Source organism: Polyodon spathula, chromosome 17, assembly GCF_017654505.1.
Source record: "Polyodon spathula isolate WHYD16114869_AA chromosome 17, ASM1765450v1, whole genome shotgun sequence".
Lineage (NCBI taxonomy): Eukaryota > Metazoa > Chordata > Actinopteri > Acipenseriformes > Polyodontidae > Polyodon > Polyodon spathula.
In genome coordinates this window covers 17,438,990-17,583,168 of record NC_054550.1, presented here as the reverse complement: position 1 = coordinate 17,583,168, position 144,179 = coordinate 17,438,990, and the positions used below count along the sequence as shown (strand labels likewise).

The 144,179-nt window shown below is 40.4% G+C and overlaps 2 protein-coding genes and 1 pseudogene across 2 annotated transcripts; 2 read left to right on the top strand and 1 right to left on the bottom strand.

The window, feature by feature from the left end:
* Positions 1-50,357: 50,357 nt before the first annotated feature.
* LOC121329794 (presenilin-1-like) lies at positions 50,358-104,251 on the bottom strand. The gene is made up of 11 exons (XM_041275608.1): positions 104,061-104,251; positions 101,603-101,715; positions 95,012-95,250; positions 82,949-83,090; positions 70,319-70,386; positions 69,526-69,746; positions 56,167-56,265; positions 55,164-55,253; positions 54,152-54,325; positions 51,556-51,674; positions 50,358-50,785 (listed from the first exon to the last, which is right to left on the bottom strand). Exons 2-11 carry the CDS (start codon positions 101,675-101,677, stop codon positions 50,630-50,632), a joined length of 1,383 nt encoding a protein of 460 aa, XP_041131542.1. The 5' UTR covers positions 101,678-101,715; positions 104,061-104,251; the 3' UTR covers positions 50,358-50,629.
* Positions 92,028-92,831, top strand: LOC121329795 (annotated as a pseudogene).
* Positions 104,252-112,456: 8,205 nt separating the features above from the next.
* On the top strand, positions 112,457-117,896 carry LOC121330353 (enhancer of rudimentary homolog). Its single transcript, XM_041276813.1, has 4 exons — positions 112,457-112,612; positions 114,829-114,916; positions 116,077-116,197; positions 117,020-117,896. The coding sequence occupies exons 1-4, from the start codon at positions 112,610-112,612 to the stop codon at positions 117,120-117,122; spliced, it is 315 nt and encodes a 104-aa protein (XP_041132747.1). The 5' UTR covers positions 112,457-112,609; the 3' UTR covers positions 117,123-117,896.
* Positions 117,897-144,179: the final 26,283 nt, after the last annotated feature.

Below are 144,179 nucleotides of genomic sequence, written 5' to 3'. Positions count from 1 at the left end.
GTCAAGTAGAAACTGTGCCAGGCCCTTGCTCTCATTACTCCAGACTTCATCAAGAGATTCTTCCTCCAGACCGATGCGTCGGATGTGGGTTTGGGTGTAGTCCTGTCCCAAAGGGTAAACGGAGTAGAACATCCCATACTGTACATTAGTAAAAAAAATGCTCCCTTGGTCGTTGAAAAGGAGTGTTTAGTCATCAAATGGGCTACTCACTCTTTAAGATACTACCTGTTGGTGCACTCATTTGATCTTGGTCACTGACCACGCCCCACTCACATGGTTAAGCACAAAGAAGGACAGCAATGCCCGAATAACTTGGTGGTAACTGGCATTGCAGCCCTTCATGTACCACATGGTACACCGTGCGGGGAAAGACCACCAAAAAGCGGATTATTTTTCCCAGGAGGGGGGAGTAATGGGAAAGGTAGATTTAGCCAAGTGTTCCTTCAGCTCCACTCTGAGCGGTGGGATATGTGACAGAGATCGAATGACGCTTGGTGTTAGATTTCCTTCCCGACCTATGAGGGCACTAGAAAGAAGGAACAGAGTAACTTAAGCAAATGGCAAGACAATTTATTCCGTAGGGTAGGTGGAAGTTGGCCATTTAGGAAGGGGGCGGAGCTATAGCACCCAAGCTCACTGATCCGGACGATAGACTGCGTGGCATCCGAGGATTGGAGGAGCGGATGCGCTCGTTAACCTAGGGGTCATGAGCGAGGGTATAAATAGGGGGCATAGCTTCAGAGATTTGTTCCTTTGTAGACGGTTAGCAACAACCTAGAAGGAGCCTGTAATTTGTGAATAAACCGTGAGTGTTCTGAGTGCTCGTCTGTCTTGTAACATTGTTTGTTTGTGTTGTTTGTTTTTCAAAGAGTACTCGCACAATCCGGAGCTGTAGCCACAGGCCAGCATTAACCCGGGCATCAACACTCACTTTTCACTTCGGAACTGTCTTTGTACCACAAGCATTTAATTCACATACTGTAGCAACTGTGTCTGTGTTTGTGTTTTGTGTGGGTGAGGAAAGACGGGACTTTTGGTTGCGGGTCAAACCCATGGGATGTTACAAACAGGAGTGATACACGCTGTATATATATATATATATATATATATATATATATATATATATATATATATATATATATACACACACACACCAAAGAGTATGTATGTACATGTTCATATATATATTTCGACCGAGAGACTTCAGTATCGTGTAATGGTAAACAAATTTATCACCTGTGGAAGGGTGGTGGGTAATTCACTGACACAGGAGACAGACAGTTATACTTGAAAACACCACACAGGTGCCCAGTTTTATTTTCAGGGTGTGTTTTTACTTTTTAGCCCACAGAGGGCTCTGTTCACCATGTTCTGCCTACCAACGATGGTAAAAACAGAGACACGGCAATACCAGAGATGGTACAGTTCAGGTGAGGATGCACTCACGGGTGTTCAAAACAAAAATCCAAAAACCAAAGGTGAAAGGAAAAAAGAAAAGAAAACACAGTAATCAAAACTATAAATAAAAGGTGCTGCGCTTCAGCAGCGTTACCCCAGCCGTCGCTACCCGCACGGCATGGGTATCCATCCCACCCTGACTGTTCCTCAGGCTTCTATATAAATACACTGGGGGTCTGCCCATGGTTTCCCCACTATTACTACACTTCTTTTTCTTATTTATCTTTTGGGTTTCGGTCCCAGCCTCTCTCTGTCTCGGCTCGTGACCCAAGCTTCCGTCCTTCCTGGTATGTCCTAAAAGGGCAGAACTGAGGAAACAGTAGAGCATTATCTTATAGGGCTAACAATTTCCCCAAGACCCGCCTCTCAGCCACTCAGAGAGAGGGAAAGTCCACACACCCCCTTTCCCACCTCCCCGTGTCACTGCCATGACCCACAGGCGGGTATTGGACGACTGCTGCCCTCTTCCTGCAGCAGTCTTCCCAGCGACAGCGAGTGGAAGCGACAGCGAGTGGGAGAAGTACAGGCGTGGAAAAGTACAGAGCAGTTTCGAAGCAGAAAGGAGAAATTGCATCTTGAATTGCTTTAATCAGAAAACAGAGGACATTGGGGAAACACAGCAGCAGCTCAAAGTCAAACAGCCGCGTGTGTTTTTCTGATAACAAACAAGCTGAAACTCGGAGCAGCTGATTCAAATTCAGCGTCGTTTTGAGACACGGGCGAGGGGAGGAGCCGACAGCACAGCAGAACAACGCAGTTAAACGAGGCAGTCTTCCCAGCGACAGCGAGTGGGTGAAGTACAGACGTGGAAAAGTACAGAGCAGTTTCGAAGCAGTTTGAAAGCAGGTTGACAGTTGCAGAAGAAACTAAACTTCAAAAAAAAAAAAAACCTCAACATGGTCTTCAAGCCTGTAATCTGTGACACCTGCTTGATGTGGGAAATCCGAGAAAACCCAGCGGAGCTAAACCAAGTGTGCGTAAAGTGCCGCGCGATCCAGGATTTGCATAAACTAGTAAGTATGCTAGAAATGGAGCTGGAGGAAGTGAGACAGCAACAGGATCTTGAGGAACTGGCACACCCACAATTCATGGAAGTCTGCATCACCCCTAACAGACTGAAAGCCACCAGGGAGATAGAAGGTAAGAACAGCTGGGTTCAGGTAGGCAGAAGCAGGGAAAAAAAGAAACTTCATCAAACACAACCACCAGAAATCAAAACAACCAACAGATTTGAGTCACTTCAGAATTTTGATGAGCAGAACCAACAACAAGAGAATGAAAGGAACAACATCCAGGACCCTATTGACAGTGGTGACCAGACAGCAAAAAGAAGGGAGGTCATGATTGTTGGGGACTCCATATTGAGAAACACAGCAAGTTCAGTTCGCAGTTTGGACCCCCTTACTACAACAGTGTGCTGCCTTCCGGGAGCCTCGGTCAAGCACATCACTGAAAACGTGGACAGGCTCCTAGAACGAACAGGAGACGACCCGGTAGTAGTCGTCCACATCGGTACAAACAACATTGGAAGAGACAGACCAAAATCCCTGCAAAACAAATTCAGAGAGCTAGGAAGGAAATTAAAAGAGAAAACCAAAACTGTGGTATTTTCTGGTATACTACCCGCACCTTGCAAAGGACCATATGGACAGCTGGAAATAATTAATCAAAACGAATGGTTGAAGACGTGGTGCACACGGGAAGGCTTCACCTATCTTGATCATTGGACCACTTTCTACAACGAGGACTATCTGTATAGACGGGATGGACTGCATTTAAATAACAAGGGAACTAGTCTACTTGGAGAAAAGATCCTCGAGCAGGTTCGGAAGCATTTAAACTAGAAAGGAAGGGGGGAGAAATCAACAAAAAAAACAGAAGGGAGACCGCATCAAAACAAGAACAACAACTCAGGTAAGACAACCATTAAATGTATTTATCTAAATGCTAGAAGTATCAGAAACAAAATTCTAGAACTTGAAGCTACTGCACTAACAGGTAACTATGATGTGATAGGTGTTACAGAAACGTGGTTGTCTGAGAGTGATGGGGACGAATATAATATTTGTGGGTATACACTGTATAGGAAAGACAGGCAGGACAGAAGAGGAGGAGGGGTAGCGCTATACATAAGAAACAGTCTTGAAGCCCAGCGGTTAAACCTGGACAAAGAAAATAAAACCGAATCAATATGGGTCAGAATAACAGACAAAAATTCAAAGGGCATAATAATAGGAGCATGCTATAGACCGCCAGATTCAGACGGTGAGCACAATAATCTGTTATACAATGACATTAGAAATGTGTGTAGCAAAGGAGAAGCCATACTAATGGGGGATTTCAACTTCCCCCAAATAAAATGGGAAAACCCGGTGGGTAGCGCGAAGGATGAAATAGAAATGGTGGAAATGACAAATGACTGCTTCCTAACACAATTTGTCAAGGCACCCACTAGAGGGGAGGCATGCCTTGATTTAGTCTTTTCAAATAACGAAGACAGAATAACTAAAACAGAGGTCAGAGAACCACTGGCAAACTCAGACCACAACATGGTCTCATTTGAAGTGTTTTTTAAATCCCCAAAAGTAAAGACTAAAGTTAAGGTTTACAATTTTAGAAAAGCAAACTATGAAGGCATGAAACAGAGACTAACAGAAGTAGATTGGAGTAAAATAGAGAAAACACCCACAGAAGAAGGATGGTTGTTCTTCAAAAATGTAGTACTAGAGGCGCAAAACAATTACATCCCTAAAGTAGACAAATCTAAATGTAAAACTAAATTGCCAAAATGGTTTAATAGATCAATTAAAAAAAATATTCAGCGAAAAAAGGCACTTTACAGAGCATTAAAAAAGGACCGAAAAGAAAGTACGCAGAAAGAGTACACGGAACTGCAAACGCAAGTCAAAAAGGAAGTTAGAAAGGCCAAGAGAGAAATAGAAATGAACATTGCTAAGGGAGCTAAAACCAATTCCAAAATGTTTTTCCAATATTACAACAGCAAGAGAACATTCAAAGAGGAGATTAAATGTTTAAGAGATACAAATGGCAAAATCATAGAGGAAGAAAAAAAAAATAGCAAATATGTTAAATGATTACTTTTCACAAGTTTTTACAAAGGAAGATACTGACAACATGCCCCACATGTCATCCAGTTCCTATCCAGTTTTAAATAACTTTAGCATAACTGAGGCAGAAGTGTTAAAGGGACTAGGAGCTCTTAAAATAAACAAATCCCCTGGGCCGGATGAGATCCTCCCAGTAGTACTCAAAGAAATGAAAGAAGTAATTTACAAACCGCTAACCAAGATCATGCAGCAGTCTCTTGACACAGGGGTGGTACCGACAGACTGGAAAATTGCAAACGTAATACCGATCCACAAAAAGGGAAACAAAACTGAACCAGGTAACTACAGACCAGTAAGCCTGACTTCTATTATATGCAAACTTATGGAAACTATAATAAGATCCAAAATGGAAAATTACCTATATGGTAACAGGGTACTGGGAGACAGTCAACATGGTTTTAGGAAAGGGAGATCGTGTCTAACTAACTTGCTTGATTTTTTTGAGGATGCAACATCGATAATGGATAATTGCAAAGCATATGACATGGTTTATTTAGATTTCCAGAAAGCTTTTGACAAAGTCCCGCACAAAAGATTAATTCTCAAACTGAACGCAGTTGGGATTCAAGGAAACACATGTACATGGATTAGGGAGTGGTTAACATGTAGAAAACAGAAAGTACTGATTAGAGGAAAAACCTCAGAATGGAGTGTGGTAACCAGCGGTGTACCACAGGGATCAGTATTAGGTCCTCTGCTATTCCTAATCTACATTAATGATTTAGATTCTGGTATAGTAAGCAAACTTGTTAAATTTGCAGACGACACAAAAGTAGGAGGAGTGGCAAACACTGTTGCAGCAGCAAAGGTCATTCAAAATGATCTAGACAAGATTCAGAACTGGGCAGACACATGGCAAATGACATTTAATAGAGAAAAGTGTAAGGTACTGCACGCAGGAAATAAAAATGTACATTATAAATATCATATGGGAGATACTGAAATTGGAGAAGGAATCTATGAAAAAGACCTAGGGGTTTTTGTTGACTCAGAAATGTCTTCATCTAGGCAATGTGGGGAAGCTATAAAAAAGGCTAACAAGATGCTCGGATACATTGTGAAAACGGTTGAATTTAAATCAAGGGAAGTAACGTTAAAACTGTACAATGCACTAGTAAGACCTCATCTTGAATATTGTGTTCAGTTCTGGTCACCTCGCTATAAAAAAGATATTGCTGCTCTAGAAAGAGTGCAAAGAAGAGCGACCAGAATTATTCCGGGCTTAAAAGGCATGTCATATGCAGACAGGCTAAAAGAATTGAATCTGTTCAGTCTTGAACAAAGAAGACTACGTGGCGACCTAATTCAAGCATTCAAAATTCTAAAAGGTATTGACAGTGTCGACCCAAGGGACTTTTTCAGCCTGAAAAAAGAAACAAGGACCAGGGGTCACAAATGGAGTTTAGAAAAAGGGGCATTCAGAACAGAAAATAGGAGACACTTTTTTACACAGAGAATTGTGAGGGTCTGGAATCAACTCCCCAGTAATGTTGTTGAAGCTGACACCCTGGGATCCTTCAAGAAGCTGCTTGATGAGATTTTGGGATCAATAAGCTACTAACAACCAAACGAGCAAGATGGGCCGAATGGCCTCCTCTCGTTTGTAAACTTTCTTATGTTCTTATGTTCTTATGTTCACTATGAACACGCCAGCAGAGTCAGTACAGATCTCCCCCTGCTACAGTACCATAAGCATATTAGGACAGGATTGTATTTGAAGTACAGTGACTAAAAAAAGCAGCAGTACCACAAATGTAATCGGTCTGAAGATTTTATCTTTTTGTCAGTTCAGGTTTTCATTCTTACACATGCTCTATTAATCATATTGTCTTGTCATCTTACACGTTTACTCAAAAAAGCATAATAACTGAATTGTAAAGAAAACCTCAACATCATTGTAAAGAAACCACTGTCCTGACTTATCAATACTGAAGCTGGGGGGAAGGAAGGCTTCAGTTCAGTCATTCACTTTCACTATGAGCACATTGCTTCATGTTCCCAGTGCTAAAGTGCTATTATACAATGGTGAGGCTCATGGGCTATGTGATGTCACAGTTCTCTTTACACCCTGTTTTTGTCAGTTGTTTTTAATTTCACACACCACTGTTTGATGTAATGGACTTGGCAATATCCCACAACGATACATCTTGGAGTGCTATATTGCGATGTACAATGGCTGTGACAAAATCATTCCTTAAATCCTACTTGTTGTCAATTCCATGAGAAATAAGTTTGTTGCAAAACAGAACATTTGAGCCCTAGCTATGCAAGACTTCTGGAATTATTTTGTTAACTTCAACCATGAAGCAGTTTAAAGCCCAGTCCATAATAACGTGATTAATATACAGTATTTGTGCAGCAGAGCAGGGTTCCGATTTGCTATTGTGCAAGGTGTAAACTGAGCTGAACATGTTAGTGCTATTGAGAGAGAGAGATCGAGAGCAAGAGCGAGAGCGAGAGCGAACGAGCGAGCAGACATTTAAACCCAGGATTTCTAAGGCACTGAATAAATTTATAACATCCAGGACTGCGGAATTGAATAAATAATTGAGGACAGAGTTGTATGAAAGACTAGCCTGGTCTGTTTTAAGTGTCTGTCTAGCAGCAGTCTGTGTGCTTGTACCAGGCAGAGAGATACTCTCCCAGATGGGGTCTTATTAACATGCTATTACTGACACCAGCCAAGCAGAAGGCTGCATTTCCAGTGCAATACATGTGTTTATGTTGTCATGACACTTTCATAAATAATACACATGACAATGCATAGTGTTATAACTAAGCAGAACTGAGTCCAAGTCCAGAACAGGTGGAGTCACTATTACAGTTTTTCTCGATTGCTAAGTCAATGTGAATGAAACTGTGGTACACATGACCAACACCTAAACGAGCAGAACAGTATACATTTTTGCAAAACAGCAAGTCATTTGCAAGTCAATGCCAAGCACATTTTTTGCAAAACAGTAAACACAACTCTACAGATGACACAAAAATCAATTAGGTAAGTCTTGTCAAACAAGATTTGATCATTTGTTCACAGCAGATAGCACTTACTCCCACAAGTATAAATCCTCACTGCTCAATTGTTCAATCAACAATCAGTCCATAATCACATATAAAAGAGGTCACCAGTGAGTTGGTGTTGGTGAGAAATGGAGCAAGTCAGAAGGCAAAGACAAAGGAGAGAAAGAGGGGAACCACAACCAGGAGCCCATAGAGGAAGAGGGGTTTGCATGTACGGCAGTAGAGCAGTGCCACTATCGTTGACCATGTCATAAATCATGGCCTTTCAATGCGAGAGGCTGGGCAGAGGGTGCAACCCAATCTAAGCAGGTCAACTGTGGCATCAATAATTAGAATATTCAGAAATAGGTAAGTGACCATATATTACTTCACTGTATTACAGTACTATACGATATACATGTAAGGAACTTTTCCGTCATCCTCCTTGACCATCAAAATTTGATTATATCCATTTATAGAATTGAAAGACAACCCTGTTCTGGTGGCCAAGGAAGAATCATCAACGTTGAACAGGAGGCTGCCATTGTAGGTAGTTGCAAACAACTCAATACGTTTGAGAGAGATCCAGACTATAATTACACAAGACTGTAACGGGGGACCTGCGCTGACTCTGGGCGTAATCATAGTGCTGCGGGAAAGGGCAGCAGCCCTGTAATATCCGCCTGTCAGTCACGGCATTGACACAGAGAGGTGGGAAAGAGTGTGGTTGGGTTTTCTCCCCCCTCTCTGAGTGACTGATGGGCGGGCTTGTTGCACTGATAAAATGGGCTCTGGGGTTCCCTCGGGTTTTCCCCCTCAAAGACGAAAAGAGCCAACCAACTTGCGGAAGCTTTGCCACCGGACCGAGTGCAGCCGGATGAAAGAAATAAAACAAAACAAACTAATTAAAAGGAGGAAGAAAAAAACCTTGGCCGTGCGGTTAGCAATGGTCGGGGTAACGCTGCCGAGTGCAGCACCTTTATTTTGTAGTTTTATTACTGTGTTTTATTTTCCCCTTTTCTTTCGCCTTTTGTCCTTTGTAATTTCTTATTTGCAGAGCACCTGCAGTGGACTGTGTACCTGGACTGGTATAACCGTGGTATTGTTTATCATTGCCTGTACACAAGCCACGGACAACCGCGCCCTCTGCGGGCTGAAATAAATCAGTGCGCCTGAGCAGCGTTACAACTAAAAGTTCTGTCTCCTTGTCAATGAATTGCCCACCACCCTTCCACAAAGATCATAACATTTTTCAGAATGTACATAGTGTCAGTCTGGAAACTATTGAGCGGGCCTTGAAACGACACCAACTAAGGATGAAACAGCTATACAGGGTACCTTTTGAAAGGAATAGTGATGACAATTGGATTGCAGTATGTACAGGTAAGGGTTCATCACAGTAATGTATTTCCTTACAATATTTCATTGCAGACAGTTGGAATGGCTGCCCATGTTCATTTTGTGTTTCTCTCAGAATAATGGAGCTTGAGGTAAATGTGTTGCCATATGTCTTTATATACGTGGATGAAGCAGGATTCAATTTGTCCAAAGTGAGGAGACATTGGAGGAACATCATCAGTCACAGAGCCACAGTCAATGTGCCAGACCAAAGAGGTGGGAATATTACCATGTGTACAGCCATCTCAAGATAAGGTGTTCTTTCCCACATCCCCACTGTTGGACCATACAATACAGCACACCTAATTGCATTCCTCGAGGTCTTGTACAATAGAATTGTAACCCCTGAAGAGAGAGAGCTGGTGAGGCCTGATATACAAAACTTTGTGGTTATATGTGCAATGAAGCATTCCAACACTCTCGTCTAGTAAGAGAGTGGTTTGAAGTCCACCCACGCATGTCCGTGCAATTCCTCCCACCATACTTGCCTTTTCTTAACTCCATCAATGAGTTATTTTCGGCATGGTGATGGAAGGTGTATGACAACCATCTGTATGACCAAATGTAGCTTCTCGATTCCATTAATGTGGGTTGTCTGGCAATCTACGCAGAAGGATGGCTTCGACATGCCAAGTGGTTTTTCCCTCGCTGTATTGCGAGGGAAAATATTCAGTGTAATGTGGTTGAGAATATGTGGCCTGACTGACAGCAAAGAATGGATTTGGTTAATGAACAATTACACTTTTTACAGTTTTTTGCTTTTTTTATGCAATATTTTTTTTTTGTCGTAACAACCAGCTTGGTACCAAGTATCTTCAGTGGACTTGATTTATGTTTACTGTAAAGTATTTCCAGCATCATTCAATGTATCAGAACAGTACTGTAACGGAATGAAGTATTTTTTGCTGTTGAGTGAAATTCTTTCTACTTTGATCTTCTTGATATAAGTCAGCTCAGAGAACATGACTATAGTTCATGCTATGGTGAAATGTTTACTTACCATTTATGCTTATTTTACCAGCAAGCAGACCATAAACAAAGAGAGCATGTATTCAGGGTTGGCCATGTCATATTGATGCTCATAGTTAGTATTTATTGTGCCATTGTGAAATGGCTGATAGAAAGAACTTTTCATTAGATGGCAAATTATACTGTTTTGATGGACTTATTTGATTTTGTGACATCTATTTGTTGTTTTAAGAGAGTCTTAGTGCCTTTTGCAATTAAATGTGTAATTTTGCAAAACATGTTACAGTTTGGGGGGGTTGTGTTAAATGTTTTGAAAAAGTGGATAATGTTTCGTGAAATGTGCTCAAGCGATTGAAAAAAACTGTAACCTGTGATTGCTAAGTTCACTTTACTAGCTAATTAATAATATTGACTAAATATTTTGAGCAGCGTGTTCCACATTACCAGTACTTAATAGAGTAGGGTGTGGCTACTTACCTTTTTTAATTGCTCTGTGAATTGGCCCAGACACTGTGCTAATTGCCGTTGGCTCTATAAATTGGTGTCTGTTCTTTATCACCAATTTCTAAGACCTCCACCAGTCCTACCTAGCCTGTGAGAGGTGCTGCTGGTTATCTGTGTTTGTCCTAGCTAGCCTGTGAGAGGTGCTGCTGGTTATCTGTATTTGTCCTAGCTAGATTGCGAGAGGCTATTGCTGGTTGTGTGGAACTGTGTTCACAACCGTGGCTAAGTCACTCATAACCTAGGCTATAATTTTACCTTTTTTTTTAATCAGTTGTTTTTAATCTGCTCTTTTGTTAAATTATTCTAAATCTTATTGTATTTCCACACACTATAGATTCCGAAATGCGTGCTTTGATCTGTATTTCTTGTGAAATGTATATGGTGGTCAACACATCTGAATTTAAGAAAGACTTTATTTGCAAGAAGTGCTCTGTCACACATTCTTTAATGCAGAAGGTTGCCGAACTTGAAAAACTAACTGGAATTCTTAGAAGCATGAACAAAAATGAGCAGTTCATTGAAAATATTTTTAACAAAATTAATAAAACTTGGTTAGTTTTGGATAGTGAAGGACTGAAAATGATTCTGATTTTAACTTTATAAATGTGCCTCCTCCATGTGACACTTCAGTGCCACAGCATGACAGTGGAACTGTATGTGTAGAGGGACCTGAGAAGGTAGATGGATGAATGGCAGGAGGTGAGTGGGGACTGGGTAACTGTTAGAAAACGTACAAAGAGGAGGACGACACTGAACAGTCAACATAGAGTGGAGATTGATCCATCTATAGAGTCAAAGCACTGAGCAATGACGGCCTAGTGCTGGATGAACACAAGGGTGTGGTGTTGTTAGTAAGTGATTCATTTTCTACGCTGTGTCAACAATGATTTTAGTCATAAAGATCCAGTAAATCGGGTTTTTACCTGCATCCCTGGAGCAAAAGTAAATGATATTGAATCAAGAGTGCACAGATTATTAAATCAGAAGAGGGAGTCTGTGGTCATTGTACATGCTGGTACAAATGACATAAGGATAGAAAATCTGAGATCATTAACAAGACATCTAAAAAAAAGTTAGGATGCAGAATTATTATTATAATTATTATTATCTACTACCTGTTTGGTGGTGGTGGGGATGAAGTATTCAGTAGACTTTAATACTTGGCTGGATGGTTGGTGTGCAGAAGGGCTGGGATTTATAAACAACTGGGAATGCTTTTGGAAAAGAAATAGCCATAAGAAAGATGGACTGAACCTAAATAGGTCAGGGTAAGCAGACTAGCTGATAATATCGAACACCACCCAGCAAGGTATTTAAACTTGGGAGGGGAGGGTATCTAAAGAGGCATGTCAAATTCATGTTAAAGTGTCCTGCCGTTCCCGCTACCCGCTGAGTAAACATAAAGGTGTGTGCTACAGCAACCTTCGTCAAATTCCTATTGCACCTGCGAAATCACATGCTCTTGATTGGACCATTTTATGCCTAGGTTATTTAATGTCAGGTCTCTGTCTAATAAGGCTCCATTAATTAGTGATGTTATTCAGGATTACAATATTGATATTCTCTTTTTAACTGAAACTTGGCTTGGACCGAATGACAATGTTTTCCTGATTGAGGCTTCTCCACCTAACTGTTCTTTTTTCCACAAAGCTTGCTCTACTGGGTGGGAGGTGGACTTGCTGTTGTTTTCCATAATGAACCTACAATCAAACAGGAAATTATTGAAGGTTATTCATCTTTTGATTTTTTAAACCTGTTCATATTGTAATTATTTAATGACCACCTAAGTCAAGCCTGCTATATCTGACTGGCTATTGACAGTCAAATATGATAGGATTCTTTTATTGGGTGATTTAACCTTCATGTTGACATTGATTCTGATTCTAACTCCTTGGAATTTTTTAGGCTACTGGATTCCTTAGATTATATCTGCATGTGAAACGTCCTACGCATAATCGTGTCCTTACTTTTAGATCTGGTCGTTTCTCGTGTTTTAGCTGTTAAGAACGTCATAACCCTCGATCTTACTATTTCTGATCATCTTGCTGTTCTTTTTGAGGAGAATCTGCCAGTATCTACAAAGGCTGTGGAGTGTATATTTAAATCCTGGGTAATTAATTCTTCAACTGCTGCTAGCTTTCTGATGTATTGAGCTCATTACCACTCTGAGTCCTCATCAGTAGATGAGCTGGTTAATACCTACAACACCACCTTGACTGGTATCTTAGATACTGTAGCGCCAATCAAAACTCACTGTGGTTCAATGATACAACTCAAGATGAAATATGAGGGTCACAAACTAGAATGGAGGTGGCAGGAATCTAAACTGCACGTTCATCACATTGCATGGAAATACCACCTGTTAAATAAAGGAAGGCTCTGGCGTTGCCTAGATCATCATATTATTCTAATTTAATGAAACAAATAAAAATAATCCTAGATTTATTTTTGCTAGCCTAGATAAATTAATTAATTGGGCATTCCGCCAGTTTTAATTCTTCTAGATCTAAGTGCTGCCATTGATACTGTAAACCAGGGATGGCCAACCTTTCACAGACCAAGAGCCAAGGAAATAGAATGCACAGTGACAAAGAGCCACAAACTTTAAAAAGTGCTTAATTTAGCATTTCACTGATATATGTTTACTGCAATTACACACACACACACACACACACACACACACACACACACAAAATTAAATGAAGCTGACCTTTATTTTTTCTTTACTGATATCCAAACAAATACATTTTCACTTATATAAAAGCATAGTTTTGCTTTTTTTTCTTATTTGAGTGAGTAGCTAACTATTGTTTATTTTCTTATACCACATACAGGCAGGATCTGTACTCAGTGTGACTTTTGGCATTCCTTACTACGTACATTTTTCTGAATGCAGCTGTACTTCAATGTCACTATTTAGATCTGAGATGGATACGTTCTCCCGTGTGATGTGAGAGCTGCAGGTCTGAAATTTGCTTTTGCAGTTGATTGTTGTTTGGACATAGGATAGCAAAAACACCCCTAAGGCAAGTTTTCACAAACTGAAAATGAAATACAAACTTTCAGATACAACACAAACGATGTATTCATGAACATAATATCTAACATTTGCATAGCAGAAACACCATATTTACATGGAAAAAAATAAACATAAAATGTTTATTTTCAAAATTAGCATATACAATGATGACCATCGTGGCGGTTCTAGCGTTAACTTTTCAAGACAGAGGTTCAGAATTTTTGAGAAACTCTTTGTCAATGCGGGCATGGTTTGTAGTGAAATAACGCTGCAGATTTGAAGATTTGAACTGCAACATAAAGGCAAGTGCCCAGTTGCAGAACACCTTAAGTGAAATTCCCCCCTTAGTTTTCCCAAATGTTCTACTTAAGTAATATTTGTATTTAAGTATTTGCCATAAGTTAGTTAACCGTTGCACAAAACGACTTTAGGGGATAACTGAGTGAAAATACTTAAATGTCCTTTGAAGACCCTTAAACCGAACAAACGGTATGGCAGCGTTTTTGGAAATTGAAGAGGACAGAGCCACACTAGCAGAAGGATTTGCAGAGAGAAAATCCTTTGGATATAATGGATGACGAGCAATTAATAACAAACTACTGATTTGACCTAAATACTGACTTAAATATCTGTATAATGCTGGAAGCAGATTAACAACCCCAAACAAGAAGAAATCAAAGAAATTATGCTTTGCTCCCTGTTCTTCAAATACAGCGGCAGCACTTCGTTTTTTCGTAACTGGTGGCTTTTTATTACTATAAAAAATGTATACTTAAAAAAAACACACACAAATTTGGCCGTTTGCATAACATGTTAACTGAAATGAATGGTTAATTCTGCTAAATACAAGAGACTGCTCTCACTTTTGTTGCAAACACAGCCACACAAAGTGTTTAAACAAATATGTACATTTTTTGTAGATTTACCTGTTTTTTGTGATGTTCTTCTGAAATATATATATATATATATATATATATATATATATATATATATATATATATATATATATATATATATATATATAAATATCTTGTATATTTAGATAATGAATTCATTAAAGGGAATTGATATCCCAAAAAGTACTAAATGATCAATCAACGATATATTGTTTTTTCATAACGACGACTAAACCGATTCCAGGCTTATACCTAGTCAACACCACTATTTTTTTTTTTTGAACCTCTGAATATTTTTATTATGTGTATATTTTTTATTAATTTTTTTCTCATTGATAATAAGTAACACATTTCTTTATATGCCGTTAAAGTTCGGTGGTGTGGTCTCGGCACACCAAAACGTTCAAAGCCCAGCCATTTGGTTGGTTGGCCACCCCTGCTGTAGACCATTCCATCCTTCTGAATCGTCTTGAAAGCACAGTAGGACTGTCTGGCCTTGTCCTATCCTGATTCAAATCGTATCTTTCTGATAGGTTTCAGTTCATCTCTCTTGGGGAGGTGAAATCGACATTATCGCAAGTTGTCTGTGGTGCTCCACAGATATGGAGTGAACTTCCATTGTATGCTGACAATACACAGCTATAAATCCAATTTCTTCTGCCTGGGTGTTATTAGCTACGTACCTTACAGACATCAAGCATTGGATGTCACAGAATTTTCTAATGTTGAAATCAGATAAAACAGAGGTTGCTAGTGGGCTCACAGAACCAACTAAAAGGAAATGTTTGACTACATGAGCTCGACCCTTGCAGTCTCTCATCAAACCTTAAACTAGAAATTAAGAGTTTGGGGTCATCTTTGACCCTGATCTATCATTTGAGACTCATATTAGGGAAGTTACTAAAGTATCTTTTTACTGTTTGAGTAATGTAGCCAAACTTAGACCAATTATTTCTACATCTGATGCTGAGACTAATGCATGCTGTCGTTTCATCTACCATTGATTACACTACATAACACAATTTTTGTTCCTGGGTAGTAAGTGTTATTTCCTAATTGCTTATGCCTCAAAAGTATAGAAAATGGCTATTATTTCCCACAAACTTTGCTTTTGTGACCAGGACAGTGATATTTCAAAATATCACTATTTCCAATGGGAAAACGGGCAAATGTTTGTGTTTTTGTTCACATAAAGTCAGAAAAAAACAACTTATGAATCCAAATTAACATGTATTTATACTAAAGTAATACAAAAATGACTACAAAAGATTTAGAAGTGAGTAGTTTTTTTGAGATTTACGATTATACTGTAAATACATATTTTTATATGTGGAAGATGTATAGCACCACCAAGACCCTGGCTAGATCAGGCCGTCCATCCAAATTGGATGACCGAGTAAGAAGGAGACTGATCAGAGAGGCTACCAAGAGGCCAATGGCATCTTTGCAAGAGCTACGGATTTTTATGGCCAAGACTGGTCAAAGTGTGCATGTGACAACAATATCCCAAGCACTCCACAAATCTGCCCAGTATGGTAGGGTGGCAAGAAGGAAGCCATTACTCAAGAAAGCCCACATTGAATCTCGTTTGAAGTATGCAAAAAAAAAACACTCAGGAGATTCTGTAGCCATGTGGCAAAAAGTTTTGTGGTCTGACAAAACTAAAATGAAACTTTTTGGCCTAAATGCAAAGCGCTATGTTTGGTGCAAACCCAACACAGCGCATCACCCAAAAAACACCATCCCTACTGTGAAGCATGGTTGTGGCAGCATCATGTTATGGGGATGTTTCTCATCGGCAGGGACTGGGGAATTTGTCAGGATAGAAGGTAAAATGAATGGAGCAAAGTACAGAGAAGTCCTTGAAAAACCTGCTGCCCTCTGCAAGAAAGCTGAAACTGGGGTGGAAGACAATGACCCAAAGCACACAGCCAAAGTTACACTGGAGTGGCTAAGGAACAAAAAGGTAAATGTCCTTGAGTGGCCCAGTCAGAGCCGACCTAAATCCAATCAAAAATTTGTGGCTTGACATGAAGATTGCTGTCCATCAACTCTCCCCAAGGAACTTGATAGAGCTTGAACAGTTTTGTAAAGAAGAATGGTCAAATATTGCCAAATCTAGGTGTGCAAAGTTGGTAGAGACCTATCCCAACAGACTCACAGCTGTAATTGCTGCCAAAGATGCTTCCACCAAGTATTAACTCAAGGGGGTTGGCGACTTGTCCAATTATGATCATTCACAGTATGGAGTATGGTGTGTAGATAATTGGAAAAAAATGCTCATTTAAGCATGAAACTTTGAGGCACTGACAACAAAATGTGAAAAAAGTTCAAGGGGATATAGACTTTCTATAGGCACTGTATATGTTTCATCCAAAAGCCTATTTTCAGCTGTGTAGAAAGAAAAGTAAACATAGATGAGTACACTTTAAATACATTTGCTACACAGCATTGATTTTTTTTCCTACACAGTTGAAGGGTTTTCCTTATGTATGTGCAGAACTTCAAAGTGCAGCCTATCACTTTTCACAGCTCCAAATCTCTTGTCAGCAGTGAGGTATTTTGGTTTTCCTCAATCAGCTTTAAAGCTTTTTCATCTCCCTTCTTTTCCATTCTTTTAATTTAGTTCTGCTTGCTAGATATATCAATTTATTTCTTATTTTGGCTATGTTCTTTGCTCCTTCCAACAGTGTTTACTGTAGTGATCATCTGCAACTTTTTTTTCATCGTCACTAGAACTTTCAGAAAACTTGTCAAATAGAACAGATTTGTGCCGACCAACCCCAGTTCAATACTGTATCATTTTTTCTTTAAAAAAGTTTGCTTTCTTTTGCAACGCTGCCATTGCGTATTTACCTAATTGGTCACTGTGCCTTAAAATGGATTGCCGAGTTTGTGATTTCACTCAAAACAGTGAGCGCAAGCGACAGCACTTGCGAAGTGCTTTATGAAACATATGCAGCACTGACCTCTGCGGCTTCACAACCTCATCGCAAGCACAACACAATCACAGGACTTTTGTGAAACAAGCCCCCAGCATGTTGTTACCATGGAGACAGCATGCAATGTGTGCAGGGCTACAATTACTCTCTAAGAAAACAGTAATGGCAGATAACAAGCAAACACATCTGCAATCCTGTTTTCCTCCCATTCAGCGCAGCTAAACTCAGCAATTAAAATATGAAAGCGTTCACTTGTGTTCATGCTGATATTACCCACATACACAGATGTTCATTGTCCTGTAACCCTACAGTATTACAGGTGAGCTGGACTCCTTACCTGGGGGAGCTCAGGGGGCGCCTGTCTCTCCTCCACTCCACTGTAACGCTGGGAGAGGGGGGCACCTTGCAGGGCAGTCTCACTGTCTGCTCGGGCCGTCCTTTCACTGTTGAGGGTCCTGACTTATCTATACTCAACCTGGGGGGAAGGAAAGGGAGAAACTGCTTCAGTTCAGTCATCCAACTCCCAAACAAAGCATGCCCAGGAGAAAAGGGCCGTTTGTGTTCACATCATATTAGAACAACAGGACTGCTCATTGGAAGGGTTGTCTAATTTATAACCCTCCTTACAGCCCTACCTAAACACGGTGGTTTGTTATAAGATCAATGTGGTATGAGTCTTCTCATAAATACATGTACTGTACATACAGTGGCTCTCAAAAGTATTCACCCCCTTGGGCTTTTCCACATTTTATTGTTGCCACAAATGCAATCTCTCTGAAGATTTGATCTTTTTCAGTTCAGGTTACATTGGGCTTTTATTCTTACACATATGCTCTACTAATCACGCTGTCTTGGCTGTCGTCTTACACGTTTACTCAAAAAAGCATAATAACTGAATTGTAAAGAAACCCTCAACAGTGTGAGTGGTTTTTCCTCAAGTTACAAGGGCATTTTCTTCAACAAGTCTCTGCAGTCCATTTACCAGTGTGGTATTTCTGTTGCATTCTTGAGTGTTTCCCTATATGATCTTATCAAACCTGCCCTCACCTTTGGGAGCTGTGCTGGCTGGACTGCGCTGCCGGCCTGGATCTCTGCTTGGAGACCAAGCCACCTGGGGACTGGAAGACTGGTTCTGGAGCGTCCCATCCAGGGGGGCTCTGCTGCTTCAGTGGGGAGCTGTCAGCCGGCTAGCCCCTATCCGGAAACTCATGATTCTTGACCCTGTTCTGACCCTGTGAGGTCCACCTTGAGTTGAGGAATTTCCCTGGCCCCTGGTCCCGTTTCCCAGGGTAGGTGGTGTGCAGCATTGGCCCTCCTCTGGGTATGCGCCGGTGTTGCCCTTTCACAAAGTGTGCCCTTGCCTGTGCGTGCCTGTCGTAACCCCCCTGCTCACTCACTTCCACTGACTGGGTCTGGCCACTGTGCAATGGGCTCCTGATGTGGAAGCATGCCCTCCATGAGAACTTATTTCCCCAGAGGGTGAGGATGGCATGTGGGTACTTAGTCCCTTCTCAATTGTCAGATGAGGGCCAGTCCCATGATAGATGGTGAACACTTTTTGCACAGACTGGGAATATGACTGACCGTCTCAGGAGTGGGTCTCTGCCAGGGGCTTCCTCCAGTTGTCCCCCTGCAAGATCTCTTTTCCTAGGCTGTGCGGTCTCCCTCACCTCTGGGGTCTTCCTTCTCCAGCTGGAGGGTCTGTGCCTGGATTCTTGGCCCCTTCTGCTCACAGGTTGCATGCCGGCTTGCCCCTTGCACTCACTCAGGCACTCCTGCTCTGACAGGAAGCTGTTGCGGTTGCTGTGGCAGCCCCCGTACCAGAACTGGGAACATGCTCCGCCGGACGGTACAAAGTACCAGCGGCCAGCCCATTCCGAGCAGGGGCCGGTAGCATACTGGAGCAGACATGCCACAGGGTGAGCTGCAACAGAAACAAAGTTACGCACCTGTCAGCTTCACATTGCATACAACACACCGGCACTTTTCTTAAAGGGTTTAAATGTTTGACTCATGATGAGAATACAGTTAGATGTCATTACAAATGGGAGAAGTACAGGCGTGGAAAAGTACAGAGCAGTTTAGAAGCAGTTTGAAAGCAGGTTGATAGCTGCAGAAGAAACTAAACTTCAAAAAAAAAAAAAAAAAAAAAACCCTCAACATGGTCTTCAAGCCAGTAATCTGTGACACCTGCTTGATGTGGGAAATCCGAGGAAACCAAGTGTGCGTAAAGTGCCGCGCGATTAGGAACTTGCATAAACTAGTAAGTATGCTAGAAATGGAGCTGGAAGAAGTGCGACAGCAACAGGATCTTGAGGAACTGGCACACCCACAATTCATGGAAGTCTGCATCACCCCTAACAGACTGAAAGCCACCAGGGAGAAAGAAGGTCAGAACAGCTGGGTTCAGGTAGGCAGAAGCAGGGAAAAAAAGAAACTTTGTCAAACACAACCACCAGAAATAAAAAAGATATTGCTGCTCTAGAAAGAGTGCAAAGAAGAGCGACCAGAATTATTCCGGGCTTAAAAGGCATGTCATATGCAGACAGGCTAAAAGAATTGAATCTGTTCAGTCTTGAACAAAGAAGACTACGTGGCGACCTAATTCAAGCATTCAAAATTCTAAAAGGTATTGACAGTGTCGACGCAAGGGACTTTTTCAGCCTGAAAAAAGAAACAAGGACCAGGGGTCACAAATGGAGTTTAGAAAAAGGGGCATTCAGAACAGAAAATAGGAGACACTTTTTTACACAGAGAATTGTGAGGGTCTGGAATCAACTCCCCAGTAATGTTGTTGAAGCTGACACCCTGGGATCCTTCAAGAAGCTGCTTGATGAGATTTTGGGATCAATAAGCTACTAACAACCAAACGAGCAAGATGGGCCGAATGGCCTCCTCTCGTTTGTAAACTTTCTTATGTTCTTATGTTCTTATGTTCTTATGTTCTTATGTTCTAAATCAAAACAATAAACAAATTTCAGTCACTTCAGAATTTTGATGAGCAGAACCAACAACAAGAGAATGAAAGGAACAACATCCAGGACCCTATTAACAGTGGTGACCAGACAGCAAAAAGAAGGGAGGTCATGATTGTTGGGGACTCCATATTGAGAAACACAGCAAGTTCAATTCGCAGTTTGGACCCCCTTACTACAACAGTGTGCTGCCTTCCGGGAGCCTCGGTCAAGCACATCACTGAGAATGTGGACAGGCTCCTAGAACAAACAGGAGACGACCCGGTAGTAGTCGTCCACATCGGTACAAACAACATTGGAAGAGACAGACCAAAATCCCTGCAAAACAAATTCAGAGAGCTAGGAAGGAAAATAAAAGAGAAAACCAAAACTGTGGTATTTTCTGGTATACTACCCACACCTTGCAAAGGACCACATTCTACAACGAGGACTATCTGTATAGACGGGACGGACTGCACTTAAATAACAAGGGAACCAGTCTACTTGGAGAAAAGACCCTCGAGCAGGTTCAGAAGCATTTAAACTAGAAAGGAAGGGGGGAGAAATCAACAAAAGAAGGGAGACTGCATCAAAACAAGAACAACAACTCAGGTAAGACAACCATTAAATGTATTTATCTAAATGCTAGAATTTGAAGCTACTGCACTAACAAGTAACTATGATGTGATAGGTGTTACAGAAACTTGGTTGTCTGAGAGTGATGGGGACGAATATAATATTTGTGAGTATACACTGTATAGGAAAGACAGGCAGGACAGAAGAGGAGGAGGGGTAGTGCTATACATAAGAAACAGTCTTGAAGCCCAGGTGTTAAACCTGGACAAAGAAAATAAAACCGAATCAATATGGGTCAGAATAACGGACAAAAATTCAAAGGGCATAATAATAGGAGCATGCTATAGACCGCCAGATTCAGACGGTGAGCAAAATAATCTGTTATACAATGACATTAGCAAAGGAGAAGCTATACTAATGGGGGATTTCAACTTCCCCCATATAAAATGGGAAAACCCGGTGGGTAGCACGAAGGATGAAATTGAAATGGTGGAAATGACAAGTGACTGCTTCCTAACACAATTTGTCAAGGTATCGACTAGAGGGGAGGCATGCCTTAATTTAGTCTTTTCAAATAACGAAGACAGAATAACTAAAACAGAGGTCAGAGAACCACTGGCAAACTCAGACCACAACATGGTCTCATTTGAAGTGTTTTTTAAAACCCCAAAAGTAATGACTAAAGCTAAGGTTTACAATTTTAGAAAAGCAAACTATGAAGGTATGAAACAGAGACTAACAGAAGTAGATTGGAGTAAAATAGAGAAAACACCCACAGAAGAAGGATGGTTGTTCTTCAAAAATGTAGTACTAGAGGCGCAAAACAATTACATCCCTAAAGTAGACAAATCTAAATGTAAAACTAAATTGCCAAAATGGTTTAATAGATCAATAAAAAAAATATTCAGCGAAAAAGGCACTTTACAGAGCATTACAAAAGGACCAAAAAGAAAGTACACAGAAAGAGTACACAGAACTGCAAACGCAAGTCAAAAAGGAAGTTAGAAAGGCCAAGAGAGAAATAGAAATGAACATTGCTAAGGGAGCTAAAACCAATTCCAAAATGTTTTTCCAATATTACAACAGCAAGAGAACATTCAAAGAGGAGATTAAATGTTTAAGAGATACAAATGGCAAAATCGTAGATGAAGAAAAAAAAATAGCAAATATATTAAATGATTACTTTTCACAAGTTTTTACAAGGAAGATACTGACAACATGCCCCACATGTCATCCAGTTCCTGTCCAGTTTTAAATAACTTTAGCATAACTGAGGCAGAAGTGTTAAAGGGACTAGGAGCTCTTAAAATAAACAAATCCCCTGGGCCGGATGAGATCCTCCCAATAGTACTCAAAGAAATGAAAGAAGTAATTTACAAACCGCTAACCAAGATCATGCAGCAGTCTCTTGACACAGGGGTGGTACCGACAGACTGGAAAATTGCAAACGTAATACCGATCCACAAAAAGGGAAACAAAACTGAACCAGGTAACTACAGACCAGTAAGCCTGAATTCTATTATATGCAAACTTATGAAAATTATAATAAGATCCAAAATGGAAAATCACCTATATGGTAACAGGGTCCTGGGAGACAGTCAACATGGTTTTAGAAAAGGGAGTTCGTGTCTAACTAACTTGCTTGATTTTTTTGAGGATGCAACATCGATAATGGATAATTGCAAAGCATATGACATGGTTTATTTAGATTTCCAGAAAGCTTTTGACAAAGTCCCGCACAAAAGATTAATTCTCAAACTGAACGCAGTTGGAATTCAAGGAAACACATGTACATGGATTAGGGAGTGGTCAACATGTAGAAAACAGAAAGTACTGATTAGAGGAAAAACCTCAGAATGGAGTGTGGTAACCAGTGGTGTACCACAGGGATCAGTATTAGGTCCTCTGCTATTCCTAATCTACATTAATGATTTAGATTCTGGTATAGTAAGCCAACTTGTTAAATTTGCAGACGACACAGAAGTAGGAGGAGTGGCAAGCAGTGTTGTAGCAACAAAGGTCATTCAAAATGATCTAAACAAGATTCAGAACTGGACAGACACATGGCAAATGACATTTAATAAAGAAAAGTGTAAGGTACATCACGCAGGAAATAAAAATGTACATTATAAATATCATATGGGAGACACTAAAATTGGAGAAGGAATCTATGAAAAAGACCTAGGAGTTTTTTTGTTGACTCAGAAATGTCTTCATCTAGACAATGTGGGGAAGCTATAAAAAAGGCTAACAAGATGCTCGGATACGTTGTGAAAAGTGTTGAATTAAATCAAGGGAAGTAATGTTAAAACTGTACAATGCACTAGTAAGACCTCATCTTGAATATTGTGTGCAGTTCTGGTCACCTCGCTATAAAAAAGATATTGCTGCTCTAGAAAGAGTGCAAAGAAGAGCGACCAGAATTATTCCGGGCTTAAAAGGCATGTCATCTGCAGACAGGCTAAAAGAATTGAATCTGTTCAGTCCTGAGCAAAGAAGATTACGTGGCGACCTAATTCAAGCATTCAAAATTCTAAAAGGTATTGACAGTGTCGACCCAAGGGACTTTTTCAGCCTGAAAAAAGAAACAAGGACCAGGGGTCACAAATGGAGATTAGACAAAGGGGCATTCAGAACAGAAAATAGGAGGCACTTTTTTACACAGAGAATTGTGAGGGTCTGGAATCAACTCCCCAGTAATGTTGTTGAAGCTGCCACCCTGGGATCCTCCAAGAAGCTGCTTGATGAGATTTTGGGATCAATAAACTACTAACAACCAAACATAAGAACATAAGAACATAAGAAAGTTTACAAACGAGAGGAGGCCATTCGGCCCATCTTGCTCGTTTGGTTGTTAGTAGCTTATTGATCCCAAAATCTCATCAAGCAGCTTCTTGAAGGAAATGACAAGTGACTGCTTCCTAACACAATTTGTCAAGGTATCGACTAGAGGGGAGGCATGCCTTAATTTAGTCTTTTCAAATAAGAAAGAAAGAATCACTAAAACAGATGTCAGAGAACCACTGGCAAACTCAGACCACAACATGGTCTCATTTGAAGTGTTTTTTAAAACCCCAAAAGTAATGACTAAAGCTAAGGTTTACAATTTTAGAAAAGCAAACTATGAAGGTATGAAACAGAGACTAACAGAAGTAGATTGGAGTAAAATAGAGAAAACACCCACAGAAGAAGGATGGTTATTCTTCAAAAACGTAGTACTAGAGGCGCAAAACAATTACATCCCTAAAGCAGACAAATCTAAATGTAAAACTAAATTGCCCAAATGGTTTAATAGATCAATAAAAAAAATATTCAGCGAAAAAGGCACTTTACAGAGCATTACAAAAGGACCAAAAAGAAAGTACACAGAAAGAGTACACAGAACTGCAAACGCAAGTCAAAAAGGAAGTTAGAAAGGCCAAGAGAGAAATAGAAATGAACATTGCTAAGGGAGCTAAAACCAATTCCAAAATGTTTTTCCAATATTACAACAGCAAGAGAACATTCAAAGAGGAGATTAAATGTTTAAGAGATACAAATGGCAAAATCGTAGATGAAGAAAAAAAATAGCAAATATATTAAATGATTACTTTTCACAAGTTTTTACAAGGAAGATACTGACAACATGCCCCACATGTCATCCAGTTCCTATCCAGTTTTAAATAACTTTAGCATAACTGAGGCAGAAGTGTTAAAGGGACTAGGAGCTCTTAAAATAAACAAATCCCCTGGGCCGGATGAGATCCTCCCAGTAGTACTCAAAGAAATGAAAGAAGTAATTTACAAACCGCTAACCAAGATCATGCAGCAGTCTCTTGACACAGGGGTGGTACCGACAGACTGGAAAATTGCAAACGTAATACCGATCCACAAAAAGGGAAACAAAAAACTGAACCAGGTAACTACAGACCAATAAGCCTGACTTCTATTATATGCAAACTTATGGAAACTATAATAAGATCCAAAATGGAAAATTACCTATATGGTAACAGGGTCCTGGGAGACAGTCAACATGGTTTTAGGAAAGGGAGATCGTGTCTAACTAACTTGCTTGATTTTTTTGAGGATGCAACATCGATAATGGATAATTGCAAAGCATATGACATGGTTTATTTAGATTTCCAGAAAGCTTTTGACAAAGTCCCGCACAAAAGATTAATTCTCAAACTGAACGCAGTTGGGATTCAAGGAAACACATGTACATGGATTAGGGAGTGGTTAACATGTAGAAAACAGAAAGTACTGATTAGAGGAAAAACCTCAGAATGGAGTGTGGTAACCAGTGGTGTACCACAGGGATCAGTATTAGGTCCTCTGCTATTCCTAATCTACATTAATGATTTAGATTCTGGTATAGTAAGCAAACTTGTTAAATTTGCAGACGACACAAAAGTAGGAGGAGTGGCAAACACTGTTGCAGCAGCAAAGGTCATTCAAAATGATCTAGACAAGATTCAGAACTGGACAGACACATGGCAAATGACATTTAATAGAGAAAAGTGTAAGGTACTGCACGCAGGAAATAAAAATGTACATTATAAATATCATATGGGAGATATTGAAATTGGAGAAGGAATCTATGAAAAAGACCTAGGAGTTTTTGTTGACTCAGAAATGTCTTCATCTAGACAATGTGGGGAAGCTATAAAAAAAGGCTAACAAGATGCTCGGATACATTGTGAAAAGTGTTGAATTTAAATCAAGGGAAGTAATGTTAAAACTGTACAATGCACTAGTAAGACCTCATCTTGAATATTGTGTTCAGTTCTGGTCACCTCGCTATAAAAAAGATATTGCTGCTCTAGAAAGAGTGCAAAGAAGAGCGACCAGAATTATTCCGGGCTTAAAAGGCATGTCATATGCAGACAGGCTAAAAGAATTGAATCTGTTCAGTCTTGAACAAAGAAGACTACGTGGTGACCTAATTCAAGCATTCAAAATTCTAAAAGGTATTGACAGTGTCGACCCAAGGGACTTTTTCAGCCTGAAAAAAGAAACAAGGACCAGGGGTCACAAATGGAGATTAGACAAAGGGGCATTCAGAACAGAAAATAGGAGGCACTTTTTTACACAGAGAATTGTGAGGGTCTGGAATCAACTCCCCAGTAATGTTGTTGAAGCTGACACCCTGGGATCCTTCAAGAAGCTGCTTGATGAGATTTTGGGATCAATAAACTACTAACAACCAAACATAAGAACATAAGAAACATAAGAACATAAGAAAGTTTACAAACGAGAGGAGGCCATTCGGCCCATCTTGCTCGTTTGGTTGTTAGTAGCTTATTGATCCCAAAATCTCATCAAGCAGCTTCTTGAAGGATCCCAGGGTGTCAGCTTCAACAACATTACTGGGGAGTTGATTCCAGACCCTCACAATTCTCTGTGTAAAAAAGTGCCTCCTATTTTCTGTTCTGAATGCCCCTTTGTCTAAACTCCATTTGTGACCCCTGGTCCTTGTTTCTTTTTTCAGGCTGAAAAAGTCCCTTGGGTCGACACTGTCAATACCTTTTAGAATTTTGAATGCTTGAATTAGGTCGCCACGTAGTCTTCTTTGTTCAAGACTGAACAGATTCAATTCTTTTAGCCTGTCTGCATATGACATGCCTTTTAAGCCCGGAATAATTCTGGTCGCTCTTCTTTGCACTCTTTCTAGAGCAGCAATATCTTTTTTATAGCGAGGTGACCAGAAACTGCACACAATATTCAAGATGAGGTCTTACAAGTGCATTGTACAGTTTTAACATTACTTCCCTTGATTTAAATTCAACCGTTTTCACAATGTATCCGAGCATCTTGTTAGCCTTTTTTATAGCTTCCCCACATTGCCTAGATGAAGACATTTCTGAGTCAACAAAAACTCCTAGGTCTTTTTCATAGATTCCTTCTCCAATTTCAATATCTCCCATATGATATTTATAATGTACATTTTTATTTCCTGCGTGCAGTACCTTACACTTTTCTCTATTAAATGTCATTTGCCATGTGTCTGCCCAGTTCTGAATCTTGTCTAGATCATTTTGAATGACCTTTGCTGCTGCAACAGTGTTTGCCACTCCTCCTACTTTTGTGTCGTCTGCAAATTTAACAAGTTTGCTTACTATACCAGAATCTAAATCATTAATGTAGATTAGGAATAGCAGAGGACCTAATACTGATCCCTGTGGTACACCGCTGGTTACCACACTCCATTCTGAGGTTTTTTCCTCTAATCAGTACTTTCTGTTTTCTACATGTTAACCACTCCCTAATCCATGTACATGTGTTTCCTTGAATCCCAACTGCGTTCAGTTTGAGAATTAATCTTTTGTGCGGGACTTTGTCAAAAGCTTTCTGGAAATCTAAATAAACCATGTCATATACTTTGCAATTATCCATTATCGATGTTGCATCCTCAAAAAAATCAAGCAAGTTAGTTAGACACGATCTCCCTTTCCTAAAACCATGTTGACTGTCTCCCAGGACCCTGTTACCATATAGGTAATTTTCCATTTTGGATCTTATTATAGTTTCCATAAGTTTGCATATAATAGAAGTCAGGCTTACTGGTCTGTAGTTACCTGGTTCAGTTTTGTTTCCCTTTTTGTGGATCGGTATTACGTTTGCAATTTTCCAGTCTGTCGGTACAACCCCTGTGTCAAGAGACTGCTGCATGATCTTGGTTAGCGGTTTGTAAATTACTTCTTTCATTTCTTTGAGTACTACTGGGAGGATCTCATCCGGCCCAGGGGATTTGTTTATTTTAAGAGCTCCTAGTCCCTTTAACACTTCTGCCTCAGTTATGCTAAAGTTATTTAAAACTGGATAGGAACTGGATGACATGTGGGGCATGTTGTCAGTATCTTCCTTTGTAAAAACTTGTGAAAAGTAATCATTTAACATATTTGCTATTTTTTTTCTTCCTCTACGATTTTGCCATTTGTATCTCTTAAACATTTAATCTCCTCTTTGAATGTTCTCTTGCTGTTGTAATATTGGAAAAAACATTTTGGAATTGGTTTTAGCTCCCTTAGCAATGTTCATTTCTATTTCTCTCTTGGCCTTTCTAACTTCCTTTTTGACTTGCGTTTGCAGTTCCGTGTACTCTTTCTGCGTACTTTCTTTTTGGTCCTTTTTTAATGCTCTGTAAAGTGCCTTTTTTCGCTGAATATTTTTTTTAATTGATCTATTAAACCATTTTGGCAATTTAGTTTTACATTTAGATTTGTCTACTTTAGGGATGTAATTGTTTTGCGCCTCTAGTACTACATTTTTGAAGAACAACCATCCTTCTTCTGTGGGTGTTTTCTCTATTTTACTCCAATCTACTTCTGTTAGTCTCTGTTTCATACCTTCATAGTTTGCTTTTCTAAAATTGTAAACCTTAACTTTAGTCTTTACTTTTGGGGATTTAAAAAACACTTCAAATGAGACCATGTTATGGTCTGAGTTTGCCAGTGGTTCTCTGACCTCTGTTTTAGTTATTCTATCTTCGTTATTTGAAAAGACTAAATCAAGGCATGCCTCCCCTCTAGTGGGTGCCTTCACAAATTGTGTTAGGAAGCAGTCATTTGTCATTTCCACCATTTCTATTTCATCCTTCGCGCTACCCACCGGGTTTTCCCATTTTATATGGGGGAAGTTGAAATCCCCCATTAGTATGGCTTCTCCTTTGCTACACACATTTCTAATGTCATTGTATAACAGATTATTGTGCTCACCGTCTGAATCTGGCGGTCTATAGCATGCTCCTATTATTATGCCTTTTGAATTTTTGTCTGTTATTCTGACCCATATTGATTCGGTTTTATTTTCTTTGTCCAGGTTTAACACCTGGGCTTCAAGACTGTTTCTTATGTATAGCGCTACCCCTCCTCCTCTTCTGTCCTGCCTGTCTTTCCTATACAGTGTATAACCACAAATATTATATTCGTCCCCATCACTATCAGATAACCACGTTTCTGTAACACCTATCACATCATAGTTACCTGTTAGTGCAGTAGCTTCAAGTTCTAGAATTTTGTTTCTGATACTTCTAGCATTTAGATAAATACATTTAATGGTTGTCTTACCTGAGTTGTTGTTCTTGTTTTGATGCGGTCTCCCTTCTGTTTTTTTGTTGATTTCTCCCCCCTTCCTTTCTAGTTTAAATGCTTCTGAACCTGCTCGAGGATCTTTTCTCCAAGTAGACTAGTTCCCTTGTTATTTAAGTGCAGTCCATCCCGTCTATACAGATAGTCCTCGTTGTAGAATGTGGTCCAATGATCAAGATAGGTGAAGCCTTCCCATGTGCACCACGTCTTCAGCCATGCGTTTTTGATTAATTATTTTCAGCTATCCATATGGTCCTTTGCAAGGTGCGGGTAGTATACCAGAAAATACCACAGTTTTGGTTTTCTCTTTTAATTTCCTTCCTAGCTCTCTGAATTTGTTTTGCAGGGATTTTGGTCTGTCTCTTCCAATGTTGTTTGTACCGATGTGGACGACTACTACCGGGTCGTCTCCTGTTCGTTCTAGGAGCCTGTCCACGTTTTCAGTGATGTGCTTGACCGAGGCTCCCGGAAGGCAGCACACTGTTGTAGTAAGGGGGTCCAAACTGCGAACTGAACTTGCTGTGTTTCTCAATATGGAGTCCCCAACAATCATGACCTCCCTTCTTTTTGCTGTCTGGTCACCACTGTCAATGGGGTCCTGGATGTTGTTCCTTTCATTCTCTTGTTGTTGGTTCTGCTCATCACAATTCTGAAGTGACTCAAATCTGTTGGTTGTTTTGATTTCTGGTGGTTGTGTTTGACGAAGTTTCTTTTTTTCCCTGCTTCTGCCTACCTGAACCCAGCTGTTCTGACCTTCTATCTCCCTGGTGGCTTTCAGTCTGTTAGGGGTGATGCAGACTTCCATGAATTGTGGGTGTGCCAGTTCCTCAAGATCCTGTTGCTGTCTCACTTCCTCCAGCTCCATTTCTAGCATACTTACTAGTTGATGCAAATCCTGGATCGCGCGGCACTTTACGCACACTTGGTTTAGCTCCGCTGGGTTTTCTCGGATTTCCCACATCAAGCAGGTGTCACAGATTACAGGCTTGAAGACCATGTTGAGGTTTTTTTTTTTTGAAGTTTAGTATGGGCCGAATGGCCTCCTCTCGTTTGTAAACTTTCTTATGTTCTTATGTAATACTAAATTAAATAATACGAGAAGATATTGAGAAATACTTTCTTTTCTAAATTTAACACTATTGAGTGTTTAATAGTTATTGTAGAAATGTTCACCTTAGTAACACTAAAATGAATTGTCTGATAAACCAGTGTTTTAGTGATAAACCATAGATTTTTTGGGCACATTGGCTAACTGAAATTTTTCATGTGACCAATTTTGCTGTTTGGTGAAGGGCAATGGTTCTGTAGAGAGGGGTAACGGAAGCAAAGGGAGTAGGTGCAATAGTGCCGCTGAGTTAACATGTTCTTAGAACTCTAAAAACATTCATGTCTAAATAATTTGACTAGTTCATTTTAGTAGTACTAATATTCCAAAACCAAAGTGTAGTTGCTTTTGTCATATTCCTGCTCCTGTACAGTCACAGACAAAAGTATTGGCACCCTCCACTTAATGTAAGATCATTCAAGAAAACAAGTTAAATACCAGCACTTAGTGAACTTTAGCCACTAACTAAGATGAGACAGACCAAAATACACAATTTTTGGCAGTTTAACAAACAATATTTATTAAAAATAAATAAATAAATAAACACTTGAGCAATTTCAAATATCTGTTCATGACAAAAGTATTGGCACATTTACATTTAAAGACTGGAAAAACTTTATAGAACTAATTTAAAATCTATTAATTGACTGAAACCATTACACAGTAACAAGCTGCACTATAAAGTTAATAGCAAGAAAAAGAGGTAATTATTTCCAACTGTTGAAGAAGAACATTTTGGCAGTACAGCAGAAGATGGTCAAGACAAAAGAGTTGGATTCAAGTTTGAGAAAAGCACTCATAGAAAAACTACAACAAAGGAAATGCCTACAGCACAGTATCAAAGAAATATGGAATACCAAAATCCACAGTCAAAGCAATAATCAAGTAATACCAAAGAACAAATTCAAGTGAAATGCTTGAAAGAAGTGGATGTCCAAATTAAAATTACAAAGGCATCTGATCACAGAAAAGTGTAGACCTTGCTGCAAACCACTTAAAATTAAATTAAAAAAACAAACCATCTAAAATTTTTCAAGAAATATGAACTGGAATCTGAAGCATTCTTTAACAAAATTTGATGGTCCAATGAGACTAAAATAGAGGTTTTCCCCAAATATGAACAACAGTATGTCTGGAGAGAAAAAGGGAAAGCCTTCAATGAAGAAAATATTGTACCTACAGTTAAACAGTTTGTCCATAATCTGTTAGCTTGGATTCTGGTACTGTGGTTGAAGTTTTTCACTCCACTTTTGAAAGAGATTCAGTGAGACAAACAAGGCCGAATCAAACAAAATTTTATTAGTCAAAGTTTGCAAACCTGAGAACACTCTCAACACAAGCGTGTTAGGAAACCTAGCAACATTAAAGTGGCCTATCAAATTATACAATAACAACACATCATATAACTAATATCATAACTACTTATAATTAACTTATTATGGCTTTGCGAGCAGGTCTTGTTCCTCCTGGCACCATGACAATCTCTGTCTTGTCATGTAGACTTTCTTGCAGTTACTTTAAAGCATGGCTATATATGGGCATTTTCAGTCTACTTTAAACCCTCTTCACTTAGCAATAACATGATGCAGGTGAAGGCAAAAAGGGGAAGAGAAACGCCTAGACTATATTGAACAATTCTTAAACTTAATATCAAAGTTTCAAAGTTCTTATTACATTGGTATAATCCCTTTTTTAAGTCACACAGGCTAAACAAAACACATGAACAAACAACTCAGAGGTTAGTACATAAATTGCATGGGATGTAATTTTCCCACCATAGTACAATAAGTGTAGGCTGGCAATACTCTTGTCTGCAACTGTGCCTCCTCTGTGTCTCTAGATTCACTTATGGTAATGTGGCAGGATGTGGCAGCCCTCTCCATAGCAGCAGCCGTAGGTGGAAGTGAGACACGCTCTGTCCGGGATCACTGGGGCAGGAGAACGAACCTCCTGAGGGGGAGAGAGAGACAGGGTTAGGACCAGAGCTACAACAAAACAGCAATGTATCACCAAGGGAAAATCAAACCATAAAACAACAGCAAGGGAAAAATCAAACCACAAAGCAACAGAAATGTACCAGCAAGTGAAAATCAAACCACAAAGCAACTGCAATGGAAAATCAAACCACAAAGCAACAGCAATAGAAAATATGTGTGGTCTAGTGGTTAAATAAACAAGCTTGAACCAGGAGGGAGCATCTTTGAGACAAGGCTGAGGTCTGGTGGGAGAGTGCTTGAATGGTAACAAACGCTAGTCAAAGAGAGTCGGAACTCAGTGTGACCGAGAGGACAGGGTTATTGGGCCAACCAGGGCAGATGCTACTCTGGCCCCTCTCAATGTACTGGACATGTGTAACTCAAGCGCAGACATAGTGTGGGGCCAACACAGTGACCCGTCACTAGTGCACGCTTGGGGGCAGGTCTGGTCTATTGAAGGTAAGGATGTTGATGGTGCTAGTATATCCACATTTTAGTATCAAGGTGCAATTACTGTATAGAGTAAATCTAGCTGTGGGCACAGGACAGCCTGTAACACAATTATTGGTTCAACCATCTTGTCAGACCGAGGTCATGAGGCTGGCACATAATATCCCTTTTGCAAGGCACCTCGGAAATGAGAAGACAAGGAGCGGGTATTGGCTCGATTCTATTGGGTAGGTCTTCATACTGATGTGTCGAGATATGTAGCCACATGCCCAGACTGCCAGCGACTAGTGCCGGGTCGAGTGCGTTCGCCCCTTTGGTTCCACTGCCTATTATTTCCACCCCCTTTGAACGCATGGCAATGGACCTAGTGGGCCTTTTGCTACCTTCTGACTCGGGGTATATGCATATATTAGTAGTGGTAGATTATGCAACGCAATACCCAGAGGCAGTTCCATTGAGATCCACTAGTGCCGCTGCAATAGCCAATGAGTTAGTACAGATTATGGCAAGAGTAGGGATCCCTAAAAAGATCTTGACTGATCACAAAACCAATTTTTTGTAAACCGTTACAGCAGGTATATAAAATATTAAAAATACGTCCCATCAGAACGTCTGTTTATCATCCACAGACTGACGGTTTGGTGGAATGCTTTAATCAGTCCTTGAAGTCGATGCTGAGATGGTTTGTAACACAAAAGCAAAAACATTGGGCATCGCTTCTTTCCTACCTCCTTTTTGCAGTGAGAGAGGTGCCGCAGAGTTCGACAGGGTTCTCCCCCTTAGAGCTCTTGTACGTCCGACAGCCTTGCGGCATCCTTGATCTGCTGAGAGAGGGGTGGGAGGAGCACAAAGGCTAGTCCAAAAATGTAGTGAAGCATGTGCTCCAACTAAGAGATTGCGTGGATTTGGTCGGTCCTTTGGCCCAGGACAACCTCAAATCGGCTCAGCACCAGCAACAGAAGCATTACAATAAAAATGCACTCATTTTAACCTTTCGACCAGGAGACAAGGTAATGCTGCTACCTCATCAGAATTGAAATTGTGTGATAAATGGCAGGGGCCATATAAAGTGATTCAGGCTATAGGGAAGGTGAATTATGAAATTAGTCAGCCCGATCGCCGTAATGAACGTGAAATTTATCATGTAAATTTATTAAAGCCCTGGCAGGCAAGGGAGGTCTTGTTTATAGCCCCAGGTAATATAGAGGATGATTTAGGCCCCTGTCCAAAGACTCCTAGCACAAAAATAATTTCAATGGGGGAACAATTGGTTCCAGATCAGCAACGGGAGCTGCGTAAGCTTATTGAGGAGTTCTGCAGTGTTTTATCTGACTTGCCCGGCAGAACTAATTTAGTTGAATATGACATTATCTCTCCACCAGATGTCACCCTGCAAGAGAGACTGTACTGGATCCAAAAAAGTCGATGAAGTTGCGTTTACAAAGAGGTATGGGACATGCTCAAGCATGGGGTGATTGAGCCTTCCAGGAGTGAGTGGTGCAGTCCTATTGTCATAGTGGCCAAGAAAGATGACATCAACTGCTTCTACGTAGATTTCAGAAAGGTAAACGCTATTGTCAAGTTCAATGCGTACCCCATGCCTCGGGTTGACAGACTGGAAAAAACAAAGTTTATCTCCAAACCTGACAAAGGGATACTGGCAGATCCCCTTAACCCGCAGTTCTAGAGAGAAAACCACACTTTCAACACCAGAAGGGCTGTTTCACTTTAAAACCATACCGTTTGGGCTACATAGTGCGCCCGCTGCCTTTCAGAGACTGATGGACCACGTTTTACACCCACATCATGAATATGCGGCAGCGTATATTGATGACGTGGTTATTTACAGCTCCACCTGGCGAGAGCATTTGGCTAAGATTACAGCCGTCCTTCAGTCTCTAAGGATAGCCCAGCTGACAGCTAACTTGAGAAAATATGCATTTGCCAAAACAGAGACTCAATATTTGGGATTTTTAATGGGGAATGGAAGAGTAAGACCTGTTGTCACCAAAATCCAGGCTTTGGTTGATGCGGCGATCCCCAAAACCAAGACTCAGGTGAGGTCACTACTGGGATTAGTTGGTTATTACTGCCACTTTATCCCTGAGTATGCCACAATAGTGCGCCAAATTTAATTAAGTGGTCAGCTGTGTCAGGGGGCGTTTGATACTATTAGGCGTAGACTTTGCCAGGCCCCCACTCTTATCACACCAGATTTCACCAAGAGATTCATCCTCCGCACCGATGCTTCGGATGTGGGTTTGGGTGCGGTCTTGTCCCAAAAGATAGATGGAGTAGAACACCCAATACTGTACACCTTGCGGGGAAGGACCATCAAAATGCAGATAATTTTTCCCGGGAGGGGGGAGTAATAGGAAAGATAGATTCAGCCGAGTGTTCCTTCAGCTCCACTCTGAGCGGTGGGATATGTGACGGAGATATAATGAGTTCTGGTTGGAAATCTCCCTCCCTACCTGTGAGGGTACAAAATAGTGAAAGGGAAAGTCCTCAAACGGGCTGGCCTGACTATTCATTTCCAGGGTCGGGAAGTCGGTCAGCCTGGGTGAAGGTGAGACTCCGTTGCAGGAATGAATTGACCTGGAGGGTAAACGAGGTAGCAGCTGCAAGCAATAAAAGCAGCTGCAATCGTTTGCCAAGGGGTCATGCGTAATAGCATAAAGGGGCAGGGGAATCAGTAATCTTTTCCTTCGCTTGGGTTTGCGCTTTAACCTGGAAGCACTGAGAAGCTGCTATGGTGACTGCCAGAGAAATAAAAAGAGAACATGAAAGAATTTTCGAGAGTGTTGTGTTTGTTTGTATTGTCTGTTAGTAACTGTCTGTGTTTATTGAACCACCAGACAGCTAACACCAGACAGTATCCGGAGCTGTCGCCTTGAGCCAGCACAAACCGGATCATCACTGCACCAATAGTCATGAAAATAACATTGTTTATCACCCACCACGAGCACGACAGCACTCATCCAGGACTGGTGACCATGTGCCGTATTATTGTGGGGTAGATATGTCTGTGATTATTGTTTGGGACTGTAACCCTGTTTTCATCTCCATGCAATACACATCATTGTGTATTGCCAGGATTTATTATTTGGTTACCAGACCTGGATTATAAATAAAACCACTTTCCAAACCGGATTACAATCGTCTGTGATTACTCCTGCACTGCATCACCTCTACACCTGTTCACAATCACCAGCCACTTTGCCACAGTCCACTATGAAAGGTGCTATATAAAAATAAAAGGTGCTATATATTATTATTATTATTATTATTATTATTATTATTATTATTATTATTATTATTATTATTATTATTAAAGCAACTGCAAGGGAAAATCAAACCACAAAGCAACAGCAAGGGGAAATCAAAAGCATCACTGGGGTATGAGCCAAGGAGTATGTCATATCAGATCGAATGGTTTGTCAACAAAAAGTAAAATGGATATGTGAAAAGATCACTGCAATGGAACTTTATTGAGAGAATCATAGAATACAGCAATGCACCAAATATAATCCATGCCATCTTACATTTGAAATTACCTTTTCAATTCTCTCACTAGATCAGGAGAATTTTCTTTTTTTTTCAGAATTGCTATTGTATTAGCAGATACTGTACGTAACCCCAGCCATGGATACAATAAACATCATATAAATAACACAATGCAGGTGCTGATACAGCAGCCCCTCACTAATACAGACACCATTATGCCGTACATTCGGATGTGCCAGACAAAAATATGTTCCCCAATAATAACCAATTAAGTGTGATGCTGGGGCAATGAATTGCATGATCCAAAGAGACACACTGAAAAAAAAAAAAAAAAAAAAAACATCTGTTCTACTCATAGGTGTAAATTACACGGGTGACACAAGGGACATGTACCCCGCATTTTTCATTATTTCAGACAGAATAACTGACATGACAGACAGGACAAAATTAAACAGGAGAACAGAAGCAAGTAGCTACTAAATCACTAACAATGAAGAACATGATTAAAAGAGGACATTTATATACTCATACTTTACAGAGTGTAAACTAACTGCGATCCATCTATCGACGAGCTTTCACAAATGTGGACTCATACCAGCAGAGAACAAAAGTAGCAGGTGATTTGATCTGCAGCCAAATAGCAGCTCTTAAAATAAACAAATCCCCTGGGCTGGATGAGATCCTCCCAATAGTACTCAAAGAAATGAAATAAGTTATTTACAAACCGCTAACCAAGATCATACAGCAGTCTCTTGACACAGGGGTGGTACCGACAGACTGGAAAATTGCAAACGTAATACCGATCCACAAAAAGGGAAACAAAACCGAACCAGGTAACTACAGACCAATAAGCCTGACTTATTATATGCAAACTTATGGAAACTATAATAAGATCCAAAATGGAAAATTACCTATATGGTAACAGTATCCTGGGAGACAGTCAGCATGGTTTTAGGAAAGTGAAATCGTGTCTAACAAAGCTGCTTGATTTTGTTGAGGATGCAACATTGATAACACTGTGTAACAATTTTTTTTTTTTTTCGTTCCTGGGTAGTAAGTGTTATTTCCTAATTGCTTATGCCTCAAAAGTATAGAAAATGGCTATTATTCCCTACAAACTTTGCTTTTGTGACCAGGACAGTGATATTTTGAAATTTACCTATTTTCCAGAACATTCCAGATAGATTCAGTGCTGTGTAAACTTGAAGTAACTTCTAGAACTTTCTAGAACTTTCCAGTAATATAAATAGTAGTATAAATACAGGGGGCTTAAGCCCACCAGTTCACTTTAGTTCCAGCTGCCTAAATGGATACATATCTGCATTTTTCTGAGATGGCATCAAGAGGCTGCAATGGTGGCGTTCCTGATGGGTCTCCAAGGCGGTTTTACCAAGTTTCCCTGCTATCTTTGCCTTTGGGACAGCAGGGACACCAAGGCGCACTACCACAGGCTGGACTGGCCACAGCGGACCGAGTTCTCTGTGGGGAGGAACAACGTCAAGTGGGAGCAACTGGCGGACCCCCGGAAGGTGCTGATGCCACCACTGGCCTTATGAAACAATTTGTCAGAGCTCTAGGTAAGGAGTCGGCAGCCTTTAAGTACCTTCAAGACTTCTTCCCTAAGTTGTCTGAGGCAAAGGTCAAAGCCGGTGTCTTCGTCGGACTACAGATAAAGAAGATCCTGGAGTGCTATGAATTCCCCAAGAAGCTCACTGTAAGGAGAAAGCAGCTTGGAACAGCTTTGTTGCAGTGGTTCGGGGCTTCCTGGGCAATCACAAGGCCGAAAACTATGTGGAGCTGGTTGAGACTCCGGTGAAGAACTACGGCACAATGGGCTGTAGGATGTCCCTCAAAGTCCATATCCTTGATGCTCATCTTGATAAATTCAAGGAGAACATGGGAGCGTACTCGGAGGAGCAAGGCAATCGCTTCCACCAGGATATACTGGACTTTGAACGCCGCTACCAAGGACAGTATAACAAGAACATGATGGGAGACTACATTTGGGGGCTGATTCGTGAAAGTGATTTACAGTATAATCGTAAATCTCAAAAAAAACTACTCACTTCTAAATCTTTTGTAGTCATTTTTGTATTACTTTAGTATAAATACATGTTAATTTGGATTCATATGTTGTTTTTTACTGAGTTTATGTGAACGAAAAGACAGTTTTCTCATTGGAAATAGGTAAATTTCAAAATATCACTATCCTCGTCACAAAAGCAAAGTTTGTGGGGAATAATAGCCATTTTCTATACTTTTGAGGCATAAGCAATTAGGAAATAACACTTACTACCCAGGAATAAAAATTGTGTTACATAATGTAATGGATAATTGCAAAGCATATGACATGGTTTAGTTAGATTTCCAGAAAGCTTCTGACAAAGTAGAAAACAGAAAGTACTGATTAGAGGAGAAATCTCAAAATGAAGTGCGGTAACCAGTGGAGTACCACAGGGATCAATATTAGGTCCTCTGCTATTCCTAATCTACATTAATGATTTAGATTCTGGTATAGTAAGCAAACTTGTTAAATTTGTAGACGACACAAAAGTAGGAGGAGTGGCAAACACTGTTGTAGCAGCAAAGGTCATTCAAAATGATCTAGACAAGATTCAGAACTGGGCAGACACATGGCAAATGACATTTAATAGAGAAATTTGTAAGGTATCGCACACAGGCAATAAAAATGTGTATTATAAATATCATATTGGAGATAATGAAATTGAAGAAGGAATCTATGAAAAAGACTTAGGAGTTTATGCTGACTCAGAAATGTCTTCATCTAGACAACGTGGGGAAGCTATAAAAAGGCCAACAAGATGCTCGGATACATTGTGAAAAGTGTTGAATTTAAATCAAGGGGTAACGTTAAAACCGTACAATGCATTAGTAAGACCTCATCTTGAATATTGTGTTCACGCGCCGACCTGATTCAAGCATAAACAATTCTAAAAGGTATTGACAATGTCCACCCAAGGGACTTTTTCGACCTGAAAAAAGAAACAAGGACCAGGGGTCACAAATGGCGATTGGACAAAGGGGCATTCAGAACAGAAAATAGGAGGCACTTTTTTACACAGAGAATTGGAACCAACTCCCTAGTAATGTTGTTAAAGCTGACACCCTGGGATCCTTCAAGAAGCTGCTTGATGAGATTCTGGGATCAATAAGCTACTAACAACCAAATGAGCAAGATGGGCCAAATGGCCTCCTCTCATTTGTAAACTTTCTTATGTTTTCTCATAGGCCTACTGTACAGATTTATATTTTTACATAATGTAATGCATACAGAGAACACATTGTTATTTCAGTGCAATGATTTATCTGTCTGTCTCACACAGGCCCAGTTAGAGAGGGACTGCTGTATCCAAACAGGTCACTACTACAGCCAACATCCACCCCATAAAATACACATCTCACAATCCAAAGGCACAGTTGGCCACCATGTAACAGAACACACAGATAAGGAATGCCCATATCACTCTTCATTAAAATAGAATGTGTAAGCCAGTAATGCAAACAGATCTACAGATTACCTTTGTTTTGGATGATGTAATCAGTGCAGCTATTGTATGAAATACAAAAAGGAAAAACGATCCCCCCACCCCCCAACTATTGTAGGAAACACAAAAAGGAAAAACGATCCCCCACCCCCCCTGGATGGCTGTCACTTACTGTGTTGTCCATGCTTGGGTTGGGGTTGGTAGATGGCCTGCTCACCCTGTCACTGTAGTATCTCTGACAGCCAGCATTGTTGGTGCCCAGTGCTGCATTAATCCCATCAGCCAAATCGACAGCAGCCAAACCTGTAGAGAAACCCACACAAGCACACTCACTCACATACACACTCAGAGCAAGCAGTGGACAGTGCTCACTCATCATTCTGCTCACTTACACATGATAGAATATTTAACAGTGAATTACTGATATATATGCAATTTACTGTGAACTAGGGATGCACCGAATCCTAGATTCGGTTTCGGATTCGGCCCGAATACCTACTTTTTGAGCAGGGTTTGGATTCGGCCAAATACTTAAGATTCAGTGAACCGAATCCGAATCCTATATCCGCCCAGACGCACATCCATTTTAATACATCCCTCCAATGTGTGCAGTTCTTATTTAAATAAAAGACATCAATCCAGTATTGAACGTAACTGTTTTATTTAATACAAGAACATGTTTGATGAACTCTGTCGCGGCTCTCGACTCCCTAAATTACTGGTGGAGCAGGCACTAAACACACAAGCTGCTGAATGCAAACATACACCTGTATGCAACAGCACAGTATGGAGTGAAGTTATGCATAAACCTGTAATATATTGTAACGCCAACTGTTGTAGACTTTTCTACTTTTTTGCTTTGTCTGTCAAACATGTTCTAGAGATTATACTGAGATAAAAAAAATAATAAATAATTGGTACACAGATATACAGCTCTAGAAAAAATTGAGACCACTGCAAAATTATCAGTTTCTCTGGTTTTACTATTTATAGGTATGTGTTTGGGTAAAATGAACATTTTTGTTTTATTCTATAAACTACTGACAACATTTCTCCCAAATTCCATATAAAAATTTAGAGCATTTATTTGCAGAAAATGACAACTGGTCAAAATAACAAAAAAGATGCAGAGTTGTCAGACCTCGAATAATGCAAAGAAAATAAGTTCATATTCATTTTTAAACAACACAATACTAATGTTTTAACTTAGGAAGAGTTCAGAAATCAATATTTGGTGGAATAACCCTGATTTTCAATCACAGCTTTCATGCATCTTGGCATGCTCTCCACCAGTCTTTCACATTGATGTTGGGTGACTTTATGCCACTCCTGGAGCAAAAATTCAAGCAGCTCGGCTTTGTTTGATAGCTTGTGACCATCCATCTTCCTCTTGATCACATTCCAGAGGTTTTCAATGGGGTTCAGGTCCGGAGATTGGGCTGGCCATGACAGGGTCTTGATCTGGTGGTCCTCCATCCACACCTTGATTGACCTGGCTGTGTGGCATGGAGCATTGTCCTGCTGGAAAATCCAATCCTCAGAGTTGGGGAACATTGTCAGAGCAGAAGGAAGCAAGTTTTCTTCCAGGACAACCTTGTACTTGGCTTGATTCATGCGTCCTTCACAAAGACAAATCTGCCCGATTCTAGCCTTGCTGAAGCACCCCCAGATCATCACGATCCTCCACCACATTTTACAGTGCCTCTGCCAGTAAATCCAGAATTGAACCCTTCTTTTCCTCACTCAAAACTTTCCTTTTCAGCTCTTTGGGCATGGTCAATAGTTATTTTTTGATTCCAATTACTTTTGAGGTACTACTAGCACTGTTTTGCCATCCAGTCGGTCCTATTGCAAGAGGATAGTGATGTCCACAGAAGTGGTTTTTATACTTTTCCTTGTTAAATAAGATTTGGTTCAGGTGATCCCCTAATCAGTACCTCATTCAGTAGAATGAGGTGTGCCTGTGTTGGAATTCAACAGACACTGGAATGGAATGGCTGCCACACATGTAGAGATGCTGATTTAAGAAAAATTTGCAGTGGTCTCTTAATTTTTTTCCAGAGCTGTACATATAAGTGCTTACTATCTATGAGAAGATTTAGTTTTGGTTTCTCTTACAGAGAAATTGCAAACAAGCAGGTAAATTACAGTGAGAAAAAAAAAAACAAAGCGTAGGATATATTTACTTTTAAAATTGTCTATATTATATATATATATATATTATAGTTGCTGGCCTTCCGGAAGTGTCTACGGAGTTATCTGTTTGTGACAAACATTCGATAAAAATTTGTCAACAACAGCTTCAAATGAATGGCACGTGCATGATAGCTTTTTGTTGTCGGTGACTTTTAATAATATTATAATAATAATTAATAATAATAATAATAATAATAATAATCGTTATAAGTGCCTAAATGCACGTAACTCAAAGCGCTGTACAAACACAAAAAACACAGAGAACCCTATATACATACAGCGTATTAAGAGTATACACAATTTGACGGAATTGTCAGGCTCTGATGATAGTGATGGAATGGCAGAGTACCTCAGATCAGGGCTGAGGTATACGACCCAGAGCTGAGAGGGGAGCTCTCATTGTGGTCAGTTCTTCCTGCCTTTTCCCAGCAGGGGACACTGTGCAGCTGTCAGTCCGCCACCTGTCACAGGCACTTTACCAAGCCATGTGGACAGACAAACGGGCAGGTGGACAGAGGGCTTCAGTCTCTAGTCCCACCCAAAACGGACACCAGCAACACTGGAGCACTAATACCATGATACAATGTGCTTTGGAGACCAATATATTTTGGAGACACTTAGCAGCCCTGTAATGGCTGTTTACACCGGGTACACTATGTTCCCATGGGAAATGGGGAACCACTCTTTAGGACAGAAGAAACATGGGGAATGAAACCTTACAGTCCACCCAAGAAGCAGCCTCCCAGTTCCTCAGCTCTAACCACTAGCCCACACTGCCTCCCAGCCACTCTGCTCTAACCACTAGCCCACACTGCCTCCCAGCCACTCTGCTCTAACCACCAGATCACACTGCCTCCCAGCCACTCTGCTCATCTTACTGTATTTAAAACATTTCTATTTTATTTTACATCCAATCACTTTGTCACTGTTTCGACACCAGTAATTGCGCTACTGATACAAGATAATGCGAATAATCACAGATAAAATGAGTTATTTCAGTTGGTTTTATCATGACATGCACTAGTAAGACCTCATCTTGAATATTGTGTTCAGTTCTGGTCACCTCGCTATAAAAAAGATATTGCTGCTCTAGAAAAAGTGCAAAGAAGAGCGACCAGAATTATTCCAGGCTTAAAAGGCATGTCATATGCAGACAGGCTAAAAGAATTGAATCTGTTCAGTCTTGAACAAAGAAGACTACGTGGCGACCTAATTCAAGCATTCAAAATTCTAAAAGGTATTGACAGTGTCGACCCAAGGGACTTTTTCAGCCTGAAAAAAGAAACAAGGACCAGGGGTCACAAATGGAGTTTAGAAAAAGGGGCATTCAGAACAGAAAATAGGAGACACTTTTTTACACAGAGAATTGTGAGGGTCTGGAATCAACTCCCCAGTAATGTTGTTGAAGCTGACACCCTGGGATCCTTCAAGAAGCTGCTTGATGAGATTTTGGGATCAATAAGCTACTAACAACCAAACGAGCAAGATGGGCCGAATGGCCTCCTCTCGTTTGTAAACTTTCTTATGTTCTTATGTTCTTATATTAAATCACACTGTCAGATTGCTATTGGTTGGTTCTCAATAATTCTGAATATTTGTCTACTTTTTATTTCAAGCTCAGTGGTTAGAATTGGCACCTGTCCTTGTTTTGAGGTTTCCAGGGATTTCAAAATGCAAAACACCCCTGGGTTTTAATGTGATGCAACACGTGGCATGACACTGCACAAAGAACACCCTGGAGCATCCAGCTACAGCACACCAGAGACAGGCAGACAGGCAGAGAACACCCTGGAGCATCCAGTTACAGCACACCAGAGAGACAGGCAGGCAGGCAAGCAGGTACAGAGAACACCCTGGAGCATCCAGCTACAGCACACCAGAGAGACAGGCAGGCAGACACAGAGAACACCCTGGAGCATCCAGCTACAGCACACCAGAGAGACAGGCAGGCAGGCAGACAGGCTCTTAGGAAGGCAGCAATTACACCATTCCAGTATGCTAAAGTATTGCTCTGATTAGATAAACCAAGATAAATTCTTTCAGTAGGGTTAATTCTATTTGGATCTGCCTGGTGTTTGTGAGACAGATGTACCTGTGGTGAACTAGTGAATTGACTTTATGATCAATTGTCCAATTCAATATTGACCTAGCACTTGTGAATTGAAGATATCAAAACAAAGGTAACTGTGTAAAAAATAAATTTGTTTATCAAAGGTTTATTAACTATCCAAACATGCATAATTTTTCTGTATTATTTAGTTACTCAATAAATAATCACACAGCGAATTTGATAACTGGGATTAAGACAGCAGGTCAACAGGTCCGTATTAGTCAAGGTATACAGAACGAAAGGGAGATCAGAGCAGAGTGAGAGAATAAGGAACAGGGAGTAAAAAGAAAAGAGCAGAGTTATGCTAGGTACACGGAAAGCAAAGTGAGGGGAAGTGGAGAGAGGCATGGGAGTTCATGCTAGCTGACAGATAGTAAGAACAGCTGCCAGGCTGTATCATACTTTTCTACTAATAATTTACCGGTAAGTAGTTTCAATTTGAATTCCACTGTCATTTTGAAAGGTTCTTAGTGCAGTTACTTTAGTAATGGTGTGCTTCTTTTTCACTTTTTAATATTTCTGAGTTCAGGATCTGCTCTTCAGTTTTAGAATCCTGTCAACCACACATGTAATGTGTCCATACTTGATTAGCCAAAGTGTCTTAAAGAAGTAAGAGTAATTGAGTCAAGTTACTTTGTATTGCTGGCAGCACATAGCTGTTCACTAGATTTCGCTTGTTCTTACTTCCATTTGGCTAGCCTATGTTACAAATTGTCTATAACTGGAAACTAGAACTGCAGAGAAGCTCCTGAACTCAGGGCAAAAGCATAAAAAAGAGTATTTTAGTGATTGCAATAAGAACCTCTAGAAAGATAGCAAGCATCATAAAAAGGCAATGGGGTGTTTGAGCATGTCATTTGAAGTTTGCTCTATTTACTATGCCCTTACCTCTTATTAGCACACATTCTCAGCGGATCCTTAGCATTTCCCTGTGGTTTGTTTATTTCTGACTTTGTCACTAAACATAAAAAGAAAACATGTTGCTTCTCAGTGGGTGACTCCATAATAATCCATTAGTGAGTAAGACATAAACAACTCCGGACTCTCATGCCTCTGTGCTTACGTCATCGCTCACTCCGTCACTCACTCACTCATTGATGTTACTGTAAAAGAAATATTACAGAAAATAGGATTTGCTCAGCATGGAAAAGTACTGGCATCTTGCACTCCTATAATCTTGCTCGTATCACCTTGTATGCTTTGCTTAAGATAAAGTTTTGCCTACATTGCAGCTGCAGCTGTGAGACAATGGATAATAGGATGAGCCAGATGTGTTTTTTTAACTATACACACAAAACAGCCATTCTGTTATTTGCTTGCTTAGCTATATGCCATGTATGGATAGTTATAAATTGTTTCCCTTATATGCTAATATCTGAATCATCATTGGCTAACCCTCTGCCTTACTGACAGTTTTAAGGTATATAAAAAATGTATGTTGGAACACTACTTGATGATTATCTAGCACCCTGTGTGCTGAGAGTGTTCACAGTTTACAAACTTAATAAATAAAGGCCTGTGTGTTTGGAACTCGCAGTCTCTCTTCTTTTATTAGAATTTACACGACATTACTCAGAACCATCGCACATCTTATCTCGAGTTAATAAATGAATGCTGGAAAATTGATTCTGCTCGACCTCAAGTCACCTTCATTTGCGTTTGATCAATAAAGCCAATTGAATTCGCTGTTTGAATAAAAGCTTTCTGGAATGTGGCAGGGTGGTACTGCTGGTAATCTCTGAAAAATGTATGCATGATACAAATATATTGGACTTTTCAGGCAGAATGGTTTAAAAATATTACATTTTTTACTAGGAATACATCTTTTAACCCTTTCCGGTCCTATGTTGTATGAGGTCTATTATTCCAATTTTCCCTTTCCAGTCCAATTTCGGACCCTGTCCGACATCATCAAAAAGACGTCAAGCACAGGTCTCTAATCATTTTTTCTCTGGAAAAAGCCGAGAAAACTTTTCAATGACCGAGAGAAGCCAGAAAAAAGGGGGGTGTCTAAGCAATACACATAGCCCCTTCACCACAGAGATAACATGGGCACAAACAAAAAGATAGCTGCTTCTGCATCCAGCGCTCAAAGAATATCACAAACATTTGCAGAGCTTTTTGAGATGTTATAGTAATAAAATAATGACTTAGATCACATTATTGAGGAGTTTGGTGATAAAACGAGTGATCAGGAAAGGATTTATCAGTATGCATGACTATGAAGAGGTATGTGAAAATTACCGCAAACAAGGGATGAGACTTGGGTATAGATGCAGTACTGAGTGTCCTTTTGTGATGCAGTGCCTTTTAAACCTGTTTTACTCTGAAAAAAATATTTAACAAAAAATATTAAACAGCGCATGTAAAATAAACTGCACGTGTGAAAATAAATTGGATCTGACGCACTTGACAGGCGCTGAATAAATGGACCGCAATGGTTAACTTCCTGCCACAACACTATTCCCTTCCTGTGAAATCGGACCCCCACAAACAAGTGAAGTGGGATCAAACAGGAAGCTTGGGTGCACAGGAAGTGAACTTTATCTTTAAGTGATTATCTTTAAGCTACAGTTCTGTGGCAAAATTATATTTATTTTTGGTGAAAATTTAACAATTTACAGAAAAGTTCAAAGGGATTTTGTGGCCTGATGAGATAAGAAATGTGAAGTTATTGTGCCTTTAAGTAGCCTCCACTGAACTTGTGGGGGTGGTGCAGAACCAGTTTCCAAAGAGAACCAGGAATCCAGGGTTGAAATCTGAAGACAAATCCTGGATAAAGAGACAAAGAGAGACTTTCCACTGAATGTTCTTTAGCTGGTGAAAACAGTCCAGGGGGACACCTGCTTCTCAGATAGGTGCCTCCTACTCCCCTGGGGATTATCCTATTCAGGATGACCGTTAAGGAACAGTTTGAAAAATCCCTTTGGGACCCCATCATAATCCCAGTGTATTAGCCTGAAGAAATAGTAGCAGAGGTAGGTCATAGCATTACCAGCAATGGCAAAACAATGGATTTGGTACAAAATATTACACAGCGATCTGATTCCTGTGGACCTTCAGTCCCTTTGAACAAGTGAAAAGAAAAAAGATGTCAAGTTAAGGTAGCTTTCTTTTCCCTGAACCTGTATTAGAGAAACCAACAATTATCATAACCCAGCAGTTCCCAAATAAATAGTTTATTTAATCTCTTCTTTTAGGTTCTTATTTGACTTTGGAGTCCCAGTCCATGGAGCTCCTTTCTCTCTGTTCATCTCTCATCTCAGAGCTGCCCGTTGAGCTTCTGGGCTTGCCTCCAGACTTTATTAATCACATTCCAAACACAGTTGTACACATATGCCTAGTAGGAAAAATGAGGGGCTGAAAAATCCATCCATTTGTTACATTATGTAATGTGGTGCTGACATTTTATTGTGTCAAATCATGCTTTAAATACTGTAGGTTCATCATTTCAATTCTGTATTCATACAGTCAGTAGCAGTGATAAAGCCCATTTCCATAATAAAATGCATTTTGGAGGCCACTGTAGATACATGATAAAAAGTGGACAGTCTAAAACCCACAATTGATTTTTTGTGCTGACAGATCAAATTCCCATCAGCTTTTGACCCTTTGATTTAATTTGAATTGATCCATGTGTTTGGGGGGGTCAGATGCTTCCCTCTGTACACCACCTGCACATTGGAGTGATGTGAGGAAATTTAGACCAAATTTAGACCACTCTCCAACCCCAAATTACTTAGGGAAAGCAATGCTGCTAATCTCCTGAGCTAATCACCGGCTCCCACCCATCGCCTGACAGGGCCTGTAATCTGGGCAAGCTGTTGCTATGGACACTAATCTGGTCTTCTTGCAGTGCCAGGCCTTGGCAGTCAGGGCTTACTGATGGACTTATTTAGGATAGGCCCTGGCCGCAAATGACTGCAATTAGAGAACTAATACTGTTTACACTTCAAATTGGTCTGCCTATGCTCAAAAATACAATAGACTTACCAGCTCCGTCTCTTACTGCTCCCTTATAAACGTTTCTCACAGTAAAAGCTAGCTAAGTGAAATTATGGATCTCAAAAGCATGGTAAAGTGACTGCTTGTATAGGAAGACAAATGTCTCAGCAAATTCCTTCATCAATGCAATACAAATATAATTTTGTTTTGGGGTTTACAACAGAATGTATAATTCAGAAACAGATACACTATTGCAATATTTTTTTTTTAATTTTTATTAAAGTATTAGCTGAAACATAGTCTATAGTGATTGCTTTGAAGTACCCTTATACAGACAAAAGCATTGGCCCCCTATGCTTATTATACCTTAATTCAAGGACAAGCATTTAGTAAACTTAAAACACTTTTAATAAAACAAAAAGCAAAATACACAATTTCTTGTAACTTAAGACATATCTTTATCAAAAAGCAACAAAAATATTTCATTTAAAGTACTTGTTCATGTCAAAAGTATTGGCACCCCTGCTTTAGTATCTCGTGTGTCTTACTTTCTCTTTTATTACGGCTTCAGATGTTGATGATGTTAATTCTTAACCAGTATGTCTTGTTGGTGGAATCTGGGCCCATTTTGTCTTGCACATTTCCTTCAGTTTAGACAGACTGGATACACAATTCTTGGCTACAGCGTATTTCAGATCAGTCGAAGAATTTCTGTTGGGTTGAGATCTGGTTATTACGCCGACCATTCCAGAACTTCAAGAATTCCGGAGTTGAGTTAGTCATATGCTTCGTGTCATTGTCATGTTGGAAGTACACTTTCTGTAAAATGTTTTTATACATGGCTGCATTCATTTGACCTTCCATCACATGAATGTCTCCAGTCCTGTCCTTGACCTGCTAAAACACCCTCATCTCATGATCAAACCACCATGTTTAACTGTGGGTACTGAAGGCTGTCCCCTTTTTTCTCCAAACATCCTATCATGCGTTTTTGGGGAACAGTTCTATTTTTGTCTCATAGGACCAGAGAATTTTGTTGAAGAGTGCTTATATTCCTGTTCTTATTTCTTGGCTTGTTTAAAACGGTTTGTTGCAGTGAGGTTTACGTGTATGCAACTCTTGTGTTCAGGTGCCTTTGTACAGTGCTTCATGCACCATTATGCCTGGTGCTTCTAAATTTTTTTTAAATCCTTGACTTTTAATCTTGGATTTTTTTTTAGCTGCTCAGACGATTCCCCTATCTGCTGTACCCATAATTTTCTATGGACGTCCACTTCTTTCAGCATTTCAGTTGAATTTGTTCTGTGGCACTTCCTGATTATTGCTCCGATTGTGGATTTTGGTATTCCTTATTTCTTTGATACTGTTCTGTAGCCATTTCCTTTGTCGTAGTTTTCCGAGTGCTTTTCTCAAATGTAAATCCAACTCCTTTATCTTGACCATCATCTGCTTTTTCTTCAGTAACTTTGGGAAATAATGTCAACTTTTCTGGCTACTGAAAAAGTTAAACTTACAATAAAACTAAGTGAGGAAGGCAAAAGTTTCAGGCTCTTGCATTTATCAATGTAACAAAGGCACTGTCTGAACCATTTGTCGAGTTGGGTTGATCAACCTGTACCTCGTAGAAATAAGCTATGGATGTATTCATTTATTTGTAAACATTTCCCTAGGATTACATTTTAAAATAACCCTGAAAAATTTGTGGTTGATACAATCCAGGGTGATTTAGCAGTGCTGTAAAATGTGCTAAACAAATCCACCTCATTCCTGCTGGGTACAGGTTGATCAAAATAACATTATAGCTTCTAGAAGTTTTATCTTAAGAAATGGAGAGTTCAGAGGAAAATAAATAAATAAAAATAAAACAGTGAAAAAGGAATTCCCAGCATATCTGCACCATGGGATAGACCCTGAACATTCTTACATGCTTAGCTTATGCAGGAAAGCTTGGAAAGAAAAAGAAAGGACACTTGGTTTAATGGTCCTTTGACAAGTATCCAAATAAACACCTGCTAATGTATTGACTTGTCACAAGTGTAATTTCTATCCATTAATTTCCCAAAAGATAAGATAAACCTGTACTCACATCCCCAGGTTTTTATATGCATAACCAGAAAGCACACTACTGTATCTTGAGGTAATGCTTAATTTCACTCCGGAGTTAGGTTTCTTCAGTAATCCTATGCTCCACTGTACATTTCTATTGAGCTAACTGAAATGAAAAATGTAATTGTGAAAAAATTCTTAATGATAAATGCTTCCCAATTTTTTTTTTTTTTAATTTGTATTTTTTTATTATTACATAGGAAGAAAAAAAAAAAACCTGATAGGTACAGGATATTTCAAAAGGTGCAGTCAGGAATTCTATCTAAACCGGCTGTCGATTATTTACAGCAATTGCTTTTCTGCCCAAACCCCTTCTCACTGCAGTAGACAAACCTCGCTCACCCCAGCCTAACCCAGCTTGATAGAGAGCTGGAATAATGCAACAGGACTAATGCTTTCAGGCTCCCAATCACCTCAATATTTTCTTTACACTGGCCAGGTCCCAAGGAACTTGCAAGTGCAATTATGTACAGAGCCGACAATGTCCAATCCTTCCCCATGCAGACTCGACATGAAACAGCACCAGGAAAAAAAAGGCTCAGATTGTGTACAATTACTTTTTTAATGCTTATTAGAGGAGTTAGGAGGAGAGGGATTAGCACACATAGTCTTGAATCCATTCCAAACTGGCTGAACAAACTGTTCCCAGTTAAGGAAGTTCCAGGAATACAGAGATTGGGGAAACAAAGGGGGTACTGGGAGGGGACAGCATCTCCCTTTTCCAGTATCATATCATTTAACTTGATCGCATTAATTTCTTTCTTTTTGTTTTGAGTGTGGTGGGGGCAGGTGCCCAGAGTCCCAGACAGCCAGCGCTAGATGTAGAACTGGTGAAGGGCAAGCTGGTCCATGAAGGGGCGCACCAGGTTGTCTGTGGCAAAGTAGAAGACGAGGCCGAAGGTGATAGAGATGGGCAGGGCGGGCAGAGCCTTCTTGAAGATCGCTAGGAGCAGCAGGGTCAAACACAGACCCTGGGAGGGGAAGAGGAGCAGAGATCCAGCATCAATTAGTAGGGCTTGCAGTGTGTTTTAATTTAACTTTAATTGGTACTTTATGCACTTTCTGGGTTGTCTTTACTGTATGCTTTCCTTGCATTGGCAATTTTAAAAGCAACTGCAGCTTTAAAAAAAAAAAAAATAATTATAAAATGTTCCAAGCTAACAAAACAATTCTATTAATTGTCCACACCTTGCACATCCATTCACTATACAGATCTAAAATGGGACATTTTAGCAATGTATTTTCATTGAAAAAAATGATATCTGGTACTACACCATTCAAAGAAATCTCTGTTTGCAGGCCTTGCTTTCACAAAGTCTTGCACTTTCAGGTGACATGACCAAGAAGTGTAAAACTGTCCCTACCCCTTCAGGGACTTCTTTCCCATCAATAACCAATGAGCTGCTTCCCTGTTTATTGACATGCCTTCACCCAGTAACATGTTTTGACCCAGAAGACATTGCTGAAATAAAATTACCAGGGAAATGCTAGTATATGACATTTCCAGAGAGAAATGTCATATTAAACCCAGTGCAGTATCAGATGTCATGTTTAAAATGGAAATACCTGTGTTTCTTTCAAAACTAAACAATTAAAACATAAGGATCAGGTGTCTTGCTGCATGACCTACCTTTCGGTTAAAATACTTACTTTTATAAAGACAAACAGTGACTCCCTTGCACCTGGTACACACAGCAGGGCCCATTTTACTAAAGTTTCAGGAATGAAGAGAGGGACTCACGATGAGGATGGCGACGAAGCAGGCTAGCGTCGTGTTCCAGTCCCCACTGGCTGTGGCGGAGGCCTTCCCCACTAGCACGCTGTAGAAGATGAAATCCCCCAGACCCAGCTTCACCCCCCCTGGAGACAGAGAGCACAATGTGAGCACAAGCACCTGGCAGAATCACGCCCAGGTTACACTGGGCTTTAAGAGGGCTTCAAGTGTCTTTTGACTTACGAGGGGTTTTATAGGTAGGATACCAAATGGTTTGTAAACATTAAGTAAATACCTGTATATGCAGAGATGAAAATAAGACTTCAATTGCATAGCAGTTTGATCCATTCTTGGTTTTACTATGAGTTTAATGAGACACGCCTGAGTTTCTTACCTATACACTGTGGCTAATCAAGCTTATAGTAAAACCTGGAATCAGTAAAACTGCTATGCAATGGGAGTCCTATTTCCATCCATGGCTGAGTTAAAAAAACAATATGACCGTGAATTGGTTCATTTCTACAGGACACCATCCATCATGGGACTTTATTGAGAGAATCATAGAATACAGCTGTGCACCACTGATGTGGAAGAGATTAAAAACAAGGTGATAAAGGAAGAGTGGCGTTAGATTTAGCTAGAGGACTTTCCAAAACACTGGAATGTTGCAGTTGTTTATGAGATACAGTTGTATCAACGGATCTGCAAATTCATACAAGCTCCGCTCATGCTTAATTAGCAGTTCAATGGAGCTGGAATGACAAAAGTAATGTAATTGTTAATTTAGTATAATTACAGAAGAGTCTGAACAAATTGTTTAGTAAGTGCAGCCCCACTCCCCGACTGTTTGTGATGGGAGCCCATAACAATGTGTCACCTTCCCATCTTAACTGGACCGAGGCATTTCCATATTAAAAACCGTATTTCCATAAGACAGGACTCCACTGCTCCCCCCCCCCCCCCCCCCCCGCACTCCCCCAATTTTATTTATTTATATAGCAACTTTCATAACATAGTATCGCAATGTGCTTTAAATGTTGGTTAAAACACAAAGAAGTCTGCAGTATAAAAAAAAATTACAAAATAGCAATACATAATTATACTAAAACAATATCAGTAAATAATAACAATAAAAAAACATTACAAAATATTAACAGTTGAAGAAAACAGGAAATAAATGAGATGAAAAACACAAAAAGGCAAGTAAAATAAATAGAAAATTATATTTCTAAAGTCAGGTTAAGAAGGCTAGACAATAAAAGTAAGTCTTTAATCTTTAAGCACCATCTCTAATAGAAAAGTGCAATGAGTTCCACAATCTGTGGGCTCTATAACTAAATGCACTTTCTCCTTTCCAATTTTACCTTTGGGAGGCACAAAAGGCCAGCTTTAGCTGACCTTAAAGTGCACAGAGGACTTATGGGGACAGAACCTCTCAGGTACTCTGGTGCAAAGCCATGTAGTGCTTTATATGTCAATAGTAAGATTTTAAAATCAATTCTAAAAACACACTGGAAGCCTGTGCAGCAAGGCCAACAAAGGAGTTACATGATCTTGCTTGTTCTGGGGAGAACCCTAGCAGCTGCATTTTGAACAAGCTGCAAACGTGATAAAGCATAAACGTGGAAGATCAGCAAATAAGGCATTGCAGTAGTCAAGTCTGGACAAAATAAAAGTATAAATTAACTTCTCAGCATCAGACAAGGAAAGAAAATACCTCATTTTAGCCTTGTGAGGAGACAGACAGCATTATTCCAAATGGGATCCTGGCAAGGGGATAGTGGAGGTGCCCATACCCAAGTACATTCACTTTTTAAGATTTGAAAACAGCTTATTCACTTGCAATTAAACAGGCTTTGTTTAGCACTTCCTATGCATATTTGAGAAACTACTTCATGGTGACCTACTTATTCATTATAGACTTTAAATGGTTCAACCAATGTAGGCTACAAGTTTGCATTGACATTTGTGACAAACTTATTCCACACACTGGGAATGTAGTTCATTAGATACTGACACCTCCTCAAACAAGCTGTGGTTCAGTTGTCCTCACTTCTGTTAAAAAAAACTGCTATGCAGAGAAAGCACAGGGCTGCAGCAAAACAAACGATCCCTGCATCACAGCCCTCCTGCCACACGTTGCGCAGTGTCTTAGAAATCCATCTTTCTCCACATTATCCCGTCAGCGTCTTCCAGAAATTAGCATATTTTGTAGTAAACAAATGTAGTAAATATTATTTTATAAACAAATTACCCACATAATTAAAATGCCAAAACTTCACCAGCCTCTCATCTGCTTGAGAGAGACCTCTCAAGACTGAGGGACACTGCCAAACACAGTCAAAGCATGGTGAAGCATATTTAAAAAAAAACACAAAACAAAAAACCAAAAACATGTAAAACCATCAATAGTAAACGGCCCATGGGTCAATGACCTAATTTAGGACTTAACTGAAACAGTCCTGGATCTTGAGGGCCAGAGCTGGGACCATTGGACCAGTTTTGGTGTACATTATTCATATAGTTTGCCAGGAACATGGACACCTGAACTGATCCCATATTCCTGTACACTTTACCAGGTCCCAAGTGTACTGTGTCCCCGGAGCCCTTGCTCAATACTCACTCTCCTCCGAGTCGTCACTCTGAATGACAGGGGGGCGTGCCGAGGGCATTTCTTGCACCTGTCTGCGTGCCTCCTCACTGGACTCCATGTGCCTCAGCGTCTCCTGTTGCTGCACCTCCCAGTCTGTGGTGAAGCCTCCATCATCCGGTCCCGGCACAGACTGGCTGGGTGCAGCTGGGAGGAGAGAGAATGAAAGTTCTACCCCTTTTACTCGAGGTAATCACAACATTAGCAGCTATAAAATTGCTAGGAGCCACAAGACAACAGTATAGTCATATTTATTCAACAAATAGTTATAACTACAATTTTTTTCCTCCAGTTTCTAAACATATATGTGAATGGACCAATCAACTTTATTTATATAATTAAAAAAAAAAAAAAAAAGTAGTGGTTTTACAGCCAAAGGGCTGGATTACGTACATTTTTTGCTGCAGTGCACTGTTTGCTCCACTTTTTCTAAATTAAATAAAATTATGATAATGTCTCATAAAAGCTCAACAGTGGTGTTACAGAGATTCTACCTCCATCCGACTTGTTTCTTACTACCTTAAACAGGTCATTCAGTAGTCATGTTGATCCTTCAATTGTTGGTTGGGTGTAACCTTATATGACTTGGAGTTATGAAGTGGGGAAGTCAAGTAGGTAGGTAGGTAGGTAGGTAGGATATTTATTATACAATATATTTTTTGTCTCAACAACGTACAAGTTAAACAGTTTGCTGGTATGAAAATGGGCAGTGACCACATGGATTCAGAACATTTACAATGACTACATTATAAAGACATTACTCAATGGTTATAACTAACTAATTATAAAAAAGTTTTTACATCTATTTTTAAAAACACAACACCACATTTTTCTATTAGTAATTCAGTTTCCGGTATCACCTCCAGGTTGTCAATCAAGCAAAGTACAAACTGCAAACCTTGCGACGCTGTCTTGTTTACCTGCCCCAGTGGAAACAGACAGCTGCATGGTGGCTCTTCAGACTAGAGGTAAAGCCTGAACTCACCCTGGCTCTCCGGTGCAGTGGAATTCAGGGCAGGCTTTTTCCGTGACTCTGAGTCTGTGTCTGCCATGTTCACCAACCACACCATTGTAGCTGATGGAAGAGAATCAACATGGTAGGGTCAGTGTGGCATTGTATGTCAGTGTTTCCACTAGGTTGTGTTTCTCCCTAACTTCCTGGATAGACTGTGAACGGAACCTCCACCCATCTCTCTGCTTTACTGTGAACGGAACCTCCACCCATCTCTCTGCTTTACTGTGAACGGAACCTCCACCCTTCTATCTGCTTTACTGTGAACTGAACCTCCACCCACCTCTCTGCTTTACTGTGAACGGAACCTCCACCCATCTCTCTGCTTTACTGTGAACTGAACCTCCACCCATCTCTCTGCTTTACTGTGAACTGAACCTCCACCCATCTCTCTGCCTTACTGTGAACAGAACCTCCACCCATCTCTCTGCTTTACTGTGAACGGAACCTCCACCCATCTCTCTGCTTTACTGTGAACGGAACCTCCACCCATCTCTCTGCTTTACTGTGAACTGAACCTCCACCCATCTCTCTGCTTTACTGTGAACGGAACCTCCACCCATCTCTCTGCTTTACTGTGAACGGAACCTCCACCCATCTCTCTGCTTTACTGTGAACGGAACCTCCACCCATCTCTCTGCTTTACTGTGAACGGAACCTCCACCCATCTCTCTGCACTGTGAACGGAACCTCCACCCATCTCTCTGCTTTACTGTGAACGGAACCTCCACCCATCTCTCTGCTTTACTGTGAACAGAACCTCCACCCATCTCTCTGCTTTACTGTGAACGGAACCTCCACCCATCTCTCTGTTTTACTGTGAACGGAACCTCCACCCATCTCTCTGTTTTACTGTGAACGGAACCTCCACCCATCTCTCTGCTTTACTGTGAACAGAACCTCCACCCATCTCTCTGCTTTACTGTGAACGGAACCTCAGTTGAGTGTCTTTCTCCTACCAGCCCGGCTGACTCACAGGAGTAGATGAGCGCTGGGAAGATGGGTTCGTTTCTCTCCTGGGCCGTTTCCACCAGCATCCGCAGGGGACCCTTGGGGCACAGCACTGCAACCAGGTCTGGGGTGGGGGAGAAACAAACAGCATTAGAACACACAAGAAAACCTCTGCTTGGAGGAGAATGCATTATAACTGGGGATTCAGATTTTCAGGATTTATCTATTCCCCTTTTCAGTGTCTGTTTTCAGACATTTTTAGGTTTTTCAATAGTCAATAAATTCTTGAACTGCATCCTGAGAGCTGCTCATATCCAATAATGGCCCAGAAAGGAATCACAGTGCATGTTGTGCCTCTGGTGAAAAACAGTTAGAAATCAGGTAGAAGAAATTCACCAATCACTGCTAAGGATTTGTCAAAATGTACATCATGTACACAGCATTCTAAACAACACTTTTCTATTTTTTATATTTATAATGTTAATATGTCGCGTGTTTGATGCCTCTTATAACAGAAATCATTTTGCACCCTAATTATAGAAAACCTAATCATGACATTATCAAAGGAAAAGCAGTTTCAAGTTTTTACTGCTTTTGTTGCATTTCACCTTCTCACATATTGTTAGTTTCCAGATTAACCCAGTACAGTTCTTTTGGAATAAAACAGTATTTTTTTTTTTAACCCTTTGGGCTGAGCACCTTCTTTATTCACATCACACTCAAGCGCAAAACAACTCCGTTCACTTAGCAGTAAAGTCTGTTTTGTTGGCTTCTCTGCCCAAACAAAATTGGTTCGATTAGAATAAACTGAAGGGGACAGAGTTAGTCTGGAGCTTTTGAATATGCTTTGCAAAATGCAGCACTTTCTAACTATGATATGGTCAAGCTTTATAATCATACTCTTGGCAACATCTCTGAGTTTTTTGCTCCTGAAATACATGCTTTGTATAATTGTCGCTCTTCTCCCTGGTACACTGCTGAGTTACGCTCAATGAAAGCAGCAGGACGCTCATGTGTGCATTTATGGAGGAAGACTGGTCTTGCTGTTCACATGCAGGATTTTAAGTAACATCAACTAGCTTATGGCACTGCTTTGAAGTCAGCTAAAGCCTTACTACTTCTAACTTTATTGAAGGAGGCTGTGGTAATCCTAGGCTCCTACTATTCATCACATGCTAGAGTCAGTGGGTAATGTCTCTTTGGAGGCATCTAATGATCAGTGCAATCGTTTCATCTAATGATCACTGCAATAGTTTCCTGCATTTCTTTCAAAAGAAAATTGACAATATTAGATTTCAAATTGTGTCTTCACCCATTGTTGCTGCTTTACTTATTGATCCTCCTACTTTCACTGGGACTGTTTTAACTGATTTTGTAGTCTTTGGGTCTGTCTGAATTAGACCCCGTTCACACTACTGTGCTGACCCAGGGCCGCTGCATATTTAGGTCTGCAACCCTGTTCACATTTGCAGTTTAAGGCACCTTTACATATGTGACCGAAAAGTAGGGATGCACCAAATCCAAGTTTTGGGGTTTCGGCCGAATACCGAATCCATCTCAAAAGATTCGTCCGAATACTGAATACTGAATCTACAAAAAACTGTCAAGAAAAAAGAAGAAACTTCTGAATGAAAAACAAACAGACTGGCAGCTACTTACAAGGGACATGTACAATCTATTGTTTGGAGCCTTTTAGTTCATAGTATTTTTATTACCGAATGGAAATATATCCCAGAATAAAATTTCAGTTTGAAATGTACACAATATATCTCTAACCACCTCCCCCCTCAACAGAAATGTCAAAACAAAGAACCGTTTACTTCACCTTTACAAAAAGGAGAGCTGCATCTTTGCCGTAACCCACTATTTTCTTTAATGACGTTTCAACCCATGTCACCTGATCTGAGAGTAGGGTTGCCAACAGACTCCAGAATCTCGGGTCACTAAGAAAAGTCAGGTTTTGTAACTCACCTCTCTAAACTGCAATGCATTCAGTAAAGTGAGTGTGAATTGTGCGAACTGTCGCTAAATTAATTTAATTGTTTTACTTAGCTGTTACCAAAAGCACACACATGCCTGCGAGGAACATTTCCATCAGTCAGACCTATACAGCAGCCGATTGCCTTTCTGAGTCTCTGACTAGGCCGGATTGTGTGAAGCAAGAAATATTAAGCAAATATAAACTTTACCTGCTGTTACAAGGTTAAATGAAAGAGTGCAGGTGAGTGCAAAGTTATCTATAAAAATTGTGTTGCACTATTTTGATAGATATTGTTTACTGTATATAAAAAAATAAAAAAATAATTCAAGCAATACTCTTAATTGTTGTTACGAGGCTCTCCAGGTAGAATCGCCACCACAAATAAACAAATAAATACATTCACTACACTGCTGAAGCAATTCACACTCACTTTCCATGTTGAAGATATTGCAGTTTAGAGAGGCGAGTTAAAAAACCTGACCTGCCTTAAAGTGTCCCGAAATTCTGGAGCCTGTTGACAACCCTATCTGAGAGCTATGAGGAAAAAATTACAGTGATGAGTGAGCTGAATCTCCCTGCAAAATAAAACTCACTTTGATTTAAATGCACCGTGTGTGTAACACATATCAAATAGTTTTAAAAATCTTTTAACAAAACACACCAGTTCCCAAATGAATCAACTTGTATTGGCACATTACAATAACACATCTGACATTTGTACAGTCATATATATACAGTCAAATTATATATATATATCTCAGTATCTCTAGAACACGTTTGACGGACAAAGCAACAAATCACAAAAGTCCACAATAGTTTGCTGTTACTATATATCACAGGTTTACTGCATAATTTTACTCCATGAAAAGTGTGATGTGAATGTGCTGTTACATACGGGGGTATGTTTGCACTCAGCATCTGAGTGACGTGTTTAGTGCGTGTGCCACCACTAAGTTGAGTTGAGAGCTGCGACAGAGTTCATCAAACATTCATTCAATACCAGATGTGTCTTTTATTTAAATAAGAACTGCACACATTGCCATACCCCCCCCCCAGGGAGTGCAAGGGGGTGGGAAGGTTCGACTCAGCTGGTGCAGGAGGATACGCTATCCATAGCAGCCTCTGGGGATGGAGCTTCTTTCTCCTCTGAAATGCAAGTAAGTGAGACCCTAGCTGAGGAAGAGCCTGGCTCTGAGAAACCAATACCACTCTGTTGTCCAGCTTGGTCTCAACACTCATGGAATGTGCTGCAGCTTTCCTGCAGGTCCCCTGGATGCCGCCGGTCCATTATCCGAACACAGGTGCTGGCTCCTCCCCCTCAGAGGTTCCTGCCTTTCCCAGACTTTATGGAGGAAGTACGCTCCTCCTGGGATCGCTTGGCTTTGGGTCCTAGTGTATTAAAACAGGCCGCACCGCTCGCCTCCTTAGAAGGTGAGGATAAGCTCGGCCTGACAGGATTTCCCCTGGTAGACTCCACCATCGTGGCCCTGGTTAAGGCCCCGCCAGTGGGTGGTCTTGCTAGACACCCGGCATGCCCAAACCCTCAATGCAGGGTGACAGACGCATTTAAAGCGAGCTTACACAGCAGAAGTGCAGGCAACTCACTTAACTAAAACAGCGAGTGTGCTTACTGCATATTTGGACTGCGTACTGCGCAAGGTTGCGTCTCCTGTCCAGTACGCTGCTCCAAATCTCCGGTCTCCAAGGGCAAGCCCTTGGCCAGAGCCTAGCTAGCTTAAATCGTGGCTCGTAAACCGCTGCGGCTGACACAAGCCAGAGTCCCTGATGCGGATAAGGCCGCACTGCTTAACGCTCCCATATCACCAGGACATACTTTTGGGACAGCTGTGGAGGTGATATTGCAAAAATCCCACTGGGAACGTGAAACTTCCCGTCAGGTGGCCACATTGCTCCCTCCCCATGCCTCTCCATGGGGTAGGTCAAGCCGCTGGCGAGCTCCTCAGACTTGAACTGTCACGAGTACAGTCCCAGATGACTGGTTCACCACCGTGGACTTGCAGGACGCATATTTTCATGTTCCCATTCGTCCAGAGCACAAAGTATCTGCACTTTGCTGTGTTTGCTGTGCGGCCTCTTCTATGCTATCCTGGCTCCCCTGCCGCTGCAGGGGATCAGAGAAATAAACTATCTTGACAACTGGTTGATCTGTTCCCAGTCACGACAGGGAGCACTGGACCACAAGGCAGACAGAGCACCTGGTCAGACTGGGCCTATAAACGCTGCAAATAGTCAGCTTGCACCAGTGCAGTGCACTAAGTACCTGGGGCTCCGGCTGGACTCCGCTATGATGCGCACATACTTGCTGGATGAGAGAGTTGCAGCTATCCAGGGTTGCCTCTCCCTGTTTCAACAGGGATCGAAGGTCACCCTCAGATTGTGCCAAAAACTATTGGGTCTGACAGCCACAGCTATCTCGGCCATTCAGCTGGGTCTGATTCACACGGGCCCACTACAAGCGTGGCTCAGTGAGTTTCACCTCAACGCCAAACACGACAGACACCATCGGCTGACTGTCTTACGCGTGCTCAGCAGTCCTATACTGGTGGAGGATTCCCTCTCATCTGTGCAAAGGTGTGCAAATGGGAGCAATACTAAATCGCCAAGTGGTGACAACAGACTTCCAACCTGGGTTGGGGTACAGTCTGGGAAAGCAGAGGGGTACATGGATCCTGGTCGGACCGCTTGACATCCCTGTACATAAACATGCTGGAGTTGAAAGAGATATCCCTTGCTCTCCACCACTTCCTCCCAGTGCTGAGGGGTACACATGTGCTGATCCGGATGGACAGCACAACAGTGGTGGCGTATGTCAACCACCAGGGAGGCCTACGGTCCCTGGGTTGCATTGCATAGTTTTCATGCTACTGATATGGGCTCAGAGGAACCTGCAGTCCCTACGGGTGACGCACATTCTCGGAGCAGTGAACTGGGCAGCGGACCTCTTCTCCAGGATTGGTCCTTATCAGTCGGAGTGGCGACTCCACCCTATGACGGTACAGTACATTTGGAAACTGTTCGGGAAAGCTCAGGTCGATCTCTTCGCTTCAGCAAAGATGACACATTGCCCCCTGTGGCGGTCCACTCGGCCTAGACACCCTAGCGCATGAATGGCCCAAAGTGTTTCTGTATGCTTTCCCGCCTGTACCGCTGCTCCCGTATTTTCTCGAAAAAGTCTGGTTAGAGAAAGCATCAGTTCTCCTAGTGGCCCCCAAGTGGCCTAGGAGAACTGATATTCCTAATCTACATTAATGATTTAGATTCTGGCATAGTAAGCAAACTTGTTAAATTTGCAGACGACACAAAAATAGGAGGAGTGGCAAACACTGTTGCAGCAGCAAAGGTCATTCAAAATTATCTAGACAAGATTCAGAACTGGGCAGACACATGGCAAATGACATTTAATAGAGAAAAGTGTAAGGTACTGCATGCAGGAAATAAAAATGTGCATTATAAATATCATATGGGAGATACTGAAATTGGAGAAGGAATCTATAAAGACCTAGGAGTTTTTGTTGACTCAGAAATGTCTTCATCTAGACAGCTGTGGGGGAGCTATAAAAAGGCCAACAAGATGCTCGGATACACTGTGAAAAGTGTTGAATTTAAATCAAGGGAAGTAATGTTAAAACTGTACAATGCATTAGTAAGACCTCATCTTGAATACCTGTGTTCAGTTCTGGTCACCTTGCTATAAAAAAGATATTTCTGCTCTAGAAAGAGTGCAAAGAAGAGCGACCAGAATTATTCCGGGTTTAAAAGGCATGTCATATGCAGACAGGTTAAAAGAATTGAATTTGTTCAGTCTTGAACAAAGAAGACTACGTGGCGACCTAATTCAAGCATTCAAAATTCTACAAGGTATTGACAATGTCGACCCAAGGGACTTTTTCGACCTGATAAGAAACAAGGACCAGGGGTCACAAATGGAGATTAGACAAAGGGGCATTCAGAACAAATGGAGATTAGACAAAGGGGCATTCAGAACAAATGGAGATAGACAAAAAGAAAATAGGAGGCACTTTTTTACACAGAGAATCTTGAGGGTCTGGAATCAACTCCCCAGTAATGTTGTTGAAGCTGACACCCTGGGATCCTTCAATAAGCTGCTTGATGAGATTCTGGGATCAATAAGCTACTAACAACCAAACGAGCCGAATGGCCTCCTCTCGTTTGTAAACTTTCTTATGTTCTTATATGGTTTTTTACCCTGTGCCAGCTGTTGCACAGCCAGCCCTAGGAGATTCCACTTTGTTTGGATCTCCTCAGTCAGACGAAAGGCTCTCTTTGGCAAACGGATCCGGGCAGGTTCCAGCTATGGGTCTGGCCCCTGAAAGGTACCGCTGGCTAGCGGGCTATCGACGCGATTGTGGGTACGATGCACAGCGCTAAGGCGGACTCCACTAGGTCTTTATATACCTATAAGTGGAAGTATTTTCAAGCTTGGTTTCTGGCTGGGAACCATGACCCCATCACTTGCCCTGTGCCAGTCATTTTGCAGTTTCTGCACGAACCGCTTGATGCTAGGTCACCTTCAACCATGAAGGTGTATCTAGCGGTTATCTCTGCGTGCCATGCCCCCGTAGATTCTATGTCTCCGGGTGCGCATTTTTTGGCTACCCGTTTCCTTAAAGGCACACGGTGACTACACCCTCCTAGGAGGGCTGTTCTTCCCGAATGGAGCCTTAATATTGTACTAGAGGCTCTCACAAAGGCCCTGTTTGAGCCCTTACACTCCATAGAGCTGAACTATCTGTCTATGTAGACTGCCTTCCTCTTGGCTATCACCTCCACTAAGTGGGTCAGTGAGCTGCAGGTTCTGTCTGTCCACAGCTCCTGCATGCGTATTTGGGAGGATGGCAGCAGGGTGTCGCTGCGCAGCAACCCCGCTTTCCTCCCAAGGGAGGGGTTGCATTAACTGGAGTCTTTTCATCCACCTCAGTCTGCTTTTAGAGAGGATAAGAGATTGAATTGCCTCTGCCCAGATGCTACATGCTAGGACAAGAGCTCTGCGTCAATCTGACCAGCTGTTAGTCTGTCAAGGGACATGGACCCTAGGACAGCCCCTCTCTAAGAAGCATCTGTCACATTGGATTGTGGATACATTCTCGACTGGGTATAATAGAGCTGGCTTGCCCCCACCTGGTAGGGTAGCCACACACTCCACTAGAGGTTTGGCTACATCTTGGGCCCTTTTCAAAGATACCTCAATGTCTGACATTTGTACTGCGGCTAGCTGGGCTACACTGCATACTTTCTCCAGGTTCTACCGTATTAATGTGGTAGACCCTGCCTTGCGAGACGTTAAAACGAGGCAGTCTTCCAGAGCGACAGTAACCCCCCTAACTGGAGTCTTTTCATCCACCTCAGTCTGCTTTTAGAGAGGATAAGAGATTGAATTGCCTCTGCCCAGATGCTACATGCTTAGGACAAGAGCTCTGCGTCAATCTGACCAGCTGTTAGTCTGTCAAGGGACATGGACCCTAGGACAGCCCCTCTCTATGCAACGTCTGTCACACTGGATTGTGGACACACTCAACTGCGTATAATGGTGATGGCTTGCCCTCATCTGGTAGGGTAGCCGCACACTCCACTAGAGGGTTGGCTACATCTTGGGCCCTTTTCAAAGATACCTCAATGTCTGACATTTGTACTGCGGCTAGCTGGGCTACACTGCATACTTTCTCCAGGTTCTACGTGGTTGTCTGAGAGTGATGGGGACGAATATAATATTTGTGGGTATACACTGTATAGGAAAGACAGGCAGGACAGAAGAGGAGGAGGGGTAGCGCTATACATAAGAAACAGTCTTGAAGCCCAGGTGTTAAACCTGGACAAAGAAAATAAAACCGAATCAATATGGGTCAGAATAACAGACAAAAATTCAAAAGGCATAATAATAGGAGCATGCTATAGACCGCCAGATTCAGAAGGTGAGCACAATAATCTGTTATACAATGACATTAGAAATGTGTGTAGCAAAGGAGAAGCCATACTAATGGGGGATTTCAACTTCCCCCAAATAAAATGGGAAAACCCGGTGGGTAGCACAACGGAAGAAATAGAAATGGTGGAAATGACAAATGACTGCTTCCTAACACAATTTGTCAAGGCACCAACTAGAGGAGGGGCATGCCTTGATTTAGTCTTTTCAAATAACAAAGATAGAATAACTAAAACAGAGGTCAGAGAACCACTGGCAAAATCAGACCACAACATGGTCTCATTTGAAGTGTTTTTTAAAACCCCAAAAGTAAAGACTAAAGCTAAGGTTTACAATTTTAGAAAGGCAAACTATGAAGGCATGAAACAGAGACTAACAGACGTAGGATTGGAGTAAAATAGAGGGGGGGGGGGGAAAACCACCCACAGAGAAGGATGCATGTTCTTCAAAAAGTAGTATTAGAGGCGCAAAACAATGATATCCCTAAAGTAGACAAATCTAAATGTAAAACTAAATTGCCAAAATGGTTTAATAGATCAATAAAAAAAAATATTCAGCAAAAAAAGGCACTTTACAGAGCATTAAAAAAGGACCAAAAAAGAAAGTACACAGAAAGAGTACTTCGAACTGCAAATGCAAGTCAAAAAGGAAGTTAGAAAGGACGAGAGAGAAATCGAAATGAACATTGCTAAGGAAGCTAAAACCAATTCCAAAATGTTTTTACAATATTACAACAGCAAAGAGAACATTCAAAGAGGAGATAAATGTTTAAGAGATACAAATGGCAAAAATCGTAGAGGAAGAAAAAAAAAAATAGCAAATATGTTAAATGATTACTTTTCACAAGTTTTTACAAAGGAAGATACTGACAACATGCCCCACATGTCATCCAGTTCCTAATCCAGTTTTAAACCTAACTTTAGCATAACTGAGGCAGAAGTGTTAAAGGGACTAGGAGCTCTTAAAATAAACAAATTCCCTGGGCCGGATGAGATCCTCCCAGTAGTACTCAAAAGAAATGAAAGAAGTAATTTACAAACCGCTAACCAAGATCATGCAGCAGTCTCTTGACACAGGGGTGGTACCGACAGACTGGAAAATTGCAAACGTAATACCGATCCACAAAAAGGGAAACAAAACTGAACCAGGTAACTACAGACCAGTAAGCCTGACTTCTATATATGCAAACTTATGGAAACTATAATAAGATCCAAAATGGAAAATTACCTAGATGGTAACAGGGTCCTAGGAGACAGTCAACATGGTTTTAGGAAAGGGAGATCGTGCCTAACTAACTTGCTTGATTTTTTTGAGGATGCAACATCGATAATGGATAATTGCAAAACATATGACATGGTTTATTTAGATTTCCAGAAAGCTTTTGACAAGGTCCCGCACAAAAGATTAATTCTCAAACTGAACGCAGTTGGGATTCAAGGAAACACATGTACATGGATTAGGGAGTGGTTAACATGTAGAAAACAGAAAGTACTGATTAGAGGAAAAAACCTCAGAATGGAGTGTGGTAACCAGCGGTGTACCACAGGGATCAGTATTAGGTCCTCTGCTATTCCTAATCTACATTAATGATTTAGATTATGGTATAGTAAGCAAACTTGTTAAATTTGCAGACGACACAAAAGTAGGAGGAGTGGCAAACACTGTTGCAGCAGCAAAGGTCATTCAAAATGATCTAGACAAGATTCAGAACTGGGCAGATACATGGCAAATGACATTTAATAGAGAAAATTGTAAGGTACTGCACGCAGGAAATAAAAATGTACATTATAAATATCATATGGGAGATACTGAAATTGGAGAAGGAATCTATGAAAAAGAACTAGGAGTTTTTGTTGACTCAGAAATGTCTTCATCTAGACAATGTGGGGAAGCTATAAAAAAGGCTAACAAGATGATCGGATACATTGTGAAAAGTGTTGAATTAAAATCAAGGGAAGTAATGTTAAAACTGTACAATGCACTAGTAAGACCTCATCGTGAATATTGTGTTCAGTTCTGGTCACCTCGCTATAAAAAAGATATTGCTGCTCGCGAAAGAGTGCAAAGAAGAGCGACCAGAATTATTCCTGGTTTAAAAGGCATGTCATATGAAGACAGGCTAAAAGAATTGAATCTGTTCAGTCTTGAACAAAGAAGACTACATGGCGACCTAATTCAAGCATTCAAAATTCTAAAAGGTATTGACAGTGTCGATCCAAGGGACTTTTTCAGCCTGAAAAAAGAAACAAGGACCAGGGGTCACAAATGGAGTTTAGAAAAAGGGGCATTCAGAACAGAAAATAGGGGACACTTTTTTACACAGAGAATTGTGAGGGTCTGGAATCAACTCCCCAGTAATGTTGTTGGAAGCTGACACCCTGGGATCCTTCAAGAAGCTGCTTGATGAGATTTTGGGATCAATAAGCTACTAACAACCAAACGAGCAAGATGGGCCGAATGGCCTCCTCTCGTTTGTAAACTTTCTTATGTTCTTACGCCCTTATGTAGGCACAAGAAGGCTCAAAGAATATCACAGATATTTGCAGAGCTTTTTGAGATGTTATAGTAATAAAATAATGACTTGGATAGCATTAATAATCAGGAGAGGATTTATCAATATGCAAGTCTATAAAGAGGTAAGTGAAAAATACAGTGAACAAGGGGTGGGGCTTGGCTGTAGATGCAGTACTGAGTTTCCTTTTGCAATTGAATGCCTTTTAAACCTGTTTTATTCTGAAAAAATATATACTTTAAACAGCGCGTGTGAAAATAAATTGGTCCTGACGCTCCTGGCAAGCGTTGAATAAATGGACTGCAAAGGGTTAAATTGCAAGTGTGAATGGGGTCTTAGTTGCCAAATTAAAACCTGCCACCTGTTCTTTAGAACCTATTCCCACTTCCTTACTCAAATCTTGTTTCCTGTTTCTGTCCCTTTATTACTTGCATTATTAATGAATCACTGAGATCTGGAATTGTTCCCTCAACCCTCAAACTTGCTGCTACTATTCCATTATTAAAAAATAAAAAATAAAAAAAATAGAAAAATAATAATTTTGGACAGTGATGTGCTGTACAACTACAGGCCAGTTTCAAATTTACCTGGTTTGGAAAAAACGTTATAACTGGTGGTAGCATCTCAACTTCACTCATGTCTAATGAGCTCTATGAACCTTTTCAGGTTGGTAAAAGTGGTAAATTATTTATTGATGGCTGCAGCTTCAGGCTCTCCATGTGTTCTTGTTCTTTTAGACCTCTGTGCGGCCTTTGACACTATTATAATTATGTTTTTGCACCTTGTTTAGAGAACTATATTGGTGTTTTTGGTACTGCTCTTCAGTGATTCAAGTTCTATCTGTAGGCTGTAGGTCTGATGTTGGCTCGTTTACTGCTAGTGTCCCTCAGGACTCTGGGACCTTTTTTATTCAGTATCTATATGCTCCTTTCTCTGTCAAATAATTCATCATCATGGCATTAGTTTTCATTGCTATGCTGACGACACCCGAATCTACTTGCAGACTAAACCTTATCCTGCTTTGGTTGTTTCTGTACTTTATAAATGCCTGGCTGAAATTAAAACTTGGATGCAGCAGAATTTCATGCTAACTGGGTTCTCTGCACCAGTTGCATAAATAGTTTTAGTTTGGTCATCGATGGGCTTGAGATTAGTCCTATGTCTGAATTTAAAAAGCTGGGTGTTAAATTTAACTCTACGTTGTCTTTTGAGGCCCATATTAGTTTTTTTTTTTCTAATCTATGAAATACTGCTCACCTTAGATCATTTTTGTCAATTTTGTCAAACTGATACATGCCTTCATTTAATTGAGAATTGACTAATGTAATGCCTTGTTTGCTGCTGCTCGTGTTTTAACATGAAAAAGAAAGCATGACCATATAACACCAGTTTTAGCACCTCTCCACTGGTTACCAGTTAAATATAGCTTTACTCTTGTTGCTGACCTTCAAGGCCTTGAATAGCCTGGCTCTGCTTTGCTGCTACATTCAACAACGCATCTTGCAGTCTGCTAAAAATGATCTTGTTTATGTGCCAAGAACAAAGTTACGAACTATCGGAGATTGTGCTTTTTTCTCTTTGGCCCCTCGTCTCTGGAACTCCCTTCCAAGGTCTACAATTTTTCTTCATTTTTATACTTTGGCTTACTGGAGTGCGTCATTTTTATTGTATTGTTTTATGTATTTTTTAATGTGATGCACTTTGGGATTTCTTTTAATGAAAGACGCTATACAAAATAAATATTATTATTATTATTAACTCATTATAGAATAACTCATGGTTTCACAGAACCTGGTTAGCACTATTGTTGATCTACTTTACTATAAATTTCATGTTAATCCAAGAGTAGAACTAATCTGGGTCTGTGAAACCATCCATTAAATGGTTAACTAATGTAGCCTACAACTTGCATGGACATTTGTTACTAGAAGTTATTCCACACACTGTAGATTGTGAGATACAGGAGGCAATTCAGCCGTCCTCACTTCTGTTACATCCGGGTATCTTTAATGCAAACATACCCAGCAGAAGCACAGGGCTGCAACAAAACAAACACGCCCTACATCACAGCACTCCTGCCACACGCTGTGCAGTCTCTTAGAAATTCATATTTCTTTCACAAGATTTGCCTTTAAGTAGGGACCACTGTGTTTCAGTGTTAAGCTCTGCTGGAACTCTGCTGTATGGTTCTACGTGTCCTCTGTTGCTGTGGATTCTGCTTCAGACAAATAGGAAGAGCTTGTATACAAGACATGCTACTTGAAGTGCTTTTGTTTATGTAAAATTTTGATTTAGCTCAAAAGAACCCTCCGAGATGTTACCCTTCCCATCTCCAGAGAGGCTTCAAGGGAACAGGAGCTCAGTCCCTGGCTGTGACTCAATTCCACACCAAGACACTGCATCCAGGGATTTCTAACTCTGCTTTTAACTCATTACAGCAGAAAGAGAGGTTAGATAGTAAAGCATGGACAACACACAAAGACATGGCCATATCAGAGTGTAGAGTGATTGTAGCCAACACAATTATTCCTTAAAAATGTACCATTCATTCATTGTATAGGTCTCACATGTGCAGTTTTGAAAGAAACTATTGTTATAGTATTTTCACTTTAAAACATGATATCTGGTACAAACAAGGTTAAAAAATAAATCTGTTTGCAAGCCATGCTTTCAGATAGTGATGCACTTCTTGGGTCACCTGGTGGGTGAAATGGTCCCCATCCTTTTATATCTTCCATCCTGTCATTAACCAAACAACTGATGCTGCTTCCCCTATTGACTGACATGCTTTCAGTCAGTAACAGACTTTGACCAAGACGGCACTTGGAAATGACCCATGTAAGCGTAACAGACACGTCGCTGTGCTTTGGTACTATGGTACTCCATAAAAGGGGGACTCTTCTCTATAAAGCCACTAGGGCTGCCTCACCGTAGACCGAGATGACGGCGAGGATGAGCCAGGCTGTCCACTCGGGGAGATACTTGATGAAGACCAGGGCCATGAGCGCACTGATCATGATGAGGTAGGCCTGCTGCAGGTGGAGGGGACCCTTCCAGTGAATACAGATCATCCCCACCACCCCGAAGTTCCAGATGATCAGGGCCAGCGTGATGTAGTCCATCCCCACGTTGTAGGTCTTGAAGACTTCCCTGCAGGGGGAGGAGTGTTACACAAGGACCGAGCTTCTAGACTCATACATATCCCTGCACCCAACAACCAAACTAAACAATAGAAACTTCTTGGTTAAGCAGAGAAACGAAAAAAAATCTTCGGCATTTACTATGTTTACATGGACAAGGAATCGATCCTTCTTAATGGGTTCTTTTTGAGTCCCAATACAAATGAGCAGCATTTACATGCCACACTCACTGACACTGACTCTTCTGAACCTGTGGGCACTTGACTCCTATTAAACCCCCCAACCCAATTCCAGCTAGTATGACTATGCTTATATGCATTTAAATGGGTCAATTGATGTTTTTCAATGCAGCATTTTGCGCCTTCCTTCTGTAGCAGAGTAGTGCCTGTGTATAAAGCACTGCTGCTGTGGACTGTGACCCTGCTGTGAATAAAGCACTGCTGCAGTGGATTGTGACCCTGCAGGTAAGGCCTGGTTACCAGCACTAGAACTGCATCCTGTCACTCCCCCAGCAAGAAAGCAGCTACCTATGCAGTCCTAGCCAGCACAGCCGAGGAGTGGACAGGTGACTGGTGTACTCACCCCAGGTAGATAAAGGAGAAGAAGAAAAGCAGGAGCAGGGAAGAGATGATGAGCCAGCCATGGATCACCTGGAGAGCAACAGCAGTCGTCAGACACACACAGATCAATAAGGCAGTTGCCATAAGTTTCAATAACCATAGTTCTATATATTACAGTGTGTTCAATTAAAACATAATTAAATATAAAACATACTTAACCCAGGCTTAAAATGACACACATTTACTGCTGGTTTCACCAACTCTGATTAGCACTAGTCTTGAACTTCTTTATCTAAAGGCACCAATAGGCAGTCAAAGATTAGTGTTAATCAGGGTCTGTGAAACCAGCTGTTAAGAGTCAATTGAATAATATTGCACATTACACCGCATTGTTAAGCATATAGAGTTTGATCCAACGAAAGTTCTTGTGATATCAGCTGTCAAATACAGCTTTAAATGCACTTTCTTCTACAAACACTGTTCTTGTTATATAAGAAAGTTTACAAAACGAAAGGAGGCCATTCAGCCCATCTTGCTCGTTTGGTTGTTAGTAGCTTATTAATCCCAGAATCTCATCAAGCAGCTTCTTGAAGGATCCCAGGGTGTCAGATTCAACAACATTACTGGGGCGTTGATTCCAGACCCTCAAGATTCTCTGTGTAAAAAAGTGCCTCCAATTTTCTGTTCTGAATGCCCCTTTGTCTAATCTCCATTTGTGACCCCTGGTCCTTGTTTCTTTTTTCAGGTCGAAAAAGTCCCTTGGATCGACATTGTCAATACCTTTTAGAATTTTGAATGCTTGAATTCGGTTGCCGCATAGTCTTCTTTGTTCAAGACTGAACAGATTAAATTATTTTAGCCTGTCTGCATGTGAGATGCCTTTAAAACCCGGAATAATTCTGGTCGCTCTTCTTTGCACTCTTTCTAGAGCAGCAATATCCTTTTTGTAGCGAGGTGACCAGAATTGAACACAACATTCAAGATGAGGTCTTACTAATGCATTGTACAGTTTTAACATTACTTCCCTTGATTTAAATTCAACACTTTTCACAATGTATCCGAGCATCTTGTTGGCCTTTTTTATAGCTTCCCCACATTGTCTAGATGAAGACATTTCTGAGTCAACAAAAACTCCTAGGTCTTTTTCATCGGTTCCTTCTCCAATTTCAGTATCTCTCATATGATACTTATAATGCACATTTTTATTTCCTGCATGCAGTACCTTACAATTTTCTCTATTAAATGCCATTTGCCATGTGTCTGCCCAGTTCTGAATCTTGTCTAGATCATTTTGAATGACCTTTGCTGCTGCAACAGTGTTTGCCACTCCTATTTTTGTGTCGTCTGTGAATTTAACAAGATTGCTTACTATACCAGAATCTAAATCATTAATGTAGATTAGGAATAGCAGAGGACCTAATACTGATCCCTGTGGTACTCCACTGGTTACCACACTCCATTCTGAGGGTTCTCCTCTAATCAGTACTTTCTGTTTTCTACATGTTAACCACTCCCTAATCCATGTACATGTGTTTCCTTGAATCCCTACTGCGTTTAGTTTGAAAATTAATCTTTTATGCGGGACTTTGTCAAAAGCTTTCTGGAAATCTAAATAAACCATGTCATATGCTTTGCAATTATTATCGATGTTGCATCCTCAAAAAAAATCAAGCAGGTTAATTAGACACGATCTCCCTTTCCTAAAACCATGTTGACTGTCTCCCAGGATACTATTATCATACAGGTAATTTTCCATTTTAACCTACTTGTTATATTTTACCTCATGAGGATAGCCGTACACAAAGGTCTATTGTAAAACAATGTGTGTATTAACTACAGTACTGTATGAACCATTATAGTGTATCCTCTATGTGCAAAACTATGGATAATAAAAAAAATTATCTAAAAAAAAAAAAAACATTTTACTAAAAAAAAAAAACATTTCTCTCAATTAAGGTTTTTTTTTTTATCAAGATAATATTAGGAACAATAAAAAGCAGCCTTTGGCAGGTGCACACACCTTTTGAAAGAAGACATCATTTAAATCAAAATTTAGTTAACTTAAACAACACACATATGTGTATATATATATATATAGCATACTTTTTCACATTTTGTTGTAAAACAACTGTATATATACAGTAACAGTCAAAAGTTTGAGTACATGTGCTTGAAACCAGGTTTTTCATGATTATCTATGCTTTTAACTGTATAGACATGTCTATAAACATTTAATATTTAATTATATGATAGGTGTACTTATATAAGCTGATAATCATAAGTGAATTTCATTCAAAAATTAAATTTTTACCAATGAAAATGTAAATCTTGTCAATTTTAATGAAATGGTCACCCAAACCAAGTTTGTCATTCCTGAATGTAAGGGAGCAGAAAATGGCAAAATACGCTCAGTTAAGCAATGAAAAAAGACCGTCTGTAATTACTTTAAGAAATAAAGGTCAATCTTTAAGACAAAATCACAAGAACTTCGCAAGTGTCTGTAACTGCTGTGGCCAAGACCATCAAACAATCTGAAGAAACTGGCACTCATGAGGACCGAAAACTGTCAGGCAGGCCAAGGGTGACCTCAGAATCAGAGAACAAGTTCATTCGAGTCACAAGTCTGCAATACTGGCGATTAACTGCCCCTGAAATACAAGCTCAGCTAAATGCTACTAGAAGTACAGATGTTTCAACATCAGCTGTTCAAAGGAGACTGCGTGAAGCTGGCCTAACTGAAAGAATTGCTGCAAAGAAACCATTGTTAAGAGTGCAGAATAAGAGGAAGAGACTTGCCTGAGCCCAAAAACACAGAAACTCAACGACTGAGTAGTGGATGTCGGTCTTATGGACCGATGAGTCAATTTTAAATATTTGGGTCCATCTGCCGAGTATTTGTAAGATGCAGAGAGGGTGAGCGCATGAGTTCTGAAATGTGTGGTTCCCACTGTCAAGCATGAAGGAGGCAGTGTCATGGTCTGGGATTGCTTTGCTGGTGACAGAGTTGGTGATCTTCACCAAGTCCATGGCAAGCTCAACCAGCATGGCTATCATAGCATACTTCAGGAGGCTAGTTGGGCAGTCCTTCATTGTTCAGCAAGATAATGACCCGAAACACACCTCAAAGTTGTGCAAGAATTATCTGGCGAAGAAGGAAAGTGAAGGAAAACTCAATCTAATGACCTGGCCTGCCCAGTCTCCAGACTTCAATCCCATAGAACTTGTATGGGACGAACTGGACAGAAGAGTCAAAGCACAGCTACCCACAAGTGCCCTACATCTCTGGGAGTCCAGCTCTTCTGCAGCAAAAAAGACATGTCAGGTGATTTCCTGCTGAAACTTGTTAACCGAATGCCTCGTGTTTATGAGGCTGTTATTAAGGGTGGCTATTTTGAGGAATCCAAGATTTAGAGACAATTTTCAATGTTCTTGAACATTGCTTTGATACTCCTTATGTTTAGTTTTGTATATTGTAACATGTGTTTTCATTTTCAAGTACTTACAGAAACATATACCACGTAAAACATTGTCAATTACGAAAAAAAACTAGTTTCCAGCAAGAGTACTCAAACTTTTCACTGGTGCTATATATATATATATATATATATATATATATATATATATATATATATATATATATATATATATATATATATATATACAATACCATATACACACACACACACACATACAGTGCCTATAGAAAGTCTACACCCTCTTGAACTTTTTTCACATGTTCTTGTGTCAGTGCCTCAGAGTTTCATGCATTTAAATGAGGATTTTTTCCACTTATCTACACTCCATACTCCACACTGTTAAGGGGAAAAAAGTTTTTATTGAGAAAAAAATTATATATTAAAAATACAAAACTGAAAGATCATAATTGGATAAGTCTCCACCCCCCTGAGTTAATACTTGGTGGAAGCACCTTTGGCAGCAATTACAGTTGTGAGTCTGTTGGGATAGGTCTCTACCAACTTTGCACACCTAGATTTGGCAATATTTGACCATTCTTCTTTACAAAACTGTTCAAGCTCTGTCAAATTCCTTTGGGGAGCACTGATGGACATCAATCTTCAAGTCATGCCACACATTTTCGACTGGATTTAGGTCGGGGTTCTGACTGGGCCACTCAAGGACATTTAACTTTTTGTTCCTTAGCCACTCCAGTGTATCTTTGGCTGTGTGCTTTGGGTCGTTGTCATGCTGAAAGATTAACTTCCGTCCCAGTTACAGATTACTATATATATCACACATACAAACAGATATATATATATCACACACACACACATGCTGTGAATCTGAAGGAAAATGAAGACCAAAGAGCATTCTACAGAAGTTAGAGATAAAGTAATACAAATGCATAGATTAGGGAAAGGGTACAAAATAATATCCAAGTGTTTGGATATCCCAGTGAGCACAGTTGGATCAATAATCAGGAAGTGGAAGCTGCATCACACCACCCAGGCACTGCCAAGAAAAGACCATCCCTCAAAACTCAGCGCTCAAACAAGAAGGAGACTTGTGAGAGAAGCCACAGAGAGGCCAACAATCACTTTGAAGGAGCTACAGAGTTCAGTGGCTGGGAGTGGAGTAATGGTGCACCAGTCAACCATAACAAGAGCTCTGCATAAGACTGGCCTGTATGGGAGGGTGGCAAGAAAGAAGCAGTTACTCAAAAAGTACCATCTGAAAGCACGTCTGGAGTTTGCCAGAAAGCATGAGAGTGACCCTGCTGTGATGTGGGAAAAGGTTTGTGGTCAAATGAGACCAAGATAGAGCTTTTTGGACAAAACTCAAAGTGCTATGTGTGGCGCAAACCTTACACTGCCCATGCCTCAAGACACACCATCCCTACAGTGAAGTATGGTGGTGGCAGCATCATGCTGTGGGGATGCTTCTCATCAGCAGGGACTGGGTATCTTGTTACAATTGAAGGAAGAATGGATGGAGCAGAATACAGGAAAATACTGCAACAGAATCTGCTTCAGTCCGCTAAAAAACTGAAGCTTGTGAGGAAATTCACCTTTCAGCAGGACAATGATGCCAAGCACAAGGCCAAAGCGACACTGGAGTGGCTCAAGAACAAAAAGGTGAACGTCCTGATCTCAATCCCATTGAGAATCTGTGGCACTATTTGAAAATTGCGGTCCACAAGCGTCGTCCAACCAACCTGAACAACCTGGAGCAAATCTGCCAAGAAGAATGGGCCAAAATCACTCCGACACTGTGTGCAAAGCTGGTACATACTTACCCCAAAAGACTTAAAGCTGTTATTGCAGCGAAAGGTGGCTCTACCAAATATTAATGTGTGGGGGTTGAATACTTATGCAAGCAAGATATTTTAGTTTTTTATTTTTCTTAAAAATATTTCACAACACAAAACCAATGTCACCTTACCATAAAATACCATAATTTGTAATTCAGTAATATGAGAGAATTGGTCAGGAATCTGAATACTTTTGCAAGGCACTATATATGTGTGTGTGTGTGTGTGTGTGTGTGTGTGTATATACAGTGCCTATAGAAAGTCTACACCGCCTTTCAAAATTTTCACCTTATGTTGCCTTATAGCTTGGAATTAAAATGCATTAAAAAAGGTTGTTTTTTTTTCATTTAACTACACATCCTACCCCACAACTTCAACTTCCAAGTAAAAAAAACATTCTAGAAATTTGTACAAAGCACAGTTAAATGAGGCAGTTTTCCCAGCGACAGCGAGTGGGAGAAGTACAGGCGTGGAAAAGTACAGAGCAGTATAGAAGCAGTAAGGAGAAATTGCATCTTGAATTGTTAATCAGAAAACAGGACATTGGGGAAACACAGCAGCAGCTCAAAGTCCAACAGCCGCGTGTGTTTTTCTGATAACAAACAAGCTGAAACTCGGAGCAGCTGATTCAAATTCAGCGCTGTTCTGAGACACGGGAGAGGGGAGGAGCCAACAGCACAGCAGAACAACACAGTTAAACGAGGCAGTCTTCCCAGCGACAGCGAGTGGGAGAAGTACAGGCGTGGAAAAGTACAGAGCAGTTTAGAAGCAGTTTGAAAGCAGGTTGACGGCTGCAGAAGAAACTAAACTTCAAAAGAAAAACCCTCAACATGGTCTTCAAGCCAGTAATCTGTGACACCTGCTTGATGTGGGAAATCCGAGAAAACCCAGCAGAGCTAAACCAAGTGTGCGTAAAGTGCCGCGCGATCCAGGATTTGCATAAACTAGTAAGTATGCTAGAAATGGAGCTGGAAGAAGTGAGACAGCAACAGGATCTTGAGGAACTGGCACACCCACAATTCATGGAAGTCTGCATCACCCCTAACCGACTGAAAGCCACCAGGGAGACAGAAGGTCAGAACAGCTGGGTTCAGGTAGGCAGAAGCAGGGAAAAAAAGAAACTTCGTCAAACACAACCACCAGAAATCAAAACAACCAACAAATTTGAGTCACTTCAGAATTTTGATGAGCAGAACCAACAACAAGAGAATGAAAGGAACAACATCCAGGACCCCATTGACAGTGGTGACCAGACAGCAAAAAGAAGGGAGGTCATGATTGTTGGGGACTCCATATTGAGAAACACAGCAAGTTCAATTCGCAGTTTGGACCCCCTTACTACAACAGTGTGCTGCCTTCCGGGAGCCTCTGTCAAGCACATCACTGAGAACGTGGACAGGCTCCTAGAACGAACAGGAGACGACCCGGTAGTAGTCGTCCACATCGGTACAAACAACATTGGAAGAGACAGACCAAAATCCCTGCAAAACAAATTCAGAGAGCTAGGAAGGAAATTAAAAGAGAAAACCAAAACTGTGGTATTTTCTGGTATACTACCGGCACCTTGCAAAGGACCATATGGACAGCTGGAAATAATTAATCAAAACGCATGGCTGAAGACATGGTGCACACGGGAAGGCTTCACCTATCTTGATCATTGGACCACATTCTACAACGAGGACTATCTGTATAGACGGGATGGACTGCATTTAAATAACAAGGGAACTAGTCTACTCGGAGAAAAGATCCTCGAGCAGGTTCAGAAGCATTTAAACTAGAAAGGAAGGGGGGAGAAATCAACAAAAAAAAACAGAAGGGAGACCACATCAAAACAAGAACAACAACTCAGGTAAGACAACCATTAAATGTATTTATCTAAATGCTAGAAGTATCAGAAACAAAATTCTAGAACTTGAAGCTACTGCACTAACAGGTAACTATGATGTGATAGGTGTTACAGAAACTTGGTTGTCTGAGAGTGATGGGGACGAATATAATATTTGTGGGTATACACTGTATAGGAAAGACAGGCAGGACAGAAGAGGAGGAGGGGTAGCGCTATACATAAGAAACAGTCTTGAAGCCCAGGTGTTAAACCTGGACAAAGAAAATAAAGCTGAATCAATATGGGTCAGAATAACGGACAAAAATTCAAAGGGCATAATAATAGGAGCATGCTATAGACCGCCAGATTCAGACGGTGAGCAAAATAATCTGTTATACAATGACATTAGAAATGCGTGTAGCAAAGGAGAAGCCATACTAATGGGGGATTTCAACTTCCCCCATATAAAATGGGAAAACCCGGTGGGTAGCACGAAGGATGAAATTGAAATGGTGGAAATGACAAATGACTGCTTCCTAACACAATTTGTCAAGGCACCGACTAGAGGGGAGGCATGCCTTGATTTAGTCTTTTCAAATAACGAAGACAGAATAACTAAAACAGAGGTCAGAGAACCACTGGCAAACTCAGACCACAACATGGTCTCATTTTGAAGTGTTTTTTAAAACCCCAAAAGTAATGACTAAAGCTAAGGTTTACAATTTTAGAAAAGCAAACTATGAAGGTATGAAACAGAGACTAACAGAAGTAGATTGGAGTAAAATAGAGAAAACACCCACAGAAGAAGGATGGTTGTTCTTCAAAAATGTAGTACTAGAGGCGCAAAACAATTACATCCCTAAAAGTAGACAAATCTAAATCTAAAACTAAATTGCCAAAATGGTTTAATAGATCAATTAAAAAAAATATTCAGTGAAAAAAGGCACTTTACAGAGCATTAAAAAAGGACCAAAAAGAAAGTACGCAGAAAGAGTACACAGAACTGCAAACACAAGTCAAAAAGGAAGTTAGAAAGGCCAAGAGAGAAATAGAAATGAACATTGCTAAGGGAGCTAAAACCAATTCCAAAATGTTTTTCCAATATTACAACAGCAAGAGAACATTCAAAGAGGAGATTAAATGTTTAAGAGATACAAATGGCAAAATCGTAGAGGAAGAAAAAAAAATAGCAAATATATTAAATGATTACTTTTCACAAGTTTTTACAAAGGAAGATACTGACAACATGCCCCACATGTCATCCAGTTCCTATCCAGTTTTAAATAACTTTAGCATAACTGAGGCAGAAGTGTTAAAGGGACTAGGAGCTCTTAAAATAAACAAATCCCCTGGGCCGGATGAGATCCTCCCAGTAGTACTCAAAGAAATGAAAGAAGTAATTTACAAACCGCTAACCAAGATCATGCAGCAGTCTCTTGACACAGGGGTGGTACCGACAGACTGGAAAATTGCAAACGTAATACCGATCCACAAAAAGGGAAACAAAACTGAACCAGGTAACTACAGACCAGTAAGCCTGACTTCTATTATATGCAAACTTATGGAAACTATAATAAGATCCAAAATGGAAAATTACCTATATGGTAACAGGGTCCTGGGAGACAGTCAACATGGTTTTAGGAAAGGGAGATCGTGTCTAACTAACTTGCTTGATTTTTTTGAGGATGCAACATCGATAATGGATAATTGCAAAGCATATGACATGGTTTATTTAGATTTCCAGAAAGCTTTTGACAAAGTCCCGCACAAAAGATTAATTCTCAAACTGAACGCAGTTGGAATTCAAGGAAACACACGTACATGGATTAGGGAGTGGTTAACATGTAGAAAACAGAAAGTACTGATTAGAGGAAAAACCTCAGAATGGAGTGTGGTAACCAGCAGTGTACCACAGGGATCAGTATTAGGTCCTCTGCTATTCCTAATCTACATTAATGATTTAGATTCTGGTATAGTAAGCAAACTTGTTAAATTTGCAGACGACACAAAAGTAGGAGGAGTGGCAAACACTGTTGCAGCAGCAAAGGTCATTCAAAATGATCTAGACAAGATTCAGAACTGGGCAGACACATGGCAAATGACATTTAATAGAGAAAAGTGTAAGGTACTGCACGCAGGAAATAAAAATGTACATTATAAATATCATATGGGAGATATTGAAATTGGAGAAGGAATCTATGAAAAAGACCAAGGAGTTTTTGTTGACTCAGAAATGTCTTCATCTAGACAATGTGGGGAAGCTATAAAAAAAGGCTAACAAGATGCTCGGATACATTGTGAAAAGTGTTGAATTTAAATCAAGGGAAGTAATGTTAAAACTGTACAATGCACTAGTAAGACCTCATCTTGAATATTGTGTGCAGTTCTGGTCACCTCGCTATAAAAAAGATATTGGTGCCCTAGAAAGAGTGCAAAGAAGAGCGACCAGAATTATTCCGGGCTTAAAAGGCATGTCATATGCAGACAGGCTAAAAGAATTGAATCTGTTCAGTCTTTGGAGGCACTTTTTTACACAGAGAATTGTGAGGGTCTGGAATCAACTCCCCAGTAATGTTGTTGAAGCTGACACCCTGGGATCCTTCAAGACGTTGCTTGATGAGATTCTGGGATCAATAAGCTACTAACAACCAAACGAGCAAGATGGGCCGAATGGCCTCCTCTCGTTTGTAAACTTTCTTATGTTTCTTGAAAATGAATTAAAAAATAAAAACTGAAATAGCTTGGTTGGATAAATGTCCACCCCCCTTGTAATAGCAATCCTAAATTAGCTCAGGTGTAACCAATCGCCTTCAAAATCACACACCAAGTTAAGTGGCCTCCACCTGTGTTAAATTGTAGTGAGTCACATGATTTCAGGATAAATTCAGCAGTTCGTGTAGGTTCCCTCTGCTGGGTAGTGCATTTCAAAGCAAAGACTCAACCATGAGCACCAAGGTGCACTTGTTTGTGGATTATGATATATATATATATATATATATATATATATATATATATATATATATATTATATATATATATTTATATATAATTTTTTTATATATATAAATTATATAAAAAGTAATTAATTAAATTAAAGTTGCAATACCGGTAATATACAACAGTTTTCATAAAATGATAATACTAGTGTTGGCTTTGCAAGCTCCCACAGATAGTGTAAACAGGATTTATATTTTTGTATTATGTTTTGTTGGAATTTGCTAGCAGCTAACAGGAAGGGCATGTGTTGCAAGCACTCTTCAAGTTGTTTAGTTATTTTGAAATATAGCTCAATCTGGACAGGCACGCACCATAGTGGGTCGAGCCTCATGTCATCATTCTTAGATCTTAGATGCATGTTTTTTATCTGTTTTAGTTTTGACTAAGGACAGAATGGCTACTAAAATAGTTAAAGTAAAATATCTGAATAGGTCAACTCATCGCCCCTATAAAAAATATGAATAAATAATGTCTGGTGCTCTATTTGTGAAGGTTTGGTTTTGTAGCACTGTTTGTGCACTACAGCTTAAAACTGATTGGAATTTATTAATGTTTTAATATGTCCAGTTCAACCACAACCGCACTTCTGTCCATCTGGAACACATGCTTCACAAATGCCTTTCCATTTTAATCCAAACAGCTGAATATAATGAAATTACTACAACTTTTCCACTTTCGCTTTTCTATTCGACTAGTTGATTGTTCTGCTACCCGTTAAGTATAGTTGAGTGAGATGGTTCACTTAGGAATGTAGTCAACCCCTCTGTGCCCTACACTTCACCAGAAGCCAGACCTTGTTGGTTCACCAGTTTCTTTCCATTCCCTGAAGGTAGTTTCAGCTGCACCACAGACACGTCCCCTCTCTGTGTAATGAAGAGACATGCTTCTGCTTCTAAGTGCACCAGCAGGAGGTTTTTATGAGAGGAATACAGTATTCCTTTCTGCAAGTTGCTCATATCTTGTTAGTTTTATACTCTTCCATTGATTGTATTTCTCTCTGAAAAGGACTGGGGCCTAGAAGAATTTTTTCAGTGAAATTAAATATTTACCATGGAAGGGTTCCCCTTTAATGTAACTACCATAGGGTTTATTAACTTGTCTATTGACAAGTTCTTCACTTTATTACTTAGGACATCTCATAATGCTAAACACCACAATGCAGAGCAGCGTGTTTAAAGATAGTGCTCACACTATAAAAAGAGATGAAATTAGGAGAAATACTGTACCTCAAAATAAGCAAAATTGCACAAGCAAGCATATGGTACATAGTATTCAAAACACAATGAAAAAATGAAGATCGTGGAAATAGACAACTTAGTTTCTGCAAATATACCTTATGCTAGTTCCATTAAAGGTGAAGCTTACATGGTAAATAATGCATTTTTGTCCATCAATTGTAGGATAAAATCCTCACCTTCTACAACCTACACCTTCTACAACTCTAGGCACAGAGTTCATTCAAGCGCCACATTCTAGTGACGCACATTTTCTCTCTCTTATTTAGTTTCAGAATTTGCACATTGAGATTTTATCTTGAAAATTAAAATTCATGTGCAGATTTACTGTGGTAAACTTCTATAGAAGATGTGTATGTATTTCACAGGGCATGGACGTGAAATATTGAATAAAATGAAGGGCAAATGTAACACTCCCTTCTAGGGCTGCAGAACAACCTGCTGTGTTTACAACATAGCCGTTACTTCACTGCTGCATCCTCAGTTGTCTGAATCACATTAATATTGTTTTCAATATAATCATGATAATTTTAATATTTGGGAACCCAAACATATTTCACAATAAACCTTGACAGCTCTAATTGAAATAGCAACTGTGGGGACAATCCAGGGCTCATACATACACAGGGCCCTTAAAATGGGCCATGAGCTTTTTTATGTTCTGAACATTTTGTTGATGTTGACTCTGTATAGGTTCTGATAACTTGACAATTTGCACATTCTATGTAGAACATCTTACAGGGTGCTGTAGGACACAAGCCCCTATCCACTCCACGAGAAGTCAGAGCAGCTACTCATGACTGCCTTTGCCACAGCATCCTATAGTATGCGTTTTATAGTTCACACTTAAAAGACGAATTAAACAGCATGGCTAATTTTAATGTGCTGTCATTTTTACCTGATACAAACCGACTGATACAAAGACATTACAGAGGCCTGTATCACAGAGGCCTGTATCACGTTAACATTAACATATAAAATTCTTTCTTTTTAGTTTATGAATGTAAATAGCAAATGGACTGAGTAATGCAACTGGAATTACTATGGAATTACTAAGCCAGAGGAATTCATATGCTCTAATGCTGGGCTCTTCTTCACAAGCCTTTAACTTAGTAGTTGTTCAAAGAATGTTTCTCAAAGTCTGTTATTAGGAATAAAATCAAGGCTAATTTTCCCAAAACTGTTCTGGCCTATTGGAGATTTCACAAACCACAGTAAAGAACAGTTTCATGCATATCAAACTTGATTTTAAACATAACAACCTTCTTTAAGTACAAGTGCTGACGTGCAGCTGTGTGAATGGAGCCCGTGTCTCCAGCAGCCTCACCTTGTAGCAGCGGTACTTGTACAGCACGACCAGCAGCAGCGTCATGACGATGATCACACTTATCATGATGGCAGCATTGAGGACGGAGTTGAGCGCTCGCTGTCCCACCGTCTCAGTGTCCTCAGGAAAGGGGGTGTAGATCCTGCAACACACAGGAAAGCAGGATCAGCGACAGCTCGGCACACAGCCAGGAAGAGGGGTACCCCAGAGTCAAAATCCAGCTCAAAGGAAATTGATTTCACCTCAAAAGTGGACATTTAATGTAATACCACAAAATCACAAAACAATTCAGCACATTTCAGTTGGGAGTCCCTGCTTGAGAGAGACCCAGGACTGGACCACAGACAGACAGGGGTTGTTCAGGTCAGGACTGAGGTGCAGTCTGTCTTGCAGAGCTTGGAGAGGAAGCTCTGCTTCACAGTAGTAAGTGCTACCTCAACTTTCATGTCACTACAGTATATTCACAATAAAAGGTAGGTCAAGTAATGGTCTTGGTAGCAAATGTATTATGTAGTATGGTAATTCAAAATACACCTGCAATTCCTACTTAAATTTGTCTAGCAGTCTGAATCTGAATAGTTAACAATGGTTTCAAAGTGCAGGATCCGAATAGCTAACAACGGTTTCACAGTGTAGGTCAGTATTACACCACTGAGCATTTGGTAGTTTAGGCAGCTCTTCTGTGGCGGTCTGTAGGGTCCAACATTAATTTTTGCTATTATTAGAATCCAATTCATTGGTTACTGTTTATTACCTGTCAGTGTGCACTCTGCTTCATTAGAAATAAGGCCTTGTTGGCTCTTCAGTTGGATTACATTCCCTATGGGTAGCTTCTGCTGCAGACACACAACCTTCTTGTCACGCTATAAAAACAGATTCTCTTGCTCTTGCTGTACCAGGAGCAGTTTTTAACATAGTGTGAAAGCTCAGCTGCAGATCAGGGAAGGTGAATGTTTTACAGGACATACCTTCAGAGCTCAGTGTCAACACTGACTTATTGACTGACATCATTATTAAACCGACTGGCTAACAAAACAGCTGCATGAATTCTCCAAACCATGCACATCCATATCAATATATAGGTGAATAAATTCTCCAAACCATGCACATTCATACCACTATATAGGTGAATAAATTCTCCAAACCATGCACATTCATACCACTATATAGGTCACAAATGTGGAGTTTTGAAACAAACACACATTTTAGCAAGTCTGTATTTTAATTTTAAACCCTGGTGATCTCTGGTACTACACTAGGTTGAAGAAATATTTGTTTGCAAAAAATGCTTTCAGATTATCTTGCACTTCCTGTGTCATTTCAGGTGGCGAGTGAAATCCCCACCCCTTCAGGGCCTCCTTCCCAGTCAGTAACCATGCGGACCACAAAGACAGTAGTAAAGCAGTAACAGACTTCCTGGAAGGCAAGGCATAGAAACTGAGAATGTTCTTTAACCAAGTTTAGTGTTTTGCTTGAACATGAGTTTCTTGCACAACTGCACATTCGAGACCTACATAGTCAGTGCAGAACAGGCAAGATTAAGTTATTCTGTTAGCTGCTACCACTTTAAATATCTGTAATTCTACTGCTTAATTTGACTAATGATGTGGTTCTGGGTGCCACAACTACAAACACTGTGTCATTTCGTAGTGCTTTCAAGTGTTAAGGGCAGTGCTTAAATGATTGGAATGTTCTCAGCATTCTAGTAATGTTAAAATGTCTTTAGCCTAAAGAAGCCAACCCCTTTCAAACAATCCTGACTAGACTTGCTGGTAGTCAAGTCCACCTAGTGTGAGCGCTGGTTAGTGCGGCACTCCACATAGGACAGGGCTGCTCCATTTCATAAACATTTAAACCTTAATAAATATGTGTTAAAACAGTTTTCATTAGGCCTTTTAAGATGTTTAATTTAAAACCCATCACAGAACTCACTAGAGTTCTGATTTTCACACACACACACTCACTCACACACACACACAGACCCCTGACCAATTCTCTCATATTACTGTATTACAAATGGTACATCGAAATTTCGTTGTGTTCGATATTTTATTTTAAAACACTTAAACTCAAAAACAATTACTGTAAGGTGACACTGGTTTTATGTTGGGAAATATTTAAGAAAAATACAAAACTGAAATGTCTTGCTTGCATAAGTATTCAACCCCCACACATTAATATTTGGTAGAGCCACCTTTCGCTGCAATAAGAGCTTTAAGTCTTTTGGTGTAAGTATGTACCAGCTTTGCACACAGAGTCAGAGTGATTTTGGCCCATTCTTCTTGTCAGATTTGCTCCAGGTTGTTCAGGTTGGTTGGACAACGCTTGTGGACCGCAATTTTCAAATAGTGCCACAGATTCTCAATGGGATTGAGATCAGGATGTTGACTGGGCCACTGTAGTGTGACAACCGCCCCATATGTGCTGCAATAAGCGCAGCCTCTGCTGTATTCTTAAATGAAAAGCAGTAAGCCTGGCCAGGTCAGCTCGATTTCTGATATTCAAATATTCATGTTTTCAGATTTGTTCTGTGATTTTTTTTTTTTTTTTTTTTTTTTTTTAAATTAAGATTGCCTAGTTTTTTTAAAGAAACTCTCCAGGCATTGATTTAAATGCATAAAAGCATGTTCAAAGAGGGCGCTTTTTCTCTCTCTGACTCACTCTTGCCGTTCTTATTTTATTAGAACTTTTGGTAGATGAGGAGTTTAATTTTGTTAGTCTGTGTTTTAAAGGCATTTCTATTCATTTGTTCAGCAGTATTTTATTTTGCTATTTGAGTCAAAATCTTCTGCAGTGTTTAGATTTTGCTACGTGCACAGCCAAGCTAACTGTTTCTTTTTTCTGTATTGTGTTTTTTTTTCTTCTTGGTTATTTTGTGACTTTTCTTGTGCTGATTTGAATCCTTGTCTTCCCAGCAACAGCGAGTGGAAGCTACAGCGAGTGTGAGAAGTACAGGCGTGGAAAAGTACAGAGCAGTTTAGAAGCAGTTTGAAAGCAGGCTGACAGCTGCAGAAGAAACTAAACTTCAAAAAAAACCCTTCAACATGGTCTTCAAGCCAGTAATCTGTGACACCTGCTTGATGTGGGAAATCCGAGAGAACCCAGCAGAGCTAAACCAAGTATGCGTAAAGTGCCGCGCAATCCAGGATTTGCATAAACTAGTAAGTATGCTAGAAAAGGAGCTGGAAGAAGTGAGACAGCAACAGGATCTTGAGGAACTGGCACACCCACAATTCATGGAAGTCTGCATCACCCCTAACCGACTGAAAGCCACCAGGGAGATAGAAGGTCAGAACAGCTGGGTTCAGGTAGACAGAAGCAGGGAAAAAAAGAAACTTCGTCAAACACAACCACCAGAAATCAAAACAACCAACAGATCTGAGTCATTTCAGAATTTTGATGAGCAGAACCAACAACAAGAGAATGAAAGGAACAACATTCAGGATCCCATTGACAGTGGTGACCAGACAGCAAAAAGAAGGGAGGTCATGATTGTTGGGGACTCCATATTGAGAAACACAGCAAGTTCAATTCGCAGTTTGGACCCCCTTACTACAACAGTGTGCTGCCTTCCGGGAGCCTCGGTCAAGCACATCACTGAGAACGTGGACAGGCTCCTAGAACGAACAGGAGACGACCCGGTAGTAGTCGTCCATATCGGTACAAACAACATTGGAAGAGACAGACCAAAATCCCTGCAAAACAAATTCAGAGAGCTAGGAAGGAAATTAAAAGAGAAAAACAAAACTGTGGTATTTTCTGGTATACTGCCGGCACCTTGCAAAGGACCACATGGACAGCTGGAAATAATTAATCAAAACGCATGGCTGAAGACGTGGTGCACACGGGAAGGCTTCACCTATCTTGATCATTGGACCACATTCTACAACAAGGACTATCTGTATAGACGGGATGGACTGCACTTAAATAACAAGGGAACCAGTCTACTCGGAGAAAAGATCCTCGAGCAGGTTCAGAAGCATTTAAACTAGAAAGGAAGGGGGGAGAAATCAACAAAAAAACAGAAGGGAGACCGCATCAAAACATAAGAACATAAGAACATAAGAAAGTTTACAAACGAGAGGAGGCCATTCGGCCCATCTTGCTCGTTTGGTTGTTAGTAGCTTATTGATCCCAAAATCTCATCAAGCAGCTTCTTGAAGGATCCCAGGGTGTCAGCTTCAACAACATTCTTGTTCAAGAAACAACAAGAACAACAACTCAGGTAAGACAACCATTAAATGTATTTATCTAAATGCTAGAAGTATCAGAAACAAAATTCTAGAACTTGAAGCTACTGCACTAACAGGTAACTATGATGTGATAGGTGTTACAGAAACTTGGTTGTCTGAGAGTGATGGGGACAAATATAATATTTGTGGGTATACACTGTATAGGAAAGACAGGCAGGACAGAAGAGGAGGAGGGGTAGCGCTATACATAAGAAACAGTCTTGAAGCCCAGGTGTTAAACCTGGACAAAGAAAATAAAGCCGAATCAATATGGGTCAGAATAACGGACAAAAATTCAAAGGGCATAATAATAGGAGCATGCTATAGACCGCCAGATTCAGACGGTGAGCACAATAATCTGTTATACAATGACATTAGAAATGCGTGTAGCAAAGGAGAAGCCATACTAATGGGGGATTTCAACTTCCCCCATATAAAATGGGAAAACCCGGTGGGTAGCACGAAGGATGAAATTGAAATGGTGGAAATGACAAATGACTGCTTCCTAACACAATTTGTCAAGGCACCGACTAGAGGGGAGGCATGCCTTGATTTAGTCTTTTCAAATAACGAAGATAGAATAACTAAAACAGAGGTCAGAGAACCACTGGCAAACTCAGACCACAACATGGTCTCATTTGAAGTGTTTTTTAAATCCCCAAAAGTAATGACTAAAGCTAAGGTTTACAATTTTAGAAAAGCAAACTATGAAGGTATGAAACAGAGACTAACAGAAGTAGATTGGAGTAAAATAGAGAAAACACCCACAGAAGAAGGATGGTTGTTCTTCAAAAATGTAGTACTAGAGGTGCAAAACAATTATATCCCTAAAGTAGACAAATCTAAATGTAAAACTAAATTGCCAAAATGGTTTAATAGATCAATTAAAAAAAATATTCAGCGAAAAAAGGCACTTTACAGAGCATTAAAAAAGGACCAAAAAGAAAGTACACAGAAAGAGTACACAGAACTGCAAACGCAAGTCAAAAAGGAAGTTAGAAAGGCCAAGAGAGAAATAGAAATGAACATTGCTAAGGGAGCTAAAACCAATTCCAAAATGTTTTTCCAATATTACAACAGCAAGAGAACATTCAAAGAGGAGATTAAATGTTTAAGAGATACAAATGGCAAAATCGTAGATGAAGAAAAAAAAAATAGCAAATATATTAAATGATTACTTTTCACAAGTTTTTACAAAGGAAGATACTGACAACATGCCCCACATGTCATCCAGTTCCTATCCAGTTTTAAATAACTTTAGCATAACTGAGGCAGAAGTGTTAAAGGGACTAGGAGCTCTTAAAATAAACAAATCCCCTGGGCCGGATGAGATCCTCCCAGTAGTACTCAAAGAAATGAAAGAAGTAATTTACAAACCGCTAACCAAGATCATGCAGCAGTCTCTTGACACAGGGGTGGTACCGACAGACTGGAAAATTGCAAACGTAATACCGATCCACAAAAAGGGAAACAAAACTGAACCAGGTAACTACAGACCAGTAAGCCTGACTTCTATTATATGCAAACTTATGGAAACTATAATAAGATCCAAAATGGAAAATTACCTATATGGTAACAGGGTCCTGGGAGACAGTCAACATGGTTTTAGGAAAGGGAGATCGTGTCTAACTAACTTGCTTGATTTTTTTGAGGATGCAACATCGATAATGGATAATTGCAAAGCATATGACATGGTTTATTTAGATTTCCAGAAAGCTTTTGACAAAGTCCCGCACAAAAGATTAATTCTCAAACTGAACACAGTTGGGATTCAAGGAAACGCATGTACATGGATTAGGGAGTGGTTAACATGTAGAAAACAGAAAGTACTGATTAGAGGAAAAACCTGAGAATGGAGTGTGGTAACCAGCAGTGTACCACAGGGATCAGTATTAGGTCCTCTGCTATTCCTAATCTACATTAATGATTTAGATTCTGGTATAGTAAGCAAACTTGTTAAATTTGCAGATGACACAAAAATAGGAGGAGTGGCAAACACTGTTGCAGCAGCAAAGGTCATTCAAAATGATCTAGACAAGATTCAGAACTGGGCAGACACATGGCAAATTACATTTAATAGAGAAAAGTGTAAGGTACTGCATGCAGGAAATAAAAATGTACATTATAAATATCATACGGGAGATATTGAAATTGGAGAAGGAATCTATGAAAAAGACCTAGGAGTTTTTGTTGACTCAGAAATGTCTTCATCTAGACAATGTGGGGAAGCTATAATAAAAGCTAACAAGATGCTCGGATACATTGTGAAAAGTGTTGAATTTAAATCAAGGGAAGTAATGTTAAAACTGTACAATGCACTAGTAAGACCTCATCTTGAATATTGTGTGCAGTTCTGGTCACCTCGCTATAAAAAAGATATTGCTGCTCTAGAAAGAGTGCAAAGAAGAGCGACCAGAATTATTCCGGGCTTAAAAGGCATGGAATCAGGAATCTGTTCAGTCTTGAACAAAGAAGACTACGTGGTGACCTAATTCAAGCATTCAAAATTCTAAAAGGTATTGACAGTGTCGACCCAAGGGACTTTTTCAGCCTGAAAAAAGAAACAAGGACCAGAGGTCACAAATGGAGTTTAGACAAAGGGGCATTCAGAACAGAAAATAGGAGGCACTTTTTTACACAGAGAATTGTGAGGGTCTGGAATTAACTCCCCAGTAATGTTGTTGAAGCTGACACCCTGGGATCCTTCAAGAAGCTGCTTGATGAGATTTTGGGATCAATAAGCTACTAACAACCAAACAAGCAAGATGGGCCGAATGGCCTCCTCTCGTTTGTAAACTTTCTTATGTTCTTATGTTCTTGTTTTTTTTGCTGAGGAATACTGTTTCTGGACTTATAAAACTATATAATTTAAAGGAATTTGAAGGAAAGACCTGTACATAGTGGATTGCAAACAACATCTGGGTGAGATCAAACCTTTTTTTGTGCAGTTTTTCTTGAATGGCCATTTTGTTTTTTCACTGGATTCTTGATTTCTTTTGGAGTATTTCATGAAACTTTTCTTTTTGGCTTTGTTTTGTTTTTCATGAAGAAGACTGAACTGTGGTTAGATTATAATTAACCACTCTCTGCTACCAACTGAACTATGGTTAAATTATATATTTTAATTAATCTTATCTACTTACCTTTTATTGGCAATTGCTGGTTAAACCAATTTACACTTTATGCCTTGTGTGCGTCTGCTTTGCAAGTGTTGATAGTATTTGCTGTTATAAAAGCTGTTGGTTTGAGTTGGTACAATGATCAAGAGGGAGTGGAATGGACAGAAAGAATACTGGGCTAAGGTGAACAGCAACGCGGCCACCGACCATCCAGACATGAAGGGGAGTAAGAAATTGAGAAAGCCAGCCGAGTTGAGCGTGGTGCGTAATATTCTTAGATCCACAGCAGATATGCCCGCACCCTCAGGGTTAACCCTGTTGGTGGTGAAGATAGAAATCCGTGAAAACCAGCCTTCCTGCATTACTGGATACTGGTTGAACATTTACATTAATGAAGAACCAGCTCTGGCAGAAAATTCAGAAGCCCAGTGATATTGTATATCCATGTGAAGACCAGGCGTTTGTCTTGGCTGATGGTCAGGCTCATCCCTCGCTGGGGAAAACACGTCTCACCTTGGATTTTCACAATGACATTTGGATGATTGACACCTACATCATGGCAGATAATCACCTTGCTTTTCCATTGATCTTGGGGCTGGATTTTTTAAGGAAAACTAATACCCAGATCGATTTACGAAGAGGCCGCTATGGAGTCAAAGGACAAGCTGGCTATAAATATTATCCCTTTTTACCTAAGGTGGAGTGGGAGTCCTCTTGGAACATGCAGACCAAGTTTGATGTGTCCCAGGTAAATCTTTATTTAGCAGTTTCAAGGAAGACCTTGTCACCTACCGGACTTATTCCTTTGAAGGAGGATACCATCGCTGAGCCCAAATCTTTGGTTACACGAGCAGATTTGCAGTGCCTCATGGAAGGGTGGCCTTAGGTGTGCACCTCTTGCCTTGGAATGACAACAGTATGTACTCATGCAATTTATTCAACCGATGAGATGCCAGTGAGATGTCGAGCATACCAAGCCTCCCCACAAAAGGCGGCCTTAATACAAGAACACCTTCAGCAGATGATGAAGGATGGAGTTATCGAACCATCTTCATCGGATTGGTCAGCTCCAGTTGTTTTCATACCAAAGCATGATGGAACATACTGGTTTTGTGTTGACTATCGACGGCTGAACAGTAAAACACAATTTGATGCCTACCCCATGCCACTGGTTCACGACATACTGGAGTCCTTAAATGGAGCAGCCATTTTCAGTTCTTTGGATCTCCGTTCTGGTTACTGGCAAGTAGCTATGGAAGCAAACTCCATAAGAAAAACGGCCTTCGCTACTCCCTTTGGCTTATACCAATTTAGGGTGATGCCGTTTGGTCTTAAAAACGCTGCCGCAACCTTCCCGCGTCTTATGGAGCAGGTACTGGGAGAGTGTAGTGGGAAATGCTGTTTCATCTATATTGATGATATAATCATCTATTCACCCAATGAGTTCCAGCACTTGAAAGACTTAGAGTGGGTGTTTAAGAAACTCAGCCACGCACACCTTACTTTGAATCTGGCCAATTGCAAGTTTTTTAAAACCACCTTAAAGTTTCTAGGTCATGTTGTGGCCAAGGAAGGAGTGTTTGGCGATCCTGACAAACTGAAAGCTATTCAAGCGTACCCTACCCCTACTAACCTTAAGGAACTACAGCGGCACATCTTAGCCATAAGGACCCGTCTTTAGGTGGAGTGCCCTCCGATTGCCTCAGCGTTCCCAGTTGGACGTCCAGCTTTTTTTTTGCTTTTTTTTAAAGGAGCTCCTGCACTTTACTTTGGCCATGGCGGGTCGGGGAGGCGTGGCACGATCAAACGGGCCAGCTGCTGGAAACAAAATCTGCCAGTTCAAACTGGTGCTCCTCAGGGAGTCCGCTGTAGGCAAATCCAGTCTGGTGCTGCACTTCGTAAAGGGACAGTTCCACGAGTACCAAGAAAACACAATCGGGGCTGCCTTCCCCACACAGACAGTCTGCTTGGACGACACAACGGTCAAATTTGAGATCTGGGACACGGCCGGGCAGGACCGATATCACAGCCTGGCACCGATGTATTACAGAGGGGCTCAGGCTGCCATCGTTGTTTATGACATCACTAACACAGATACATTTACACAAGCTAAGAACTGGGTAAAGGAGCTTCAGAGACAAGCCAGTCCTAACATAGTGATCGCTTTGGCAGGCAACAAGTCTGATTGCCGTGGATTTCCAGGAAGCACAAGCGTATGCTGATGACAACAGTTTGCTGTTTATGGAAACTTCTGCTCTTACCCTCTCTTCTGGTGGTGGATGCATGTAGCAATTTTTTTTATTTTTCCAACTCCCCCCGCCCCCCCTTCAATTAAGGGCCTGGGGGGGGGTACACCTTCCCAATATTGGCATCTTTATTTTGTGGTAAATAGCATGATTTATTTATTTATTTATTTATTTTCATACTTTTCAGTCTGTATGCACTGTGGCTATGAATCAAGTCTTTACAGAAAGGAGAAGAAGAAGAAGTTACTGTAGGACATTCACCTTTTTGTTCTTGAGCCACTCCAATGTTGCTTTGGCCTTGTGCTTGGCATCATTGTACTGCTAAGAGGTGAATTTCCTCCAAAGCTTCAGTTTTTTAGCAGACTGAAGCAGATTCTCTTGTAGTATTGTCCTGTATTTTGCTTCATCCATTCTTCCTTCAATTGTAACAAGATACCCAGTCCCTGCTGATGAGAAGCATCCCCACAGCATGATGCTGCCACCACCATACTTCACTATAGGGATGGTGTGTCTTGAGGCATGGGCAGTGTTAGGTTTGCGCCACACATAGCGCTTTGAGTTTTGGCCAAAAAGCTCTATCTTGGTCTCATCTGACCACAAAACTTTTTCCCACATCGCAGCTGGGTCACTCTCATGCTTTCTGGCAAAATCCAGACGTGCTTTCAGATGGTACTGTTTGAGTAACGGCTTCTTTCTTGCCACCCTCCCATACAGGCCAGTGTTATGCAGAGCTCTTGATATGGTTGACTGGTGCACCATTACTCCACTCCCAGCCACTGAACTCTGTAGCTCCTTCAAAGTGATCGCTGGCCTCTCTGTGGCTTCTCTCACAAGTCTCCTTCTTGTTTGAGCAGTGAGTTTTGAGGGACAGCCTTGTCTTGGCAGTGCCTGGGTGGTGTAATGCAGCTTCCACTTTCTGATTATTGATCCAACTGCACTCACTGGGATATCCAAACACATGGATATTATTTTGTACCCTTTCCCTAATCTATGCATTTGTATTACTTTATCTCTAACTTCTGTAGAATGCTCTTTGGTCTTCATTTTCCTTCAGATTCACAGCCTTACCAATGATCCTTCCAACAGTGGGGTTTTTATCCAGAAAATGTGACAGCAACTTTAATGGTTCACAGGTGGAGGCCAATGGTAAGGTAATAGTGTCCTCGTTAGGGCAATTTATTTCATCGGTGCAAACTGGGAGCTTCCACAGCACAGGGGTTGAATACTTATGCAAGCAAGATATTTCAATTTTTTATTTTTCTTAAAAATATTTCCTAACATAAAACCAATGTCACCTTACAATAACTGATTCTGAGTTTCAGTGTTTTAAAATCAAATATCAAACAGAACGAAATTTCAATGTACCATTTGTAATTCGGTAATATGAGAGAATTGGTGAGGGGTCTGAATACTTTTGCAAGGCACTGTATATATATATATATATATATATATATATATATATATATATATATATATATATATATATATAATGTGTTTATAAATCTCCACTTGTACAGCATTGTGGATATAAAGAAAATACTACATTAGCCTTACAATACAAATGGACTGTACTGCTGTCTAAATACAATGTCTAAATATGGAACTTCCATCCTTATTGCCAATTAGCCTTTAACAGGGCTCTACAGTGTAAAGTTAACAAGACTGGAAAAGATCAAACACTGAGATGTGCCTTGTGTCCATCCTTGAATATCTAAAAATAGAACAATGGTGCACTTTGCTGTAATTGTATTCTGTATTACACTATAACACAATTTTTGTTCCTGGGTAGTAAGTGTTATTTCCTAATTGTTTATGCCTCAGAAGTATAAAAAATGGCTATTATTCCCCATAAACTTTGCTTTTGTGACCAGGACAGTGATATTTAAAAATATCACTATTTCCAATGGGAAAACGGGCAAATGTGCGTCTTTTCGTTCACATAAAGTCAGAAAAAAACAACATATGAATCCAAATTAACATGTATTTATACTAACGTAATACAAAAATGACTACAAAAGATTTAGAAGTGAGTAGTTTTTCGAGATTTACGATTATACTGTATTTACAGTATAACCTTGCACAGGTGTGAGTGTCTAATTAGTCACATAGGCATGAGAGAAAGAGAAGAGAAATACACAGTAAATGGGAATAAAGATGTGAAAATGATTAGAAACATGCCAATTAAGATCTTAAGTGTTTTGATGTGGAGTTCTGTTCAAATGGAAGCGTATTACCTTCAAACATACATAGCACCATCTAGTGAGACCTGAAGTAACTGCAACTGTCTTACCTATTACCAATAGTTCCACGGAGCTTGACTCCCAATCCCTCATCTCTAACCAGTGGGCTGCACTGGTCCCTCCAAGTCCCTCAGCTCCAACCACGAGGCCTCACCGCCTCCCCCCCAGTCCCTCAGCTCTAACCTAAAAGAAGCCAGTCTCTTTTCTGTCCCAGCTCAATACTCACAGCTGCCCGTCCTTCTGTGTGTAGAAGCTGACAGATTTGATGGTTGCCACGACGACGACCATGCAGAGTGTGACAGGGATGAAGAGCATGATGACGTGCTTGGCTCCGTACTTCAGGGTGAGCTCCTCATCCTCGTCCTCCTCACTCTCCAGGCGTTGGGAAGGGCGCGCCGAGGGAGGCTGTCCATTGAGCTCCAGGTCTGCCCCCTCCACCACCTGTCTCCTGTCCGCACCCTCACCCTGCAAAAATCCAAGCACACACACATCGTGCAGTAAGACATTAGAGCATTAGAACACTAGAGCTCTTCTGACTGGGATAATAGACTGCTGTGAGGGGATTTAAAAAGAGTGCAAATGTTTTCAAATCCATTTAGCACTCATTTAAAGGGAGGCAGTGATAATGTTGCTAGTGCTAATCAAAAGTTAAGAAAGCTGATTTTAAAACCTTCAGGTAGCACGCCTTTAAAATCGAATCCTTTTTTTAATAAGGCACCAGCAATATTATCTCTGCTTTATTATTTGTGAATGTTGCTTTCTAAAGGGCCATAAGTTTACATACTCTCGCACTCAGCATGACATGTACTTACACCAACAGATTTAACTGACACCTGCAGTGTATAAAAGTCATGGCGCCCTCTAGTGGACTCAACACTAGGTGCCTTTGCCAGGGAATGTAGTAGCCACTGGCCAGCATTAGACTATAAAAACTGTTTTGTTAATCACAGACTTATTGTAGCTTTATTTCAGCTTTAACACAGGGAAAGTTGGTTTCCCTTAACTTCCTGTGTTAAAGGTAATAGGAGCACACCTAATTCTGTACACAAGAAGCTGTGCCTATTATCTGTAATGCAAGAAGTGAATGGGGAGAGGATCCTACAGTGTAGTGGCAGCTTCAATGAAAATTAAGTCTGGAAAAAAGATGAACATCCAGATAAAGTTAAAATTAACAGGGCTGGGCTCCGAGGGGGTGGTGCTCAATTGACCGAGCGCTTGCTTTCCTTTGCAACCCTGCTACTGTGTATTTACCTAATTGGTCACTGGGCCTTAAAATGGATTACTGAGTTAGCAATTTCAGTCATCACAGATCACAAAACAGTGAGTGCAAGCGACGGCAGTTGCGAAGTGCTTTATGAAACACACACAGCACCGACCTCTGCATCCTCACAACCTCATCGCAATCGCAGACTTATGACACGGGCTCCAGGCTATTCCACTGCCGACCGTGGATGGAAGTTCCCAAATGGCGGCGCACAACTGGCCAAGCGCTGCCTGCGTGACCTCGGCTCAACGCACACCAGTGACCCCTGTGGTCTGTCCGGATGCTTGCGAGCTTGCCTGTAAGCTGCCCAGGGCTGCGCTGACAGCCCACGGTTTGGAGGACAGCGTGTGTTCATCTTCATCCCTCCCGAGTCAGCGCAGGGATGGTAGTGATGGGCTGAGCCTAAAAATAACTTGACATTACTAAATTGGGGAGAAAACAACAAAAATACTTGGCGACCACTAAATAAATAAAAATAATAATAAAAATAAAATAAAATTCAACAGGGCTCAGTCCAGCTCGAGTGGACCAAAATCCTGGGGAGGGGTTTCCTCTATCTGTATCTGGTTTTGTAAATGTGAGGAGATGAAAGTGAAGAATCCTGAAGGTGCTTCAATAGGTAAGGAATGGCTGAATTCTTGCCACTTGAAGAATGAATAATTGGGTATGTATTGTTAGAAATCCTGTACTTGTTTTTAATCTGGAACTGCTGCCGTCATTTTATCAGGAGCCCTGTGAGAACGAGCTGTACTTAGGGTTCTTTGTTCTGGTTAAATGAATACATTCCAATCTGAACTGGTTTGGTTTAATCAAAATCTTTATGTACTGGTCTGCACTGCATGTCTGGAGCAAATTTGCAGTGAAAAATGACAGCTATATATTTCTAAAACTCAGATTTAACAAGATCTCAGACCCAGACCTGAGGTCAATTACAACTGTAACTGTGCAATTCCCAACTCTTCATTATGTATCCACTACACACTACTCACATATGGGTCCCTCGCCTTTCAAACAGACGCACCACCCTGGCCCTGACCAGTGCACAGTGTGGTGGGCGTGGTGGCTCCTGGTAGGGTGTATGATATGCTGCACACAAAAAGTACACATTGTGGTGCCTCCTGGTAGGGTGTATGCTATACTGCACACATACAGTGCACAGTGTGGTGGATCCTGGGAGGGTGTATGCTATACTGCACAAACGAGCAAGATGGGCATGGCCTCCTCTCGTTTGTACAGTGCACAGTGTGGTGGATCCTGGGAGGGTGTATGCTATACTGCACACATACAGTGCACAGTGTGGTGGATCCTGGGAGGGTGTATGACATATTGCACACATACAATGCTGTAGCATCCCAGTGCATGAATGAAAACTTTACATAATGATCTAGAGAAGAAAACCATCAATAACATTACATTGGTAATATTTTCTGTCATGCTTCTGAGTATGCTTGTTGCACTATTTCTGATTGAGCACAGTCCAAGAAAGTGGGATTGTTTTACTGTTTCTGGTAGTATAAACCATGTTTTAAATGGTGGTGCAATATGAATACAGTAGAACCTGTCTTAGCTGATGTCATTGGTTCCAAGGGTCCATGAGACATGTGAAAATACTGTAACTCAGAGGGAGTCTATTTACTACATTGTAGTTGCCTTATCAATGTCAGGTACATCAGTGGGTCTAAAACACTGCAGTACGTACTGCAACTACAAAGAAAATCTGTGAATATTATTGCAAAACAAAGCCCTGTAATACAGTATTTGGCCATTTACAAAACAACCAACATAAGAACATAAGAACATAAGAACATAAGAAAGTTTACAAGTAATTCGACAAATCTAGTCGTTTGGTTCTTAGTAGCTTATTGATCCCAAAATCTCTTCAAGCAGCTTCTTGAAGGATCCCAGGGTGTCAGCTTCAACAACATTACTGTGGAGTTGATTCCAGACCCTCACAATTCAACAACCGTACTTTCTCAGTCCATGTCCAAGTAATTCGACACTGAACATGGTTAACATTTTTTTTTTTTTATTTGATTATTTTTTTTATCTGCAACTGTCCTGCTAAGAGCTGAATTTACTGTTTTCGACCCTAATACAATACAGTTGGCTACGTTCCCTCTAAGACTATAATTTAGTTAGCCACTGTGGCTAAAATAACTTAACATATTTAGGCCACTGTGGAAAAACTTTAGCCACTTAACAAAACTATAAACACATTATAAACATACTGTTTCAGCAAAGCAAATTTTATTTGAAAACACGTAGATATTTAAAATGTCAGACTCTACCATTTACAATACATAAATATTATATTTAAAATCGCACTTTAACTCTGATTCCCATTTAACAAATGCCAAACTCAGTACCACATGAAAAATCATCATTACAGATTTTCTAAATCTAAATAGATTTGCAGAGATATTCATGTACTGCATAATTCTTTACATTATTTTGACCGACGCGGTTTTTTTTCCCCCACTACAGAACGATAAAGAAAAATTGTGCCAGTAGACATTGCTATTATTAGCACATGTTAATATTAATGCCTCCCTGATCAACCGCAGCTCTAGTTGCACAAGATTGTACTAATGTGGTTAATATTAGTAGGATTGTACAGCCACTACTGTGTTTAAAAAAAACTTTTTTTTTTACCGTGTTCTTTCACCTGTGACTACTGACAGTAATATTGCACTGATTCTGACATTAAAACTCAATAAATTCTCTTTAAAATAATGTGTTTATTATTTTATTAAATTATTCCTCTTTCAAATTCACTTTGTTACTATTTCCAAAATATATTTCAACACATTTTAAAGAGATAGCAAACAGAAAAAAAAAAAAAAACAAAAGAAAAAAAAAAACTTAGCTGTGATCTTTCAAAGCTACGTGTTTCTGGCTTGCCGTCTGTGAAAATGTTCTTTCGGGACCAGAGGGTATGTTTGAAACCACGACTGCTTCACCTCCCTGTAACTAATATTACGCTCAGATTTTAGTTGTGGGTAATGGGTGACTGGTATTCCTTGGGCTACATCTTTCAGAACATGATTCTGGTAATTGGTCTGTACAATTTATTTTCTAACATTTTTTACTGTTTGGATGCCATGTATTTGTTGTTTTTTTTTTTTTTTTTTTTTTTATTTACAAGCATTGCGTCCACTGACTGTTTATTTGAGTCTCTGTCCTCCCGCCAAACACAACGTTTGTGGCATGCACATGTTACATGATCAAGCGAAAGAGCTTGGGCAAAATGACATCAAGCTAGTCTGTACTGATTCATCTACCAGCACACATTGAATGTGCTGCCAGTCTTATACAAGTACATTTTTCAAAGCCTTCGCCAGCTTGGCGAACTTCGGGAAAAATAGTTGAGCCACAAGGGAAAACGTTTCGCTTGTGGCGTCGAGGCGAGCAGCTAGCGGGAACATAGGTTGGTAGTAGCATGAGTAAATAACACATACCAGAGGACCATAATAAAAGGTATCGTATAGTACAGGATCCACTATCTTACAGATTCTACTGTATTACAGTTTAATCGTAGAAAACGCTGGTTTTAAGCATGAAGTGCAACCTCTGTGATAAAATGACAGACTCTGAGCAGGCCATCCAAAAATGACTACCTGTACAGGGATGGAAATAAGACTCCTATTGCATAGGTGTTTGATCAAGTCTTGGTATTACTACAAATGTAATGACACACCTGAGCTTGTTCATACTCTGCGGCTAATCAAGCTGGTAACAGTTTGATGGGTGAAACTGCTACGCAATAGGAGTCTGATTTCCATTTTCTGCTGCACCATTCCCCAGGATCAGCATACACCCTCTCTCCAGCACTCATTTGCAGCCACAGATTGAAGCAAGCCTTGGTATTAAAGCCGAGCTGTTTTTAGAAACACACAGACATCACCACATTGCAACATGCTTAAATAAGGAGCAAACTGAAAAAAGAGGCATTTGTAGAACTAAAAACATATTGAAATGTAAAGTCCTTGGCCACCTCCCTTTTTTCCCCCCTATAGACAGGATGGAATTATTGGCAAGTGTTAGTTTTGCTGTACAGTGCATTAGCACCACCCCACATACAGTAGGACATGCTGACAGAGCAAGGTCCTTCAGGTGACATGTTCTAGTTATCTTTATTAGAACTACGTTTTAACTCTCGCCTCAGAGTAACATTAATGATGTTTTCTTTAAGTTGTATTGAAGTGCTTTGACTCAGAGTTCAGGAGCTGCTCTTCAGTTTCACCACTAGATGGTGCTGCTCTTACATCTAGAAAGCCACTTTGGCTGATCTAGTCTTAATACATATCTGTTGCAGGATAAATAAATAAACAGCAGTTCCAGAACTCAATCAAATCACCTTAATACAGACTTATCAAATCAGAAAATAAAAATCAGTATGTGTGTCCAGTAATTGCAATGAGAAGAACTCAGAATGGCTGCACACACCATAAAGGGTGCAGCAGAAACAACATGACATTGTGAACACGTTTCCAGCCTGCTAGTCCTGCAGACTCAGACATAATGAGCGAGGGTGTATCCACACTGAGGAGCTGTAATAGCAAGATGTACTGTTCAGCTATTACTCATTCGCGCACCTATACAAGCACAGGGATGCAGAGCAGTTTGATCCATCCCTGGTTTTAATGAGAGTTCAGTGAGACACACCTGAGCTTGTTACCTATACACACTGTGGCTAATCAAACTCCTATTAAAACCTGGAATGGGTGAAAATGCGACGTGATAAGAGTCTTATTTCCATCCCTGCAAACAATATGTTGATGTACCTGTAGCTGCAAAAATGGAGAGAGTAATAAATTGGACACCAGTTCAAAGGTACTACGACCCCCAACCAGAATGATTTCAACCACAGCACTAAGTACAAGTGCTTCCCTCCCAGTCCCAGAGCTCTAACCACTAAGCCACGCTGTTTGCTTTGTATTATTAACATTCTTCTGTCTCATGTCCACTTGTTTTTATGCCTAAACTTTTTTATTTTTTTAATTTAGTCGCCGCCAATTTTTACCCCGGTTTTCTCCCCAGTTATTATCTGTATCCTCGTCTCACCGCTTGCAACCCCCCCACCAACTCAGGAAACGGTGGCTGCAGTACACGTCCTTCAAAACGTGCTCCTGCCAATCCGTCATTTTTCGCACTGTGGATCCACAGCGATGCCACCAGACCTATAATGCTGGAGAACAACACAGATCTGGTGGCTCCACTGCAGAACCACTATTGGCCACAGGGGTCGCTGATGCGTGGCGAGTCGTGGATTTCCGTGCCAACCTAAGCCCTCCCTACCTGGGCAATGCTTGGCCAATTGTGCACCGCCCCCTAAGAACCCCCGGTCACGGTCGGCTGTGACATAGCCTGGATTCGAACTTGCGTTCTCCAGGCTATAGGGCACATCCTGCACTCTGTGTGGAGCACCTTTACTGGATGCGCCACTCAGGAGTGCCCATTCCTTAAATTTTCTGACCTCGCTGCAAGCGTGACTTCGGGTGAGGAGAATTTGATTTGACAAATCTGAAAAATAAATAAATAAAACAGCCTTACCAAATTATTTCTGTTGGTATCTGAAAAACCCTCAGACAGTTGCTCATGCAAAACATTTGCCAGGTTTTCAGCCATTTGAAAAATCTGTCTCCTCTTCAGGTGTTCATACAAACCTAAAGCAGCAAAACACAAAACAAGGAATTTGATGGGGGGTCTAAAACAGCAGCAGTGTTAGTCAATATGCCATTAACATTGTTTTAATGTTTATGGGTCCAGTTATCAGCTTTCTCGCTGCAGAGCTTTAAGAGCAACTTGGTACGGGTATTGAATATCGGCCTTATGTTAGCAAATGTATTTTGTTGTTGTTAAGATTCACTTTGCACTATTTTCTGCTTCAGTCATTACCTCCTGCTGACTTTTCAAAAGTTTAAGCACCCCTACTGCCTCAATAGAGAAGTAAGAATCATGTCTAACCTCCAGGTAATGGTACACCAGAGTGTAATTATTAACCAGCCCTTCTAACACTCTGCCCCTAGGAAAAGTAACACAAAAGTTAGAAATACTAAATAAAAATAAAATTGGAAAAGCAACTGAAAAGGAAAACAGGAGGGATCCACCACCATACTTTAACTTTGTGTAAACATAATCTTTAAATAAAAGGTATAAAAGGGTGTGTTGATATTTGACAGTAAGTCATCTATTAGTAAATGACAAACTTACACAGAAGTTCATTTTGTCACTCACTTTACAGCTTGATGCCTCCAATGAAGGAAGTAAAGATAAAAGTGCAGTATCTTGGCAACAGGATGATTCAGAGGGGTGGGAACCAAGGAGCAAAGTCTGTAAAGTATGTAGTGGTGCACAGTGCTCTCACCCGGAGTCTGGAGTCAGTTCTGTACTGTATGTATGTGAGTATCAAGCCCAGCACAGTGGTGCACAGTGCTCTCACCCAGAGTCTGGAGTCAGTTCTGTACTGTATGTATGCGAGTATCAAGCCCAGCACAGTGCTCTCCTCTGGAGTGACACGCTGCACATACTTGGGGATTGACCAAGAATTCACAAACGTTTTTGTTCTTACTGTATTGTCATTAGGTCCACTGTAGTATTTACTGATGCATAATTACTGTTTTTAGAAAAACATTTAAAGTAAGACCCTCATTGAACAGTTAAAGTTATAGCACAATACTATGCCAGTTAGGAGAAATGCTGCTTACATGGCCCATTCAGTAAGGAAACTACTGGTTAATCCTACATAACTATAAAACACTCAATTGTGCTAAATCTAGAAATACTCAAAGATTCAATGATAAACGTTTCAACTAGATGTTTTTCTCAATGTCTTCTTTGTCATTGAAAATATTAAGTTTCTTTTTTACACTACTATTCAGGACATTTCATATATAGGGCAAGATTTATTTTGGACATCACATATATAGGGCCAGATTTTACCACTGTGCTTTAGTAGCAGAAGAGACAAACTCTTAAAGCTGTTGTGTCCCACAAATCGTCTTCCACATCAAAACCATACTGCACTCTAAGAATATTTGTTCTGTGCACTCTCTCAAGTAACAGGCCTTGGTGACAGACATGTTTGTTTACATTCCCCAAAGACAAATTTAACAGGAGACAGAAGCGTTCTGCTCATTTGAAACCTGCCTGCTGCTAGAGCGATACATAAACCCCACAGACATTCTCACACCACTGCTTGCAGCAGACTGATGTTATAATTGTTCAAACTCAAAACAAAATAAAAATTATAGTCGGATTTTTTTCCTCTAAATTGTGTTTGAGAGTTACACAAAATATAGCAGAGAATTTGTTAACGGTCATAAAATACATATTTTAAACCCGTAAGGGGCACTAACAATACATATGTAAATACAAACAACTGCATGTGACTATCGCATGTAAACCTACAACTAATGAGTAAAGGTAGGCTATGGCTCCATTATGAAATACATGTTGTAGTTTAAACGTGCAATCTATATTTAAATGATTTAGGTCTCAACTCTTCACAAAACAGTTAGATACGGAGCAACATCGCAGTAATGCTGAGAGCAAATCGTGATAATACACAAACCAGAGCCAGTGTTACACTGGACATGTCTGTAAAGCGGGATGAGGACTCTTATTTTCAGTCTGTGTAAATTTGTAGAGATTGCTGAGTTTTTTTGCAGTTCAACGAATTGGAGGCGTTGGTTTATCAAAACAAAAAAGAAGAGATCAACAACACATAACAGGATGTATCACAATGATCGGTGCTCATCCAAAACAGCCAGCCAATCAGTCATAACAAAATATTCATTAACTCACTAAAGATTTACGTATGACTATAATCCCACAACGGGAAACCTGGGAGAACAATATAAAACCTAGGAATTACTTTATTTTTAGGTGATTATACAAAACACAGATAACATACCAGAAAAAGTTGATGGTGGGCTTTTCGAACAAAGAAAACTAGCCTCTCGTAACACAACTTAATTACTCAGCTGTGCAGAATATGTGCTTATCTTACCTGGTTGAAGTCCAGTGATACAGCGCTAATCCAACACCGATATCCTAAAGGTGTATTTGAGGAATTATTGAATGTACGGGTTATTTCACTGGGATATTAATGTTACTGAATCGAACACTTCTTCAACCCTTACTATTTGAGTTAAGGGACCTACACCCTCCTACTCCACAATTTCCTCTCGCACCCAGGCAGGAAGTGACTTCACTCGTTTACTGCGTATAGTTGTAGTCCAATATATTTCTCTTCCGTTCGAAGACGACACATGCAGGAATGCTGAACCACACAACAGAGAAACAAATTCAATACATTTAGCTGTCTCACTAAAAAAAAAAAACACAAATGAGAAGAATAAAAAAAAACACACAAATGAGAAAGAAGAGTCATTTTTAAATATATTCTTCAGTATGATGTATGATATATACAGCTCTATATCATACATCATACTGAATATACATATATAATATATATATATATATATATATATATATATATATATATATATATATATATATATATATATATATGTGCACAGCAATGGAAAAAATTAAGAGACCACTGCAATTTTTTCTTAAATCAGCATTTCTACATGTATGGCAGCCATTCCATTCCAGTGTCTGTTGAATTCCAACACAGGCACACCTCATTCTACTGAATGAGGTACTGATTAGGGGATCACCTGAACCAAATCTTATTTAACGAGGAAAAGTATAAAAACCACTCCTGCGGTCATCACTATCCTCTTGCAATAGGACCAGCTGGATGGCAAAACAGTGCTAGTAGTACCTCAAAAGTAATTGGAATAAAAAAATAACTATGACCATGCCCAAAGAGTTGAAAAGGAAAGTTTTGAGTGAGGAAAAGAAGGGCTCAATTCTGGCTTTACTGGCAGAGGGATACAATGAGCGTCGGGTTGCTTCCATCCTTAAAATTTCAAAGACGGCGGTTCATAAGAACAAGGTCAAGCAGCACAAATTGGGGACAACAAAGCTACAGACCGGCGAGGGCGAAAACGACTCTCCACTGACCGGGATGACCGCCAGCTCATTCGAATGTCACTCAGCAACTGTAGGATGACATGAACTGACCTACAAAAAGAATGGCAAACGGCAGCTGGGGTGAAGTGCACGGCGAGGACGGTTTGAAACAAGCTCCCAGAGGCAGGGCTTAAGTTGTGCAAAGCTAGAAAAAAGCCCTTCATCAATGAGAAGCAAAGAAGAGCCAGGCTGAGGTTTGCAAAAGACCATAAGGATTGGACCGTAGAGGACTGGAGTAAGGTCATCTTCTCTGATGAGTCCAATTTTCAGCTTTGCCCAACACTTGGTCGTCTAATGGTTTGATGGAGACCTGGAGAGGCCTACAAGCCACAGTTCTCGCACCCCCTGTGAAATGTGGTGGAGGATCAGTGATGATCTGGGGGTGCTTCAGCAAGGCTGGAATCGGGCATATTTGTCTTTGTGAAGGACGCATGAATCAAGCCAAGTACAAGGTTGTCCTGGAAGAAAACTTGCTTCCTTCTGCTCTGACAATGTTCCCCAAGTCTGAGGATTGGTTTTTCCAGCAGGACAATGCTCCATGCCACACAGCCAGGTCAATCAAGGTGTGGATGGAGGACCACCAGATCAAGACCCTGTCATGGCCAGCCCAATCTCCAGACCTGAACCCCACTGAAAACCTCTGGAATGTGATCAAGAGGAAGATGGATGGTCACAAGCCATCAAACAAAGCCGAGCTGCTTGAATTTTTCCGCCAGGAGTGGCATAAAGTCACCCAACATCAATGTGAAAGACTGGTGGAGAGCATGCCAAGACGCATGACAGCTGTGATTGAAAATCAGGGTTATTCCACCAAATATTGATTTCTGAACTCTTCCTAAGTTAAAACATTAGTATTGTGTTGTTTAAAAATGAATATGAACTTATTTTCTTTGCATTATTCGAGGTCTGACAACACTGCATCTTTTTTTGTTATTTTGACCAGTTGTCATTTTCTGCAAATAAATGCTCTAAATGACAATATTTTTATTTGGAATTTGGGAGAAATGTTGTCAGTAGTTTATAGAATAAAACAAAAATGTTCATTTTACCCAAACACATACCTATAAATAGTAAAACCAGAGAAACTGATAATTTTGCAGTGGTCTCTTAATTTTTTCCAGAGCTATATATATATATATATATATATATATATATATATATATGTATATATATATATATATGTATGCTATGTATATATATATATATATATATATATATGTGTGTGTGTGTATATATATATATATATGTGTATATATATATATATGTATATATATATATATATATATATATATATATATATATATATATATATATATATATATATATATATATATCATATATATATAGACATATAGATATACATGTATCACATGTATATATGATGTGTAGGTATCTATACACAGTGCCTTGCAAAAGTATTCAGACCCCTCACCAATTCTCTCATATTACTGAATTACAAATGGTACATTGAAATTTCGTTCTGTTTGATATTTTATTTTTGAACACTGAAACTCAGAATCAATTATTGTAAGGTGACATTGGTTTTATGTTGGGAAATATTTTTAAGAAAAATAAAAAACTGAAATATCTTGCTTGCATAAGTATTCAACCCCTGTGCTGTGGAAGCTCCCAGTTTGCACCGATGAAAGAAATTGCCCTAATGAGGACACAATTACCTTACCATTGGCCTCCACCTGTGAACCATTAAAGTTGCTGTCGCATTTTCTGGATAAAAACCACCACTGTTGAAGAATCATTGGTAAGGCTGAGAATCTGAAGGAAATTGAAGACCAAAGAACAAAGACCAAAGACCATTCTACAGAAGTTAGAGATAAAGTAATACAAATGCATAGATTAGGGAGAGGGTTCAAAATAATATCCAAGTGTTTGGATATCCCTGTGAGCACGGCTGGATCAAGCATTTAAACTAGAAAGGAAGGGGGGAGAAATCAACAAAAAAACAGAAGGGAGACCACATCAAAACAAGAACAACAACTCAGGTAAGACAACCATTAAATGTATTTATCTAAATGCTAGAAGTATCAGAAACAAAATTCTAGAACTTGAAGCTACTGCACTAACAGGTAACTATGATGTGATAGGTGTTACAGAAACGTGGTTATCTGAGAGTGATGGGGACGAATATAATATTTGTGGGTATACACTGTATAGGAAAGACAGGCAGGACAGAAGAGGAGGAGGGGTAGCGCTATACATAAGAAACAGTCTTGAAGCCCAGCGGTTAAACCTGGACAAAGAAAATAAAACCGAATCAATATGGGTCAGAATAACAGACAAAAATTCAAAAGGCATAATAATAGGAGCATGCTATAGACCGCCAGATTCAGACGGTGAGCACAATAATCTGTTATACAATGACATTAGAAATGTGTGTAGCAAAGGAGAAGCCATACTAATGGGGGATTTCAACTTCCCCCAAATAAAATGGGAAAACCCGGTGGGTAGCGCGAAGGATGAAATAGAAATGGTGGAAATGACAAATGACTGCTTCCTAACACAATTTGTGAAGGCACCCACTAGAGGGGAGGCATGCCTTGATTTAGTCTTTTCAAATAACGAAGATAGAATAACTAAAACAGAGGTCAGAGAACCACTGGCAAACTCAGACCATAACATGGTCTCATTTGAAGTGTTTTTTAAATCCCCAAAAGTAAAGACTAAAGCTTAAGGTTTACAATTTTAGAAAAGCAAACTATGAAGGTATGAAACAGAGACTAACAGAAGTAGATTGGAGTAAAATAGAGAAAACACCCACAGAAGAAGGATGGTTGTTCTTCAAAAATGTAGTACTAGAGGCGCAAAACAATTACATCCCTAAAGTAGACAAATCTAAATGTAAAACTAAATTGCCAAAATGGTTTAATAGATCAATTAAAAAAAATATTCAGCGAAAAAAGGCACTTTACAGAGCATTAAAAAAGGACCAAAAAGAAAGTACGCAGAAAGAGTACACAGAACTGCAAACGCAAGTCAAAAAGGAAGTTAGAAAGGCCAAGAGAGAAATAGAAATGAACATTGCTAAGGGAGCTAAAACCAATTCCAAAATGTTTTTCCAATATTACAACAGCAAGAGAACATTCAAAGAGGAGATTAAATGTTTAAGAGATACAAATGGCAAAATCGTAGAGGAAGAAAAAAAAATAGCAAATATGTTAAATGATTACTTTTCACAAGTTTTTACAAAGGAAGATACTGACAACATGCCCCACATGTCATCCAGTTCCTATCCAGTTTTAAATAACTTTAGCATAACTGAGGCAGAAGTGTTAAAGGGACTAGGAGCTCTTAAAATAAACAAATCCCCTGGGCCGGATGAGATCCTCCCAGTAGTACTCAAAGAAATGAAAGAAGTAATTTACAAACCGCTAACCAAGATCATGCAGCAGTCTCTTGACACAGGGGTGGTACCGACAGACTGGAAAATTGCAAACGTAATACCGATCCACAAAAAGGGAAACAAAACTGAACCAGGTAACTACAGACCAGTAAGCCTGACTTCTATTATATGCAAACTTATGGAAACTATAATAAGATCCAAAATGGAAAATTACCTATATGGTAACAGGGTCCTGGGAGACAGTCAACATGGTTTTAGGAAAGGGAGATCGTGCCTAACTAACTTGCTTGATTTTTTTGAGGATGCAACATCGATAATGGATAATTGCAAAGCATATGACATGGTTTATTTAGATTTCCAGAAAGCTTTTGACAAAGTCCCGCACAAAAGATTAATTCTCAAACTGAACGCAGTTGGGATTCAAGGAAACACATGTACATGGATTAGGGAGTGGTTAACATGTAGAAAACAGAAAGTACTGATTAGAGGAAAAACCTCAGAATGGAGTGTGGTAACCAGCGGTGTACCACAGGGATCAGTATTAGGTCCTCTGCTATTCCTAATCTACATTAATGATTTAGATTCTGGTATAGTAAGCAAACTTGTTAAATTTGCAGACGACACAAAAGTAGGAGGAGTGGCAAACACTGTTGCAGCAGCAAAGGTCATTCAAAATGATCTAGACAAGATTCAGAACTGGGCAGACACATGGCAAATGACATTTAATAGAGAAAAATGTAAGGTACTGCACGCAGGAAATAAAAATGTACATTATAAATATCATATAGGAGATATTGAAATTGGAGAAGGAATCTATGAAAAAGACCTAGGAGTTTTTGTTGACTCAGAAATGTCTTCATCTAGGCAATGTGGGGAAGCTATAAAAAAGGCTAACAAGATGCTCGGATACATTGTGAAAAGTGTTGAATTTAAATCAAGGGAAGTAATGTTAAAACTGTACAATGCACTTGTAAGACCTCATCTTGAATATTGTGTGCAGTTCTGGTCACCTCGCTATAAAAAAGATATTGCTGCTCTAGAAAGAGTGCAAAGAAGAGCGACCAGAATTATTCCGGGCTTAAAAGGCATGTCATATGCAGACAGGCTAAAAGAATTGAATCTGTTCAGTCTTGAACAAAGAAGACTACGTGGCGACCTAATTCAAGCATTCAAAATTCTAAAAGGTATTGACAGTGTCGACCCAAGGGACTTTTTCAGCCTGAAAAAAGAAACAAGGACCAGGGGTCACAAATGGAGTTTAGAAAAAGGGGCATTCAGAACAGAAAATAGGAGACACTTTTTTACACAGAGAATTGTGAGGGTCTGGAATCAACTCCCCAGTAATGTTGTTGAAGCTGACACCCTGGGATCCTTCAAGAAGCTGCTTGATGAGATTTTGGGATCAATAAGCTACTAACAACCAAACGAGCAAGATGGGCCGAATGGCCTCCTCTCGTTTGTAAACTTTCTTATGTTCTTATGTCCTAATAATCACTGCTCAAACAAGAAGGAGACTTGTGAGAGAAGCCACAGAGAGGCCAACAATCACTTTGAAGAGCTACAGAGTTCAGTGGCTGGGAGTGGAGTAATGATGCACCAGTCAAACATATCAAGAGCTCTGCATAACACTGGCCTGTATGGGAGGGTGGCAAGAAAGAAGCCATTACTCAAAAAGTACCATCTGAAAGCATGTCTGGAGTTTGCAGAAAGCATGAGAGTGACCCAGCTGCGATGTGGGAAAAGGTTTTGTGGTCAGATAAGACCAAGATAGAGCTTTTTGGCTAAAACTCAAAGCGCTATGTGTGGCGCAAACCTAACACTGCCCATGCCTCAAGACCATCCCTACAGTGAAGTATGGTGGTGGCGGCATCATGCTGTGGGGATGCTTCTCATCAGCAGGGACTGGGCATCTTGTTACAATTGAAGGATGAATGGATGGAGCAAAATACAGGAAAATACTGCAAGAGAATCTGCTTCAGTCTGTTAAAAAACTGAAGCTTTGGAGGAAATTCACCTTTCAGCAGGACAATGATCCCAAGCACAAGGCCAAAGCAACATTGGAGTGGCTCAAGAACAAAAAGGTGAATGTACTACAGTGGCCCAGTCAAAGTCCTGATCTCAATCCCATTGAGAATCTGTGGCACTATTTGAAAATTGCGGTCAACAAGTGTCATCCAACCAACCAGAACAACCTGGAGCAAATCTGCCAAGAAGAATGGGCCAAAATCACTCCGACACTGTGTGCAAAGCTGGTACATACTTACCCCAAAACACTTAAAGCTCTTATTGCAGCGAAAGGTGGCTCTACCAAATATTAATGTGTGGGGGTTGAATACTTATGCAAGCAAGATATTTCAGTTTTTTATTTTTCTTAAATATTTCCCAACATAAAACCAGTGTTACCTTACAATAATTGATTTTGAATTTTAGTGTTTTAAAATAAAATATCAAACAGAACGAAATTCCAATGTACCATTTGTAATTCAGTAATATGAGAGAATTGGTCAAGGGTCTGAATACTTTTGCAAGGCACTGTATATATATATATATATATATATATATATATATATATATATATATATATATATATATATATATATATATGTGTGTGTGTGTGTGTGTGTGTGTGTGTGTGTAAATGGAGGCCCAGTGATAAAGGCGATTGATACCAGGATGCTCCAGGTTCAGATCCTGGCTCAGTCACTGACTCACTGTGTGTGACCCAGAGCAAGTCACTTAACCTCCTTGTGCTCCATCCTTCAGATGAGATGTAAAACTTATTGGTCCCATTGTGTATATATATATATATATAAACCAAAACTATGAATGTAAGCAACGTGGACTGTGTCAACCAGGTCTGCTGCAGAATAATAACCATTGAAGAATACAGAAATTAATGTCCTTTTAGCTTTCGTCAAAGGTATGAAGTTAATATATAACAGATCTCCGGGATTTTATTTTTATGTACATTACAATTTTCAGTAAATAACGACATCTATAATGTGTGTGTGTTTTTTTTTAATTATTATTATTTTTTTTTATTATTTTCAGCTTCGGTTGTAACTATACACACAATATAAAAAATAAAAACGATTCTGCTTTATAGAAAGCCCAGCCTAATGTAGGCCACACCCACCCGCTATTTACTAGGCTATGATTGCTTGAACCGGTGGAAACCCGTCTCTACAATTGTTTAAGAAGGCGCGGTTGGGGTATGACACAGGCCCGATTTTTAGGAGGAAACTGACACTGTCCAGTTCTCGTGTACTTTTTTATGCTAAACTGGGATTGCATGACTTAGAAATTGGCTGTCAACTGTGCAGAACATTGGAACAATTATTGGAAAATTAGGACAATCAGAGCGGCCCAGAATTTGGGACATCTGAAAAATGAAAACCAAATCGACCCAGAATTTGGGACATTATAAAAGCAAAACGGCCCAGAACCCTGAGAACGAGCAGTCTTTATGTAAAACTGTGATTACATTACAGATAAACTAATGGATCCTGTAACAAAACTGTAATAGTGGGCAGGATGCAATTAAAAATAAATCACGCAAACAATTAAAGATATATGCTAGTTGAAAGAAAAAATTATATCGCCACAGAAAGCCAATTCTTACATTCGTGCATAACATGACAATTTATATAAAGTAACAGTTTGTTATATTATACAGCAAAACACCAAATTATATTTTAATTGAAAGTTCTGGAAATCAGATATCTCTCGCGCTCTCAATTCAATTCAGTTTCATTTAATTCAATTCAAAGCGGCTTTATTGGCATAACAATAAAAAATATTGTTTTGCCAAAGCACATACATTGCATAAACAACTACAACATATAGACAGATAAAACAGATATTTTAACAGCAAACAGTATCCCTCCTTCCTCTCTCTCTCCCTCTCCGATCACAATGTCTCCAAGCTTTCCCACTCGTGTTGACGTCATATTCCTGTGACAGACTGACCAATCAAAACGCGAGACTTATATGCGGTTCCATCCAAAAACCGGGCCTGTGGCATAGCTCGCTTCCGCTGGTGAAAGGAACTGAACTGGGTCGTGCTGTGGTCTATTGCAGAAAGGAGACAGAAGCGCCGCTAAATATTACTGAAACCGAAAAGGAACCATCAACACAACAGGCCGCGGAACTCAGAGATGGTGAGGAGAAAATTATAGAGAATTACACACCCTGTGTGAAAGTGAATACGACACAGTTTTGTTATACCAACTACCTTTCTGATCAAGCGTGTCAAACCGTTCACAGATTTAGCGTGTAGGCCGAGTCGCGGAATGCATTATGGGAGATGTTAAGTTGTTTTATTTTGAATTCGGTCGTAGGTACGTCTAAAACAAAACGCAAGCAACTGAACACCTGGCAAAACGCGTGTGTTGCGAATTGTCTTTTTCACGATTCTCTAACATGAGTCGAGGAAGTTGAACTAATAGATTGGTGTACACGAGTGAGCGGTGGTTAATCCTACGTAATCTACAACAAGCAATCAATAAGAATTACTGGTTCTTTAGTGCGCTGAAAAATATATACATGGAGAGTAAAATCCCAGGCACCGCATAATTGTTTGTCTTATATTTGACCACGACTTTAACACAGACACCTTGATAATTAATTATTCAATTACAACGTTCTTGATTCAGGACTGGTGTTCACATGTGCGTGCTGCGCCGAAATTGAATTGGTGTAATTTGCATATAATTTTCTGCTAAATAAGTTATTCTTGAAGCAGCTATGAATGTTTACTCTGGCTGAGAGGGACAACCCCGCCCCCCCGTGCTGTTTTAATCATCTCCTTGTCTCATGAGCAACAACTACCTCCTTAGTAAAATAACTAACACGTCGTAACCACGTTCTTGCGTGTTGTCTCTGCTTTATTTGTTTCCTTGTTGATGGCATTGTCATCCCTTTTGTTTTCCAGCCAGCATAGCAGCATCCTATCTGCTGTTTACATTGCCAAAACTTTCTTGACTTATTCAAATGTACTGGCACCTAATGTGTAATGTTGCATAGCAACTGGTATGACCTACCAGACTGGTTTATCCCACTGCAACTGTACAACACAAGCCCTCTCCCACCCCTCTCTTTGAGAAGCCCTGTACTTGGAGCTAGTTACAGTGAGCTCTCTCTTTGAGAACCCCTATGCTTGGAGCTAGCTGCATTCAACCCTGCAATGGTCAGTGTTTAAGAAGTACACACTGTCTGACACATGCTCCAGGTATCTCCAGATTGCCATGAAGTTGGTGTAGGAAGTCAGACATGAGCACCTTGTAAGATGGTTAATTGTGTATTGATGAGTCAAGATGCTTTTGATTCATCACCACAATTTCCAACTTGTAGTTCCAGATGTAACTTAAAACAAGGATGGTAAGTAATTCAAGAAAATGCACAGTCCTTTTCAATCAGTTGTTAGGTTTATTGAAATATGCAAGGAGTCTGGTCCCAGGTACAGGACAAACAGATTACTCATCCTTACAATTTTTGCATGACATTAAATACCTTCTGTATAGATGGTCCACCTCCTATTTCTCTTGCAATTTAACCAATTGCAAAGGTACAACACATTATTCTGTTACCATATGTTTAATATATATATATATATAAAAAGGTCCATACATCTAGTTTTTGTCATCTTCCTTGTTCATCTCTCCATTTTGCTTGAGACCCTTTGAGTCCAGTGGCATTATCTCTTATTCTCCCTGAGAACCTTTGGGTCCAATGCCAGTCCCTGGGAGCCTTTTAGCTCCTTTATGCTTTGCATTCCAAAAGTCTTCGAGCCTGGCCCCTTCTGGTCCACAGCATTATCTTGTTAGCTTGCAGTCAATGCTGGGCAAGATGCCTGTAGATGCAAAGTTTCTATTAATTGTTAGCAGTACATGCAATTTGAACAAAAGTCTGTTATCTGCAATATTAGTCTCCAGAAGAGAATACCAGTATAGCTCTGCCAGTCCACATGCATAGCAAACTACTACTCAAGTCTCAATCCATGTTTTCCAACAGTCCCATCAGATTGTTCATGATTGGTTAATTTATACATTTGTGTGAATGCATGCTCCCCTATTGAGTATCACATGTATAGTGTCGTGAGGTCTTTGGGCCTGCTTATCATGTTAGTTCTTCATTGTGACTTTCCTGTATTGTTACTCCCATGTAAACCACTATTCCTGAATTCTAGTTTTACCTTTTTGTTGTATGAGATGGTTCCTTTGTGTTTCTAAATTTTGGAGTATTTGAATTGTTACTGCAGCCAGATACCTGTTAAGTTCTGATGTGTGGATATGAAATTTCAACCAAAAAATGGCAGAGCTAGCTTTTATTTTTGGGAAAACAAGTGGTAAGTTGCTTTTTCTTTATCTGTTTTCAGTCACACACAATTTTGCTAGTCCAGCCTACCAAGAGGCCAGAAGGCAGGACGTATGCAGATTATGAATCTGTCAACGAGTGCATGGAAGGTAAGCTGAGCATTACAAAAATATATGTACAGATATTTAGGCTTGCTACGATTAGGTTTCTAAATTTGTTTTAGAAAGTAACGTTTAAGTAGCCTTAGCAATATCTAACCTTCTTTTCTGTAGATCATTCTGCTAGGTTTTTATTCATGACGATTCCTGCATCCTATAAACAGGTTTCTAAATTGGGTTTTGGTATTGATTTACTTTAAACATGTATTGCACAGTCATAAACAGTACTTGTTTGGAGAAAGGTCTCTTAACAGATGTTGGTGTCGAATCTGACAGCAAATATTTCTTTCCAATGCAGATGTTTTAAGTTCTCCTGAGTGATTTGCTTCTTTTTGTAGGTCTTGTGCGAGTGCTCTTTACAATGACACATTTACTTTTTACTGTATTTTGACTGAAATAAAATCCTTCTGTATACCTGTTCTATACTTTTCACCCTTGTTTGGGTTTTGTGCATGAGCAATTTTGCGAGGTGCACTGATCCTGCAGACCACCTTGACTGGGTGAGGCATTGGGTTCTGTAGTATTTTCTTTTTTTAAAAAAAAAAAAAAAAGGGTAAACCTCTCAGGCATAATATGACCACTTATTCTTGTCAAATGTGGTCTTCATCTTCAAATGTAGCTTCTGAGAATTCTACCATTAATAAATACTATGTTCTCGAAATTCTAAAGGGTTCCAACTGCCATGTTCTGCTGATATATTACATGCATCTAGTGAACCACTTACCCAGCTGTGATGAAACTTAGTTGGGGCACTCTTTGACGAATGTTACTGTCAGTAACCACTTACTGTGTTGTAAGACCACATGGCCAGATTACAGCTAGCCCATTGGAGCGAGACAACACAGGAAGTGACTTTAGAAATGTTTAGAAATAACTTTAGCTGTTGTGTTGTCTCCTGAAATACATTTTAAATTCATGTATAAAGTACAAGCAAAGAGCCATCTTTAACAGAAAAGTGGCACTGAACAGTGTTGATGATTTGTGGAGAGGTAAGAATGTATTTTATATACATATTTAACAGTACTGGTGGTTTTAGCAGCTAACAATTTTAACATTTTGAAAATCATTTAGATTGGCCAGGGTATCCTTGGCTTACCGCACACCAGCGACCCCTGTAGACTGTTGTTTTAAAAGGATTTGTGTTCTTGCAGGCGTCTGCAAGATGTACGAAGAGCATTTGAAGAGGATGAATCCCAACAGCCCGTCCATTACATACGATATCAGCCAGCTGTTTGATTTCATTGACGACCTTGCTGATCTTAGCTGCCTTGTGTAAGTGAATGTTCCTTTGTATCGGTATGTTTGAATCAACATGATTTCACCCCTTGTTGCAGAATGCAGTAAACAAAGCATAATTTCACAAGTTTTGTCTGAACTAAGTGATCAACTGCTTTTACTAGACAGTAGTACCCTAAAAAATCCTCTTCGTGGAAGTAAATGATGTGCTATTTATTCCAATTAGATGTCACAAATATTCATGGTACCTTTCTTTTGGATGTGAAAGCATACATTGTATCTGAGAATCATAACTGAGTTAAAATAAATCAGCTGCTGGATGTTTTAATACATTTGTAACTATGTTCTTGCCACTAATATACTACATTTTTAAGGTTATTTCTCTGCCTGAAATAATTGTAGTCCACTGACTGAGTTAGCATTGAGAGCAGGGCCTAAGCATTTCAAACCACAAGGGTTGTTAAACATTGTCACGTATAGGTCATCTGTTGTGCTATACAGTGGGATGTGTACAGGAAGGTTACTTCATATGTATTCAAAGTCTTTTCTATATACAGGTGATTAGAAAGTAAGTTTGCCACTTTTAAAGCACCATATCATTGTGGTGAACTTACTTTCTCATCACCCTGCTCACAAACCCAGTACATCTAGTCTCCTCTACATTAGCGTTGTTGTACAGCATAATGTAACTGCATTCTAATGAAGGTATTTTTGATTAGTCCTATTTATGTTGGTTAACATTTCTCTTGCTTATTTCTAAAGTTTCAGTGTTTAGCAGGTTACACAGGATGTACCGTCTCCCCGAGCACCACTGCTGCCCTGCGTTCGAGTAATGTGTGCCTGTTTCTTCCTCTGTAGATACCGGGCAGACACTCAGACATACCAGCCTTACAACAAGGATTGGATTAAAGAGAAGATCTATGTGCTGCTGCGTCGCCAAGCCCAGCAGGCAGGCAAATAGAGAGAACTGGAACGGGGGGGGGGAGTTGCTGTACACCACTGTTTGTATTATAGTAGCTCAGCATTCATTGAGTTCTTGACTAATTCAGTGAAATTTAGATTTGAGTGGGGGTGGGGTTGTTTTGTTTAAATAAAAAAAAAAAAAAAAAAAAATCTTCCATCATTCAGTTGCCCCCCGAACGAAATGTCTTTTCAGAAGTTTTGCGAAGACATTTTAGTTTCTGATGGAACAGAGGACAGGCAGTGCTAGTCCTGGAGGGCTGTTCTACTCGTGGTTTAATAGTTATTAAACTGCTTGAGAGGCTGATTGGGTTTTTTTTTTATTTGGAAGGGCCCAGGCTGCCTACCCCTGTGCTGAGGGGTTTTCATTGTTGTAATGGAGCAGATCCATCAGGTGGCACTTGCTAGAAGTGTGTTTCTTTACTTGATCTGCCTAGACTTGTATGTATTTTTTTTTCTTTTCTGTAGATCATTCTGCTAGGTTTTTATTCATGACGATTCCTGCATCCTATAAACAGGTTTCTAAATTGGGTTTTGGTATTGATTTACTTTAAACATGTATTGCACAGTCATAAACAGTACTTGTTTGGAGAAAGGTCTCTTAACAGATGTTGGTGTTGAATCTGACAGCAAATCTTTCTTTCCAATGCAGATGTTTTAAGTTCTCCTGAGTGATTTGCTTCTTTTTGTAGGTCTTGTGCGAGTGCTCTTTACAATGACACATTTACTTTTTACTGTATTTTGACTGAAATAAAATCCTTCTGTATACCTGTTCTATACTTTTCACCCTTGTTTGGGTTTTGTGCATGAACAATTTTGCGAGGTGCACTGATCCTGCAGACCACCTTGACTGGGTGAGGCATTGGGTTCTGTAGTATTTTCTTTTTTTAAAAAAAAAAAAAAAAGGGTAAACCTCTCAGGCATAATATGACCACTTATTCTTGTCAAATGTGGTCTTCATCTTCAAATGTAGCTTCTGAGAATTCTACCATTAATAAATACTATGTTCTCGAAATTCTAAAAGGTTCCAACTGCCATGTTCTGCTGATATATTACATGCATCTAGTGAACCACTTACCCAGTTGTGATGAAACTTAGTTGGGGCACTCTTTGACGAATGTTACTGTCAGTAACCACTTACTGTGTTGTAAGACCACATGGCCAGATTACAGCTAGCCCATTGGAGCGAGACAACACAGGAAGTGACTTTAGAAATGTTTAGAAATAACTTTAGCTGTTGTGTTGTCTCCTGAAATACATTTTAAATTCATGTATAAAGTACAAGCAAAGAACCATCTTTAACAGAAAAGTGGCACTGAACAGTGTTGATGATTTGTGGAGAGGTAAGAATGTATTTTATATACATATTTAACAGTACTGGTGGTTTTAGCAGCTAACAATTTTAACATTTTGAAAATCATTTAGATTGGCCAGGGTATCCTTGGCTTACCGCACAGCAGTGACCCCTGTAGACTGGCTGGGTGCCAGCGGGCCTGCCTGCAAGCATTCCACTGCTATATGATCCTCCAATGCTGTAGGTAGCTGCATAGTGGACCTACAGAGTAAAAAAGTTGCAGCAGTGAGCCAGACTTAAAGAATTGGGCATTTCAAATTATGGAGGAAATGGGGTAAACCGTGTTTATTCCAAATTTAAAATTAAATAAAATGCATGGATTTGTGTTAGCTACATAGTGAATAGAAGTGAATCATAGGTCAAATGCATGGAATTGTCAGCTACGAGCACTTTAATGTCCTTTGGAGAGTGAGCAAGTTGGTACCTTCTATTTTTTTATAAGCAATTGTACATCTCTGTTGAAAACAAGTGGAGAAAAGTACTGTAAGTTCCATACAGGCTAATCCTGATCAGGATGGTTTCAGCCCCCAAAAGAGAACAGCATATTCCTCACTTCTTAAGCCATTCTTGGACATGCTCATGAATTACTATTATGAAAATAATGTAGGCTTTTGAAGCACATTCCTCTTACCACTTTGTTTCCAGTAACACAGAGTGCTGCTGCTTGGAAGAACTGTTTAAAGGAATTGTGTTCTTGTTCTTTGTCCTGAGTTTAGATATAGGTAACACAGCTCCATCTAGTGACTCAAGTTTACTTTTATATTGTTGTCAAAGCTATGCAGTCACTTTGCTGTATGCTGTGCTCAAAGACCATCTGGCAACCAGCGCATGAGAGCTGCAGAATAGGCACATGCATCAAATATGAGTGATATTGGAAGCTTAGTCCTTGTGAAACGCTAATATGATATTAATGATTATGTGTATTACTTTGATTTTGTATATTTTGAATTGAGCATAAGAAGGTTACACATGTGGTCCTCTAGTGGGCTAGATGTCTTCCCTACTTGCCACATTTCTCTTTGTCAAAAGTAGAAAACCTTGTTGGTTTATGTAAAGGAGCATTGCTTCCTATTTGGCCACTTGGGGTGGACCATTGGCGTGAAACTTCAGAACAGGAAATGATTTTTGTACTAGGATCTAGGGGAACTTCCACTTAATAACTGCATATTTCAAATTGAACTATAATGCTAGAACCAAAACATATTGAACAGGAGAAAGCATGGGTCCCATTCACACTTGGCTGATATTCAATTTCCCGGTACAGTTCGTTTGAATTTGGAGCATTTGCTCTTAAGTGTGAAAGCTCAAAACGTTTCCGGGAATGATTAAAACGAACTGTCCTGAGACCACATGAAAGAGGTGGTCTCTGCACAGTCGCATCTGTTCTGGGGACGGTTTGCTTATTTTTGCTTCAATGTGAAAGAAAAATGTTCCCAGTTCAGTTGCGAATGTCAAGTGTACCAAAGTGTCAGTTATATTTAGTTCAGTAACTGATGTAACTTGGTTGGAACTAAAACCAGAAGAATCTTGTATACAATAGTATTATTGCCATTGTAGCATACCTTGAAATTGAAGATGTCACTTCATGGAGACGAAGAAAAGCATTCTGTTGCCTCTTCTGCAGCTGTAGAAATATTGTACTTATGCTTTAGCTAACTGTGATATCGGACGGTAAACTTTAAAAGGTTTTTTTTAAAAGATTTAAAAAAAAAAAGCCACATTTAAAACAATCTGTTTAAATATGTTGTATTAGGCGGGCCTATATAATAAACCAATGATAACTTTATTTGTTCTTGTAGTAGTGCCAGTAGCTCAGTCTGTGCTGAGTTGTGCAAACTGCAGATCCCACAAAAAGATAATAATACAGGGTTTTGTTTCATTCACGCTTCTCTCATGCACTGGTTTCATTTGAATGGTAGTTTTACTTAAGTTTGTAAATTCTGTGACGTGAATACATTTTAATTAAGATGAAATATTTGTCCCAGTGCTATAAAGAAAACAATTGCGTTGTATTCAGTTTTGCCAAGATCGTAGTATTGCTACAGCATCATATAGATTAGGTGCATAAGGACCTTTCTACCACAGAATAGAATGTCAAAAAAAAAAAAAAAAAAAATGCATGAGAAGTGGCTTGTGAACAGTAAGTGCAAAACGTTTTATATAAATTGTATTATATTAAATTAAGGCTGCCAGATGTTAAATTCGTTTTTATGTATCATGTATCAAACTACCGAGTTTTATTTTATTTGCTATTTATTAGCTATTAGCTGTTTTTTTGTGTTCTCAGTACAACTGCAGATGTGTAATGTGAAAGGGAAGTGTTCTCTGTACACTTGCAAAGATGGAAGTGAACTCGGCATACATCCAGTGTGAAAGAGAAACGATCGGAGGAGGTTTCCACTGAAAAGGGCCGAGCACACTTTGTACCGTACTTGGTACACTTGCAAGTGTTTCCAGTGTGAAAAGGGGGTAAGTGAAGACTGCTCCAGACAACCCCAAAACCAAGCACAACATTGCACAGACCAAATAAACAGCAATTGGTTCAACGAGACACAGGTGTTCTGCAGAATGAGTTGTGGACAATCAATACTGACTGCCTGTGAGTAGGGTTAAACCTGATCATGTTTTTATAGACATTTCTTAATTCAACATTTACCTAATGGTACACAGTACTTTAACGGTCAAAGTTGTGTTTCAGTCTGTTGTATTTTTGTAATAAACTTAGTAAAAACTGTCATGCACTTTTACATATCATGACAACGTTAATGCACACTAAAAAATTGGCACAATTAAATGTGGATTGAGATAGCTTGTTCCATAGCTACATGTTTAGTATGATTCAACACTGTTTCAGAGTTATCTGCAGTAAATAAACAGTGAAGTGCCAGCGTCATCCAGCGACTGAGCGAAATAATGAAGTATTTCATTCAGCAAAACAATCAGAAACTAGTACTTAAAGTAACTTAAAGAAAAGGAATACGCGTATCATACTGACTGTACACCAGTAGATCAAACCTATTCATTAGCATTTGATTGTGCCCAGTAGATAATGTACAATCACGTTGTTGTGATATTTTTGTAGTGAATTACTGTTTTTACTTGTATCAAACTGTATTTATACAGAGTTCTCCCTATATAGTTATGTACTCGGGAGCCATACATAAGAGATGCAAATTCTGTTCGGCCTTGTGATGAGAATACTAGAGTGCTAGTGTGAGTGCATTAAGAGGACAATAGCTGCCATGGCATGTTATAAAGGAATGCCTTATAAAGAGGGAACACTGTGAAACACTCAGACAGAATCTTTTGGGATTAGTTATCGTGTCTGTTGTGTTACTTCAGTGGAGTACTGTAAAGGCAGAATTTTGAAACTGCTTTTAAGCAATATTGGGTGAAGCTACTAGATGGAGTGCTCACACAGCAATTCACAGTAAGGACAAAACCCATATTGCTGTATTACTGTCAGACATGCCCACATTTTTTAACAAAACAAGATGTATTTTATTTACATAGGGGTTTATAATTATTTATATAATATATATATATATAATTAAATTTAAACATTTAAAATATTGATAAATTAAAATTACTGTACAAAAAACAAGTGAAAAACTTTGTAAGTTAGGAAAAGTGCTGGATAGAAAAAAAAAAAAAAAAAAAGTTAGAAAAGTGCAACAGTTGTTTTAAAGTGGTGATATCAAACACAAAAGCCCAAGTTAGGAGAAGCAATTAGGGCAACCTTGTCAAGCAAATAGGCACAAATGGAAAGGTTCTGGGGCCCAAAATTCACACAATTGTTGCATCTAACTTGGTATCTTTCTTTTGATCGCTCCACTTTACATTGAAGTGCTCATTCCCTTATCAGCTGGGTTGTAACCAGAATAAAGATGCTGAGACACATATGTGCCAAGGAAAGTGCTTAACACAGACTGAAGCTTTCTTGGTTATCCTTACAAGTACTACTACAGAGAGAAAGACAGACATGGAATGGGAAAGGCGTCATTAGAGGCGCAGACAAGTATGCTTTGGTAAGACACGTGGACAACATGCAGGTAAGGTACAGGTAGATGAGGGCACGCATAGACAGACATTTAGCCCATACTTATAAGAATACCTAAAAGAGCATATTTCCAACAATGAAGAAGATTCACAAGACCATCAATGGCAACACGTGCAAGGGATAATGAGAATGCAAGGATGGCCAGAGTGGGTGACGTCGGACCAGAAGCAGAAAATAAATGACAGAGAGAGGTGGAGCTGAGCGAATGGTTTCACTCAGCATTTAATAAATAAACAGAACAGAAAATAAAATGGTTGTACAAACAAAATTACACAGGATACGGCACTGGTATCCAAAATAAACAGACAAACAAAACGCACTATACAAAACAAACACAGTGCACAGATATTTTACTTTGTTATTATTTTATTCTTATTATTACCTCCATCTGCAATCCCGTTCTCTACTCGCCGAACACCCAACCCCGAGTGGGTGAAAACATGCTGCTTTTATGCAGCTGTACCGAGACTCGACTGCTAATCAATCATTCAATTGGAGTTGCAGTACAACTGCATGTGAATTAATAAAGTGCAATTCCCCGTGCTCACATATTATTACTTTTTACTTGCATGTGAAGTGCTGTGCAATCCTCGTGCCTAAATACAAATACACATTTTAAACACTTGTGTTACACAGACCTGTTTATATCCTGTGTACGGATGACTATACACCAACATTAACACACAACATATAACAGAAAATACACACAGGGGTGCCCCCCCCCCTTGTGCAAAGCACACATGACCTCAATGGCCACCTCCCCCCTTAAAATCCAAAAGTCGCTCAAAGTCCTTGGCCAAGAACAGTTACTTTAAGGGGTTGATGGGCAGCAATGTTGCCAGTAGCCAGGCTGCTACTGGCCATGCTGTCAGCAGATGTGCTGACAGTAGGGCGAATCCTCCCGCTGTACCACCGGCAGCGGAAATGCCGCCAATGGTGCGGCTGTCAGCAGATATGCTGACAGCTCCCAGACTGACTCCTTCAGCCAGGGTAAGTCCAGCAGCGGAAAAGCTGCTGGTGTTGGTGGTCTCCAGACCTCCCCCAAGATCTCCGGCAGCGAAACTGCTGCGGGGGAAGGTAGTCTCCTGACCTCTCCCCCCCTATTGCTGGCAGCTCCCTCTGGGGGGACTCCAGCCCCCAGAACTCCTGCACAAAATTGCTGTGGGGAAAGGTGGTCTCCTGATCTCTTCCCCCCTTTTTCATAGCCGGCAGCTCCCTCTGGTGGGGCTCCGGCCACACTGACCCCTGTGGCCAAGCAGAGCCGACTGTGACCCTTGGCGATGCGGAGCAGCTGGCAACCCCAGGCAATGCCAGGCAGACATCCTTGGGCGATGCGAGGCAGGGAGTCAGGACAAGCTGGGGTGCGGGTGTCGGCCCTCTTTTCGGCCACTGCGGCCAGGCGGTTCTTCTCCATGCTTTCCTCAGCAGCCTATGCAAGGGCTGCTGAGGACCGTCAGCATATAGTCCAGGTCCTTCTGGTGAAGGGAGAGGAAGCTCCTGCTCCTCTCCCCCTGATGGTGATGGAGGCAGAAGCAGCTCCAGCTCCTCTCCTCGTGATGGTGTGGGAAGTGATACCAGCAGGCATTCATCTTCTGCTGGTGGGGGAAGTGATACCAGCAGGCATTCCTCCTCTGCTGGTGGGGGAAGTGATACCAGCAGGTATTCATCCTCTGCTGGTGGAAAGGGACCCAGCAGGTATTCAACCTCTGCTGGTGGACGGGAACCCAGCAGGCATTCACCCTCTGCTGGTGGACAGGGACCTAGCAAGCATTCACCCTCTGCTGGTGGACAGGGACCCAGCAGGCATTCATCCTCTGCTGGTGGACAGGGACCCAGCAGGCATTCACCCTCTGCTGGTGGAGGAGGCAGAGGCAGCTCCCGCTGCTCTGCTCCTAGCGGTGGAGGTGGCGGAGGCAGCTCCCGCTGCTCTGCTCCTGGCGGTGGAGGTGGCGGAGGCAGCTCCCGCTGCTCTGCTCCTGCCGATGGAGGTGGTGGAGGCATGTAGTCTCCTGGCAGCGGAGGTAGGAACGGCGTGTAGTCTCCTGCCGGTGGAGGTGGGTGCGGCATGTAGTCTACCCTTATAACAGGGGACTGGTGTGGCTCTCCCTCACTTGCAGGGGAAGGTGATGGAGGTAGAGGAAGCACCTGCTCCTCTCCTCCAGGTGGTGATGGTAGGGGAAGTGATACCAGCAGGCACTCACCCTCTGCTGGTGGAGATGGGAACAGCTCCCTCTCGGGCTATGGATCCCCGCGGTCCCCCCATCTGGGCACTGGACTCTCATGGTCCCCCCCGTCTGTGCTCTGGACTCTCGCGGTCCCCCTGCCTGGGCGCTCGAGACCCTGCTATCTGGGCTGCTGTTCTGTTTATAGCAGCCTCCAGGTAGCAGAGGACCAACTCCACACCTTACTCCAGGCAGTTTGGGGTGTGTTCCCTCTCGTACACCTCCCATCGCTCCCTGTCCATCAGCCACAGGACCCGGGTGGCTATGGGCATGGAAAGTGCCTCCAGCCCAGCATTGTCCCGGATCCAGTCCCTCAGCCTGATGGCGTCTTCTGACATTTTTTTTGTTTTTTGTTTTTTTTAAACAAGAAGCTGTGGTTCCTGCTCTGGTCTGCGTCTAGGTGGCACTGGTAATCCCGTTTCTGACACCAGCGTAGCAAATCTCAGTGGTTCCCACAGGCAGGCTCCGCGCACAGGGAGAGGCAATCCACACAGAGGGCAGACGTGACCCCGGGACCTCTCACACCGAAGCATAGCGCCGATACCGCTGTACAAAAGAGCCGTCTCCTTTGCAAGGAGCATACATCAGGCTTATGTCTTTGTATGTGATTACGTCACCTACCAGCCCTGCTGCTGCCTTCCCCCAGTGCACGCTACACTCTCCCCTGCCAGCCTCAAGTCTGCCCCGGACTTGCTCAACAGGCTACAGCCCAATGAGTGCATGCCAGGGTACCTGCATCCCACTCTAACACCACGTGTCAAAAAGACGGCCAGAGTGGGTTACGTCAGACCAGAAGCAGGAAATAAACGACAGAGAGAGGTGGAGTTTGGTGGAGCTGAGTGAATGGTTTCGCTCAGCATTTAATAAATAAACAGAAAATAAAAAAGGTTGTACAAACAAAAATACACAGGACACGGCACTGGTAGCCAAAATAAACAAACAAAACAGACTATACTAAACAAACACAGTGAGCAGATATTTTACTTTACGTTATTATTTTATTCTTATTATTACCTCCGTCTCCAATCCCGTTCTCCACTCACCGAACACCCAACCCCAAGGGGGTGAAAACATGCAGCTTTTATGCAGCTGTACCGTAACTCGATTGCTAATCAATCATTCAATTGGAGTCGCAGTACAACTGCACGTGAATTAATAAAGTGCAAGTCCCCGTGCTCACATATTATTACGTTTTACTTGCATGTGAAGTCCTGTTCAATCCTTGTCCCTAAATACAAATAGACATTTTAAACACTCGTGTTACACAGACCAGTTTATATCCCGTGTACCAATGACTATACACCAACATTAACACACAACATATAACAGAAAATACACACGGGTGGGCGCTTTGCCACAGGCAGGCATTGCAGATCCAGGGCTGGTGTGTTAGAGCCTTTTTTTTGGTTGTGCATTGTCAATGTTTTCTGTTGCAGATGTGAGTTTTGAGCTGATTAGGGAATGGTCACAATCTCCTTGAAGTTGTACAAAGAGCATTTCAATGTAAAGTGCAGCGATCAAAAAAAGAAGCCAAGTTAGAAGCAACAATTGGGCCCCAGCAACTTTCCAATTGTGCCTATTTGATGCTTGACAAGGTTGCCCCAATTGCTTCTCCTAACTTGGTCCTTTGTGTTTGTATCACCATTTTAAATGGCTGTTGCGTTTTTCTAACTTTTTTTTTTTTTTTTTTTACAGTGGCAGTGTTTTTGTTATAGATATCACTTCTTTTTTTTTTACTTCATCAAATAATGAATAAAGCGAGGGAATTATTAGAGAATGTGTATGGTAAATAGACAGACAAGACAAGAGAGTAATAAGTAGAGAAATATAAGAAATGAGAAGATTTAAAAGTAAAATAATGGTAGAAGGGACTTTTGGACAGTAGTGAAAGTATAAACATTGCATTCTTTTATTTGCAAATGTACAATGATGAGTGGCAAAAACAATATGTCGGTAGGTGTTCATATATTGATATTTACATAGGTACAAAACAGTGTTATGAATGGTTAAAAAGGTACATATGCATGTCCGTGCTAAAGGGTAGTACACTAACACATTTTAATGAAAAAAAAACATTATTCTCCTTGTTATAGAGGTGTTATGAACTTAGGCCAATGTAAGGCATTTGTAAACCATTAGATCTCTTCATAAAAGGCCATATCCATGTCCTTTGCATTTCTTGGACATGGTTTGACTTCAATGAGTGCATTATTTGCATGCACCCTTTTTCCAGTAACACTCACAGCAAGAAGAGACACATAGTGTCCTGAAGTAACACCCTGTCCTTGGTGTATGATAATGGAAGATAATTGGTCATTCCTGTTGTCCACAGTAATTTTGCTCTTCTGCACAGCAGTAAACTTGGTTTGGACTGTAATCATTCTTCCTGTTCATCCTTCACGTTTCATGATTGGAGTTTTGCACTGCCTACATTTGATACCAAGAATTGTTGCCCATTTGTCATTTCTATAAATGAGTTCTTCCAAACACATGTAGAGGGTAAACATGCAGCACCTGTCGGTTTAAAGAGCAGGAGTTACATCTAGTACATAGAATGTCATGACTTATTGGGACTGAAACCATGCGAGACACTTCAGGACAAATTTCAGACAATTTGGTGAGAAACTCTGCAACATCTTGCTGCTTACCTCTATTGAAGGGTTCTCCTAAGAAGTGACAAATATCCACAGTAGTTAGAGATGCAAGCGTTCATAGTTGTGAACAAATCTCCTGATAGCCTCTTGTTGACTGTTTTAATGAATCCTTCAGAGGCTGCATAGCATGAGGTGCAATTTGGGTTGCTCAAGCCTCTGAATGCATGTGTAACTTCGAAGTGTTCTCTTAGAAGATTGAGGCTTTTGCTGTTCCTAAACATTAGTGATGCTCGGTGAATGAAATGCACTCGATCTTTTACCTTGTGTCCCTTGTGCATGTTGGTCTCCTTCAAGCTTATCAACTTAGGTCAATAAATCTCTCTGAGCCTATTGTACTCTGCAACTGCAACTTGAGGTGCCTTAATGCAGGTGGGGTCAAAAAGTTGATAAGGTGGACACCGCTTAAGGATGTAACTCTGGAAAGTGCAATGAAACTTTGTCCATAGGAGGAAATGGAGTTAGCAAGATCCATCATAACTGTTTTTAGAGTCTTACCCTGGCATTTGTGAATGGTGATTGAATGAGCACCAATGACTGGGAACTGCTCTCGAACAATGTAGACTCTGTCCATGATTTCAAATTTGAGCGTAAACATTCAAAGATATGGTTGACTCCATTGTTAAATTAGATGGTTATGGTTTTGATCATACTTGTGTTTTTCAGATAGTAGGAAACAGCTTGAAGCTTCCCTATTGCCCCACTGAAGAGACCAGTGGCAATGTCAATGTTCTTGCGAAGCACCAGTTTGCAGCCTATTTTGACTCGTATGGTAGTTTCCCATCTCCAGGCATCTGATCAAGCACGGCAGTTTGGATCTGGTTACAGGCCTCTACAGTAGGTATGATGCAGGTTGAGCCCTCGGGATGAAATAGCTAGGTGGCTATTTTTTTTTTAAATTAGCAGTGGGAGAAAACCCCTTCAGCAAGTACAGTATAATCTGCCAGAACTGACGGATGGTGGATCTACTATAGATACTAATGAGAGCAAAACAAATACAAAAGAAAAACAAGAGAAATGCAGATGTTTTCAAGAAAGCTGGGAGACTTTGTGAAGCATCCACACTATAATTTGACAGAGCAGGTGATTTATTTGCACTGTGCAGGACCTTATTTTCCCACATTGATGCTTGAGTCCCGCAGCACTCACGGAATCGCCACCTGTACACCTATTATAAGAACACAAGAACATAAGAAAGTTTACAAACGAGAGGAGGCCATTCGGCCCATCTTGCTCGTTTGGTTGTTAGTAGCTTATTGATCCCAGAATCTCATCAAGCAGCTTCTTGAAGGATCCCAGGGTGTCAGATTCAACAACATTACTGGGGAGTTGATTCCAGACCCTCACAATTCTCGGTGTAAAAAAGTGCCTCCTATTTTCTGTTCCGAATGCCCCTTTGTCTAATCTCCATTTGTGACCCCTGGTCTTTGTTTCTTTTTTCAGGCTGAAAAAGTCCCTTGGGTTGACACTGTCAATACCTGTTAGAATTTTGTATGCTTGAATTAGGTCGCCACGTAGTCTTCTTTGTTCAAGACTGAACAGATTCAATTCTTTTAGCCTGTCTGCATATGACATGCCTTTTAAGCCTGGAATAATTCTGGTCGCTCTTCTTTGCACTCTTTCTAGAGCAGCAATATCTTTTTTATAGCGATTATCAGTGATTAAAACCTAGTTCCCTTTCAATTCAAAGAAGACCACCAGTACATTAAGTATGGGATATTCCTGCCCTTCGGGTAGGTATTGCTGATCTCTCTATACCAGAGCTGCCAAAAGGCCCCTTTCTGGGATTATGCACTCGGTCCCGCCAACCAAGGGAATAAAACCGTCACTCACAGGAAGATCCTCCTCTTTTTCCCTCTCAAGACAGTATGGTAAGACCTCTGTGTTAAGCTGAGTGTGTTGATACAAAAGAGCTTCTCAAGTCAGTTGTATTTCTGCTGCATTTGTGCTGAAAGCCAGCTTGCCACTTTCCTGGAATCAAAGACTTAAAAAGACCTTTTTGCCTTTCTGTCTTTCAGCAGTCTCTCCGCTTGCGTTGTAGGCCACTGTCTTATCTGTCTGTCGTATGTGTGCGACTGCCTGTGCAGTCATCCGCGAATTATTGTCTTTTCTTCCTGAGAGTACACGTGTCCTCCTCAGGGCTAGGCCTTGCCGTATCCCCACTGCCGAGTGACCCGTCCAGCCGCGCTCTCCTCAACGGTGTAGTAGGGGGAAAATATCCTGTTGTATGAAAAGACTGATGACTCCGATTGGTAGCAGTTCAAGAAGTTTATTACAATGTGCGCAAGGGAAGAGAAGCAGTTACATGAACGCACTGCAGCAGTAACACTAACACACTCTCTCAGTTTAAGACAAGGTGACCCAATACTTATACATGTTCAGCAAAGCAACATTGAGCAGATTAATACATCAACAATATCATGGAACAGTCTCAAAGTCCTCCCTATAAGGAGTTGTTTTTTACTCAAACTCAGGAAAACAGTTTTACACTCTCACACAAATATAGCAACCTTGAACACATTCTTTCCTTAATCTTTTGCAAACACTGTTGTATAAAAAGCAAAACAGTCACTCTGCACTAGAACATTTTGTGTGAAAAGCATAACAGTAGCAAAAGCAAAACAGTATATGAGAAGCAAAGCAGTCTATGAAAGGCAAAACAGTCATCTTGCACTAGACCGTCCTGCCTTGGAAACATCATGCAATCCTCCTTAACCCTACAAGTGCCGACCTGGGTATTGGCTGCCTCTTCAATGGGTTAGGCCTTGCTGTATCCCCGCTATCGAGTAAACCCTGCCGGCCACATAGGCCCGCCACTTCGGTGAGTCGGGCCTTGTAACAAACGGTGTACTCTCTCTCGCTTTACTTTTCTCTTTCTACAGTGTTTTGTCTGCTTAAACTCACCCACCGTGGCTTCGGCCCTGTGTCCCCCCCCTGCAAGATGTATTGCTGGGATGGAACTTTCTAAAGGCTCATAATGCTACTATTGACACTGCTCAAGGTGTATGCACAATCTGGAATGAAACACTTCCACTTTTGAATTCCTCAGAGTCATCAGCCTTCTGTTGTAATGTAACCACTCTTGTTACCATACCGCCACTAACAGAAGTCATTGTTGCAGCATCTGTTAGTTGTTCTATTAAAGGAAGGACAACATTGCATGGATTCCATGGCGTCCTGGAACCTCGCAGCTAGAGGGTGACCTTGCAGTTGCCCGTAGCCTCTTATTAGTGGAAAATATCTTACAGTAGTTCACCTGCTCAACACGACCCACCATGACGTGCAATTACCACGGGACACTCAGGTGGGCCAGTTCTATGCTATATGTGACTTGCCTTCGGTTCTCTACCAACCTATAGACTGTACACTGGGCAATGTAACTACAAGCACAACTACATCTACTGTCAGCTTAACCAATGTACACATTGACAAAGACAGTATCACTACAGCTCAGCATTCGCTAGTTAATCAACTCCTAGCTGATAACCACGACATATTCTCCAGTCCTACTGACTACAACAGAACTGATCTAATTAAACATCAGATACGTACTAAAACTGAATCTCTTGTCAGACAGCGTGCATATCGCACCTCGCCACCAATATGTGAAGAAATCAACGACCAGGTCCAAAAGTTATTAGATGCTGGTTTGATTGAGCCTAGTCACAGTCCATGAGCCTCCACTGATGAGAGGCTACGGGCAACAATGACTTCTGTTAGCGGCGGTACGGTAACAGGAAATAGAGTGGTTACATTGCAACAGAACGGTGATGACGCTGAAGAATTCAAAAGTGGAAGTGTTTCATTCCAGATTGTGCATACACCTTGAGCAGTGTCAACAGTAGCATTATGAGCCTTTAGAAAGTCCCATCCCAGCAATACATCTTGCTTACAGTTGCATACTACATAAACATTGGTGTTAGTGCTTTTGTGCCAAGTCTTAATGTTATAGTTAGTAGTCCCAGAATATCTAGTGGTTCTCTTGAAAGGGTTTGAGATAACTGGTAACTTTTCTGTAATGGGTGATGTTTAATAGCTGTTATGCACTGTCTTAACTAATAAGTGATAAATCAGCTCAGTGTCCAGAAAAATACTCACTTCCTGATCTTCAATAATACCTTTTACATATGGTGTGCAAGATTTACTCATGTTTGCTGGTGGTGACAGCTGAGGTTGGTCAGAGGGTTGAGGTTGGGCCTCAGACAGGGTAGCTGGAAACTGGCCCCCATCTCCAGTTTCCCGAACTCTATGGTTCAGAAAAATATACTCGCTTTGGTGGTTGTTGTAGTACTGGACTCGGGGAGCGATGGTAGTACCACTAGGAGCTCTCTTCACGTCTGTGCTCTGGTCGCCCATATCGGTCACGTGGACTGGGATTCCGACTGGATCTGTCATGATGGTCACGGTGATACCAAGGTCTCTCCTCGCGTCTATAGTCTGGCTGCTCATACCTATCACGTGGGCTTGGACTTTGAGTAGACCTGCTGTAGTAGTCACAGTCACTGCGTATTGGACTTCGACCTCGGGTGTAAAACTGCTCCTCTCGTGCATCATGGAATGTGCCACGTGTAGATGGGCATCGATGGTCACTGCAGTAATGGCTGGAGTCATTGTTCCGGTCCCTCTCAAAAGATAGTGTTGTCCTGCGCAAGATAGAACTGCTATTCTGGTTAGGTGAGTATGCATAGCTTGCTTTACTGTGAGAGTGCCTCTTGTTGTGATGCGAGTAGGAATGCCTCAGTGAAGTTACTTCAGACTATAATTGCTCTACTTTAAATGTATGTTTATCAAGTTGAGTGGCTAGCCTATCTGCTGTAGCATCGGATCGGCTGTTAACAGTAGAGGATGCTGGCATTGCTGGTACTACAGGGTTGTGGCTTGCTGCTGTATTACTTAAGCTGAAGCAAATTGGAGGAGTAACTTGTAGTGTTGTGCATGCTCTCTCACACTGACATGCTATTTTAAGTGCTTTTCCTAGCTTGGTAGATCCAAATTCGTATATTTTAGCTTGCAACACAGGGTCAAGTCTGAAAGTTTCCCCTGCTGTAGCTACTTCTCCATATTTAGGCAAAGCCTGTTGTACTAGCCGTCTTAATTCAGCAGTGTAAACATCAAGTTGTCATTGAGTTTGCGAGGTCTGGCAAGTTGTTCTTTCCCTATACCAGTCATGGCTTCACAGCACACTTGAAAACAGCAGACACACTGAGAGAAACTTTCACTTCCATCACCAGTAAAATGTGCAGGTAGTATAGCCTTCAATTGCACTGCAGGAGTGGGCGTCTCTTCCTCTGCCATTTTGTGTTTTTTTTTTTTTCTTTTTTTTACTTTCTAGTTAGACAAATAAACAGCGGTCGTTTTGTGCAGGTTACCAGTTGCAGTTTCAAGAATGTTCACATTGCTGTTACTACAGTCGATGAGAGAGAGAAAAAAAAAGAAGTTTAAACAGAAAGCTTGTTTCATGAACAGTACTGCAGTGTAGTTCCCAGCAAAATTCGAAATGCTGATGGGGTTCTGTTTCATCTACAGTATTCAGTGCTGGCTGTTGCAATACACCCATGAGCGTCTTCACAAACAAACAAAAAAAATTCGCTCCTGTAATCCACAGTTGGTCAGTGCTGATAGCAAAGCACATACAATTGCTTATTGCACTATAAAGCCTTTATGTACGATCGTCATCCAGTATTTTTGCTGGCAGAATACAAAATATATATATGTATACTGCCGTAGTTAAAACAATAATCCACAATATTGCCAGGCAAATAATATAAATGCCCGAAAACAAAAATGCCAGTGACAGTCTCAATAGGAAAAAAAAGTATCAGCGCATGTTGCTTGCCGTCTTTTTTCTTTTTCTTTTTATTAATTTTTTTTTTTTTTTTTTTAACCACTGCTTCTACCAAGGAATATGTAAGGCCGTGAGTTATATTTGGTTCTCGGGGATCCGAGCGTGGACAAAAGAAGCAGGCCAGGCGCTTGATCTTGCTTACATTCTTGGTTAGTTTTTATTGAACTGTGACTCCGATATACAGGCTTAGCAATAATAGAAACACACAAGGTGATTGGTCAGCTGGTCAGTATATAAACTGTGGTATGATTACAATAATAAAATAATCAAAGTAACGGGATGCAGTTGGGAACGATCTACACTCTACCATGTCTCCTGCGCAACCCCAACTCCTCCTCCTCTCTCCAGCTACGGGAGCTGTTAAGGTACAAAATAATATACGTACACTAACAAAATATTGTGATTACTGCCAGCTTCAATATGACGGCTCTGGCTCCTCTCTCTCTCTCTCTCGTGGAGGATTGTGGGAAGGGCTTGCAGAGAGGTGAAACGGCGGTGCGGTAGGACCGGGAAATTTAAAACTTTATTTATTTATTTAGTTTTTGATAGTTACTTAGTTTTTCTTTTTGGGTGTTTGTTTGTTCGTAGGTTAGTGGTGTGTGTGTTTGTTTATAGGTTAGTGGTGTGTGTTTGGAGATCCCGTTATGGGTCTCATTTAGGAGGGCTGGGGGGCTCTCACCCGCCGACACGGGGTCAGCTGCCTGCCTTACCCCGGGGTTTCGGTGGAGGAGTGTCTGCTGGCAGTAGGAGAGGTGGTGGGATTTGAGAATATTATGTCAGCGTCAAGAATGAATAAAGTGCTGGTAATATTTTTAGTGGAGGTGACGCTGGTAAACAAGCTGGTAGAAGAAGGCTTTACAGTGAAAGGTAAATTTGTTCAGGTTTCCCCTCTAGTAACCCCCGTAACGAAAGTTATTATTTCTAATGTGCCTCCGTTTTTAAAAAATGAGCCATTAGAAAAGAATTTAGCTCGTTTTGGTAAACTTGTGTCCCCAAATAAGGGAATACTGCTGGGTTGCAAAAATAACAGCATTAGGCACGTCATGTCGTTTAGAAGGCAAGAGTTTGTCTTACTAAATGATCCTAATCAAGTCATTAATGTAGCCTGGAATTTTAATGTAGAAGGGATGAATTTTGTGTGGTGTTCGTCAGCTCCAAAACGGTGAGGTGGTCCCTGAGAATCCGCTCCTCCGCAGCTCCCTCTGACTCCTCGACACCGGTCTCTGCCACAGCCGTCACTGTTTCAGGCGGTGGGGAGTCTTGCACCACGCACGGCTCACCCTCCGCTGTGTTCTCTTCCTCCGCGTGGTGTTGGTGGTTCTGCTCCGGTTTCCTTCTGGATCGACTCCTCCTCGGTCAGAGGACAGAGCGGAAGAGATGGAGGGGGAGCACTCTGACTCTTCGCTTATCTCAGACATCCCTAATAGCCAACTTCAGTATGAAAAAGTTATACACGCTTGAACAGGTAAGTTATTTTATGACAGAAACAAAAGGGAAAAGGAGAGTAGAAATAGTTTTTCCCCTGATTTAAGGTTATTTCTCCACTCCGCTCACGATATTACAAGGAAAGCAACAATAGAAGAATTTGATCAGCCAAAACGTTATAGATTAAAAAAAAAATGTTCAGAAAATTAAAAAGGATCTTAACAGTGGTTCGAAATCACTTGTTTAAAAAAATGGCAGTGTTTTATGAAACTTCTTTTATTACTTGTTTCAGTCTGTTAGTTTTTTTAGCCATGATGGAAAAGTGCGTTTTTGTTTCTTTTAATCTAAACGACTGTAGACAGTCTTTTAAGAGGGCGCAGCTAGTTGAGTTTTTAGAGCAGAAGCAGGCGGGGGTGGTGTTTCTGCAGGAAACGCACTCGGATCAGGAGAATGAGGAGGTGTGGCGAGCGGAGTGGAAGGGGCTGTGCGTGATGAGTCACGGCGTTAGTACTAGTGCAGGAGTAGCCATGCTTTTTAAACCCAGCCTAGGGGCAGTTTTATTAGATATGGATGAAATCGAGAAAGGGAGGAGTTTAAAAGTAAGAGCTAGGCTGGCAGTACAGTGTATGTTTTTATTAATATTTATGCCCCCAATAGAGGTGGGGAACGAATTTTATTTTTTAAAAAATTAAAGCAAGCTCTTTTTAATATTAATAATAACAATGTGGTGGTACTAGGAGGAGATTTTAATTGTACTGTTAATTTGAATATTGATAGAAATAATGATGAACCACATCCTCAGTCCTCCAGAGAGTTGGCTGCATTGTTAGAGTCCAGTGACCTGGTTGACATATGGAGATGCCTGCACCCCAGTTCAAGACAATACACCTGGTCTCAGTATCACATAAACTGTGTATATAGAGCAAGACTAGACTGGTTTTATAGTTCTAAAAATTATTTAAATAAATTAATCAAAGCAAGAATCATCCCCAGTAGTCTCTCTGACCACCACTGTCTAGTAATTACAGTAATAATTCAATCGGAACCCCACAGAACATCTTACTGGCATTTCAATGTAAAATTATTACAAGATGTAAAATTCACGCAACAATTCAAACTTTTTTGGATAATTTGCAAACAAGAAAAAGCACAGTATAAAGATTTAAGACAGTGGTGGGACATTGGCAAAATACAAATAAAACGTTTTTGTCCACAATATACTATAAATGCAACCAGGTCACTGAACACAGCCGTGAGAGAGCTGGAGTCAAAAATTCTCCTCCTAGAGGAAAGTTTAAATTCAGAATTTAAAGAACAGACCCTGGAGAACCTAAAAGAGCAGAAACTCACGCTGGGGAGCTTGCTGAAGGAAAGAGTGAAGGGGGCAATTGTGCGTTCCAGATTCATGGAGTTGAGATACATGGATGCCCCCACCAGCTGTGCTGTATCAGGACTCCTGGTGGGAAAGAACTGCACACCCGGGAGGAAATCAGCAGAGAGGCGGTGCGTTTTTATAAGGAACTTTATAATAAAGAACTGTGCAACCTAGAGGACACTGAGCAGCTGCTCCAGGGGTTACCCAGCCTCAGTGAGGAGGAGCAGATTCAGCTGGACGCACCGCTGACCCACCAGGAGATGACCGCCGCTGTCAAGCAGCTCTCCAGTGGAAACGTTCCCGGGATCAATGGACTGCCAGCAGAATTTTATAATATTTTCTGGGATATAATGGGGGAGGATTTGCTCCAGGTTCTGAAAGAGAGCCTCAGCCACAAGGAATTGCCTCTTAGTTGCCGTAGGGCAGTGGTTACACTTGTTGTCAGCTTAAGAATTGGAGACCTGTGTCAATTTTATGTTCTGATTAAAGATTTTATCAAAAACAATCGCTAATAGATTAAAAACAGTTATTGGAACTGTGGTACATATGGATCAAACATATTGTATACCGGATCGCTCTATTTTACTAACTTATTTTTTATTAGATTTTTTAACTGTAAATGATATTTGTGATTTGAATGTAGGAATGGTCTCCCTGGATCAAGAGAAGGCTTTTGATAGTCGACCACACCTACCTCTTCAAAACACTGGAGGCCTTCGGGTTCGGCCCTGGTTTTATCTCTTATATTCGGCTTTTATGTTCCAACATTTTTAGTATTTTAAAGATCAACAATGGGCTGAGTCAGCCCTTCCCAGTGTGCAGGAGTATAAGGCAGGGCTGTGCCCTGTCTAGTATGCTGTATTCGCTGGTTATAGCCCCTGCTGCACCTGCTGAGGGTCAGGACAGGCAAAATTGGCTATTTTAAAGACAAGGGAAAATCAGCTCTCTGGTTCTGGACTGACTAGTGGTTCAGTTCAGGGTGCTCGTGGTCAGCCAGATCAGAGTAGAGTTTGAGTATTTTAAACTGGTCAGTAACCTGGAGGACTTTCAGGAGAGCTGGTGTGTGGGAGACGCCTTGTGTGCTGTCAGTGAGGAGGGGGAGCTCCAGTTTTTGTTCTAATTTTAATTTAATTATTTTACAGTGTTTTTATTTTGGCTTTAATCTGTTTTCAACAGGGAAAACACACTTTTTATTGATTTTATTATGATCCTTTTATTTTGTTTAAAATCTGTTTTTAAGGGGACAGGATGTATTTTAGGATTTTGTATTTCTGCTGAGGCAGTAGGAATCTTAACTTTTGTTGTGTTTTACCTTTATTTGAATTTTAATGGATTTTATTTGGAATATTTAAATAAAGGATCTTAAAAGTCAAAGTCTCTCTCTCTCTCTCTTCCCAATTGTGGAGCTGCATTTGTGACATATAAAAATGTGAGAAACGTCATCTGTGTGTGTCCATTTGTCTGTGGTTATTGTTCTCACACAGTTCTACGGTTATGCACCATACAGCGCTGTGAACACGGTTTATATTTTCTGCACTCTTAAGGATAGTTCATACACTAGTACAGGGTGGTCCGTCAGCCACGTCGACTCACTCATATGTGTTCGTGGGTTGCTTTGAGCTCCCTATGGGACATTCGGATGCAAATAAGCCCTGTATGAAGCTAATTTGGTACGAATCATATGCAAAGTTTGAAATTTATGCATGTCTTTAGTACCAAATAATAATAATGAGAAAGCGTCTTCAAATTAAATTATATAACTTCTGAGCACGTTATTTATTTATTTATTTTTTTGCATAGCTGGGGATTTTTTTTTTTAAATGTATTTATTTTACTTGGATCAAGGTATGCGATTAATAAGGATAATTAAATGGTATTCCTTTCTGAATGTACATTACATCTTTTCATCTGCAATCGGCAACACGATGGGGGAAAAACAGCCAGTTTGTTTACTTATTATTATATATGTTTTTTAATATCATTTTGTCTGGAGCGGGGGAGTGGAGAGGGAATCACAGGAGTGGAGTGGAATGAAAGAAAGCTGAGCGGAGCAAAGAAATAGCCGAGGATATTATGAGCGGTGAGAAGGGTTGCCACCTGGCCCCATAATTCCGAAACACTTTGGGACAGGACACGGTTTTTAAGTTGCCCTTAAACTGAAAGCAATAAACACGCGAATTGAGCACTAAGCACTTGCTTAATTTATACTGCTTCTTAATTATCCGAATCATTGTGATAATACAAATCTTACAAAATAAAAAAAGCATCTTGAATAAACACAACCATTAAATGTGTTTATCTAAATGCTAGAAGTATCAGAAACAAAATTCTAGAACTTGAAGCTACTGCACTAACAGGTAACTATGATGTGATAGGTGTTACAGAAACGTGGTTATCTGAGAGTGATGGGGACGAATATAATATTTGTGGGTATACACTGTATAGGAAAGACAGGCAGGACAGAAGAGGAGGAGGGGTAGCGCTATACATAAGAAACAGTCTTGAAGCCCAGGTGTTAAACCTGGACAAAGAAAATAAAACCGAATCAATATGGGTCAGAATAACAGACAAAAATTCAAAAGGCATAATAATAGGAGCATGCTATAGACCGCCAAATTCAGACGGTGAGCACAATAATCTGTTATACAATGACATTAGAAATGTGTGTAGCAAAGGAGAAGCCATACTAATGGGGGATTTCAACTTCCCCCAAATAAAATAGGAAAACCCTGGTGGGTAGCGCGAAGGATGAAATAGAAATGGTGGAAATGACAAATGACTGCTTCCTAACACAATTTGTGAAGGCACCCACTAGAGGGGAGGCATGCCTTGATTTAGTCTTTTCAAATAACGAAGATAGAATAACTAAAACAGAGGTCAGAGAACCACTGGCAAACTCAGACCACAACATGGTCTCATTTGAAGTGTTTTTTAAATCCTCAAAAGTAAAGACTAAAGCTAAGGTTTACAATTTTAGAAAAGCAAACTATGAAGGTATGAAACAGAGACTAACAGAAGTAGATTGGAGTAAAATAGAGAAAACACCCACAGAAGAAGGATGGTTGTTCTTCAAAAACGTAGTACTAGAGGCGCAAAACAATTATATCCCTAAAGTAGACAAATCTAAATGTAAAACTAAATTGCCAAAATGGTTTAATAGATCAATTAAAAAAAATATTCAGCGAAAAAAGGCACTTTACAGAGCATTAAAAAAGGACCAAAAAGAAAGTACACAGAAAGAGTACACAGAACTGCAAATGCAAGTCAAAAAGGAAGTTAGAAAGGCCAAGAGAGAAATAGAAATGAACATTGCTAAGGGAGCTAAAACCAATTCCAAAATGTTTTTCCAATATTACAACAGCAAGAGAACATTCAAAGAGGAGATTAAATGTTTAAGAGATACAAATGGCAAAATCGTAGAGGAAGAAAAAAAAATAGCAAATATGTTAAATGATTACTTTTCACAAGTTTTTACAAAGGAAGATACTGACAACATGCCCCACATGTCATCCTGTTCCTATCCAGTTTTAAATAACTTTAGCATAACTGAGGCAGAAGTGTTAAAGGGACTAGGAGCTCTTAAAATAAACAAATCCCCTGGGCCGGATGAGATCCTCCCAGTAGTACTCAAAGAAATGAAAGAAGTAATTTACAAACCGCTAACCAAGATCATGCAGCAGTCTCTTGACACAGGGGTGGTACCGACAGACTGGAAAATTGCAAACGTAATACCGATCCACAAAAAGGGAAACAAAACTGAACCAGGTAACTACAGACCAGTAAGCCTGACTTCTATTATATGCAAACTTATGGAAACTATAATAAGATCCAAAATGGAAAATTACCTATATGGTAACAGGGTACTGGGAGACAGTCAACATGGTTTTAGGAAAGGGAGATCGTGCCTAACTAACTTGCTTGATTTTTTTGAGGATGCAACATCGATAATGGATAATTGCAAAGCATATGACATGGTTTATTTAGATTTCCAGAAAGCTTTTGACAAAGTCCCGCACAAAAGATTAATTCTCAAACTGAACGCAGTTGGGATTCAAGGAAACACATGTACATGGATTAGGGAGTGGTTAACATGTAGAAAACAGAAAGTACTGATTAGAGGAAAAACCTCAGAATGGAGTGTGGTAACCAGCGGTGTACCACAGGGATCAGTATTAGGTCCTCTGCTATTCCTAATCTACATTAATGATTTAGATTCTGGTATAGTAAGCAAACTTGTTAAATTTGCAGACGACACAAAAGTAGGAGGAGTGGCAAACACTGTTGCAGCAGCAAAGGTCATTCAAAATGATCTAGACAAGATTCAGAACTGGGCAGACACATGGCAAATGACATTTAATAGAGAAAAGTGTAAGGTACTGCACGCAGGAAATAAAAATGTACATTATAAATATAATATGGGAGATATTGAAATTGGAGAAGGAATCTATGAAAAAGACCTAGGAGTTTTTGTTGACTCAGAAATGTCTTCATCTAGGCAATGTGGGGAAGCTATAAAAAAGGCTAACAAGATGCTCGGATACATTGTGAAAAGTGTTGAATTTAAATCAAGGAAAGTAATGTTAAAACTGTACAATGCACTTGTAAGACCTCATCTTGAATATTGTGTGCAGTTCTGGTCACCTCGCTATAAAAAAGATATTGCTGCTCTAGAAAGAGTGCAAAGAAGAGCGACCAGAATTATTCCGGGCTTAAAAGGCATGTCATATGCAGACAGGCTAAAAGAATTGAATCTGTTCAGTCTTGAACAAAGAAGACTACGTGGCGACCTGATTCAAGCATTCAAAATTCTAAAAGGTATTGACAGTGTCGACCCAAGGGACTTTTTCAGCCTGAAAAAAGAAACAAGGACCAGGGGTCACAAATGGAGTTTAGAAAAAGGGGCATTCAGAACAGAAAATAGGAGACACTTTTTTACACAGAGAATTGTGAGGGTCTGGAATCAACTCCCCAGTAATGTTGTTGAAGCTGACACCCTGGGATCCTTCAAGAAGCTGCTTGATGAGATTTTGGGATCAATAAGCTACTAACAACCAAACGAGCAAGATGGGCCGAATGGCCTCCTCTCGTTTGTAAACTTTCTTATGTTCTTATGTTCTTATGTGTGTAGGTTTATTCAAGATATTTATTTTTATTTTGTACAAAATGATATTTCAGTTCTCAATATTTAAAAGATGCTATTTATATCCTATTAATTAGTAATATATAGCCCTAATTTACATTGACTCTCCCAATTAAATAACAACACTGATCCAGTGTTCACGCTGTCTGGTGTCAGGAATAGTGAACAGCTGCTCAGTATTAATGATTTCAGTGGGAGAAGGTGATATACTATTAGAAACTATAAAGAAACTTTAAAATATATATATTTAAAACTATTAATAAAATAAATAAATATTGATGATGTACTTATTTATTTATTTCATTTGTTAAAAGCTATTATTGTATTGTCATGCTGCCTCAAGATAATTAATCACCAGAATCAATTTAGCAAAGTTTTAGGGCTCAATTCACATGTTGATTTCCTTCAGTTTAAAGGCAACTTCAAAATCCTGTTCTGTCTCACAGTGTTCCGGAATTATGGGGCCAGGTGGCAACCCTAGCGGTGAGCGAAATTGTCACCGCTTTGCTCTGCTCACATTCTCTGAACATAACAGACGCTCGCCGTTAAAATACATTGTCTTTAACACAGGATTTGCACATCACAGGAGAGTAGAAGTGAGTAATCTCTCTATCCCTTATATGAGAAGTGGATAAACGATATATTGCCCAAATTCTAAATAGGTAAATGCCGTTTACCTGCGTATACCCTCAACTACACCACTGAGTAAAACTCCAAAGAGAAGTTTAAAGTACCTGGTATTACCAGGCAGACTCCCATCCATGTACCAACCAGGCCTGAAAATTGCTATTTTATCATGTGTACTTTTTAAAAAAAAAATTTTATTGGATCAATCTAGATAAAGCTGCAGTGCATCCCCCACCTGGGATGGAACTCGCAGCCTTCCAGTTAAGAGTATAGTGCTCTAACCACTACTCCACATATGCTACAAGTGAAGAAGCACTAATGTCTCATTTTTAATTTATATTTTTTTAATTCATTTTTTTTTTATGAAACATACTTTTTGTATAGGTATACAAATGTTTTGTGGATAAAATATTTTTTTTATGACTGTGGCAACACGGTATGACATACACATGTAAATATCTGTTTACAATATAACGAACAAGCATCAAAATCCCACCCCTGTGACTGTAATGTTGCCCACCCCTGTGTGTATTTCAACGTTATATGTTGCATGTTGTGTGTTAATGTTAGTGTATAGTCATTGGTACACAGGATATAAATGGTCTGTGGACGGAGTGTAGAATAGTTAATGTATCAGTGCATCGTGTTTGTCTGTGTAGTCCGTTTTGTTTGTCTCTTTATTGTGGTTACCAGTGCCATGTCCTGTGTTTTGTTTGTCTTACAACCTTTTATTTTCTGTTTGTTCATTATTAAATGCTGAGCAAAAGCAATCGCTCAGCTTCACAAACTCCACCTTTCGGTTGTTTATTTCCTGGTTTCTGGTCTGACGTCACCCACTACAGCCGTCTTTGTTACAATGACATTTTTCTGGCTTGCTATTTATTAATTTATTTATACATTTATAATATAAGCATTAATTTCTACATTTATTTATTTAAAATATTTATTTCTAAAAATATTTATTCCTCTATGCATTTTTTAAATAATGTATTTATTTCTACCTAATAAATTATTCCTTTATTTATTTTTAAGGAACTACAATTTATCAGAGATCAGAGATTTAGACAAAGAAGCTACATGCCACTCTTGTGTACAATTCCATTCTACGGTATCTACCAAACAGGAAACGTCACTGTGGTTCAACATTGTTTATGTGATATGTGCCTGCCTATTGGTAGGTATCACTGAGCTCTTTCTAACAAAGCTGCCAATAGGCCCCCTTCCCTTGATGACCTCTTTGGTCCCACCTACCGAGGGTATATAACCGTCATGCAGGGAAGGATCTGTTCTTTTCGCAACAAGACCATGATGACGACCTTTGCAACCTCGCGGTTGGCGGCCATCTTCACTTTCAGGGAACTAGGTTTACGGTAGGTAAACTAACGTTCCCTTTCAATTCGAATATGGCCACCAAACATCGTTTATGGGAAAAGGAATACCAGAGCCGTCGTGAGGGAGGGAAGAATGGCAGCACATGAGGGATGCCTAAGCCCTGCCTGACCAACGGTCAGCGGTGCGAGTGTGCAACCTCAAGGACCCTTGTGCCCACTGACGTTAAGGTGATAAAACCTGGAAAAGGTAGAAAAAGCCCAGCTAGCCGCACCACAAATCGCAGCCATGGAGGCACCTCTAAAGAGGGCCCATGACGTAGTCAAACTTCTCGTGGAATGTGCGGCTACCCGAAAGGAGCTGTCCTGGGGTCCATGTCCCGTGGCAGATGAAGAGCTGGTCAGAATGACACAGAGCTCTCATCCTATCCACATAACATCTCAATGCCTGAACCAGACAGAGGAAATTCAACTTCTTATCTTCCTCCGAAATAAACGATGGAGGATGAAAGGACTCCATTTCCACAGATTGATTCATGTGGAAGGCTGTAACCACCTTGGGGAGGAAAGCAGGGTTTGCAAGAGGTGACACTGCTACCATCATCTCAAATATGTATGCAAGAGCTGTGCACAGACATCACCTACAGCTCACTAAACCGCTTTGTTGAGGCGATAGCCAAGAGGAAGGCTGTCTTCATAGACAGATATTTCAACTCAATGGAGTACATAGGCTCAAACGGGGCCTGCGTGAGAGCCTCCAGTACAGCCTCAAGGCTCCATTCGGGGAGGGTAGCCCTCCTAGGAGGGCACAACCACAGAGCACCTCAGAGAAACCAGGTAGCCAGAAAATGCGTGCTCAGGGACAACGGGGGCATGGCAAGCAGAAATAGCCGCAAGGTATACCTTCAGTGTGAAAGGTGATCTACCAGCCTCAAGCAGATCTTGCAGAAACTGCAAGATGACAGGCATGGGACAAGAGATTGGATCATGACTGTTAGTACGACACCAATCCTGGAAATATTTCCACTTAT

Excerpts from the sequence above, each read along its gene's own strand:
- LOC121329794 (XM_041275608.1), bottom strand. The coding sequence starts at position 101,677 with ATGGCTGAAAACCTGGCAAATGTTTTGCATGAGCAACTGTCTGAGGGT. Across the intron at positions 56,266-69,525 it reads CGCCGTCATCTCGGTCTACG|ACCTGGTTGCAGTGCTGTGC; the intron begins GTGAGGCAGCCC and ends CCCCCACCCCAG. Across the intron at positions 54,326-55,163 it reads CACTGCACCGGAGAGCCAGG|CTGCACCCAGCCAGTCTGTG; the intron begins GTGAGTTCAGGC and ends CTCTCCTCCCAG.
- LOC121330353 (XM_041276813.1), top strand. Across the intron at positions 114,917-116,076 it reads TGTCAACGAGTGCATGGAAG|GCGTCTGCAAGATGTACGAA; the intron begins GTAAGCTGAGCA and ends GTGTTCTTGCAG. Across the intron at positions 116,198-117,019 it reads GCTGATCTTAGCTGCCTTGT|ATACCGGGCAGACACTCAGA; the intron begins GTAAGTGAATGT and ends CTTCCTCTGTAG.